A 119,427-nucleotide genomic window follows, 5' to 3' on the forward strand; every position below is an offset into this window, starting at 1 on the left:
CAGCTGAACATGCACTCCCAGCATGATACTGTTACCAAAAGAGTTAATGCAATCCTGGGATACATAAATGGGAGTCTCAAGTAAAGGTAGAGAGGTTATTTCCCGTCTCTATTTGACACCGATGTGCCCACTGCAGGAATACTGTTTGCATCCAACTCCTGTGCCCACCATTCAAGAAGGATGTTAATAAATTGGAGAGGGTTCAGAGAAAAGTCACAAGACTGATTAAAGAATGACAAAACTCATGTTATGGTAACTGAGCTCTTTGAGTCTATCTATTTAGCTTGACAAAGAGAAGGTTAAGGGGTGACTTGATTACAGTCAATAAGTACCTACACGGGAAACAAAATATAACAGACTACTCTTTATTTAGCAGAGAAAAGTATAACAGGATCCAATGGGTAGGAGTTGAAGCTAGACAAATTCAGACTAGAAATAAGGCATACATTTTTAACATGTGGAGGTAATTAACCATTGGAACAATTTTTCAAGGGTCATGATGGATTCTCCATCACCAACAATTTTTAAATCAAGATTGGCTGTTTTTCTATAATATATGAACTAAGAATTATTTTGGGGAAGTTCTATGGCCTGCATTGTACATGAAGTCAGACTAGATGATCACAAAGGTCCCTTCTGGCCTTGGAATCTATGAATTTTTGGCAGACAAAATCCCATCTTTTATGATAAATGAATATATACTTACTATATTTTAAGAATACAGACATGTTGTTGCAAGTGTGGACAGAAATGGCTGACTTTGTGCAGTATTATCTATTTCACATCTGGTTGCACAGGGTCTGAATGAGATCACAAATTGGCCTGTACATAAAGGGATTCTTATAGAGTTTGCAATCATGTTGCAGTTTTCAGTATCTGAACCAGCTGGAATGCAAAGCAAATGCTGCTCTCAGTTTCACTCATGCAATCCCACTGGAGCCAACAGTGCAGTGAGACAGTGAATGTGGCCCCATATGTTTATCCAAACCATTTTTTACTACTGGGAAGGTGAATAACAAAGTCACATGATTAAAATTATGGGGCTACTAGCCATTTGTAATAAAACAGCTTGCTTGGCCCTGATTCTCCTCTTCACTAGTGCAAGTGAAGAATCACTCAGTTGAAGTCAGTGTGAAATGAGTCAGATGAGAATCAGGCTCCTTGGGTTGAATATCACACATATTCATTTAAGCCTTTTACCTTGATTCTCATTATGGAGTTTCCTTTCCATAAATGCTTGGCAATCTCACAGTCTCTCTCTTTTTCCATCTTCATTGTGGACGGATTTACAGAGAAATTACACAAGCACTTGAAGAAGTTGCCACGAATGACTGTTATAACAAGTATCACATTTCATGGGCTTCTGAGCCAGATTTATCATAACAGGAGCAAAATCATCCCCTCAGACACTGGGTGGAAGGAAGAAGAGTTTAGCAGATCCAGGCAAAGAACAGATTGGGACCGGAGGAGACACAAGAAGGAATTCTGCCTCTTTGGTATTATTCCAACCTTCCCCCACAGAAACACCTCCATGAGAGCTTCAGGATGCCTGACAACTCTAGGTAGGAAGTGGACAGGCAAGACCATCTGTTTTTTTCCCTTCCCCAAATCCACGGAGTTTGCTTGCCTAATCTGCACTGACTGGGTCAGCATACCCAGTAAGTTTATTCTTCATGCTCATGCACCTCCTAAAATAGGATTGTAGGAACAAAAGTCACTGGTCGAACCCATGGTAGCACAGTTCCATTGAAGCCATTCTGCCATGCACTTGAAAGAAGGCTGAAGGGAAATGGGACTGGTGGCAGAATGGAAGCACAAGCACCTTTCCTTTCCTTTGATCCTAGGGCAGGTAGGGGCCCAACCAACCCTAGCATAATTTAGAGCAGCCTACTTTAAAGTATGTTACCTTCAGCCACTAGCTGTAGATTAGGTGGAGTTCTGTGTGCTCCATTACTCCCCTGGCATGCCCCTATGTATTACTCAAGACCACTGAAGTCAATGGAAAAACTCAAGCTGCAAATGGTTACATCTGGAGTTTATCATTCTTGTGATACCGTTTTGAAATTAACCAGGCCATTATGTTAAAGTGTTACTGATTTTGTTCTCACTTAACGTTAGCTTTACCCATTTTCTGTTTCCTATCTAATTAGTGACCCAACACTAGACTAACTGAGCTAGAGTTGTGCTAAATATTGATCAAGATGGTTATTTGCATAAGTAACAGTGCACATCAATCTTAGCATACTCCCAGGAAAAGCTATCCTATCACTTTGATTAGAACCAGAGAGACTTCTAACAGACTTATTTTGAAATGTGACTACTATATAACATATTACATTTAAAAACTATTAACTGCATTTAACACACACCTCTACCTTGAAGACCCATCTCTAAACTCTCACACAACTCTGTATCTAGCACATCAATCTAGGCATGTACAGCACATTCATCATCATGGTATCTCAGCACTCTCTATGTTTATGATGTGTCTGTCTTTTTGCAAGAAGTGGTGATTATTATTGTAGTGGGAATGACCTCAACAGTTTCATTGAAAATATGGAGCAGATAGTAAAAATGATGGTGAGGTGGATAAAATAAGAATGGACTTTTTAAAAATTTTGCCCATTAAGGTCCTGAGCCAAATGCCTTTGAAGTCAATGGAAAGAGTCAGTGACAGTCTCTCCATTGACTTCAATGGCCTTTGGATCTGCCCCCAAGACTCCAATCCAGCAAAGGGATCTGCAAGCAAGCACCCTTACTCGCACTGAACTCAGCAGGATGCTGCATGGCAGTAATGGTCCAAGCCTGTCATCATCTCAGCAAGATCTGGGCCTAAAGTTTGGAGTGAACGCCTCAAGTTTTTGGCTCCATCTAAATTTAAACAGGAAGAAAAAATCGTTTGGGTTTGGTGTTTTAATCTAACCTGGAAACAAAATAACATGAAAGGAAGGATGATACAGTAGTTGAGGAGCTAGTCTGGAACTCAGGTGACCCAGGCTCAGTTCCATGTTCTGCTATGGGCTTCCTGCAAGACCTCAGGCAAGTCACTTAGGTCTTTGTCTACGCTATGCATTAGTGCCCCTTCATGCTTCGGCCACCATTCCAGAGGACATGCTTCCATGCTGATGACACTTGTTAAAAAAAAAAAAAGTGTTAATTAAATTTGTGACTGAATTCCTTGGGTGCAGAATTGTATGTCTTCCTGCTCTGTTTTACCTGAATTCTGCCCTATATTTCATGTTATAGCAGTCTCAGATAATGACCCTGCACATGTAGTTCGTTTTAAGAACACTTTCGCTGCAGATTTGACAAAACACAAAGGTGGTACCAATGTGAGATTTCTAAAGAGTGCTACAGCACTCGACCCACGGTGTAAGAATCTGAAGTGCCTTCCAAAATCTGAGAAGGATGAGCTGTGGAGCATGCTTTTAGAAGTCTTAAAAGAGCAACACTCTGATGTGGAAACTACAGAACCTGAACCACCAACAAAGAAAATCAACCTTCTGCTGGTGGCATCTGACTCAGGTGATTAAAATGCGTCGGTCTGCACTGCTCTGGATCATTATCAAGCAGAACCCGTCATCAGCATGGACGTATATCCTCTGGAATGGTGGTTGCAGCATGGAGCATATGAATCTTTAGCACACCTGTCACATAAATACCTTGCTATGCCAGCTACAACAGTGCCATGTGAATGCCTGTTCTCACTTTCAGGTGACACTGTAAACAAGAAGGGGGCAGCATTATCTCTCACAAATGTAAACACATTTGTTTGTCTGTGCGTTTGGCTGAACCAGAAGTAGGACTGAGTGGACTTGTAGGCGCTAAAGTTTTACATTGTTTTATTTTTAAATGTAGTTATTTTTTGTACATAATTCTACATTTGTAAGTTCAACTTTCATGATAAAGAGATTGCACTACAGTACTTGTATTAGGTGAATTGAACAATACTATTTTTGTTTTATAGTTATTTTTTATTACACATATTTGCACTATAAAAAGTGAGCACTGTATACTTTGTATTCTGTGTTGTAATAGAAATCAATATATTTGAAAATGTACAAAACATCCAAAATTATTTACATAAATGGTATTCTATTATTAACAGAGCAATTAATTGCATGATTAATTGTGATTAATTTTTTTAAATCGCTTGACAGCCCTACTAGAAAACAATGTTTAAAAATACTTTAGGGAGGAAAAACTGACTTAAAAATTGTTGAAATCACCAATATTAAACGAAGTAAATAGGCAGGTAGGCCAGGGTTTGGAGTTTCAGTTCTCCTTTAATTTCAAGCAAGCACAGTCCTAATTTTTGCCAGCTAGCCTCAGAGCAGAAAACTGACAGAGCAGAGATGTTTCTCACCCCTACAGGGGTTCTCCCTTGAGAACAGGGTTGAGGCTTATGGGAAGTTTGCATACGTCTCCATTCTTCTGTGGATAAATATAGACCTTCAGTCTCCACGGTTGTTTATCTGGCACCTTCTACAAGCCCGTAAAATAACCCAAGTCTAGCAGGTAGCACGTCAGAGCCTCTTTAGAGAGCATCTATTTGCTTATTTCATGGAGATCCCCTCCCTCTACCTGCTCGTCCCACTGATATCTGTACAGTTATGGTGATAGTCATTTGACAGTGGTAAAGAGTCACAAAATGACAATGGTAAAGGTTTGCCTTTTGAAACTGAAGGAGGAAATTTATCAAAATAAGGAAAACAATGCTATCCCTAAGATGCTCCTACTTCACCTTAGAGCTCCTGTTCCTTCCCCTCTCCTGCTACAGATCCTTACATCTCATACATCCAGTCTCATATGAATATGCCTCAAACTCTTCTGGTTGATCTTTGGAAGCTGTTACTTTGACAATTGCCATATCATGGAATGCCTCTAGGTTTATGCATCCAGCATTGTTGACAAGACGTTAAGCACATACCCAACAGAGGGTTGGTAATTGGAGAAAGGCAAATTCCCAAATGCAGGACAGAGGCCTGGTCTCCACTGCAAAGTTTTGGTGGCATTACTATGTTGGCTAGGATAGCAGAAAAAAAAAAATCACATATCCACCAACATAGCTATGCCAGCAAAAGCGTAGAAGGAGTTACACTCGCAAGTGTGTCCTTTTATTGATGTAGCTTATGTTGTTCATGGGAGGTGGTTTAACTATACAAGTCAAACAACTCATTTTGTTGGTATAAGCTGCATTTCCACTTGCAAAGCATCTGTAGTGCAAATAAGGCTAAAGACACCAACATGTTGATGCTAACCTTTAAAAACCCCAGAGGTGGAAGACTCAAAGAGCCACACAGAAAGTTTTGGCCATGAGAGGGGAAGAGGAAGGACCAGCCAAAATCAGAAGGTGAGGTGGTCACAAAAGGCTCCTTGTCTGAGGAGATAAGTCATACACTGCAACAGAAGGACCTTAGATGGCCCCAGAGGACTCTGATCACAGCCCAAGAAATGCTCTGGAGTGGTGAGAAAACTGGAAAAGGGGAAGTGCATGTAAGATTTATTTTTGTCTATTTCATGTGATTATGTTAGGAGCAATAGTGCCAGAATCCATTTGCAAAGTGTCTGTGAATTTTGTGCATGCCTTGTGCCCCTTGATAAGGTAAACTGCAGACCAGACCCACACAGCTGGAGACTGGGACAGGGCACGTTTCAGCTATGGAGGGAGCCTGACGGGTCAGCACTGGTCCAGGGGCTGGGCAGTAAGCTGTGTGGTTGCAGCTGTTGGGGGGTGGGGACATGGGTGCTGGACAGAGGATCCATACCTGGAGTGTACTCCTCAAGGCCCCAAGATATGAACACTGTCTGGACTCCTTTCAGACTCCGGAGGCTTAACACACACAGGATCCAGCGGCTGGATCCCCTCCCAGTCTGGTGAGTGGCCAAAAGAGGGTGCTCGACTGGACTTGTGACATGGGCCCATGAGACAGTTCTCACCTGACTTCATTTTAATACATTTTTCAGATAAAATAAGTTATATTGACTTGCAGTCCAGAGATAGTCAGAGACTCCAGTGAGATCTTAAGATGTATTTTAAGGCTTGTACAATTCTTGGTTTATTTACAACTAGAATCTGCTCCCCATTAGTTGAGAAACAAGGGGCTAAGATCCAATGTCAACTACACTTCTGCACCACTATCAGAGTAAAGGGAAATAGGAAGGGTAAGCTCCCTCTGCACAGTCAAAGAGGTAAGGAGCCCTGGGGCAGTGCTGCTTATCCACATCACGAAGAGTCAGGTGATCTTTTCTCAGGCTTTTATCAGAGGAGGGAGAGCTGCATGCTTCCCCCTTTATTCCTTGCATCTGCAACCTCACTGGCTTCACTGAGATTGCATGATTGTAAGTTAGTCAAACTGAGCATCCTGGTCCATATTGTGCCCTATGCTCTTATTTAAATAAAAATGTTGTTTGACTAACTCACCTTCCCCCCTACAGTCCTGCCCAAATGAAAAAGTTTTTAGTTAAGAGATGGAATTTCACTTTAAAAAAAAAACAAAAACATACAATTTCTAATGTTCCAGATTGCGTTTTGCTTCCCAACAAGCAAAGTTAGAAGTAGCAAGGCCACAGAGAAGCTTTAACTCCCCCTCCCAGCCCCAAACAAATAAAAAGGTAGTCACACCAGTACCAGGCAGAAGGTGCCATTGGTTAAGCATTGCAGTAAATGGATCAATTGTGACAGTGGTGTGAAATCCATTTCAGGACTTGACATTGAATTAGAAAACTTTTAGTTGGGTTGCCAACCACTTAATCACAAGGGGGGAATCCTACGGTATAAAATGACAGTGTGCTCTCCTTTCTGACACTTTTATTGTGATGCTTTTTACTGTTTTTTCCAAAATTACCAGTTAACCTAGAAATCTGTTTCCCATGGAAAATGCAGAATTTGCGTTTTTACAAAGGATCGTTAGTTTTTGTGTTGTGAAAAAATAAAACACAATAACTATTAACAAAATTTTACTGAAAGCACCAGGGTCACTTATTGAATGCACACAACCTCCCCCTGTTGTGGTTGATTTCTGAATGTGCTTTAAATTTACAGTGGAACCCCATTTATCTGATTTAATTGGGACCAGGGCCAGATCAGATCATCAACAATTGAGATAATCTGGAGAATTGGCAAAATGCTTTCTATCCCTTATTTTAAGATGGGTGCGGGGCACGCCTACGGTGGTCAGCCACTGCCCAAGCCCTGGTCACCTGGGGCTGACCGCCTGCGCCCGAGCCACTGTCAGCTCTGGGCGGCTGATGGTTCTGTTCTTACTGAGAGCTAGATAATGGAGGCTCAGATAAACGGGGTTCTACTGTATATTGATAATATATTGTGACTATGGAAATGAAAGTTTAGCATTTCTTTTTTATCACAGAAAAATGTGGATTTTTTTGGTTTTTTAAATCAGAAAATTTTGTTTTATCAAAGAAAACTAGGATCCCTGAAAATTACTATAAGAAATGCTAGTGTACAGCCTACCAGTCTGCTCAGCTGAAAAAGCAAAGACTAAGCAAAACAATAGGAAAATGTGTATTTATAGCTGGACACAAGATTCATTGTCGATTTGGAAGACTGTGGCTAATATAGCTGTGGAACCTCTGGAGAATTAGATAAGAGTTCCAGGTGTCAAATTACTTTTGATATTTGGATAATGTAATTATTGTATGAGAAAATCATGCTGATACTTGTGAATTTAGATGCTGATACAGTTCAGATTTAAACTGAAACACAAGAAACCTTTAAAGTCAAATAAGTTTAGAATTGCATGAATTACATGAATACTGCATTTTCTTTACCATGAAGCATGATCACAAGATAATTGTTTTCTTCAAAATCTAGTGCTGTTATGTGATGCATAAGTGATTATAAGTATCTACAGTAAATTAAAAGTGTAATACTGGTCTTAATTTATTACCAGCCTCACTGAGGCATTCATGGATTCCCCTCTAGCTCCTTTATACTGTATGAATTCACATTACAGTATCACAAGGGAATTTGCAGAATGAAATGCAGAATTTCAGAGGCATTTATTGGACTGCATGGAAGGCTGTCACAGGGTCCACTCACTGCTAGTGGTACCTGGGGATTAGTTCCTTCCAGGTGCCGCACCTTCCTCCAGCGTTCTCCCCACCCATCATCCTCTCTCACCATGCAGCCCTTCCTGCTCCAGGAACTGCAGCTTCATCTTTGTGACTGGGCCCTCCAGCCAGGTCACTAGGGTCCTTCCCCTTCCAGAGTATCAAAGTCTTTCAGGGCAGACTGTCCCAAGCAGTCCACTCTCCACTGCTTGGTCTGTGCCACTTCCCCAGTGGCTGATAGGGGAACCTGGGCCCAACCTCTACTCTGTTTCCACCTCAGGGACCCTCTCTTCAGCGACCAAGGCCCATACTATCCTATGCCTTGCTTTTTTCCCCTGAGTTCTCCTCTCTTTCTAGCTTTCCTCCCTCTCTGGATTTACCAACTCCCTCCTCCCAGGGAGTAACTGCAAGCTACTTGCCTCTATAGCCCTAAACACACATCCCTTCTCCCAGGGAGTGGCTACAGGTTACTTCCCTGCAGCCCCCTTCCGCTCTCAGCTCCTGGGATTTATACAGGCCCCTCCTACTCCTGTCTAGCTGAGACTCTTTTAATTAATCTCTGCTCCCTGGCTGCTCCTCCTCCATCTGAAGCCTGGGCAGTTAATTGGCCCAGCTAGCCATCTTAACCCCTTCAGGTCTTGTGGGGATGGATACCCCGTTACAAAGGGAATTAATTCATATTATACAGAACCCTGGAAACCATCAGAGTCATGAAGAGTCAGTTCCTGACAGGTGCTAAGCACCTGAAATACCCCTTGAAATGATCAGGAGTTACTGATGTCCAGCTCATCTCAGAATCAGACCCAAGAATAAGAAGCTTCTCCCCACCCCCTCACAGACATATTTATAGATTATTCTGTGTATGATACTGAGTGCATTTACTCTGAGCTACTTTGCTGATAATTCTTTGGAGATGAGGCTTTCAGAAATTGTAATGGTTTGCTTTTTTGCTCTTAAAAAAAGAACTCCCTTAAGCTGTGGGTTTTTTTATTTGTTCTGGATAGTCTCATATTTTGACCTTCTGGTCATTTTGTTGGTGGAGGAGGAGGAGGAGGAAGAGAGGACTCCAATAGTAGATGCGTCTCTGGCTTGGAGAGTATTTGGCCCTTGAATTGTGCAGAACAAAACAAAAAACAAAAACCAAGGAACAACCAACAGTAGCAGAAGAAAAAACTCTGAACTGGCTGGGAAGGGAAGGGTCATTTTTGTAACAGATTTTTCACAGCTTTAGTCCCATTGAACAACAGTTCTATGTAAAAAGTCAAAGTGGGTCTCTGAAATGGGAATGGCTCTTATAGTAGTGCAGGAGCAAATTCAGTATGGTTTTATTACTTGGTGCAAGGCAGAAGTTTTACAATCCAGATCTTGAAACAGAGGCTTAGCAACATTTTACCATTGGCTGTCTCTTCACCTCTGATTTTTCCATTAATAAAAACATCTGGAGAATTTTGTTAAATGCTTCAAATTATTTTTCTAATGTAAAATAAATGTCGAAAGGGATGAGTGCAAAACTGGTGTAAATGAGAACGTCGGACGGTGAAAATCTAATCACAACATAAGCAAAATAACATTACGATACAGTAAAGCAACAAGGATTGGAAAGTAAGGACTATTCATTCCTTATACAGCATTAAAGCCCACACTTGCAATACTACATGCAAGTTGGACACCCCAGTAATGAGAATGATACTGAAAATCAGAGGCAATTCAGTGAAGAGCTACTAATCTGATAAAGGACTTGTAGGAAGAGACATTAAACTCTATGACTTTCCTCAGTGCATATAGCTTAGAGAAAAGAGGTTATGAGAAGTCTGCAAAAACTTAAAAGGGTGTCTGCATTGGTGAGAGAAAGGAGCTTTTCTGGTCATGTCAGAGAGCAGAATTAGGCATGGTAGTCTTCTTAAAAGAATTTATAACCAACATCAGGAAACATTTTTCTTTAATAGTAAGAACAATTAGAATGTGGAATACTCGTGAGGTCACTGGAAATATTTAGAGGTCACCTAGATAAAGTTTATCTATTGGAAACATTCCTCCGTGCTGCAGTGCGAAGGGCGGACTAGATGACTACTTGTTGTTTTCCATACACATTATCCACCAATGAGTGAGCAGACATAAGAAATTAACTGGTTTATTGACTATTAGTAGGGCACCGGATAGGCTATTTATTTTTCCTTTTTAAAACATGATAGCCACCTGATTACAAGCAAAGTGGAAATATCTATTGATGCTGCTGGCAAATAGCATTAGACCCAAAATCCTAGTATTATTACCAGTATTGGACCTCTAGGGCACACTCTTTACACAGTGGTTGTCTGCATCCCATTCAGCCACATGCACTAGCTTCTTTAACTTCAACATTTAGAGAAGAAGGATAATCTTGCATTTAAGGCATTGGAAAGACTCAAGAACTGGCTTCAATTTCTGGTTTTGTCATAGACTTCCTGTGTGACATAAGTCACTCAGTCTCTTTGTGCCTCAGTTCCCTATCTATAAAATGGGGATGATAGAACCACTACTCCCCATTAGACAGTAAGTTCTCTGAGGCTAGAACAACATTACTGTATATGTGTACAGCACTGAGCACAATGGGGCCATGTGTTCAGATGTGATCTCTAACCACTAATGTAATATAAAATTGTCATAGACTCACCATCCCATAGCACTTCCTCACAACAAGACCCAACATTGCAATCCCTCTGCCTCACCCTCCTCCAGGCTTCTGTGGTCTGTGCAGTGGCTTGGCCCTCCAAACAGATCACACTAAAAATCCCATTCCTCTGGGGTAAGAAGGTCCAATCTCAAGAATTCTTGCCACCCTTCCCAGGCTCAATCTTCTGCAGAATTCTTCCTCACTCTATTACGGAGTGCCAGAGGCCCAGCTTCTCCCAAGCCACTGACCTTCAGAGCTCCTTCCCTAGAATCTCTCTTTTCTTCCAGGCTTACTTTAGAAGGCTCCTTCTCCCCAGCTACTCTCTCGCTTCAAGGACAGCCGCAGGGTACAAACATCTTTCTGCGGGCTCCTCTATCATTCCTTTCACAAAATAAAATCTTCCAATTTTCTATCTCCCATATCTCCCCTCTGTATAGTCCTGCAGTCCTTCCTGTACAGGAATCACACAATCTAGTGCTCCCCAGATGGGCCTAATCCCTAATTATCTGTCTCCCACTCAGGCATCACAGCAAGGGCTAATTGGGCTCTCCAGCGCCTCTTAACCCTGTCATTGCCAGTGTGGGGCACACACCTCATCACAAAAATAATAATGATTGTTTGCTATTGTTTCACTATAATATCACATATTTTGTTTGCAGTGGTGTTGTACCCATATTTGCCAACTCCGTGGGTGCTCTGGAGCTGAAGCACCCATATGGAAAAATGGTGGGTGCTGAGCACCCACTGGCAGCCCCCCTACCAACTGCCCCATACCCCAGCACCTCCGGCCTGCCGGTGCACCCCGCGAATCAGCACCTCCCCCTTCCCTCCCTGTGCCTCCCGCCCACCGCAATCAGCTGTTTTGCAGCGTGCAGGAGGCTGGGTGGGAGGGGGAGGAGTGAGGATGTGGGGCGCTCAGGGGAGGGGCGGAACTGGGCGGGAAGAGGCGGGGTGGGGGTGGAGCGGGGCCGGGAAGAGGTAGGGCAGGGTTAGGGCCTGGGGCAGAGCTGGGGTTCAAGCAGCCCCTGGCACTTTGGAAAGCGGTGCCTGTGGCTGTACCCACATTGGCCCCAGGACATTAGAGAGGGAAAGGGGGTGGGGGTGAGGTAATATCTTTTACTGGATCAACCTCTATTGGTGAAAGAGACAAGCTTTTCAGCTCCACAGAGCTCTTATTCAATCACCTGAAGACAACCTCTTGTGGAGCTAGAATGAGTCTCTCTTTCACCAGCAGAAGTTGGTCCAGTAAAAGCTATTACCTCACCCACCTTCTCTCTATAATATCAGAGTATTTTTAAAAGCAGTTTTCTTGGTCACCAACCAAATTAAATGTCTATTTAAAGTCTCTCCTTATTACTAGAGATGAGCCACAGAGTGGGTCAAAGTCTGAGTTTTCCTCAAAGATCAGGGTGCTTTAGAATCATAGAATATCAGGGTTGGAAGGGACCTCAGGAGGTCATCTAGTCCAACCCCTGCTCAAAGCAGGACCAATCCCCAACTAAATTATCCCAGCCAGGGCTTTGTCAAGCCTGATCTTAAAAACCTGTAAGGAAGGAGATTCCACCACTTCCCTAGGTAACCCATTCCAGCGCTTCACCATCCTCCTACTGAAAAAGTTTTTCCTAATATCCAACCTAAACCTCTCCCACTGCAACTTGAGACCATTACTCCTTGTTCTGTCATCTGCTACCACTGAGAACAGTCTAGATCCATCCTCTTTGGAATCCCCTTTCAGGTAGTTGAAAGCAGCTATCAAATCCCCCCTCATTCTTCTCTTCTGCAGACTAAATAATTCCAGTTCCCTCAGCCTCTCCTCTTAAGTCATGTGCTCCACCCCCTAATCATTTTTGTTGCCCTCCGCTGGACTCTTTCCAATTTTTCCACATCCACAGTACTCCAAATGAGGCCTCACCAATGCCGAATAGAGAGGAATGATCATGTGCCTCGATCTGCTGGCAATGCTCCTACTTATACAGCCCAAAATGCCATTAGCCTTCTTGGCAACAAGGGCACACTGTTGACTCATATCCAGCTTCTTGTCCACGGTAACCCCTAGGTCCTTTTCTGCAGAACTTCTGCCTAGCCACTCGGTCCCTAGTCTGTAGCAGTGCATGGGATTCTTCCGTCCTTAGTGCAGGATTCTGCACTTGTCCTTATTGAACCTCATCAGATTTCTTTTGGCCCAATCCTCTAATTTGTCTAGGCCCCTCTGTATCCCATCCCTACCCTCCAGCGTATCTACCTCTCCTCCCAGTTTAGTGTCATCTGCAAACTTGCTGAGGGTGCAATCCATGCCATCCTCCAGATCATTTATGAAGATATTGAACAAAACTGGCCCCAGGATTGACCCTTGGGGCACTCCACTTGATACCGGCTGCCAACTAGACATTGATCACTACCCGTTGAGCGCAATGATCTAGCCAGCTTTCTATCCACCTTATAGTCCATTCATCCAGCCCATAGTTTTTTAACTTGCTGGCAAGAATTCTGTGGGAGACCATATCAAAAGCTTTGCTAAAGTCAAGGAATAACATGTCCACTGCTTTCCCCTCATCCACAGAGCCAGTTATCTCATCATAGAAGGCAATTAGGTTAGTCAGGCATGACTTGCCCTTGGTGAATCCATGCTGACTGTTCCTGATCACTTTCCTCTCCTCTAAGTGCTTCAGAATTGATTCCTTGAGGACCTGCTCCATGATTTTTCCACGGACTGAGGTGAGGCTGACTGGCCTGTAGTTCCCTGGATCCTCCTTCTTCCCTTTTTGAAAGATGGGCACTACATTAGTCTTTTTCCAGTCATCCGGGACCTCCCCTGATGGCCATGAGTTTTCAAAGATAATGGCCAATGGTTCTGCAATCACATCCGCCAACTCCTTTAGCACCCTCGGATGCAGTGCATCCGGCCCCATGGACTTGTGCTCGTCCAGTTTTTCTAAATAGTCCCAAACCACTTCTTTCTCCACAGAGGGCTGGTCACCTCCCCCCCCGCCTACACTGTGCTTCCCAGTGCAGTAGTCTGGGAGCCGACTTTGTTCGTGAAGACAGAGGCAAAAAAAGCATTAAGTACATTAGCTTTTTCCACATCCTCTGTCACTAGGTTGCCTCCCCCATTCAGTAAGGGGCCCACACTTTCCATGACCTTCTTCTTGTTGCTAACATACCTGTAGAAACCCTTCTTGTTACTCTTAACATCCCTTGCTAGTTGCAACTCCAAGTGATTTGGCCTTCCTGATTTCACTCCTGCATGCCTGAGCAATATTTTTATACTCCTCCCTGGTCATTTGTCCAAGCTTCCACTTCTTGTAAGCTTCTTTTTTTGTGTTTAAGATCAGCAAGGATTTCACTGTTAAGCCAAGCTGGTTGCCTGTCATATTTACTATTCTTTCTACACATCGGGATGGTTTGTTCCTGCAACCTCCATAAGGATTCTTTAAAATACAGCCAGCTCTCCTGGACTCCTTTCCCCCTCATGTTATTCTCCCAGGGGATCCTGCCCATCAGTTCCCTGAGGAGTCAAAGTCTGCTTTTCTGAAGTCCAGGGTCCGTATTCTGCTGCTCTCCTTTCTTCCTTTTGTCAGGATTCTGAACTCGACCATCTCATCATCACTGCCTCCCACGTTCTCATCCACTTTGGCTTCCCCCTACTAATTCTTCCCTCTTTGTGAGCTGCAGATCAAGAAGAGCTCTGCCCCTAGTTGGTTCCTCCAGCACTTGCACCAGGAAATTGTCCCCTACATTTTCCAAAAACTTCCTGGATTGTCTGTGCACTGCTGTATTGCTCTCCCACCAGATATCACTATGATTGAATTCCCACATGAGAACCATGGCCTGTGATCTAGTAACTTCTGTTAGTTGCCTGAAGAAACTCTTGTCCACCTCATCCCCTTGGAGTTTGGATTTGAGGTTCTGATTTAGACCCACTATTGAAAGAGTCCTTCTTCCCCTTACAGCAGGTTTATTTACAATGAAGACTACATCCACCGTCCAGTTTCCTGTATCTGGTTTCCATAGGTCGCAGCTACATAGGTCACTGAAGGGTTCTAACAGGACAGAGTCCATATCTGCTATTCCTCAGTGATTTTATGTTTTGTTTTCATTCATAGGGAAATCAATTAATTATCAGTTCCTACTGATCGATTACAGATGATAAACGTCAGTTATGGAAGATAAGGAAGCAAGAAAATGTCATGGTTGTGGTGTGTATTTTTTTAAATATAAAAGGTATTATGGGGGAGCTGGCGGCAACCCCTGTATTTAGGTTGCCTAACACTTTCCATTATAAAAAATGTTTGAATTTTTTTAACACACACTAAAACCTCCACTGTTTGCAGCTGGCCTTTGAAATATGCTGGGGGAAAGCCTCCAGGCTAGAGAGTTGGCTTTTCTTTGTCACATTAAATTCTGTTCAGGTTTTGCTAAGATTTAAAGTTTTGACCATCACATTTCCCTGCTCTCCCTTGTGTTCCTCAGGACACGCTCTAAAATGTTGGGCATACACTGCCACTGGCAAAACAACAGCAGCAGCACCTATTGAATAGCCAGGGAAGGGCGGGTGCAAGCCTGCCCACATATAAAGCCCCTCTCCCTCCCCTAAGGGGAGGAGCCACTGGACCCAGGCGTCAACAGAGTTTGCGAAGCAAAAAACGATAAAACAGGGATGGGAGTGAGGTCATAGAGTCAAAATCAAGGAACCAGATGGAAATACAAAGCAGAGAACCCTGGACAGCACTCACTGCTCACAGGGAGCCAGTGGATATGGCCCAGAGGAACTCTGCCTGGAGACATGACCTAAGGGAGGATCGGAAATATGCCCAACACTCAGCAGCAGCATATTGCATGGCAACACTTAGGCCAGGAGCTACCAAAGCCGCTATGTAGGGGGTGGCTAAAGAGTCAAGTCGGGCTCTCCTCAACCCCTTTGCACAAGCAGTCCATCTCTGCTGCCTCCTCTGGAGGCATCACGTGTGGCAGGAGCTTCCCCACCTCATAAGGTGGGGAAAGGAGAGAGTTAAGCTGGGCTTCCTTGACCATGCCTAGACCCAGCACAACTCTCAGCACTCATCCCCACTGCCTAGGCTATATCTACATTTACAGCAGCATATAGAGTACATACGCTGCAAAAACTGCTGGCATGGGTATAAATAGCAGGCACTGCTTAGGAGAGTAGACAAAAGACATGCCACAACTTTAGTGTATGTACCAGCTCTCTACACACCCAAGCAGTTCCTCCCTCATCTATACTGCTATTTTTAGCAGTGTAGTGTCCCACTGCCTACCCTCTGTCAGAACCTTTCATTGCCAGATGTAGCTACACACTGCAATGTAGAGGCAGCCTGCTTTTTACTGTGATGTGTAGTTACACTTGTCTACACTGGTGGTGGCAGGTAGGATAAGGCCTTAGATAATAATTTTCTCCTAGCAGCTAATAAACTAAGCCCTGGTCTACACTACAGGTTTAGGTCGAATTTAGCCGTGTTAGTACTATTTTAAAATGACTGCGTCAACACAACCAACCCCGTTCCATCGACCTAAAGGGCTCCTAAAATCGACTTCTGTACTCCTCTCCGGCGAGGGGAGTAGCGCTAAAATCAACCTTGCTGGGTCGAATCTGGGGTAGTGCAGACGCAATTTGACGGTAGTGGCCTCTGGGAGCTATCCCAGACTGCTCCAATGTGACTGCTCTGGACAGCACTTTGAAGTCCGATGCACTAGCCAGGTACACAGGAAAACCCCCAGGAAATTTTGAATTTCATTTCCTGTTTGGTCAGAGTGGTGAGCTCAGCAGCACAGGTGACCATGCAGTCCCCCCAGAATCGCAAACAAGCTCCAGCATGGACCGAAAGGGAGACACTGGATCTGATTGCTGTATGGGGAGAAGAATCTGTGCAAGCCGAATGCCGATCAAAAAGAAGAAATGCTAATATATATGCCAAAATCGCACAGAGCATGAAGGACAGAGGCTACAACAGGGACACACAGCAGTGCCGCGTGAAAGTCAAGGAGCTCAGGCAAGCCTTCCAAAAGACAAAGGAGGCAAACAGTCGCTCCGGATCAGAGCCCCATACATGCCACTTCTATGATCAGCTGCATGGCATTCTAGGGGGGGACCCTACCACTACCCCACCACTGTCCGTGGACACCTGCAAGGGGGGAGTCTCACGCAACAGGGAGGAGGATTTTGTGGATGAGGAGGAGGAGAAGGAGAATGCGCAGCAGGCAAGCGATGAATCTCTTCTCCCTGGAAGCCATGACCTTTTCAGCACCCTGGAGCCAATATACTCCCAAGGCAGGATCCCCAACCCTGAACCTGAAGAAGGCAGCTCTGTTGAGTGCACATTTGTAACTACAGTACAGGGTTTAAAAGCAATACTGTTTAATGTCTGATTTGCCTTGAAGAATTGCAGGATGCATTCACGGCCAGTACAGCTAATGGAAAAGTCTGTTAATGTGTCTGGGGATGGAGCAGGAATCCTCCAGGGACATCTCCATGAAGCTCTCCTGAAGGTACTCTGAGAGCCTTTGCAGAAGGTTTCTGGGGAGGGCTGCCTTATTTCATCCTCCACGGTCCATAGGACACTTTACCATGCCAAGCCAGTAGCAAATAGTCTGGAATCACAGCAGCACAAAGCATGGCAGCCAATGGTCCTGGGTTTTGGTCACATTCAAGCAATATTCTGTCTATATCTTTCAGTGTTAGCCTCAGGAGAGTGATATCATTCATGGTCACCTGGTTGAAGTAGGGGAATTTATGTAAGGGAACAGTAAAAGGACCCTGTTCATGCTGGGTTGTTTGTGCTTGGCTAAAAGGGATCATCCCAGAGAATAGCCACGTGGCGGGGTGTGGGAGGTGTGTGCTGCACATCCATCTGAAAACCGCAGCCCCTCCTTTTAAATGTGAAACCCAACCAGCATTGCTTGCTATGGGAAAGGACGGTGCTGCAGTTTGAAACCATTCCCACTTGTTATGAAGGCGTAAGAAACCAACCCCGTATACCCTTTGGCTTACCATGGCTGCCCGGAAACCAAATTCTGTTGCCCAGCCGTGTGTGATGTGTCACCATATCGGCAGGCGCTCAATATAAAAGGCAAAATGCAAGCTTGTATCTAAAGCACATGTGCTGTCTGCTGTGAATTGCTTGATTCACTGTGAAAGAGTCTCCCTTTTGTTCTCAGAAATGTATCATCTTAAATTTTACTCTCCCTTTTTATCTCCTCCCAGGTGCAAATGTTTCTATGCTCCCCCTATCATTTACGTCCCTGAGGTTATCGCAGATTAGAACACGAAAAAAAATGCACTTGCGATGACTTGTTTTCCGAGCTCATGCCGTCCTCCCGCATTGATAGTGCACAGCTGAATGCATGGATGCATTCAGTGACAGAGGCCAGGAAAGCATTAAGTGAGCGTGAAGAGCAGAGGCAGGAGGCGAGCTGAGGCTAAGGGGGGAGCAAACGGACATGATGAAGCATCTGCTGGAGCTGCAGGAAAGCCAACAAGAGAACAGACCCTCCCCCTGCGTCCACTGTATAACCGCCTGGCCTCCTCCCCAAGCTCCCTATCCTCCTCACCCAGACTCCCAAGAATGGGGGGGGAGGGGAGGGAGGCTTCGGGCACCCAGCCACTCCACTCCAGAGGATGGCCCAAGCAACAGAAGGCTGTCATGCAAACAGTTTTGATCTGCAGTGTGGCTACAATAAGCAACGTGGCCTTGTCCTTCCCTCCTCCCTCACCCCACCCCACCCCACCCGGGCTACTTTGTCAGCTAGCTCACTTTTTTTTTAATTAATAAAAAAAGAGTGCATGGTTTCAAAACAATAATTACTTTATTTCCTTTGCCAGCTGTGATCAAAGTGGGGAGGGTGGTTAGCTTATAGGGAATTAAAATCAACAAAGGGGGCGCGTTTGCAGCAAGGAGAAACACACACAACTGTCACACCGTAGCCTGGCCAGTCATAAAACTGGTTTTCAAAGCCTCTGATGTTCAGCATACCTAGCTGTGCTCTTCTAATCGCCCTGGTGTCTGACTGCTCAAAATTGGCCACCAGGCAATTTGCCTCAACCTCCCACCCCACCATAAACGTCTCCCCCTTACTCTCACAGATATTATGGAGCACACAGCAAGCAGCAATAACAATGGGAATGTTGGTTGCGCTGAGTTCTAATCTAGTCAGCAAACAGTGCCAACGACCTTCTAACGTCCAAAGGCACATTCTACCACCATTCTGCACTTGCTCAGCCAATAGTTGAACTGCTCCTTACTACTGTCCAGGCTGTCTGTGTACCGCTTCATGAGCCATGGGAGCAAGGGGTAGGCTGGGTCCCCAAGGATAACTGTTGGCATTTCAACATCCCCAACAGTAATTTTCTGGTTTGAGAAGTAAGTCCCTTCTTGCAACTCCTCGAAGAGCCCGGAGTTCCTAAAGATACGAGTGTCATGCACCTTTCCCAGCCATCCCACGCTGACGTCGGTGAAACGTCCCTTGTGATCCACCAGTGCTTGCAGCACCATTGAGAAGTACCCCTTGCGGTTTACGTACTGGTTGGCAAGGTGGTCCAGTGCCAAGATAAGGATATGCTTTCCGTCTATCGCCCCACCACAGTTAGGGAACCCCATTGCAGCAAAGCCATCCAGTATGACCTCTATATTTCCCAGAGTCGCTATCCTTGATAGCAGAACATCAGTGATTGCATTGGCTACTTGGATCACAGCAGTCCCCACAGAAGACTTGCCCACTCCAAATTGATTCTTGACTGACCGGTAGCAGTCAGGCGTTGCAACCTTCCACAAGGCTATCACCGCTCACTTCTCAGCTGTCAGGGCAGCTCTCATCTTGGTATTCCTGCGCTTCAGGGCGGGAGAAAACAACTCACAAAGTTCAAGGAAAGTGGCCTTATGCATATGAAAGTTTCGCAGCCACTCTGAATCATCCCATACCTGCAACACTGTGCAGTCCCACCACTCTGTGCTTGTTTGCCGGGCCCAGAATCGGTGTTCCACTGTATCAACCAGCTCCACTGCCGCCATGATGTCCCAATTGCCACAGCCCTGGCTTTCAGGAACATCTGTGTTCATGTCCTCATCACAATCGTCCTCATGCTGGCATCTCTTAGCCTGGTTCTGCATAAACTCCAGGATAATGCGCAAGGTGTTTACAATGCTCACATCAGCAGTGGTGAGCTGAGCAGGCTCCATGCTTGCCGTGGTATGGCGTCTGCACGGGTAACCTAGGAAAAAAGGCGCAAAATGATTGTCTGCTGTTGCTTTCACAGAGGGAGGGGCGACTGATGACATGTTCCCAAAACGACCTGTGACAATGTTTTTGCCCCATCAAGCATTGGGAGCTTAACTGAGAAGTCCAATGGGCAGTGGAGACTGCGGGAACTGTGGGATAGCTACCCACAGTGCATCGCTCCGTAAGTTGATGCTAGCCACGGTATTGAGGACACACTCCGCTGATTTAATGCACTTAGTGGGGACGTATAAAATCGATTTCTAAAAATTGACTTCTATAAAATTGACCTAATTTCGTAGTGTACACATACGTTAGTCTATTGTGCAAGTGATAAACATCAGTGCTATAATGCTGGAAGTCCAGAGTTCAAGCCCTGTTGGGTAGTTGTTACAGTTCTACATAGAAGAACTTGTCTCTACCTTTCCCTTTTAAAAAAATCCCTAGGAAATTACATTAAAAAAGCTAAAAGAAAAGGAGTACTTCAAGTACTCCTCTTCTTTTTGCGAATACAGACTAACATGGCGGTTACTCTGAAACCTGTCATTAAAAAAGCTTATATTAAAAGCACATGAATTGGACTCAATTTTATTGTATTTATGTATGTTGCGTCACTCAGGAGACTTGCATCAAATTTGCAAGACAAGGTTATTGTTAGTAAGTTATCAAATAGATTCTTGCTGCAAAAAGCATGTACTTACATATTTGCTTATCAGCAGAATAGATTTTTTCCCCAGTTGTTTAACATAAATACAGTTCATTATACAGATATAATCTGTAGTTACAATCAGGGGTAAATTTCTTAAACAAGAAAAATAAGATAAAGGTATAGAAAGTGACCAAATGGGCAGGACATTACAAGTTGTAATTATAACAAATAAGACCCTCTTCACTGCAGTATTTGTGTTTAAGTTAAGCATAATGCAGGGGGATAACTTGGAAAGGAAATGGGGTTGTTTTTTTCCCCTTCCATGTATATACAACACACATCACTACTACTTGTTGATGAGACCATTACTGAGCCTGATTTATACCACTAATAATGTTTCAGCAGGCATTGCCATTCAGTTACATGAAATTAACCATCTCACCCAAAAGGTTAAGTTTCTCACCTCTGAAGTAGAGCACAAAGGGGCCGAAGCACCCTGAGAATTGGAACAGTAGTGTTTAAAGTGATTCAGCACTGACAGTCCCCACCACCAAATACTTCAAACTTTTAAGAACCAAGTTGTCTATAATTGAGTATTTTTTTAAGCCCATCCAAAGGAAATTCGCATGCAAAAAAGCTGATAAACAATTTTATATTCTCATATAATAACCATACACCAGGTGCATTTCATTAGGATTGTACTTTGGTTGAAATATCTTTTGTTCCTTCAGTGAGTTTATTAAAATTAAAATATCTGAAGAAGAATCGAATCAATTAATCTTTTCTTTCAGCCATGTGAATAAATGCCTTGCAATCTGAAAGCAGGAACAAAGCAAAACTGACTTCCCTTGCTCCCCATGTTGCTTGCTCACATCACATCATATTTTGTATGTCATGGGAAGTACTGTTCTTAATAGAGTCTCTAATGCTAGAAACCCAGGTTTATACCATGTCAGTCTGCTGTAATCTCAAACATTTATGTTTCTAAATTATACTGTTATCAACTGAGTGAAACCTTGTTATGGGTTGAGTTAAAACCTCATTGAGATTTGGTATGAATATGCCCTTCAATTACCATAACTGTCAGGATGCGTTAATCTGAAACCCCCCATCTAAGACAAAAGGCAGTTGTGAACCCACCCAGGAGTTTGGACTGAATGGGCAGAAGCAGGAGCAGCGGAAGCCCCCTAAAAGTGGGAGAGGCCACTAGTGTCTGAACAGTGGCCCCGCCCCTGCACCGTCCCTTCTCTCCAAGCCCCCACCCTTGCGCCGCCCCTTTCTCCCTGAACCCTCATCCCCACGCCACCTCTTCCCTGAGGCCCCACTTCTGTGCTGCTTCTTCCAATCAAGACTCCACCCCTCGCTCACTCCTCTCCACCTCCTCCCCCCACCATTCCTCGCCCTTACAGACAGTAAGGAGTGGAGGGTCCATGCCTCCATCATCCCCCTGTTCTGACGTCCCTGGGAGAAGGGGCAGTGAGAGGGCTTTTGCTGAATATTGTTTGTGTTTTGGTATGTTTGGATACTTTGCGGGTGGGGGAAGAGGCAGGGAAGGCTGTTGGTTAAAGAGGCTTGGGCTGTAAGCTAAGAAACTGCTCCGTTTGTTCTTGGTTCCTCCTGAAGTCAGAGACGCAGGGCTTTGTACCCTCCTTGTAAATAAATAAGACTGCATCCAAAAATACCCATCACCATTTCTCCTCACTGGAACATACCCAGAGCCCTGAATTTGGACTAGCCACGTGGGTCAAAAAGGGGCAACAGCACTAAAAAACAATGTGTTGTATAATGAATCTCTGATGCTTATTTAATAAATTTATTGTACATCATGCAACACCACTGTAGCTGGAGAATGATATACTGAGGGCCTATACTTATGTGTTTGAAAAGTAATTGAAAGACGATCGTTTTTGGCTGTGCAAATAATTTGAGCTCTGCCTCTGATGGTATATTTCTTTCATCATTTTGATTATTTGTTTCCAGGTCTGCTGATTCACATATTCTAAGATTCTCATAACAGCCCTCATACCCTCGTTGCTTGGAAATATCTGCTTCATTTTTAGACACGTAGGCTTTGTCTAAACTACACAGCTTTTAGCGACACTGCCGTATCGACACAGCCATGTCACTAAAAGTCAGGCATGTAGCTGCTGTTTGTCAGCACTTTGGCCAACAAAATACTTCCATCCCCAATGAGTGGCGTTCGCGTTGTTAACAGGAGAGCTCTCCTGCTAACAACATGCTGTTCACACTGACACTTGCTGTGGCAAAACTTTTGTCTTTTGGGGGGGAAGAGGGTGTTAGCACATCTGAACGACAAAAGTTTTGTCACTCAATTGCCAGTGTAGACATAACCTTATTCTTTTTTAGTTGCTGACTTTGACAAATAGAAAGAAATGGCTACATGACTTGAACTCATTTTTAAGTGCTGTGCAAGCATCAAAAGATTCTTCTCTATTGCTTCAGAAAGATGAGGTTTCACACTTTCAGATAGTGTCCTTTGCATTTTCACTGTCTTGTAGGATTCCACACATTTTATGGAAAACAGTATGTCTAGCCTTAGGGCTTGTCTATACTACCGCTTAAGTTGATATAAGTTACGTCACTCAGGGATGTGAAAAAAACACTCTCCTAAGTGATGTAACTTACATCAAATTAAAGTGGCGTCCACACCATACTATTTGGGCAGAAGATGCTCTCCCGCCAACATAGCTTCTGCCTCTCATTGAGGTAGAGTAATTATACCAATGGGAGAGTGCTCTTCTGTCAACATAATGTGTCTTCACCAGAGTGCTCTAGGGATGAAAACGAGGGTGTGCCCAACACTCCCTCCATCACCTCCAAGAGCACCTGATTATTTTGTGAAGGTGCCAAATTATGGTTTGCCCAGAACATTTGATCTAAGAATGTCCCCTCCTTGGCTATACAGTACCTTGTTAGTTTTATACTGTTTACTCTTTTGCCCAAATCCCTGCCCTGGCCCCGACTCTTCTCCACCTTCTCCCCTGAGCACGCCGCATCCTAGCTCCTCCCCTCTCCTTCCTGTAAAGTCCTAAGCACTGCCAAACAGCTGTTTGGAGGCTGGAAGCACTGGGAGGTAGGCGGAAGAGCAGGAGGGCAGCGTGCTTGGGAGGGGAGGCGGGGAGGTGGGGAGTGAGGGGAGCTTGGCTGCCAGTGGAGTCGGCGCCTATGGCGGGCTGCAGGAAATAACTCCGTGGGCCATGTGTTTGAGACCCCTGCCATAGAACTGAAAACACCCAACCTTCACAAAGATTTGTTCCAGGCTCAGCTTAGGGTAAACCACTCCCAGGCACAAACATTTGTGAAGTTGCCTACATTAGCACAATCATATTACTGAATATATGTGACAACATGACTGAAAGTTGAAGTCTAGACAAGGCCCCTGCCTCCAAAAGTTAACCAACTCATTTTATTTGTTTCTTTATTCATTACTCTGTAAAGCACTTTGAAATCTACTGATTAAAAGCACTATATAAGAACTAGGTATTATTGTAGGCTGCCATCTGCTTCATGGGATGCAGTGTAAGTGGAGTCCAGCTGCTTGTACAGAGGCCCATGCATAGTTATGCATATACATTTATATTTAATATCAAGCAATAATTCTCAAAACAAGGAGGGATGGAGTCTACAAAGGCCCCTTCTGTCTGTGGGTTTGTCTTGTTAAAGATGTGGCATTAGAACACCTCCTAACTAACATGTTCTAACAGTCAAGTGTAGACAAGGCAGTGTAGACTTTGACATGTGATAAGGAATGCTTCAGCTAAGCCTGGTCAGCACACATTAAAGTCTACAGTCTCTTGCCCACACTAGACTTTTAGAACATGTTAGATATGTAGTGTTAGATAGGTGGTGTTAGAATATGCCTTTATATCCTAGTCTGGACTAGTTACAGTGTTTGGGTATAGAATGTAGTATTTAGCCACAGATAACAAGGTGACCAATCACAGAGCAGGAATAACATACTATGAACACTAACCATTCAAAGCAATATTCGTGTCAAATAGTTTGCAAGCCATCCAGAGTCTGAAATATGTTCCCAGACAACACTGAAGTCATTTAGAAAAAAAATGAATAAATAAATATTTCTTTGTGACACAAACAGAAGAAGGTGCTAGGCTAAATTTATTGCAAATACTGCACCAAGCAAAACAAAAACCAAAAAAACATAAAATAAAGGCACATGCATGAATTAATTTCACTGTCTTTTCTTGCTTATTCCCTTCTTTCATTTCATCCTTTTTCTCTCTCCTGCCACGCTTAACCCCTTCTATTCATAATCAGACCTTTTCAACTCTCATGTGTTGAGCATTTTCCCCTCTCCTTTCCTTTCTTTGGACAGCTGCACCTCTCATTCTCTTTCCCCTGTGTAGGGGTGAGAGTACAGTTCATTCTCCATGTCCATTCAATACTTTGCCTCTCTACTGAGACTGTCAACAAGAATGACAATTTGTGATGACAAGGTGTGATTTGGACACCTGTTCACTAGGAATTAGAGATGAGCTAACATTTAACTCCCTTGTGCTTCTATGTGGTATTGTAGTTTACTTTGCAAAAGGATAACTTATTTTCAAACTTGACATACTGTTTAAGTGTACCGTCCTATGATATATTCAGTCGATAATGAAGCTAGCTTTTAATTGCAGGAACTTTGAAATTTTTCTTTCAATAACACAGTTAAGTGTGCTAATGTGAATCTCAGAGATGTTACACTTTGATTACTTATGCTGATGTTCTCTAGGTCAGTGGTTCTCAAAGTCGGTCCGCCGCTTGTTCAGGGAAAGCCCCTGGCGCGCCAGACCGGTTTGTTTACCTGCCGCGTCCGCCCATGCGGCCGATCGCGGCTCCCACTGGCTGCGATTCGCCGCTCAAGGCCAATGGGGGCTGCGGGAAGGGCGGCCAGCAGGTCCCTTGGCCTGCGCCACTTCCCACAGCCCCCATTGGCCTGGAACGGCAAACCGCAGCCAGTGGGAGCCGCGATCGGCTGAACCTACGGACGCGGCAGGTAAACAAACCGGTCCGGTGCGCCAGGGGCTTTCCCTGAACAAGCGGCGGACCGGCTTTGAGAACCACTGCTCTAGGTCCTGATATGAAGTGGAGTTATACATAAAAATTCTGTAGGCATTAATATAGCTGTGTACATCAAGCATTGTTTTAGAGTGACACTCTGATTGTGTAGTAAATATTAACTATAAACAAATCCACGGAGGACAGGTCCATCAGTGGATATTAGCCAAGATAGTCAGGGATGCCACCGCATGCTCTGAGTGTTGCTAGTCTCTGTTTGCCAGAAGCTGGGAATGGACAACAGGGGATGGATCACTTAATGATTTCCTGTTCTTTTCATTCCCTCTGAAACATCTGGCATTGGGCACTACTGGAATACAGGATACTGGGCTAGATCGACTATTGGTCTGACCCAATATGGCCGTTCTTATGTTCATATGTTCAAGCCCAACAACACATATATCCAAGGTCCCCCAAAATAAACCAGTTTAATTCTCTTGAGAAGTTTACTATACCTGAAACGGGCTGAAACCAATAGTATTGTAGTGTTAAGGCACATATCGCATATCATCTGTATTCAGGAAAAACACTTTAAACAGGAACAAGAAAGTGGCCTCCAGTGAATATGGTGGAGATAAATCTATTGTGCTTTCACTAAAGTAGAAGATGATTGGGGCTGTCCAGAAGAGAAAAGAAATAAGATTCCACTACTATTTCTATAACACTGATTATTTTATCAAGTTTTAGTCTTGACACAAGGCACCCTTGTGGGGTGAGTGAATAAGATTGGTAGTGTTGGTTGGGGTGCATGGGGTGGGTGGATGAATATGTGCATTAGGTGGTAGTGTGCCATCCTCCAGCTAATTCTATGATATTCTATGAAACTAATCTATGATAGCTGGACACACGTCATCTGCGCCATGCAGCCTGCACCTCCTCTTTGAGGAGACAGTAAACTGCCTTTATTTTCACCCAGCCACATAAAAATACAAGCCAATTATTATAAAGGCCAGAATTCTTTCTGCCTCAAGTACCCTTCTCCAGACTGCACCAGTTAGCTCTACAGCCACACAGTACCCAAATTCTCATCTCAGTTACAGTGATGTAATCCTCTTGGCTTCAGCAGGACTGCATCCCTGTAACAGAGTGGAGAGTTTGGCCCAGAGCTATCTGGCCTCTCTTTACTGAAAGGCATGAAGAAACAAAAGGTACAATAGGAAAGACTTCAATTGCAATATCCCAAAAGCGATAGTTCTGAATGCAACACAGAGTAGATTGTTAGTTAGTTATTTATAAGAACAGTGAATTAGAGCTTTGTCATTTTCTATTCTTTGTTTTCTAAGTATTGCAACTGTCACATTTTTATTGTATCTTCATCTTATTTTCTTTCACTTAGGCAAACAAGATGCTGCTTTTCAACAAGAAGCTGACAGCAGGGGAAGCATGTGCCCAGGGATTTTTTTTTCCTAGTGGGACTTTTCAGAAGGATGTTTGGATAAGGTTGATAGCAACCAAGAGTGAAAATTAAACTTATCTATTTCTCTGAGGGAGATGTAATTTATATTTTGTATTTGTTTCCTTCTTATTTATATCGGTTATAAAGTTAGGCCTAGCCTGGGCAACTGGCCCTTTGACAGGTGGGGTGGATGACTGCATAGATGGCAGGGCTGATCTTTGTATGGATGGATGCATTCTCTATTCCAGCTTTGTCATATGTCACATGACATCTTGTAACGAGGCCTTCGCTTGCCCTCAGAGACCTCCTCCAAGTGCAATCACCAATGCTTCTTTTATTAACAGTGTCACCTCCTACCACCTTCTATTTACAGACAGTTGTAAACCAGCAACCTGGGGGACAGCTAACTTCTCCAGCCAACAGGGATGCACAGCCTGTGACCCTACCCTACCTTTCCCTTCCCTTCCCTTCATTTCATATAGCCCCCTGGCTAATAAGGCCCACAGGTGTTCCTCTTTCAGTTAGGCATGGCATACTCAGCCAGCCCCAATTAATCCTTTTTAATTGGAGCTGGGCTAACAGGGGCCTGGCTCAGGGCCTCCTGGCCAGCACCCTGTTACACATCTCCTATGTCAGAAGGTAACAGTGCCCCTTTTAGGGTGGTGCTCTGTTGCAGAGTGTCTATCCGGAGGCTGAAACAGGTTTGTTTAGGTTTATAAAGCAATATCCAAAGTACCTAACTAGTGGCAGTTATCACTGAACTATCTCTCTCCTCATTATATCTTGGACTTGGCCTCACCATCCAGCCTACAGGCTGAGGGCAAGGCATGGCCTTATGGCACTCCCTGAGCTATGATCTTCTGCAACCTCTCTCTTCTCTACCTGTGGCCTGGAGTAAGATTGGAGTAAGACTTCTAAGGGCCCTCTACCACGAAAGCTGATGAAAAGCTTCCACCAACTTCCCTCCTCCTGTTTGTATAGTCTATTGGTGATCTCTAGTTATGCCTAATGTAGTGAATGCCAGTGAAAATGAGGTTGGTCAGAAGAGGCTAAAATAGGGAAAGAACAAGTTAAAAATTACTTGGACAAATTAGATGTCTTCAAGTCACCAGAGCCTGATTAAATGGATCCTAGAATACTCAAGGAGCTGACTGAGAAGATATCTGAGTCGTTAGCAATTATCTTCGAGAAGTCATGGAAGACAGGAGAGATTCCAGAAGACTGGAAAAGGGCAAATATAGTGCCCGTCTATAAAAAGGGAAATAAGGACAACCCAGGGAATTATAGACCAGTCAGCTTAACTTCTGTACCGGGAAAGATAATGGAGCAAATAATTAAGCAATCAATTTGCAAACATCTAGAAGATAATAAGGTGAGAAGTTCGAGTCAGCATGGATTTGTCAAAAACAAATCGTGTCAAACCAACCCGATAGCTTTCTTTGACAGGATAACAAGCCTTGTGGATGGGGGGAAGCGGTAGAAGTGGTATATCTTGACTTTAGTGAAGCTTTTGATATTGTCTCGCGTGACCTTCTCATAAACAAACCATTCCCAGAGAGTAGTTATCAGTGATTCACAGTCATGCTGGAAGGGCATAACAAGTGGGGTCCCGCAGCGATCGGTTCTGGATCCGGTTCTCTTCAATATCTTCACCAATGATTTAGATGATGGCATACAGAGTACACTTATAAACTCTGTGGATGATACCAAGCTGGGAGGGGTTGCAAGTGCTTTGGAGGATAGGATTAAAATTCAAAATGATCTGGACAAACTGGAGAAATGATCTGAAGTAGATAGGATGAAATTCAATAAGCAAAAATGCAAAGCACTCCACTGAGGAAGGAACAATCAGTTGCACACATACAAAATGGGAAATGACTGCCTAGGAAGGAGTACTGCAGAAAGGGATCTGGGGGTCATAGTGGATCAAAAGCTAAATGATGAGTCAACAGTGTAACACTTTTGCAAAAAAGCGAACATCAATCTGGTATGTATTAGCAGGAGTGTTGTAAGCAAGACACGAGAAGCAATTCTTCCGCTCTACTCCACTCAGATTGGGCCTCAACTGGAGTATTGTGTCCAGTTCTGGGTGCCACATTTCAGGAAGGATGTGAATAAATTGAAGAGAGTCCAGAGAAGAGTGACAAAAATGATTAAAGATCTAGAAAACATGACCTATGTGGGAAGATTGAAAAAAATGGGTTTGTTTAGTCTGGAAAAGAGAAGACAGAGCGGGGACATGATAACAGTTTTCAAGTATGTAAAAGGTTGTTACAAGGAGGAAGAAGAAAAATTGTTCTTCTTAACTTCTGAGGATAGGACAAGAAGCAATGGGCTTAAATTGCAGCAAGGGAGGTTTAGATTGGACATTAGGAAAAACTTCCTAACTGTCAGGGTGGTTAAGCACTGAAATAAATTGCCTAGGGAGGTTGTGGAATCTCCATCATTGGAGATTTTAAAGAGCAGGTTAGACAAACACCTGTCAGGAGTGGTTTAGATAATTAGTCCTGCCACGAGTGTAGGGGACTGGACTAGATGACCTCTTGAGACCCCTTCCAGTTCTATGATTGAAACCCCTTAAGTCAGTGATTCCCAAATCCCTTGAAAGCTGAGCCTCCCTGCAGTTGGGAAAATGAAACCAATCGTGCCCCATTGTGTGTGGTTAAAGGCCTACATATTTTAATGTATACCTCTGCCACACAACCCTGGCTAGTCCTTCACTTGCCAACACCTTTTGAGAAATGCTGATGTAGGTTATCATAACATAACACTTTCCTCTTCTTTCTTACATGCTTTGATGAGAAGGGAATACCACTGTTGACTGTTATAACATTGTCACTGGCAACCTAGTTAGCACCTACTGAAATAGTTGGGGAAGTTCACACATCAAAGCTATTTTTCAGACTCTCTGCAAACTCAGGGAGATGTCTCTGCATCTGTTACACTTTCTTCACATTTTGAAGATTTTCTCTGCAATCGTGACAGCCAGAGTCTCACTTTAAAAAAACAAACCCTAAAAGCTGAGACTCTGAAAAACAATTTGAAGGGCACTCCACACATCCCGACTTTGGGGTGTAGGGAGATAATCACTTAAGACAGCTTTCTCAATGTGTAGGTTACGGGTGAGATGGTTTTGGAGGGTTACTTGCACTAGGATAGATTTAAGGTGTATGATGTAAAAGAAAAAGATTAAGGGAGTAATTTAAGGAAGAGAAGCAAGGAGGATTGGGAAGGAGGAGGAGATTGTTGGTGATGAGAAGATAACAAACAAAGGAGAAGACAAGAACACAATTCAGAGAAAAATGAAAAGATGGTGCTTAATTTTAGGTTTGAAAAATGTTGGCCTCACACAAAAAGTTTTTGTGACAAACTAATCTTTATTTTTGAAAAACTAGAAAATTCCCCAACAAAAAATATTGTAAGTTAGGCATTTAGGTACTTTTGAAAATCCCACTAGGCTTCTATCTGCATCTTTAGGCACCAAAGCACCTTCCTGGCCATCTGCGATTTGCCCAAGGTCTGTAACAGAGCAAGGAATTGCATTCTAGTCTCCGAAGTCTCAGGCTAATGCCATAACCACTAGACTACTCTTCCTCCCTATTACCTGTACATATCAATATTATCTTTGCTAAGTCCCTAACTAAAACCCTATGACCCATAACATGTATGATATAACTCCTTTTAAATCAGTGTGATAGGAGAAGCTGCATGTCACGGAGTCCACTCACTGGTGGCACCTCCTCCTACCTGTCCTCTCACCATTTGCCACTTAAGGGGCTCCCTCTTCGTGACTTGGCCCTCCGGCCAGGTGACCACATTTGTTTCCCCTTTTGGGGGCATGTAACAAACTCTTTCCAGGACTCCCAGGCAGTCTGCTGTCCTCTGCATGGCTTGTGCCACGTCCCCAGGGGCTACTAGGGAACCTAGACCCACCCTCTACATCGGGTTGCAGTCCAGGGACCCTCAACCCAGTAGCTCTGGACTTTTATTCTCCCAGTCCTTACTGCTCCTTCCTGGATTGCATTCTACTCTCCCTTTACAGCTGCCTGATCTTCCCCATTATATCAGGGAGTGCAACTGCAGGTTTCTTCCCCCAGCCTGCCAACTTCTTCTCTTTACAGATCCTGTGTATCTCCTCTCCCCAGCTGGACTTCATCTGGAATTAGGTACTCGCACTCCCTAGGTTTTCTCCAGGTGCAGCCTAAGGTTAATTGGCTAATTTACCCCTTCAAGCCATGTATGGAGTGGACATCCCATCACACTGCATATGATTTAACTTTTGAGTAAACTATATCGCACATTTGGGCCCTGATACTGTAAGCTGCTTCAAGTGGGCTGACTCATGTCCATTGTGCAGAGACTTATTAAAGCAAATGTGGCTCTGTATGGTTACAGGGGTCTGCCCGTATGGAATATATTGCAGGATGTGGGCCTTTTATTAACCAATATATAAATAAATAAATATGTTAACAGTTCATGCATTTTTACCACCACTTGCTTTGGGCAGATGTATATGGGCTTGGCTACACTTGCGAGTTAGAGCGCATTAAAGTAGCCCCAGGCGCCCTAACTCACGACGGGTCCACACTGGCAAGGCACGTAGCGCACCCAGACTCTGCGGCTAGAGCGCTCCTGGTAATCCACCTCAGTGAAAAGCATAATGCTTGCTGCACCCCGGCTGGAGCGCTGTGGCGTCAGTGTGGATGCCCTGGTCTATTATGCACTCTGATCGGCCTCCAGAAGTGTCCCACAATGCCTGTTCTAGCCACTTTGGCCATCACTTTGAACTCTACTGCCCTGCCCTCAGGTGACCAACCATCAAACCTGCCCTTTAAATTCTCTGGGAATTTTGAAAATCCCCTTCCTGTTTGCTCAGCAAGGCGTGGAGTGCTCTCAGCGAATCTTTCCAGGTGACCATGCCCCCACGCGCCAGGCGATCCCCAGTATGGAGCAATGGTGAGGTGCTGGACCTCATCAGCGTTTGGGGGAAGGAAGCTGTCCAGTCCCAGCTGCGCTCCAGCTGTAGGAATTATGTTACCTTTGGGCAGATATCAAGGGACATGATGGAAAGGGGCCATGACCGGGACGCACTGCAGTGCAGGGTTAAAGTGAAGGAGCTGTGGAATGCCTACCGCAAAGCCCGCGAGGCAAACCTGCCATTTCGACAAAGCTGGACACAATACTTGGGGGCGACCCCACCTCCACTCTCAGGACCACAATGGACACTTCAGAGCCCAGTTCAACAAGGCAGGAGGAAGAGGAGGAAAGCAGGAGTGAGGGTGCTGAGGAGGAGGGAGACAGCCCAGAATCCCTAGATTCATGCAGCCAGGAGCTGTTCTCAAGCCAGGAGGAAGGTAGCCAGTCGCAGCGGACGGTCCCTGGGGAAGGACAAACACCAGAGGAGGTGCCCGGTAAGCGGCTTTTATTTTGGGAAGGAAGTTGTTCGGTGCAGGCTCTTGGGACGAGGAGGGTTAGGGCTGCATGCATGCCTAGATGCAGAATAGGGCATTGATGTGCTCTCTCACATTGTGGTAATTGCCCTCAATGATCTCTTCAAAGGTCTCATGCAGAAGCTGGGCAATGTGCTTGCGTAGGTTCCTTGGCAGAGCTACTGTGCTCTTTGTCTCAGTCAGGCTAACATGTCCGCGCCACTGTGCCGTGAGGGGTGGGGGAACCATTGCTGCACACAGGCAAGCTGCATATGGGCCAGGGAGGAAGCCGCATTGCAGTAGAAGACCCTCCCTTGCTTCACAGGTCACCCTCAGCAGCGAGATATCTTCCAGGATGAACTCCTGTGGAAAATGTGGGGACAGTGTTCAGTATAGGGGCCCCCTGCAACTGTTGGCTCTCCCCAAGGCACAGAACCCAGAGAAGAGTAGGGCCATGAAACAATCAGTCTCCCTTGCCCCTGTGCTTACTCACCATTTTGGGGCTCCTGTGGGTTATGTGCGCTCGCTTTGGGATGGGCAAATTCTGCTATTGTGTAGACTGTGCTTGTCTTTAAGTTTGGGGGAATCATTTCTCTGTCTGGTGTGAACAATGCTGCCTCTGTTAAGTGTTGGATTTTGGCTTTACAGATGCAACCTTGAGATCTCAGCCATCCTTGTTATCACCGGCCAAAAGACTCCAAAGAATTAGGAAGCTGCCACATAGATGCAAAGAGGACATGCTGCATGAAGTAATGCATCACTCCCTTAATGAAAATCAAAAAGTGCAGGAGTGGCGGGAGAGTGAAAGGAGGGTCCGCCAGCAGAATGCAGATCACCGGCACCAAAGCACGGAGTGGCTGATAAGCATTATGGAGAGCCAAGCATACTTGATACAGGTGCTCGTAGCAATGCAGGCAGAGCACTTCCGCGCCTGCCCCTCTGCAGCCCTTGTCCCAAAACTCTTTCCCTGGTGCCCCCATGTCACCTCCAACCCACTTTCCCCCACATCCAGGTTCTTATTGCCACCAGCTGCCTCCAACACCTCTAGCTTCACCACCCAGCCCTGCAAACTATGACCCTTACCCACTGCACTCAACCCCCATCACCATGCATTTTAGCCAGCCTGAAGTGCAGCACTCATTGGATGGCACTCCAGACAGGAAGGCTGAGTATGATAACAGGACATACGCAAATCTGTGATTGAACCGTTCCCCACCCTACCCCCCCTTGCCCTTTCTGTTTCCCAAGCAGTTGTGTTTCTTTTCAATAAATGGATTTTTTGGCTTTGAAAACATTCTTTATTATTGCATTAAGTAAAAGATACCTTAGCCCAGGAAAGCAACAGGCACTGCAAGTCAGTGTAGAAAACACAGATTCCTACTAACATTGGAACCACTGCTCTTCACTTCTGTGCAGGGCACGAAACATTACTGGTGGCTTTCAGCCTCAAATTGCTCCCTCAAGGCATCCCTAATCCTTGCAGCCCCACGCTGGACCCCTCTAATAGCCTTGCTCTCTGGCTGTTCAAATTCAGCCTCCAGATGTTGAACCTCTGAGTTCCATCCGTGAGTGAATCTTTCACTCTTCCCTTAACAAATGTTATGGACGGTACAGCACGTGGATATAACCGTGGGGATGCTGTCATCGGCCAGGTCCAGCTTCCCATACAGAGAGCACCAGCGGCCCTTTAAATGGCCAAAAGCACACTCCACAGCCATTCTGCACTGGCACAGCCTGTTGTTGAACCACTCCTTGCTACCACTCTGTGTAGGGTTTCATGAGTCCTGGCATTAAAGGGTAAGCAGGGTCTCCAAGGATCACAAGGGGCATTTCAACTTCCCCTACAGTGATCTTCTGGTCTGGGAAAAAAGTCCCAGCTTGCAGCTTCCTGAACAGGCCAGTGTTCCAAAAGATGTGTGTGTCATGCACCTTTCCAGGCCAGCCTTCATTTGAAACGCCCACGGTGATCCACAAGTGCCTGGAGAACCATAGAGAAATAGCCCTTCCGATTAACGTACTCGGAGGCTAGGTGAGCTGGTGCCAGAATTGGAATATGCGTGCTATCTATCACCCCTCCACAGTTAGGGAAACCCATTTGTGCAAAGCCAGCCACAATGTCACGCACGTTACCTAGAGTCATGGTTCTTCTGAGCAGGATGCGATTAATGACCCTGCAAACTTGCATCAACACGATTCCAGTGGTCGACTTTCCCACTCCAAATTGGTTAGCGACCGATCGGTAGCTGTCTGGAGTTGCCAGCTTCCAGATTGCAATAGCCACCCGCTTCTCCACGGGCAGGGCAGCTCTCAATCTCGTTTCCTTGTGCCGTAGGATGGGGGCTCATCACTCAGTCCCAGGAAAGTGGCTTTTCTCATCCGAAAGTTCTGCAGCCACTGCTCGTCATCCCAGACTTGCATGACGATGTGATCCCACCACTCAGTGCTTGTTTCCCGAGCCCAAAAGTGGCATTCCACGGTGGTGAGAATGTCCGTTAATGCCACAAGCAATTTTGTGTTGTATGCATTATGCGAGTCAACATCATCATCGGACTCCTCACTGTCAGTTTGTAGCTTAAGGAGTAACTCAACTGCCAAACGTGACACGCTGGCGAGACCCATCAGCATATTCCTCAGCACTTCGGGATCCATTCCGGCAGACCGAAAGGGAAGACAGAACGCGCAGTACAAAAAACGTTGAAAGATGGCGGCAAATGTGGATGGAAGCACAGGGATTGCTGGGATGCAAAGCGATGCATCACGGGGCATTGAGACAGGACCCAGAATGCCCCGCCCCCTCCTTCCCACAAGCCACAGTGCCAGAATGGGAAGAGGTGCTCTGTGGGATAGCTGCCCATAATGCACTGCTCCCAATGCCGCTGCAAGTGCCACAAATGTGCACTCACATCTGACAGTGTGAACACATTGCAGCGCTTTCCCTACTGCACGCTCCGAGGGCTGGTTTAACTCACAGCGCTCTACATCAGCAAGTGTAGCCATGCCTTCAGTGAAGACGCTACCTAGGCCGATGGTAGAGCTTCTCCCATTGGTGTAGGTACTCCACCTCCCCAAAAGGCAGTAAAGCTATCTTGACAGGAGAAGCCTTCCCATTGACATAGCACTGTCTACGCCGGGGGTTAACACATCTTTACATATAGTTAACACATCTTTATGCGGATGTAACTTGGGTCAACCAAAGTCTATAGTGTAGAATGTGAGGAATGTGCAAGCAAACAGGTATATTTGGAAAATATGTGGAAAAGAAAAACAAAATCTGAAGATATGCCACATCAAGTTAAATGGAGGAGCAACAATAAAAAAATGCAGCTGAAAAAATACAATCATCTTTGACTCATCATTAACATATAGTGGCAATAAAACTCTAGAGGAGGGCATTGCCAGCCATTAGGGACTTGTTTGACAAACAATAAACCTAAGGCAACTTACCAAATGAGCTCACGCTGCCCTCTCTAGAGAGTCCTATAGCTTCATTATATTGGTGCTGACACTCCTGCAATAGTAAACATTGAATTAGTGTTCCATTATATGACATTTCAGGCTATTTCAGATTGTATCAAGTTTAAACTAGGTGTAACAACACATTTTTATTTGACAAAAATGTTAATATCTTGGAGCCAAAATCTCCACACAGATGTGTGTGGAGGGCTCTCGCTGGCTTCAGAGGAGAGCCTCACATGCATATTCAAGGGTAAAATTTAGCCTTGTGAATCTATATGTAATTTTAGAGATTAAAAATCTGCCTCCCAGTTTCATATAAAAACTGGTTACAAACTTTAAACAACAAATTAAACATTTCTTGAAAACAAAGGAAATGTTGCAGGCAGCTCAAAACAAGATATATTTGATACAATTTTTCTATTAACTGTTTTCATTTTTAATATTATTTCTAATTAAATATTATAATTATTATTATAAATTTTCAAAGCCTATGCCAAATCCTGCATAACTCTGATTATTTAGAATTTTAAAAATAGGCCAAAATCCTGAAGTCCTTACTCAGGCAAAACTCCCACTGACTTCAATAGAATAGTCAGGTGATTAAAATTAAACCTGCTAGATTACATCTAGGGTGCTCAGCACCTTTCAGGGTAGAGTCCTTTCCTTAGAATTTAGGCCCTGATTCAACAAAGCATTTAAACACCCGAAAAACCCCATTCCTATTCAGCAAGGTACTTAATCATGTGCTTAACTTTAAACACATCAGTAATCCCATTAAAATTAAAGGTTTCAGAGTAACGGCCGTGATAGTCTGTATTCGCAAAAAGAAAAGGAGTACTTGTGGCACCTGAGAGACTAACCAATTTATTTGAGCATAAGCTCAAGCATCCGATGAAGTAGCTCACGAAAAGTTTATGCTCAAATAAATTGGTTAGTCTCTAAGGTGCCACAAGTACTCCTTTTCTTTTTATTAAAAATTAAATGGGACAACTCACGTATTTACAGTTAAACTGGGTTGAAGTGCTTTGCTGCATAGAAGCATTCAGGATTTAAAGCCTGATTCTGAGAACTTGCTCTCAGTCATAGATGTGGGTACTGCTCAGATCTCAGGATCAAAGCTTTACTTAATAATGGGTGAGGTCCTTCATTTTCAATTTTTACCTAAAAATATTCCCAGGTTTTACAAAAGTTATTATTCCATTTTTACTGATTTTCACCCAAATTTTGGACCACTTCAGTACATGAAAATACTAATTATGTTGAGAAAACCCAGTACATTCCATTAGGTAATAATAAATTAGCCTAAGTGTATGTGCAAAGCTGTCTGTTAAAGTAAGGCAATGTAGTACGCATACACATGCATGTGTGTGTGTATATGTGTACATATTGTTAATGTACAGTTCATGAAATAAACCACGGCATTAAACTGCTTTTACTTTCAATACTCTTATTTTTCTCTACCTGTTGCTTTTTTCTATCTTCCCATTCCTCATTATTAACTCTGATATTTATCCATAAAACTGTGAGGTTAATTTTTTGCACGGGTTTTCACCCATTTTTTAATTTTTGTGATAAACACTGACACAGTCCCAGGAAATGTTAAACAAAATAAAACCTGAAAATGAAGCTCCTTGATAAACAGCCATATTCTGAGGTTTCTACTCAGTCCTTACTCAGCTTTAGCTTACTTAGCTTCTCTATGGGTATGTCTACACTACTGTCCTTCATGCCCTGGGAGATTTTGACAAAGGTTTTGGCATTTTGAAAACTGGAACAGAGTTCTGATAGCACAGATTCCTCTCCCCAAACAGCAATCAGATCCCGTACCTCCCATTCAGTCCATGCTGGAGCTCTTTTGCGATTCTGGGACTCCATCATGGTCACCTGTGCTGATGAGCTCTGCATGGTCACCTGCAGCTTGCCACGCTGGCCAAACAGGAAATGAGATTCAAAAGTTTGCGGTTCTTTTCCTGTCTACCTGGCCAGTGCATCTGAGTTGAGAGTGCTGTCCAGAGCAGTCACAATGGAGCACTCTGGGATAGCTCCCGGAGGCCAATACCATCGAATTGTGTCCACAGTACCCCCAATTCGAGCCGGCAAGGTCGATTTAAGCGCTAATCCACTTGTCAGGGGTGGAGTAAGGAAATCGATTTTAAGAGCCCTTTAAGTCAAAATAAAGGGCTTCATTGTGTGGATGGATGCAGGTTTACATCGATTTAACGCTGCTAAATTCGACCTAAACTCCTAGTGTAGACCAGGGCTATGAGTTTTGCCTGAAGGAAGACTGATCAGTGATATCAGGATATGGCCCAATAAAAACACTTTGCATCATTCAGTTGATGCTCTCAAAGTACTCACAAACATTAATGAATTTCACCAGCACCACTGTGAGGTAAGTATTATTACCTCCATTTACAGAGAGGGAAACAGTTACTAGGAGGTTAAGGCCAAAATTTTCAAAATGAATTTAAGGTAGATCAGTTTTTCGGAGCCCAACGTGAGAAATCTTGTGCCAGCTTTTCAGAAATACTAAACTCTCACAACTCTAATGAAAAAATAGATCCAAAGTGTCTCAAACTGGACACAGAAACTGACACATCCTAAATCTGTGGCTACTTTTGAAAATTCAGCTGTATTTGATTTAATTTTGGCTAAGGTGACACAGCAAGTCTATGGCACAGCCAGCAACAGAACCCAGCTTTCCTGACTCCTAGTCCTGTTGTTAACCACTAGATCATGCTTCCTTTCTGCATCTGAGATGTTATATACAATTTTGGAAAACTTTAAAGATGTATTTCCAGGTATTAGAGAAAATAGAGAAAAGTGTTTCACAATTGATTAATGGTATGTAAGGGCTGTATCGTGAGAGAAGATTCAAATCTTAAATAGATATAGTTTGAGGAGAAAAAAGAGAGAGAGAGAAGGAGATTGAAAGGTGATTTAATTAGCTGGGATTTTAAAATCTTAGCCATTATGGTTTTCAAGTACCTAATGGAACATACAAGGGCATGGTATGTTCTGTCATCAACGAACAGTTAAAATGTAAAGTCATGAGCTGAAGCTGGAGGAAGAAAAGTTTAATAGTAGATATTAAGGTTTTATTGTCTTCAATTTAGATTGTAACTTTTTTAGGGCAGGGACCATCTTTTATTCTCTGTTTGCACCATGCCAAGTACAATGGGGCCCCAATCATTGGTTGGGGCCTGCAGACACTACTGTAATAAAAGTAATTAATTAAGATAATCTTAAAGAATTATTGGGATGTGAAAAACTCTGCCATATGATGCTGTGAGAACAGACAGAATAAGTGTGCTAAAGGTATAGTAAGCACACTTACTAAATAATATAATGTATAAGTAATGAAATACTGCAAAGGATTAAATAGACCACTGCTTACTCTCCATTGAGGAATTCTGTTTTTTACATTAACAATTACTTGACACCATCATATTAGCCCATTCCTAAGCTTTTAGCAATACCCACAGCATTAGAAAAACACAGCTGGCAACATGCATTGCAGTTAGCACAGTTTACACTTTTATGTTCTGCAATCCTATGAATTTTTTATAGGGGTCACAGTTTCATTCTGCTCTCAAAGTAACAGCTTTCACAGTTAGCTGTGGTATAGGCTCATGGTATTATGAACTAGCTCTGCTGGTTCTTTAGTTAGATAATATGCTGATAAAAAGAGGGGTTGAATTTTCATTTATTTATTTATTCATTCATTCCCTAATTGTTGATGAAGGTGAATTCTGCAACCCAGAAGTACAGTTACCATAGAGAACTAAAAGATAATAGGTACCACTTGGAGATAATCACACCACTATGCTCATGAAGCAGAAGAGGCAACTGAAAGCTTTCATTCTCCTAAAATTAGGTTATTTAATTGAAAGTATACCCACTCATGTTTTATGTTTGGGAGAAAAAGCACATTTTGATATTCCTGCCTTCTATTTATAGAATTGCACAGCTACAAGTGAGAGAAAATTTACCACAATGGACTAAAGATAATTTAGAAAGTAGCTCTATGATGCCTTTGACTTGAGCAGTATTCTGTGTAGGTAGAAGCAATGACAAGTGCATTTTACAGTGGTACCTGTATAATACTGCTCAAGATACGCAGACATTTCAAACAAGTGAGATTTGGCTTTTGATCTCTGTGGAGTGCTGTTATTTCCTCCAGGGATGTAGTTATTTTAATAAGTAGGTCAGTCATGTATTTTAGATGGGAGAGTAAATTTACCATTTGAACTCTTCTATTTGTGGGAGAAAACATTGATTATTACAGTTCTGCGCCAGGTACAAAAGCATGTTTGATGTTTGCTCAGACCCATCAAATATTTATCAAAGTTCCTGCAAGACTACTTAAAATTATAGTTAGGTGCTGCCCTTTCTCTAAATGTATTCTCTCCTGGGAAGAGGGGTGCGGGAGGGAAATAAAGCACAAATATTTTTTCTGATAATGCTTAGTGCTAGATAACTACATATAAATAGCAAAATCTTCAATTTTCTTCATGTCTAAATGTCTCCGTAATTAGTGTACTCCTCATTCTCCCCCTTATATTCTATCTGAGAAACCTTTAAGACTTGATAATTTTTCATAAATATCCATATTTATTGTTGGAATTATATTGTTAATTTTGGTAATTTGTTTCTAGCAATATGATTGTAATATGTTATACACATAGCCATTGGATAAACAATGTTATGTAATAAAAAAGAAAAAGGTTTACAATACCTCCTCACAAACACCACAATTTGAGTGTGTCCTTCGTAAATTACCAGCTGAGTCCCCTCTGTGTCCCCACAGGCTGAGAATAGTGAAGAGGCAAGTGGTGGTCATTTGAGGGAGCTGGGGAAGGGGGGATAAGCAGGGGACCTGAGAAGGTTCCACAGCTCAATCCCTGTAGAGTTTGGGGAAAATATCTAGTGGACAAAGTCATAAGAAGAACCAATGGCTGGAAGTTAAAGCCACGCAAAATCAAATTATAAATAAAGAACACATGTTTTAACTGTGAGGGTGACTGACCAATGGAACAAACTACCAAACAAAGCAGAGAATTCTCAATCTCTTGATGTCTTCAGATCCTGACTGAATATCTTTCTAGAAGATATACTTTATTCAAACACAAATTATTGGACTCATCATAGACGTAACTGGATGAAATTCAATGGCCTGCATTATACAGGAGATCAGACTAAACAATCTAATGGTCCCTTCTTGAAACTGAAATTTTTCAGCTCATATGGCCCAAAAATCTTACAAACGATGGCCTCTCTTGTTGGGTTCTTCCTCAAGATTTTTAAAAATTATTTGTAGAGAAGGTAAAAGCTGAAGATTCTTCTCATTTTCTCACCCTCCTCTCAAGTCACATTGGTTTTACTTAGTTTGGAGATGCCATGTTCTTCCTTTTGTATTAGGCCTGCCTAGTAGGCTTCATCTATATTTGTTCATGCCATAGAATGCCTCAATCTTGTCTATACTCCCTCTCCCACCATGGCTACCACTTCTGAAGATGTTCCTATGATAGTGCAATGATGAGAGTTTCCTAAAATTACCTGTGCAAATAAATAATATGTAATTCTGTTAACTAAATACGAAAACTCCATTGATGTGAACCATCCAGTACCTGGAAAGGTAACGGAGCAAATAAGCAATCAATTTGCAAACACCTAGAAGATAATAAAGCGATAAATAACAGTCAACATGGATTTGTCAAGAACAAATCATGTCAAACCAACCTAACAGCACTCTTTGACAGGGTAACAAGCTTTGTGGATAGGTGGAAAGTGGTAGATGTATATCCTGACTTTAGTAAAGGTTTTGATGTCTTGCATCACCATCTCATAAACAAACTAGGGAAATACAGCCTACATGGAGCTACTATAAGGTGGGTGCATAATGGTTGGAAAACCGTTCCGAGAGAATAATTGTCAGTGGGTATACAGCTGAGCTGGAAGTGCATATCGAATCGATCGCAAGGATCAGTCCTGGGTCCGGTTCTGTTCAATATATAATATATAATATCAGGGTTGGAAGGGACCTCAGGAGATCATCTAGTCCAACCCCCTGCTCAAAGCAGGACCAATTCCCAAATTTGGTTATGCTCATCATCCCAATGCACAGCAGCAAGTGTTGGGAGCACGTTAAGGCCAATATGGGCAATCCCATTCTCCCCATGGCCCATGAAGGAAGGGGATGAACAGGAAATCACAGATTCCAACCAGAAGGGATCCCAGCCCCTCCAGCCCCATGCTCGCACATACAAGCTGCAGAATTTTGCCAAGAGGATGGATTAAAGCATGTCTTTTGAAAACACAGCTAATCTTGTCTGAACCACTCCAAGTCTATCACCATCCCGGGAAGTTGTTTAAAGCTGTAGCTACCAGGCTTTTCTTCTATTTCTGGGGGTGGGGGGAAGTTCCCTAGAATGACCCCTTCCTGCCCAGAGACACAGATGTTGCCCAGAGATGTACCGAGCCTGTACCCCACAGCCCCTGGCTAGGAATCTCTGCAGTAGGAAAGCAGGCCTCTCCTGCCTCTCTCTCCCCTTTGTCAGCCTCTGAGTGTTTTTCCAAGAAGCCATTGTGAAAAGCTCCGGCAGAAAGGGACACCTGGAAAAGCAGGAGCTGGATCTACTGCTCTGGCAGGATCCCAGGAAGGTGAGGGCAGCCTGGTGCAATGACCCAACCGCCACTTCCAGCCTCTGGGCTGGGCGGAGGTAGTATAAAACTCTCCCACACACAAGGGTTGAACGAGCAGGAAGTTGCTAAGGTGGTGAAGGGGCCCAAGCCCCAGCTCTGCCAGTGCTTTAATCCCCCCAGCATGGAAAAATACAGTGCGTGACATGAGGGGCCCTGGCAGAGGGGCCCAGCCCAATGCAAGTTCGCTTCATTTTCCCTCAGCAGCCAGCACAAGCACTAACCCCTGATTAGTGCCAGACAGGTTGGCTCTGTAGGGGCAGCTCACCACTAAAGTGGGGCAAACTCTCGCCCAGTGGGCACTCCTGAGCCGCTGCCTGCTGGCATGAGGCAGGCAGGGCTGGCACATAACAGAAAGCAGGGCTCCCCTCACTGAATCTCTGTCACACAACCCACAGCCAGGGCAACTCCACCTGTAGGCGAGGGGGACTCTGCTCACAACCCTTCACAGCCAGTGCTCCTGCACTGTGCCCTGCAGCGCCTCCTGCTGGGAGAGGCAGGGTTGGATAACTTCCCACCAGCAGCTGGGGTGCTTGGCCAGCAGAATCAAGGATTTAGTGAAGTTTTGGCTCTCCTTTGCTCTGTAGGGTCTCTCCCTCTCCCCCTCTTTCCCCAACCCGAAGCAGCGCAGCATCGCCCGACTGCGGTGAGGCAGGCAGTGGGGATCAAGACAAAACCAGAAGATGATGTCTCTGCACTTCCGTCAGACAGGAGTCACCCTCTGGCCTCAGCAGTGTCTCCGGCCTGCCTAGGGATATGACCCAGAAGGCGTTGGCCCTGCTCCAAACCCAGCCTCACTGATACAATAGGACTCCATGGGAACGGATCCCCTCCTGGGATTTTATCTCCAAGTGTGGCAGCGGCCCTTAAACAGCACCCAGGCAGGGCCACAGCGACTCTGTCTCAGACCCTGACAGAGCTCAGTGAGGGACCTGGGCCTGCTCCCCACTGCCAGCGATGCCAGGGACTACAGGCTGTCCCCTTTGCTCCTGGTTCTTTATAAATGATCTAGATAATGCCATAGAGAGTATGCTTATAAAGTTTTCATACAATACCAAGCTGGGAGGGACTTCAAGTAGTTTGGAGGACACGATTAGAATTCAGAATGATCTGGACAAAATGGAGAAATGGTCAGAAGTAAATAGGATGAAATTCAATAAGGACAAATGCAAAGAACTCAACTAGGAAGGAACAATCAGTTGCACACCTACAAAATGGGAAACGACTGCCTAGGAAGGAGTATTGCAGAAAGTGATCTGGGGTTTATAGTGGGTCACAAGCTGAATATGAGTCAACTGTTGCAAAAAAAAGTGAACATCAATCTGGGATGTACTAGCAGGAGTGTGGTAAGCAAGACACAAGAAGTAATTCTGCCATTCTACTTTACGCTGATAAGGCCTTGGCAGGAGTATTGTGTCCAGTTCTGAGCGCCACTTTTCAGGAAAGATGTGGATAAATTAGAGGACGTCCAGAGGAGAGCAACAAAAATTATTAAAAGTCTAGAAAACATGACCTATGAGGAAAGACTGAAAAAACTGGATGTGTTTAGTCTAAAAGAGAAGACTGAGGGGGGACACGCTAATAGTTTTCATGTACTTAAAAGGTTGTTACTAGGAGGAGGGTGAAAAAATTGTTTTCCTTAACCTCTGAGGATAGGATGAGAAGCAATGGCTTTCATTACAGCAAGTTAGACTTTAGGGCTGGTTTTGTTCAATATCTTCATAAATGATCTGGAGGATGGTGTGGATTGCACTCTCAGCAAATTTGCGGATGATACTAAACTGGGAGGAGTGGTAGATACGCTGGAGGGCAGGGATAGGATACAGAGGGACCTAGACAAATTGGAGGATTCGGCCAAAAGAAATCTGATGAGGTTCAATAAGGATAAGTGCAGGGTCCTGCACTTAGGACGGAAGAACCCAATGCACAGCTACAGACTAGGGACCGAATGGCTAGGCAGCAGTTCTGCGGAAAAGGACCTAGGGGTGACAGTGGATGAGAAGCTGGATATGAGTCAGCAGTGTGCCCTTGTTGCCAAGAAGGCCAATGGCATTTTGGGATGTATAAGTAGGGGCATAGCGAGCAGATCGAGGGACGTGATTGTTCCCCTCTATTCGACATTGGTGAGGCCTCATCTGGAGTACTGTGTCCAGTTTTGGGCCCCACACTACAAGAAGGATGTGGATAAATTGGAGAGAGTCCAGCGAAGGGCAACAAAAATGATTAGGGGTCTGGAACACATGACTTATGAGGAGAGGCTGAGGGAACTGGGATTGTTTAGTCTGCAGAAGAGAAGAATGAGGGGGGATTTGATAGCTGCTTTCAACTACCTGAGAGGTGGTTCCAGAGAGGATGGTTCTAGACTATTCTCAGTGGTAGAAGAGGACAGGACAAGGAGTAATGGTCTCAAGTTGCAGTGGGGGAGGTTTAGGATGGATATTAGGAAAAACTTTTTCACTAGGAGGGTGGTGAAACACTGGAATGCCTTACCTAGGGAGGTGGTAGAATCTCCTTCCTTAGAAGCTTTTAAGGTCAGGCTTGACAAAGCCCTGGCTGGGATGATTTAATTGGGGATTGGTCCTGCTTTGAGCAGGGGGTTGGACTAGATGACCTCCTGAGGTCCCTTCCAACCCTGATATTCTATGATTCTAAGTTAGGTTTAGGTTAGACATTAGGAAAAACTTCCTACGTGTCAGGGTGGTTAAACACAGGAACAAATTGCCTAGGGAAGTTGTGGAATCTCTGTCATTGGAGGTTTTTAAGAACAGCTTAGACAAACACCTGTCAGGAATGGTCTAGTTATTATGCAGTCCTGCCTTGAGGCCAAGGGACTGTACTAGGTCCCTTGTAGTCCTACACGTCTATGATTCTATTACGAGTTTTTGGAGGGGTGATGGCATACTATTCCTTTTACTCTTTGAGAAAGTAATATTTTTTGTGCTTTTCTTCTAGGTTCATAGCCAGTGTATTTAGTATATGCTGAAACTTCAAGAACTTCTCCATCGGTAGAATGTGGAAACCCATCAGACAATAAGTTTATGCCTTAAAGGAGGACAGGAATGCTTTTTAAAAATCTAAACCAACTGATGAGATCTCAAATCACTAACAGAATGCATATTCTAGTTTCAAAATGACAAGTAGATATGTTTTTAAAATTAACTTAATAGATTTTTATCCGCCATAACCTGAATTCAGGTTTCTAAATTTCCCCTGTGGGAATTTATGGCATCACACACCTACCTAATAAAACAAAGGAACTATTCTGTTTACCCTGCATTAGGTGCTTCCTGGTGTAATCAACACTTATAGGGTCATGAGAAACCCAAACTACAAATCCCATAAGGCACCATGACAGCTCAAGTGGGCACAGATTAATGTTAAAATATATCAATTTGGGTCAAATGTTTCAATTTAACTTGATAAAAAAATAAGAAAATTAAAAATGTCAGCAAAATCAAAATTGTAGTTTGTGGAAACTGTATTTTTCAAAGAAAAAACGTTGACTGAAAATTCCCTGACCAGCTCTACTTCCAGCCCAGTGCCCTGACTCCTAATTGCCATTGTTATTTGCACATCCCTAGATCCAGTTTTACTTAATTCCTGGGTACAATATGTAGAAGCAGATTACGTGGTCATCCAGATTTAGAAGACAACCTGTTAAATCATCTGGGTGATGAGACCCTTGCTGAAGAAGTTCTTTGATGAACTCATATTAGAACTTCTATTCCTATGACAAGGTTCCTTCCTGGACAGATTCACTTTTGATCTTCCAGCAACCAGTTATTTTAAATTAGTCTTCACGGGCAGTTAAACAGACATCTTCCATTTGTTACACTGTAAGCTACTCTGGGTCAATTAGGTTTGGTTACTTGTGTGATGACAGATATGTGCACAGAGAAGAAAACATACCATTTCCTGCTGAGTTTTAGCCAGTTTTGTTCACTAAGGTTCTAGAAATATAGGGAGAATATTCACATTGGTACCTGCAGCTTGGACCCATCTCTTCATGGCTAGTGAAATCACGTGAAAAACTCTGGATTCACTGGTGAAAATTATTAATGTCTCTTTTTGGGAGGGTAGGGTGCCAGCATTCCTGGAGCAAGTTATTACTAGAGTTGCTCAAAAAAACAAGTGTTGACACTGGCAATTTTTCTGACTATCCCCAATTTCATTGACTATCTTAAATTACATTTCTTGAGAAAGATGGTTGAGAAAATGGCAGTGAGGAAACTCAGGCAGTTACTGGAGTCCTCAGATCACCTTGCTCTTTATCACTTAGGCCAGGTCAACTCTAGGAACTTTGGTTTGCATCAAGGGCGCAACAAGGTGGGGTGGGAGCAAGATGTCCAACTCTCCCCCACCCCCCGCTCCAACCCCTCACTTGAGCTAGCATGACGGAGAGATTGCCGGGCCAAATACAAGTGGCATTGCAACCCCATACACTTACTCTTCCCACACGCTTTTGCAGTCCTTCCAATCAGTGTCCATGGGTACTGGGCACCCCCAATCCCTGGAGCAGGAGGCATCAAGAACCTCCAGTACCCAGGAGTTCTGGGGGCAAGTGGATTTGGGCTTTTAATGCTTCCTGGGAAAACAGACACAGAAGCAGGATGGAAACTGGGAATCCCAGCATTGCCTGGCCACTGGTGGGAATGGTGGTCTTCAGCCTGACTGCCTCTCTGGGTAAGAGCTTGAGGGATGAGGAGACTGCGGAGCTAGGCGCAGGGGGGAAAGATGGAGCTGGCTGTGGCTGTGGGGCAATGTGTGGGGAAGAGTGCAGGGCTAGGTATGAGACAGGAGGAGGGGTGTGTGTGTGTGGAGCTGGGTGCAGGGAGGGGAGCATGGGTTGGAGTGCAGAGTCAGCGTGAGAGAGCTCAAGACTGGGTATCGGGGAGAAGCAGGAGGAGAGCCTGCGGCTAGGTCTGGGCCCCCTCTTTAGGAATATTTTGGTTGTGCCCCTATTTGGCATAGTTTTGTTGGTCCGGGGTGTGAAAAAAACACTACTGCTAGCTATGCCAACAAAAACCGCAGTGTAAACCCCCAGCGTACATGCAACTATGTCAACTATGGGCATGTCTACACTACAGTGGCACAGCAGCTATGGCACTGCAGCTGTGCCGCTGTAGCACCGTACTGTAGACGCTTCCTACATTGACAGATGGGATTTTTTCATTGATGTAGTTAATCCACCCATCCAACAGGCAGTAACTAGGTTGATGGAAGAATGTTTTCATCAACCTAGCTGCGTCTAAACTGTGGTCTAGGTCAACATAACTACAGAGCTTTGCGCACACAATTTTTTATAGTCCTCAGTGATGTAGGTAGGTTGACCTAATATTTAGGTGTACACCTGACCTATGTTGACAGAAGAGCACAACTGACATAGCTAATATTCCTGGCTTGGCAGAAAAACTCCTTCTGTTAGCATAAGCTACTATACCAGCAAAGTATTTGTGGTGTAGATGAGGCTTTAGTCATATGGCTGGTCTACACAACACAGTTAGGTTGACGTAAAGCAGCTTATGTTGACCTAATTATGTCAGTGTCTACACTACAACCTTACATCCCACTGATGTAAGTGCCCTACTACACGGACATAATAACTCTACCTCCATGAGAGGCATAATGCTTATTGTCAGTGTAGTTAGGGTGACGCAGTGGGCATGGCTACACTTACAGATGTAGAGTGCTGTGAGTTAAATCATCCCTCGGAGAGCACAGTAGGGAAAGCTCTGCAGTGTGTTCACACTGTCAGATTCAAGCGTACTGGTGTGGCCACATTAGCAGCTCTTTCAACGCCACAGAGAGCAGAGCATTGTGGTAGCTATCCCAGCGTTCAAGTGGTTACAACGTGTTTTTCAAATGCGGAGGAGGGTGGAGTGTGACAAGGAGTGTGTTTTGTGTATGTGAGGGGAGAGAGAGTTGGTTTTTGGGGTGCTGAGAGTGTGTCAGCATGCTGTCTTGTACGTTCAGACAGCAGCAGACCCCCTTTTCCCCCCCACCCCACACTCACAGCAAGCGGCATTCCACAGTAATGGTTCCTTTGTCTCGGAGCAGATAAGCAGCCAGCTGTCAGAAACGGAGCTTTGAAAGGCATATCTGCATTCCTGCAGCGAGTTCAAAACAATGACAAGAGTCATTTCAGAGTAGCAGCCGTGTTAGTCTGTATTCGCAAAAAGAAAAGGAGTACTTGTGGCACCTTAGAGACTAACCAATTTATTTGAGCATAAGCTTTCGTGAGCTACAGCTTCATCATCCGATAAAGTGAGCTGTAGCTCATGAAAGCTTATGCTCAAATAAATTGGTTAGTCTCTAAGATGCCACAAGTACTCCTTTTCTTCCAATGACAAGAGCGACCACTTGACTTAAGGAGATTATGGGACATTTCCGGAGGCTGATCACAGCGCAGTAATGCAACACCTCGTTTACACTGGTGCCATGGCGTTTCAGCCAAGGCGTTATGTTTCTCTTGGAGGTGGATTACCAGGAGTGCTCCAGCTGTAAATAAGTGCCTTGCCAGTGTGGACAGGTCAGGAGTTAGGGTGCCTGGGGCTGCTTTAATGTGCTCTAACTCCGTAGACACTGCCTTACTTACATTGGCTGTTGGGTGTCTTCTCAATTTCACGGCAAAAGCCCTGAATTTGACAAGAAAGCCAGGCAACCAGAGCCCAGCTGGGTGTCTGGATCCTGTGCTCAGCTGAGAGCCAGGGCAAGAAGCCCAGGCATCTGGACCCTGCTCACCAGGGCCAAGAAGTCCCTGGGGCCACTTGCCCTCCGTTCCCCCTGGGTAATGGAGAGCCGGGAAGGGGGGCTGCACAGGAGCATGTGCTGCAGGAGGGCTTCTGGCAGGGAGCTGCTGCACCTCTTAGGTCAGTGGAAGCGCTCCTGGCAAGGAAGCACACTACCGATCCATGGAGGGTAGTGTGAACATGCACCACCACAGTAATTACTGCAGTGGCAGTAAGTCGACCTAATATAAGCCGACTTACCTTTCTAGTGTAGACATGTGTCTGCGTCTGGTTTGTAGAACTAGTGCAGAACTGCTCTTGCACCGCACATTTCACTCCGGTGGATGCTGCATTTTCTGCCACACAAAAATCTGACGGCGAAGTCCCAACTCTACTAAATGGGGTTAAAGTCACTATTGAAACCGCTGCCAACACTGGCGTCTCTCTCGCTCACACTTCTCCCCATACACACAATCTCTCCTCTCCCCACAGCTTCACTGCCCCTCTCAGAGGCAAATTCTCTCTCTCACACACACACACACAGTGTCTGTACCTCATTCACCCCCATGCCTGCCTCACATGTCACACGCCGCCCCTCACACCCACACGCAGCCCGCTCCCAGGCGCCCCCTGCCAGGCGCGCCCCGCAGGACAGGGAAGGAGGCGGTGGCAGCGGCTCCTCCCCCGGGGCCTTGTCCTGCAGCCGCCTCCGACGAGCCGGAGCTCGCTTGGCTGCTCTCTGCGCCAGGCTTCTGCATGGCAGCTGCCGCCGCCGCCTTCCGCTTGGCCCGGAGCTTGCGGCTGCGCCCGGTCTGTGGGGCAAGGTGAGCGGCTGCGGGGCGCCAGGGAGGCTGGAGCTCCCGGGCTGGGAGGGAAGGGGGCTGGGCACTGACAGAGCGAGCAGGGGCGTCCTGTTAGCCTGCTGCGAGGCGGGACCCGCCGAAAACCCCAGTCCAGCGCCTGGCTGGCTCCTGGTTAGGAGTGGAAGGTTTCACAGGCAGGGGCGCCCCTCGGGGGCCTGTGTAGAATAACATGGAGCCTCCCTGCCCTCCCCCCACTGTGGGCATGGCTGTGAGGTCCTGTGCAAGCTCCAGCTCCCTCCTCCAGGGTCCCACCCTACAGGACATGCCACCCACCCCAGTCCCTGAGAACACCCAGCTACTCCCAAGGAGAGGGAGAACTAGGGAACAATAGGGGCCAGAGAGCCCAGCAGGGAGGGGAAAGGGTCCGGGTGGTCTATGTATTGGCAACAGGCATCCTTACAGTGAGGCATCAGTGACAGTCACTTCTGCTGGCTTTGGCCAGGGTTGGCCTTTGAAGAAAAATTCTAGTGCTGATGTTAACGTGTAACAAACTTCTTCCTCCTGCAGAGCTAGGTAACTCTTGTTTTAGCGTCTCACTTTTCACACATAGGCTAATAGGCGTTTTCTGCTGCCAGAAAAATTGTTTTTGCTCAGTTCATTCCCTCAATTTATTTTGCAGGCTGCAGGGTCATTTTTTATTACAAAAGAGTCCTGTTGAATTTTAACCACTTCTTTGTCATTTAAGACATGTTATCTTTCTAAGTTAAAAGTAATAGTCTTGCTATCAAGTTGTGTTTATTCCCAGTGTTTAGTTAATATAAACAGCTCTAGGGGTCACAAGCTGTCTCACATGTTCTCTTCTCTGCAGTGATACAGTTGCTGTCAGTGTTAGAGAGAAAATATAATAGAAATTTTATAAACTTTTAAAGTGGCATGAACATGTTAGGTCTTTTTCAAATATTTACATACTTAAAGATAAACATGCAAGTAGTCCCACTGAGGTAGTGGAATTAATTTCATTCTTAAAGTTTAGCATATGTATAAATAGTTGCAGTATTTGGAACTCGAACACTTCTTGTTCAGTGAAGATTTAAAAACTGTCTTGTAAAGAGTTAGTAACCAAAAAACCTGCAGTATTGTGGTTGCTTGTGAGAACCAGAAAGTGAAACTGATAAGTCTTTTCTTCATCAAGGCTGAATGAATTGCCAAATAGTATTAGTAGTGAATGAATTTGTTTCAGAGTAACAGCCATGTTAGTCTGTATTCGCAAAAAGAAAAGGAGTACTTGTGGAACCTTAGAGACTAACCAATTTATTTGAGCATAAGCTTTTGTGAGCTACAGCTCACTTCATCGGATGGGAGCTGTAGCTCACGAAAGCTTATGCTCAAATAAATTGGTTAGTCTCTAAGGTGCCATAAGTACTCCTTTTCTTTTTGAATGAATTTGGTTTTTTAGTAATATCAACTGATTTTAAAAACAGATTTTTACCCCAAAGTGTCCCTTTAAGTTCTAAAAGATTTTCAGAGAGTGCTGAATGAAAGTCACAGATCCACAATATTTTAAAGTTGTAAATTTTCAGAGAGAACCTGGTTCTTTATTTCAAAACTGGTTTATTTTAAATCAGTAATTCCACTGTTGAATAATTCAAAGGAGATCTGCTGATCTTTTCTAAAGATAGCACATAATCCTCAATGACAGAAGTGCTCCAAGTAGTAACAGGCAAAATAGGCTGTCAGTGTTTGTTTATATGAGCACTTACTATGGGGCAAGCTGAGTAAATCTGTAAGCTACTTGATCTTGTGACCTTTATCATCTTGTTCTAATTGACAATTCAGCTCCAATAGTGCTCTGTCAAGTTCTCCCATATGATGTGTCTACATAGAGAGCATGATATACAAGGATGGAGTGAGCAAGTAAAATGGGTTCCGGGGAGAAATTTGAGGCTTCTGACACTCCAAACAAGATAAACTATTACATTGCAGCCAGGAGCACCCGAGGGAAACAATTTGTTGGTAGATATTTTCGTCATCTTCAGACATGTGCATGTGAGAGGGTAAATCCATTACGTTGATTGAAAAAAAACCTTCATTTGAAATGTGCCTGTCAAGTTTAAAAAAGATATTAAAGCACTGTAATAGTTATACAATACATAAGCTTGAACCAAAATTTCAGATCCAAATACTTCTGAACACTGAAGTGCTTGAAATCCAGATTCTAATTTGGTGACTTGAATCATCTCTCAAAGGTACTTTTTAAAAAAAAATAGTTAATTGCTCTGCTATAAAACAGCTGAGTTCAGCTTTGGTAGCTTTTTTTGGCTCATATGACATTAATAGCACGCCAAAAATGTGGCTGTTTTTTGTGTATCCTTTATCAGCTTTGACTTGACAAAAGGTTTGGGCCTGGTATCCTCCCCTCTGAGGCATTTGATCAACACATGTTGACCTATATCAAAATCATCCCAACAGTCAAGCTCACAAACCTATTTTTCTGTCTCGTTCATTCTTCGCTGTCTGCTGGGGACTATCCACTCTGCTGCTCCTTTCAGCTGGGATTCAGTTAGTGGCAGCTGGTGATTGACAGGTGAGGCACCTATCACAAACTCTGACATTCCAATATACACGTTCCTCCTTGCAGTCCTGGCCTGGAAGGGGGAGTGCCTTTGTTCTGCCCTTCCAAGGCAGCAGCCTCCCCATTGCATTTGCAGATGTCCAGTGTCACTGGCCCTGTGGTTGTGCAGGGAGCCCTCTGCAACTCTGCTGTCATATAGCACTCTCTCACCAGCCAGGAGTGTGGGAGCCGTCCCAGGGCAGGAATTGTTCAGCAGTGGGGTGGCCTCCCCCCACAGCCAGGGGCTCACTGGGTTCTTTGTAATCCTGGCCGGGAGTCTCTAATTTGCCAACCCAGGATGTCTACAGCTTTCCCTGCGACTTGTATCCTTGTGTCTTAGGCCCCTCAGTGGTGTAGGTAGCCCCCCTGCATTTCCACTGTATCAGTGCTGGGAGGGAACCCTGCTTCCATTCTGGCAGAACTGCCTTAACTTCTGCAACCCTGCAAGCCCTGGCTAGCACAACAGTGCCCTCAAAGTGGCTCCTCAGCAGGGTTAGTTGCCATAGTTACAAGGCAGCTTTGAGGCACTACTACCTATACTGTGATTTGAGCCTCATCCACAGCACTACATTTTTTTGGCATTACGGAGATGGAGAGGGTGTGAGTAACATGAATTTAAATCCAATCACAAGTGCTTCTTCTGGATATATGTATATATAAATAAAAAAAATAACTGTCCTTAATCTTTATATACACAAAAATGTAGCTTTTGGGAATTGGCTTCTGAATTCTTTGGTTAAGCTGTGCCTCACTTGCTTAAGCTGATGAGCCACCCCTGGATAGAGGCCATCCATATAACAGTTCAGACCAACTGCACCAGTATTTCCCCTGGGGCTCCAGCAAGGGCACCACTGTCAGGCTTTCAGCTCCCCACCCATTGCATTTCTTTGGTGAGACTCATGTCCCACTTCCTTCTGACCAACTATTTCTAGGCTGCATAGTTCTGATATAAGCTTATTGGCATGCATCATCCCAGTTCTAACATGGGCTCTGGCAGGAGCAATCCTTCAGTATCCTGCCCAAGGGATTTCCTTTGTGATAACAAGTTCAACACAGCTTCAGCTCAGAAAAAGTACCCAGTTTTATGAACCTCAGTAGGCCAAGTCCTTCCAACCCTACTCTAAGGTCTAGGGTCTTTCATACCAGAGGTTTTGTCCATTTGCTGGATCAGGAAGAAGGCCCTGAGCCAGTTTAAAACCAGGCTATTTATCCAAAAATCGTTTATTGGTCTCTGGAGAATCCAGTTTGAACTAGTATATGTGGATCTTTCCAGGGAGTAGAGTTTCTCTGGAGATATTACAACCTGAGTGAATTTAACTAATCACCCCTGCCTGCTGTTCTCCTGTTTACTCTTCTCATGGAAATACAATGACACAGAGATGAAAATTAATTGTATTAAAATGTAAAGATATTAAGCTCAATTGAATAAGGCTTAACTCAATTAAGTAAGGTTTGTCCAGGATATTATTCTGTCACAACCTCCTCCTATCCACATGTCCCTTGGTCTTCCTCCACTCTGTCCTTATCGCTAATAACCCCAGTTGATATGAGCTAGAAAGTTTGTCCCACCTATCTACAATTCTTATGACAGACCAATCTTCCATCCCCACTGTGAAGGGACCAGTAAAGAAGTATGGTGTTACCCTTTTTGGCCTGAGTGGCTAGCCAAAAATATGGGGTCTTGCAGGTTGGTCTTCTTAGGGGGAGAAATTGAGGGTGGAGTCGGGTACCTTTGATGCAATCTTGTTTGTTTGTACAAACAAAGGAATGTACAAAATCCTGTTTTTTCCTTGAAGCTGTAAGCAAAGAAACTCTTAGCCAGCACCACACTATGCTTGTCCAGGCTGTGACAGTCTGCCCGTTGTGTCATTCTCGCTTTCTCACGCACATGTTTCCCCCCCACACTCCAGGATACCTAGGGAGCACTCTACTTGCATAGTTCAAATTCCTGAGTGGCCTCAGGTGTGCCTTTGTTCTGAGTGGTGACATGTGCCTGTCCTTTGATTTGGAGACAACAATTATTTCATAAAGGAATTTAACTGTTTCTAATGGAGAGCGGCAGTTACACCCACCAGCCACAAAATGGTTTAATTTAACGCATCCCATAACAGTACAGTCATTGGATATACTAAGGGGCCAATCCTGCTTCCACTGAAGTCAGCAGGGGTATTGTGATGAAATATGTATTTCTATTTGATAGAAGTTAATTAGAGTTTTGGGGCACTATAAGATTTAGGTCTATTAATTTCCTTGATCTTTAGTGCTTGGGTTTTGTAGGTGATAAGGTAAGTGTGATACACTTGTCACTTAGTAACATTTACTAGTATTTTAAATGTTACTCTCTCAGTCTCTAAGGTGCCACTAGTACTCCTTTTCTTTTTGCGAATACAGACTAAGCCCTGGTCTACACTAGGACTTTAGGTCGAATTTAGCAGCATTAAATCAATGTAAACCTGCACCCGTCCACACGATGAAGCCCTTTATTTCAACTTAAAGGGCTCTTAAAATCGATTTCCATACTCCACCCCTGACAAGTGGATTTGCGCTTAAATCGGCCTTGCCGGGTCGAATTAGGGGTACTGTGGACACAATTCGACGGTATTGGCCTCCGGGAGCTATCCCAGAGTGCTCCATTATGACCGCTCTGGACAGCACTCTCCACTCAGATGCACTGGAAAAGAACTGCGAACTTTTGAATCTCATTTCCTGTTTGGCCAGCGTGGCAAGCTGCAGGTGACCATGCAGAGCTCATCAGCATAGGTGACCATGATGGAGTCCCAGAATCGCAAAAGAGCTCCAGCATGGACTGAACGGGAGGTACGGGATCTGATCGCTGTATGGGGAGAGGAATCCGTGCTATCAGAACTCCGTTCCAGTTTTCGAAATGCCAAAACCTTTGTCAAAATCTCCCAGGGCATGAAGGACAGAGGCCATAACAGGGACTCAAAGCAGTGCTGCGTGAAACTTAAGGAGCTGAGGCAAGCCTACCAGAAAACCACAGAGGCAAACGGCCGCTCCGGGTCAGAGGCCCAAACATGCCGCTTCTATGATGAGCTGCATGCCATTTTAGGGGGTTCAGACACCGCTACCCCAGCCTTGTTGTTTGACTCCTTCAATGGAGATGGAGGCAACACGGAAGCAGGTTTTGGGGACGAAGAAGATGATAGCTCACAGCAAGCAAGCGGAGAAACCGGTTTTCCCGACAGCCAGGAACTGTTTCTCACCCTGGACCTGGAGCCAGTACCCCCTGAACCCACCCAAGGCTGCCTCCTGGACCTGGCAGGTGGAGAAGGGACCTCCGGTGAGTGTACCTTTTAAAATACTATACATGGTTTAAAAGCAAGCATGTGAAAGGATTAATTTGCCCTGGCATTCGCGGCTCTCCTGGATGTACTCCCAAAGCCTTTGCAAAAGGTTTCTGGGGAGGGCAGCCTTATTGCGTCCTCCATGGTAGGACACTTTACCACTCCAGGCCAGTAACACGTACTCGGAAATCATTGTACAACAAAGCATTGCAGTGTATGTTTGCTGGCGTTCAAAAAACATCCGTTCTTTATCTCTCTGTGTTATCCTCAGGAGAGTGAGATATCATTCATGGTCACCTGGTTGAAATAGGGTGCTTTTCTTCAGGGGTCACTCAGAGAAGCCCTTGTGGCACCTTAGAGACTAACCAATTTATTTGAGCATGAGCTTTCGTGAGCTACAGCTCACTTCATATGCATCCGATGAAGTGAGCTGTAGCTCACGAAAGCTCATGCTCAAATAAATTGGTTAGTCTCTAAGGTGCCACAAGTACTCCTTTTCTTTTTGCGAATACAGACTAACACGGCTGTTACTCTGAAACCTGTCAGAGAAGCCCGTTCCTGCTGGGCTGTTTGCCTATGGCTGAACAGAAATGTTCCCCGCTGTTAGCCACGGGGAGGGGGGAGGGGGTAGCCATGCGGTGGGGGGAGGCAAAATGAGACCTTGTAACGAAAGCACATGTGCTATGTATGTAATGTTAACAGCAAGGTTTACCCTGAAAGAGTGTAGCCACTGTTTTATAAATGTGTCTTTTTAAACACCGCTGTCCCTTTTTTTTTCTCCACCACCTGCATGTGTTTCAATGATCACAGGATCTTCTCCTTCCCAGAGGCTAGTGAAGATTAGGAAGAAAAAAAACGCACTCGTGATGAAATGTTCTCTGAGCTCATGCTGTCCTCCCACACTGACATAGCACAGATGAATGCGTGGAGGCAATTAATGTCAGAGTGCAGGAAAGCACAAAATGACCGGGAGGAGAGGTGGCGGGCTGAAGAGAGTAAGTGGCGGGCTGAAGAGAGGGCTGAAGCTGAAATGTGGCGGCAGCGTGATGAGAGGAGGCAGGATTCAATGCTGAGGCTGCTGGAGGACCAAACCAGTATGCTCCAGTGTATGGTTGAGCTGCAGCAAAGGCAGCTGGAGCACAGACTGCCACTGCAGCCCCTCTGTAACCAACCGCCCTCCTCCCCAAGTTCCATAGCCTCCACACCCAGACGCCCAAGAACGTGGTGGGAGGGCCTCCGGCCAACCAACCACTCCACCACAGAGGATTGCCCATAAAACAGAAGGCTGGCATTCCATAAATTTTAAAGTTGTAAACTTTTAAAGTGCTGTGTGGCATTTTCCTTCCCTCCTCCACCACTCCTCCTGGGCTACCTTGGTAGTCATCCCCCTATTTGTGTGATGAATGAATAAAGAATGCATGAATGTGAAACAACAATGACTTTATTGCCTCTGCAAGCGGTGATCGAAGGGAAGAAGGGAGGGTGGTTAGCTTACAGGGAAGTACAGTGAACCAAGTGGCGGGGGGTTTCATCAAGGAGAAACAAAGAGAACTTTCACACTGTAGCCTGGCCAGTCATGAAACTGGTTTTCAAAGCTTCTCTGATGCGTACCGCGCCCTCCTGTGCTCTTCTAACCACCTTGGTGTCTGGCTGCGCGTAACGAGCAGCCAGGCGATTTGCCTCAGTCTCCCACCCTGCCATAAACGTCTCCCCCTTACTCTCACAGATATTGTGGACCGCACAGCAAGCAGTAATAACAGTGGGAATATTGGTTTCGCTGAGGTCTAAGCGAGTCAGAAAACTGCGCCAGCGCGCCTTTAAATGTCCAAATGCACATTCTACCACCATTCTGCACTTGCTCAGCCTGTAGTTGAACAGCTCCTGACTACTGTCCAGGCTGCCTGTGTACGGCTTCATGAGCCATGGCATTAAGGGGTAGGCTGGGTCCCCAAGGATACATATAGGCATTTCAACATCCCCAACAGTTATTTTCTGGTCTGGGAATAAAGTCCCTTCCTGCAGCTTTTGAAACAGACCAGAGTTCCTGAAGATGCGAGCATCATGTACCTTTCCCAGCCATCCCACGTTGATGTTGGTGAAGCATCCCTTGTGATCCACCAGAGCTTGCAGCACTATCGAAAAGTACCCCTTGCGGTTTATGTACTCGCCGGCTTGGTGCTCCGGTGCCAAGATAGGAATATGGGTTCCGTCTATGGCCCCACCACAGTTAGGGAATCCCATTGCAGCAAAGCCATCCACTATGACCTGCACATTTCCCAGGGTCACTACCCTTGATATCAGCAGATCTTTGATTGCGTTGGCTACTTGCATCACAGCAGCCCCCACAGTAGATTTGCCCACTCCAAATTGATTCCCGACTGACCGGTAGCTGTCTGGTGTTGCAAGCTTCCACAGGGGTATCGCCACTCGCTTCTCAACTGTGAGGGCTGCTCTCATCTTGGTATTCATGCACCTCAGGGCAGGGGAAAGCAAGTCACAAAGTTCCATGAAAGTGCCCTTACGCATGCGAAAGTTTTGCAGCCACTGGGAATCGTCCCAGACCTGCAACACTATGCGGTCCCACCAGTCTGTGCTTGTTTCCCGAGCCCAGAATCGGCGTTCCGCAGCATGAACCTGCCCCATTAGCACCATGATGCATGCATTGGCAGGGCCCATGCTTTCAGAGAAATCTGTGTCCATGTCCTGATCACTCACGTGACTGCGCTGACGTCTCCTACTCGCCCGGTATCGCTCTGCCAGGTTCTGGTGCTGGAATACTGCTGGATAATGCATGTGGTGTTTAATGTGCTCCTAATTGCCAAAGTGAGCTGAGCGACCTCCATGCTTGCCTTGGTATGGCGTTCGCACAGAAAAAAGGCGTGGAACGATTGTCTGCCGTTGCTCTGACGGAGGGAGGGGCGACTGACGACACGGCTTACAGGGTTGGCTTCAGGGAGCTAAAATCAACAAAGGGTGTGCCTGTACATCAAGGAGTATTTCAGGCAGGACTGCACGGAGGGTTCCAATAAGAAATGGTGCACCTAAGTTATCGTTGTTATTGCAACAAGGAGGTTAGTCTGGCCTCTGATTGATACATGGCTAGATTTACCTCGCTGCACCTTCTCTGTGAGTGACTGCAGTGTGACCTAGAGGAATGAGTCCCCTAGACTGGGGAGGGGGAGAAGCAAATGAGTACAAAACAAATCTGGTCTATTTCTTGTTTTGATCCACTCCATCTATCTTTTACATCTTTGGCTGGCAGCAGACGGTGCAGAAGGACTGCATGCCGTCCACATCTCAGGGCTGCTCGGCAGAAGATGGTACAATAGGACTGCTAGCCATCCTCATCTCTTGCCTGCCTGGCAGAAGATGGTACAATACGACTGCGAGCAATCCATATCGCCTGGCTGCTCACCATAAGATGGTTCAATAGGACTGCTGAAGGACTAAAGAGAATGAGTTGATCAAGTCACTCCAAATTTAGTCCCTGCGCCCATGTCTGCCCAGGCGCTTCTGGCCGACATGGTCAGGAGCACCTCGGACATGACGATGACGGCTACCAGTCCTATTGCACCGTCTGCTGCCACAAGGTGATGGGTTGCTGCTACTGTGTAGCAATGCAGTACCGCATCTGCCAGCACCCAGGAGACATACGATGACAGTGAGCTGAGTGGGCTCCATGCTTGCTGTGGTATGGCATCTGCACAGGTAACTCAGGAAAAAAGGCGCGAAACGATTGTCTGTCCTTGCTTTCACGGAGGGAGGGAGGGAGGGAGGGAACGGGGGGCCTGACGATATGTACCCAGAACCACCCGCGACAATGTTTTAGCCCCATCAGACATTGGGATCTCAACCCAGAATTCCAATGGGCAGCGGAGACTGCGGGAACTGTGGGATAGCTATCCACAGTGCAATGCTCCGGAAGTCGACTCTAGCCTCGGTACTGTGGAAGTACTCCGCCGAGTTAATGCACTTAGAGCATTTTCTGTGGGGACACACACACTCGAATATATAAAACCGATTTCTAAAAAAACGACTTCTATAAATTCGACCTAATTTCGTAGTGTAGACATACCCTAAAACGGCTGCTATTCTGAAACCTCTCATTCTGTGTGTTTCCATACATTCGAAACATTGTCTGAAAGCCCAGATCAGATAGATTCCTTTCTAGATTTCAAGGTCATTATAAGGATTAGAGTTGGGGAAAATCTTTTCCATTGTAGTGCCTATTTTCTTTGCTCCATAGTTTTGTTTTGTTATATAGTATGTTTTTGTATCAGTTTGCCTAAGTCAGTAGCTTATGGTTTTGTTTTTTTGTTTTTTAAATAGAGCCTTAATGAAAAGGCATATCAAAATACCAAAAGTAAATGACACTGTATGTCCCCAAACAAGCATCAGGGCACATTTGATCCAAAGTTTAATTGTGTCAGCTACATGACTCTAAATAACATTGTCATAAACATACAGCTAAGGGTAGCATAAAATCCCTCCTTTACCTATAAAGGGCTGAGAAGCTCAGATAACCTGGTTGGCACCTGACCAAAAGGACCAATAAGGGGAGAAGATACTTTCAAATCTATGGGGGAAGGTTTTTGTTTTGGGTTTTTGTGTTCTCTCCGGAGACAGAGAGAGACCAAACAAGTAATCCAGCTCCTACTGAAAGATACATATAAACTTCAGAAATAGTAAATAATAGCAAGGAAATGCGTTAGAGTATCTTTTGTTTTAGTTTGTGAATTTTCCCTGTGCTAAGAGGGACATTTATCCCTTTTTTTGTAACTTTGAAGTTTTGCCTAGAGGGGAATCCTCTGTGTTTTGAATCTGATTATCTGTAAAATTACCTTCCATCCTGATTTTACAGAGGTGCTTCTTTTATTTTGTTTTTATAATAAAGTTCTGTTTTTAAGAACCTGATTGGTTTTTAGTGTCCTAAAAACCCAAGGGGCTGGCCTGTGCTCACCTTGTTAACCGATTTGGTTGGTATATTATTCTCAAGCCTCCCCAGGAAAAGGGGTGAAGGGGTTTGGGGGGATGTTTTAGGGAAACAGGAACTCCAAGTGGTCCTTTTCCTGAATCTTTGTCTAACTCACTTGTGCCTTGGGGAAGTTTTTAACTTAAGCTGGCAGAAATAAGCTTAGGGGGTCTTTCATGTGGGTCCCCACATCTGTACCGCAGAGTTCAGAGTGGGGAGGGAACCCTGACAAATGTAAAAACAACTACATATTCACTTATCCCATTCCAAGGATGGAGCACAAACTGAGTCATCTTAAAATTGTAATGAAATACTTACTAGAATTACACAGCACGTTTCTATATGACTTGTTCAGATAAAGTAGGGATGGTCATTAGATGAGTAAAGCATTTATCTTTCTCTGTCCTTCCAAAAAACTCTTTGTCTAATGTGTTTAACTTGTGCGGAGCCATAAATGCACAGTACTGGCAGTTGGAGAGCTGTTTTTGTAATTTCATTTTTTTTAAGAAGAAGCAGGAGTGGTGATGGGGGAAATTGCTATGGCTTCAATCGACTAAAGTCAGTGGGACTACTTGCATGTGTGAAGTTAAGCATATATATAAGTGTTTGCAGTATTTGGGTTCAAACGTGTAGCCATGACTTCTTATCTAATATGTTTCAGTTGCTTATTTTATGATGTAAGGGTCTCAGGGGAAGGGCCTTGAGGAACAATGAGTATAATCTGGTTCTCTATAAATAGTTGCTTAAATGTCCTTGTATGTTTCATATGTTGGGAGATAGTCCAATCTTTCAAAATACAATGAGATTCTTTGCTCAGAAATTGGTATCTTCATCAATAGCAAAGCAGTCCCATATGGTACAGTCCAATATAATTTTAATGAGGATTTGGGTTTGAGAATATGTACTGTGCAGAGAGGGTGGTGGGAAACTGAAGAGATTGTGTAGGCAAGATTGTTCTTGGACTTTTATTTTACAAACTTTCAAACTCTATTCTTAGTGAAGAACATGATTTTAATTACTTTAAACTATATTATGAACACTGATAGGACCAATTATTTGATCAGCTGGCATGAGATGAGGGAAATTGTGGGTTATTTAAGAAGTTGTCGCTCTAAATATGCAACCATAATAAGGGCTTGGATAATACACTGGAGTTGGACGGTGTAATTTTCTGCTCAAGCAGACGTACCTGCACTTTCTTTGATTGAACTAGTACCCTAAAATAGAGGTGTAGCCGCAGCAGTGCGATGAGCTGGATGGCCTAGCTTCCCCAAGTATGATCCTATCCAGGACCCTAGGCACATAGGCAGGTGGCTAGCCTCTCTTGCTGCTAGTGCTGCTGCGGCTACACTTGTTTTTTACATGAGGTAGCTGAATCAGAGCAAGCATAGGTATGTCTACGGCCACATCTACACTACCTGCCGGATCGGTGGGTAGTGATTGATCTATCGGGGATCGATTTATCGCGTCTAGTGTAGACGCAATAAGTAGATCCCTGATCGCTCTGCTGTCGACTCCGGAACTCCACCAGGGCGAGAGGTGGAAGCGGAGTCGACAGGGGAGCAGCGGCCATCGATCCGGCACTGCGAGGATGCGAAGTAAGTGATTCTAAACCAATCTAAGATACCTCGACTTCAGCTACACTATTCTTGTAGCTGAATTTGCGTATCTTAGATCGATCCCTGCCCCCCAGTGTAGACCAGGCCTACGTGAGCTGGAAATTACACTTCCAGTGTAGATATACCCTTAGTGGGTGTGCAGGATGTAGATGAGAAGGGCGGAATCAGGCTCAAAGTGCTGTATTAACAGTCTGCATCCTTTATTGTCGGAGTCTATCTTAAAAACATGCTTTCAAAACAAGTTTTAGAAATAGATAGTTCACTTTCTCCTGCATGGTGAATGGTCTGGAAGCTGCTAATTTTGGATAATTCCCGTAGGAATCCCAGTCTGATGTAGTTTAGGATTTGAGGGTCAGTCAGTCATGCTGTCTGTTAGCCCATGCGATCTCACTGACTATTGTGGGGTTGCTTAACTGTAACAAAGGACACAAGTTGATCGAAGGAATGCAGCTGCCATTTGCATTATTAGCAAGTGAGCTGGAGGAGACTTTGAAAGTTTGAGTTTAATTGTTTCTGGTGATTTAGCTTTTTTAAAATTAATTCAATTAATTTGATCAGAAAACAAAACTGATGTCAGGTTTTTTTAATTAGTTTCTCTTTTCCCCTGACTGCTATTCATTCTTCTCCTCCATTTTCTTTTTGGCTGGATTGTTTTCCTTAGTTATAAGGAATAGTATGAAGTATGTATATTTATCTCACATACCAATATTTTGTGCCCAAGCATTATATTAGAATGTGAATTGCAGGAGGTTTTTAGTCTTTTCTGAATATTCACTGTGTCTCCTCTGTGTGTTGCTGTCTCTATGCTTTCGTATGTCTTCTCACATTTCTCTTGAATTAAAAAAAAAAAAAAAACCAAAACCATTTGGTCATGCATTCACTGGGGTTTTTCATTTTGCAAGTCATTCTGTACATTAGGTTAGCAGCTCCCTATGTAATAGTTATTTTCAGGAACGGGAGGAAGGGTGGGGTGATGGTGAATAGGCACAGTGGAGGGAAGAAAAGTCTATAACCACGGATAGAACACATTCCCTCACAGAACCTGGAATTGTAGAAACTGAGGACTCCTGGGAGACACGAGATCAGATTTGCACAAGCGCTGAGCACTTAAAACCGCAACTGAAGTTGATTAGGGCTGTGCTTTGAACATGTATAGTGCTGTAAAAATTCTAAATACTCTGAAAAGTCAGGCCTTGGATGTCTCAAGCTGGGCACCAAAATTTAGTGGATACTTTTGACCTTAATTTCACATCCGTTCCACATCTGTAAAATGGAGATAATAACACAACTTAATCTCACAGAAGATAAGTGTTGTGAAGATAAATGCATTAATGTTTCTGAAGTACTCATACTATGAGAACATGAGAGAAACACTTGTGAAAATTAATAATTTTGTATTCAATGCAGGATTTGGATGGTGTCCATTAAATAAAGCCTGGGGCCACACATTCAGTGTTGAGGATAAAAAGAAATATCAAATAGCTGTCCATTCTCTGAATAAGGTGGGGAATGTCACTCACCACCGGGCTGGCGCCTCCTCTTGGTTGCTCTGGGGATTAGCTTGAGGCCAGTGCCCCCAGTCTGCGGCTTGCACACTGTCACTGCATTTGCCTGTAGCCCCTCTCACAGCCTGAGGCACCATAGCACCCTCTTTGTCACTCAGCCCTACAGCTGTGTCATCATCTGTGTTCCCCCCACTTCCAGGGGTTAGTGTCTCAGTCCAATAATCATGCCACTTCCTCAGTGGCAAATGGAGGGCAGGGGGACCCTGGCCCACCCACTTCTCTGAGTCCCAGCCCAGGGACCCTGTGGATAGCAGCCTCCTGCTGTGATTCCCATGGCCCCAGCACCTTCTTCGCCCTTGCCTCAGGGCACTCAGCTGCGCAATCCCTGCAGTCCACCAGGAACTCTCCCTTGCTCCCCTGCTCCTTTCTTTTAGCCTGCTAGAGACACAGTCCTCATTATCTTGGCCATTATCTTTGAAAACTCATGGCGATTGGGGGAGTCCTGGATGACTGGAAAAAGGCTAATGTAGTGCCCATCTTTAAAAAAGGGAAGAAGGAGGATCCTGGGAACTACAGGCCAGTCAGCCTCACCTCAGTCCCTGGAAAAATCATGAAGCAGGTCCTCAAGGAATCAATTCTGAAGCACTTAGAGGAGAGGAAAGTGATCAGGAACAGTCAGCATGGATTCACCAAGGGCAAGTCATGCCTGACTAATCTAATTGCCTTCTATGACGAGATAACTGGCTCTGTGGATGAAGGGAAAGCAGTAGACATGTTGTTCCTTGACTTTAGCAAAGCTTTTGACACGGTCTCCCACAGTATTCTTGCCAGCAAGTTAAAGAAGTATGGGCTGGATGAATGGATTATAAGGTGGATAGAAAGCTGGCTAGATTGTCGGGCTCAACGGGTAGTGATCAATGGTTCGGTATCAAGTGGAGTGCCCCAAGGGTCGGTCCTGGAGCTGATTTTGTTCAATATCTTCATAAATGATCTGGAGGATGGTGTAGATTGCACCCTCAGCAAATTTGCAGATGACACTAAACTAGGAGGAGAGGTAGGTACGCTGGAGCGTAGGGATAGGATACAGAGGGACCTAGACAAATTGGAGGATTGGGCCAAAAGAAATCTGATGAGGTTCAACAAGGACAAGTGCAGAGTGCTGCACTTAGGACGGAAGAATCCAATGCACCGCTAGAGACTAGGGACCGAATGGCTCGGCAGCAGTTCTGCAGAAAAGGACCTAGGGGTTACAGTGGACGAGAAGCTGGATATGAGTCAACAGTGTGCCCTTGTTGCCAAGAAGGCCAATGGCATTTTGGGATGTATAAGTAGGGGCATTGCCAGCAGATCGAGGGACGTGATCATTCCCCTCTATTTGACACTGGTGAGGCCTCATCTGGAGTACTGTGTCCAGTTTTGGGCCCCACACTACAAGAAGGATGTGGAAAAATTGGAAAGAGTCCAGCGGAGGGCAACAAAAATGATTAGGGGACTGGAATACATGAGTTATGAGGAGAGGCTGAGGGAACTGGGGATGTTTAGTCTACGGAAGAGAAGAACGAGGGGGGATTTGATAGCTGCTTTCAACTACCTGAAAGGGGGTTCCAAAGAGGATGGCTCTAGACTGTTCTCAGTGGTAGCAGATGACAGAACAAGGAGTAATGGTTTCAAGTTGCAGTGGGGAGGGAGGTTTAGGTTGGATATTAGGAAAAACTTTTTCACTAGGACGGTGGTGAAACACTGGAATGCCTTACCTAGGGAGGTGGTGGAATCTCCTTTCTTAGAAGTTTTAAGGTCAGGCTTGACAAAGCCCTGGCTGGGATGATTTAATTGGGGATCGGTCCTGCTTTGAGCAGGGGGTTGGACTAGATGACCTCCTGAGGTCCCTTCCAACCCTGATATTCTATGATTCTATGATTCTCATTGCTTAGGCTCCCAGTAGCAACTGATTCTGCTCGCCCCTGTGGCTCTTCTTATATGGTCCTGCTTGGCCTGGATTGGCTGTTCCTCACAGTGTCTCTCCTATTGGCTCCTTCCTTTGCAGCCTTCCTAGGGGTCTGTTCACCCCTTACATGCTGGTGTGGGGTGGATGCTCCATCCCAGGGTGGCTGGGGAAACAATAGTATGTGAACATGTAATTAAAGACTGTATCATAATATGCACAAGGGGGCTGAAAAGGTTGCATATTTGCACTTTGATTAATCGCAGCTGAATAGGGTGGGGACTTTGACTGCAGACTTTGTTTACAGGAAAGCAGCATATGGTGGGAGATCTTGCTTGTGGAAGCTCCAGAACTTGATGTAGTAAACTTATCTTTCCAGAAAGCAAGTCTTGTTGTTGAAGGTGTAACATTAGTACATACTTGGGTCTGGATGTCCTTATGCATAGCTAAGGAACTACAGAGCTTCTCATTTGTAAGTCAACAGTTAGAGCTAGGCTAGGCTAGATTCAGTAGGGATTAAAAATTGTTTCCATCTAATGGCTATTTGGAATCTATATGAGAAATTTGGTGGGTCTCAATTCTCACTCCCACATCACAAACTCACTAGCATGCTGTCATAAATCCAAAAGTGGCCTGACGGTGTCTACTATGAGGGGAAAAGTGCTCGTGGCGTGGAAGAGGTGAACCTCTCCCTGACCCTTGGGCGTATGCAGCGACAGCAGATCAATGAGCTGTGCACTAACTACATGCCGATGTTCTCAGCCATCCCAGGACTAACTGAACGGGCATACCACTCCGTTGATACAGGTAATGCTCACCCAATTAAAGTACAACCTTACCGGGTGTCTCCTCAAGCTAAAACTGCTATAGAACGGGAGATTGAGGACATGCTACAGATGGGTGTAATCTGCCCTTCTGGCAGTGCATGGGCATCTCCAGTGGTTCTAGTTCCCAAACCAGATGGGGAGATACGTTTTTGCATGGACTGCCGTAAGCTAAATGCTGTAACTCGCCCAGACAACTATCCAATGCCATGCACAGATGACCTATTAGAGAAACTGGGAAGGGCCCAGTTCATCTCTACCTTGGACTTGACCAAGGGGTACTGGAAGGTACTGCTAGATGAATCCGCCAAGGAAAGGTCAGCCTTCACCACACATCTCGGGCTGTATGGATTTATTGTACTCCCTTTCAGGCTGCGGAATGCACCCGCCACCTTCCAAAGACTTGTAGATGGTCTCCTAGCGGGATTAGGAGAATATGCAGTCACACCTTGATGATGTGGCCATATTTTCGGATTCCTGGGCAGAACACCTGGAACATCTACAAAAAGTCTTTGAGCGCATAAGGGAGGCAGGACTAACTGTTAAGGCTAAGAAGTGTCAAATAGGTCTAAACAGAGTGACTTACCTTGGACACCAGGTGGGTCAAGGAACTATCAACCCTCTACAGGCCAAAGTGGATGCTATCCAAAAGTGGCCTGTCCCAAAGTCAAAGAAACAGGTCCAATCCTTCTTAGGTTTGGCCGGATATTTGTACTGCAATTTGTACAGGCGATTTATACCACAATACAGCCAAATTGCTGCGCCACTGACAGACCTAACCAAAAAGAAACAGCCAAATGCCGTTCAGTGGACCGAAGAGTGTCAGAAGGCCTTTAACCAGCTTAAAGCGACACGTATGTCTGACCCTGTGCTATGGGCCCCAGACTTTGACAAACCGTACCTAGTAACCACAGATGCGTCCAAGCGTGGTGTGGGAGCAGTTTTAATGCAGGAAGGACCGGATCAAGAATTCTACCCTGTAGTGTTTCTCAGCAAGAAGCTGTCTGAGAGGGAAAGCAACCTGTCAGTCAGTGAAAAAGAATGTTACGCTATTGTGTACGTTCTGGAAAAGCTACACCCATATGTTTGGGGACGGCGTTTCCACCTGCAAACCGACCATGCTGCGCTACAGTGGCTTCATACTGCCACGGGAAATAACAAAAAACTTATTCGGTGGAGTTTAGCTCTCCAAGCTTTTGATTTCGACATCCAACACATCTCAGGAGCTTGTAACAAAGTGGCTGATGCACTCTCCCATGAAAGTTTCCCAGAATCAACTGTTTAAAATCGTCCTTGAGATGTGGAAAATATTGTTAGTCTTTATATACTTGGTCGTATATTTAGAGGTGCATGTGTCTTATTAACTCTGTTTTCTCCTAGAGCTCCAGGAAGAAATCACAGCCAGCGTTTCACCCTATCTGTGATTTGGGGTGTGTGTCATAAATAAAAAGGGAAGGGTAAACACATTTAAATCCCTCCTGGCCAGAGGAAAAATCCTTTCACCTGTAAAGGGTTAAGAAGCTAGGATAACCTCGCTGGCACCTGACCAAAATGACCAATGAGGAGACAAGATGCTTTCAAAGCTGGACGGGAGGAGAAACAAAGGATTCTCTCTGTCTGTGTTGTCTTTTGCTGGAACCAGACCAGGAATGCAGGTCAGAACTTCTGTAAAGGGCTAATAAGCAATCTAGTTAGATATGCGTTCGATTCTGTTTTGTTTAAATGGCTGATAAAATAAGTTGTGCTGAATGGAATGTAGATTCCTGTTTTTGTGTCTTTTTGTAACTTAAGGTTTTGCCTAGAGGGATTCTCTATGTTTTGAATCTGATTACCCTGTAAGGTATTTACCATCCTGATTTTACAGAGGTGATTCTTTTACTTTTTCTTCAATTAAAATTCTTCTTTTAAGAACCTGATTGCTTTTTCATTTTTCTTAAGATCCAGGGGTTTGGGTCTGTGTTCACCTATACAAATTGGTGAGGTTTTTTACAAATTTTTATCAAGCCTTCCTCAGGAAAGGGGGTGTAGGGTTTGGGAGGATTTTGGGGGGAAAGACGTTTTCAAGCGGGCTCTTTCCCTGTTATATGTTTGTTAGACACTTGGTGGTGGCAGCAATAAAGTCCAATGGCAAAAGGTAAAATAGTTTGCACCTTGGGAAGTTTTAACCTAAGCTGGTAAAAATAAGCTTAGGGGGTCTTTCATGCAGGTCCCCACATCTGTACCCTAGAGTTCAGAGTGGGGAAGGAACCTTGACACACGCTTTGCGCTAATTAGAATACTCAGCAGAAAAGCTGAGCCATGGAAACTGAACTGTCTCTGCCAATCTTAGTTACTAGCACCTCCCTCCTCCTCCTACCCCCTATACACACGCTACCCATAAGAAGTGAGGCCTTCGGGGGTGTGTGTGTGTGTGTGTGTGTGTGTGTGTGTGTGTGTGTGTGTGTGAAAAGCTTGCTCTAATGCTGTCTTGTAAATAATAAACAGAGGACTCCATTCACCAAGGCAGTCAAGCCACTGCCTTTCACCAACATTACATCCATATGATTTTTCTTATGCTGAAGTTTGTAGTTACATATAAATTACATTCAAATATGTAAATTATCTCATTGAATACATTGCGTAAAGTGTCACATGGAATTATACAACTTGGCACCTATGAACCTTCATTTTTAGGGGTGGATGAATGAAGAAGAAAGAACAGCTTGATTTAAAGAGACATGGTTGAATTTGCTGTGTTGCCTTTTTGTTTTTATTAAAGCTGGTAAGTGGCAAACTTCAATATAAAATTTGATGAATAAATGTGGAACTAGAAGATGTCATTTTTAGTCACTTCTTCCTGTAATAACAGCACTTAAAACAATTTTCCAATTTAAATGGGAGTCTCTTCAGTAAGCTTACATGTGCTCAATAAGCAAATTCATAAGCAGAATACATGTATACATTATACGTTTTTCTCAATGTTTGTTTTGATCATGATCAGGGAAATATGAAGTTTGATCAGCAGAACATGAAAGTTCATCAACTAAAATGTGCACCTTAATCAGTAAAACGTACAAACTGAAGAGCCTGTAGTATATAGCTCAATTAGGGAGGAGAGCATTTTGCCCTGTAAAGTATAGTCATTCATGTAGCTTGCCCATTAAATTGTAAGTTTTTCTCTCCAAGCTGTGTGGAAAAATTAACTGAAGTATGCAGATTGAACATCTTAAGATATGGGGGGAAACTGAGAACATGCAAATTCTGTGATCAGCAGGACTTCTGCCTTCATTTAAAAACAGAGCTCTCTTAGCAGGCTTCCTACAGGTAAACAATGTTGATTTAATGTAGCTGGTTAATAATAAAAAATAATCAAATCCAGGTCAGAAAACATGCCTTGATAGACCTCAGATTTGCTTATTACCGTGTCTAGAGGGGGGAAAAGCAAAACATATATTAGTTTAAACAGTTTAAGATCCTAAACTAAACATAAGTAGCATTAAAAATTACTGTCCACTTTATTTTAGAGACCATCTCAGGTTACATAATGCTGTATAAAACACTTAGACAATTTATGTCCTCAAGGAGTTCTCAAAGAAATTGAAAGGAAAAAAAGGCTTTCAAAGAGGACGGGGAGCACTGGGAATGGGAGGCTGTTCCATGCAGGGGGCAGCATGAAAGAAATTGCTGCTTCTTTCTTTTTTCATTTATCCTGCTTTTCCTGGTGAGGGTTGCAGCAGCATGGAGAGTAGGAAGGACCGGACCTCCCTTTCCTCTGCAACTGGTTCCAGCTCCTAAGGGATTCCCCACCATTCACAGGCCTGCTGGGGGGAGATAATCCCTCCAGCATGTCCTGGGTCAGCCTCAGGGCCTCCTCCCAATGGGATGTGCCTGGTAGAGTTCCAAAGGAAGACTCCTAGGAGGCATCCTTATCGGGTGCCCTGAACCAGCTCAGCAGGCTCCTCTCTATCAGGAGGAGTGGAGGCTTTACTCCAAGGCCCTCCCGAATAGCTGAGCCCTTCATCCTGTCTCTGAGAATAAACCCAGCCACCTTGCAGAGAAACCTCATTTCAGCTGTTTGTACCTGCGATCTCGTCCTTTTGGTCATTACCCAAATTTCATGACCGTAAGCGAGGACAGGGACATGGATTGACCTGTACACCTAGAGCTGCGTATGAGAACTCAGCTCCTGCTTTACCACCATGGATCGGTACAGCACCACCACACCAATTAGCCCATCGATCCCACGCTCCTGCTTACCATCACTCGTGAACAAAATGAACTCTTCCACCGAGGACAGCTGCTCCCCCATCACCTGGAGAGAGCCGTCCACTTTCTTCTGGGAGAGGGCCATGACCTCCAATTTGGAGGTGCTGATTCTCATCCCAACACTTCACACTGGCAGCGAAATGTTCGAGTGCACATCAGAGATTACAGTCTGAAGAAGTAAGAAGGACATCATCATCTGCAAACAGCAGAGACGGCCACCTTCTAGTTCCTGTACCAGATGCATTCCAGAGGTCAGTTGCATCTTGATCTTGTGTCTGTGGAAAATTACATACAGAAGTGGGGACAAGATGCACCCTGGGCGAAGTCTAACGCCCATCTTGAATGAACTCCACGTAATGCCAAGAATACGAACACAGCTCTCACCCCAAGAATAGCGGGACCTGATAGCACGCAAAAGTAGTGCTGGCACCTCGTACTCCTGCAGCACTTCCCATAGGACATCTCAGGGAATTCGGTCATATGCCTTCCCCAGGCCCACAAAACAGGGATACTGGATGAGCAAATTCCCACGGCCCCTCGGGTATCTGTGAGTGAGCAAAGAGCTGGTCCGTTGTTCCACGGCTGGGATGGAATCCACATTGTTCCTCCTGAATCCGAGGTTCAGCTGATGGGCATAACCTCCTTTCCAGCACCCTGGCATAGGCTTTGCTCGGGGGGAGGCTGAGGAATGTCATCCCCCAATAGTTGGAAACACCCTCTCATCTCCTTTCTTAATGCTTGGGACCACCACCCCGGTTTGCAAGTCCAGAGATACTGCACCCACCTTCCATGCAAGATTGAAGAGGTGAGTAAACCACAACATCCCAACATTGTCCCGTGGTTTCAGCACCTCCGGACAAATCTCGTCCACCACTGCTAACTTACCACTACGAAGGCACTTTACCACCGTAGCGACCTCAACAACAGTAATAGATCCAACCTCACTGGAGGTTTCCAGCGCTGCCTCCTGAAAGGAGGGCATGTCCACCAGGTTGAGGAGTTCCTCACAGTGCTCTTTCTGCCTCTCAACAATCTCCTCAAGTCTAGGTCAGTGTTACATCACCCTTGCTGAGAACAGCCTGGGCAACGTCCCGCTGACCCCTCCTAAGGTGAACAGTTTGCTAGAACACCTTTTGAGGCCATTCGGTAGTCATTCTCCATGGTCTTTCCAAACTCCTCCCAAGCCCAGGCTTTCACTTCAATGACCACCTCATCCCTCTTGGCCAACCACTATCTCTCTCTGTTGTTATCAGGAGTCCAGTTTGTGAGCATTTCTCTGAAGGCCGCCTGCTTCACCTTGACAGCTACTCTCACCACTGGTGTCCACCAGAGGGTCCTAGGGTTAGAAAGAAATTACCTTTAAAACTAAAACAAAGATTTCAAACTTATGCCACCTCCTGCTACCTGAGTAAGTAGACAATTACTTACTTTTTTCCTGCCCTCTTGCGTGATTATACATATTAGGATACTGTTGTTCCAGTTGTCTGGACTCCTGTTGTCTGTAGGCCATATTTGCTTTCTCCTTATGTTATTTTTTGTCCTGCCCCTTGCACTGCCTAAATAGTTGATATAGTTTATTCCTTCACAGAAGAAGAAAAGGGAGGGGGGGGAAGGGGAACCAACAAGAACCCTAATATTAACTTTTCTTTAAAAAAAAAGAAGACCAGGTTTAATCCTCCAGAGAATGTAAATTCATCCTGCCTCTCATTTAAAATGAAGATCAACAATGAGTCAAGTGACACATGAGATAAACTTTAATATGATTGCAAATAGACTTTTTAGGTAGCTAATTTGCATATATTTGCCCCGATCCTGCAAAGAAGCGTGTGTGTGTGTGTGTGTTTTTGCAGAACCATGGACTCAGTATGGCTTTTATGACTAAAAGTGTCTTCCAAAAAGCTTTAAAGAATCGTAGAACAAATAGTTGGACAACAACAGATAACTCGCTGATGGTATGATGACTACGAGAATCTCTGGATATACTTATATGTTTGTGTTCCACTGTCCTGGTTATTATTGTATTAAGTGTCTTGCTCATTGTTTTGTTTGTGCTTGCGTTTTATGTACTTTAAGCAATCCAGCACAAAATAAAGTAAAATACCTCTAGTCATTTGGCTGGAAATGTGGTTGTGTGTGGGCATTTTGTCAATAGATATTGTGTGCCCTGAAACATGATCACTGGGCAGCAAGATTTGAATATTTAGCCTAACAATTCTGCAGCAGTGCACTACAGAAGGAGACAAATAGTTAAAATCTGTTAGTGAAGCCAAACTATGGTAGATTTTCTGCAATGGTACTAACATTAATTTATCTTAACTGAACTGTTACTTTCTGTTCCACTGGATCTGCAAGTTTGCAAAAACTCTGTTTATATTTGCATGCTTAAACAAAGTGTGAAGGCCATATTACGGAGCTACTGTCCAGACAAAAAAATTAATAAATTAGATCCATATGGAAGCACAGGAGAATATGCTGTTTGTGTACATTTCTATAGGAAACGATTGTCCTGTAACAGTTAAAAATCAAATGAAAACAATGAAAAACAAACCGCAGTCTCATCAACTCTGTAGCTGAGCCAGCATTTTATAACTGACTATTATATAGTTAGGTATCTGTTTTGGAACATGGATTGAAAAGTACCTTTCTGTTACAGTTAATGAGCTTTGAAGCAGGTATTTATTGAAATTCATTGACAAAGCTGAAAGTTATTTTTTAGTCCTAGATCTTTAGCTGGTTCTGAAATAGTTTTGCTGTCCTAAAAAGAATCTGGTTATGTAATAAATGTGAACAGGAGGGTAGTTAGGATGTAAATGTGTTTTTAAAACTGGAGGGTAGGAAAAGAGAGGTGAATTCACAAGACTTCAGCATCTGGAATCATTTTCACCACCATTTTAGTTAAATTTGTTGAAAGGCAGTCCAATGGAACTGAACTGGACGCACTGAGGGTTTTTTTTTTTTAATGTATGTAAATTTTCCCAGTGTAGACATATAATTGAGATTCGCTTTCTGAAATGGTATGACAACATTTTTTCCTGTTTACATTAGTAATCGAGCCATTTTCAATACCAGTTCTGGGATATTGCTGCCATGAAAACCATTTTCATCAATGGTTCAGATTTCTAGCATAAACAGTATTTGAAGTGTATCAAATTCGAATCCATACTTGCACAAATCTCTCTAGCTGGGTATTAAGTTACAGGTAAAAGACAGGACACTATTACGTAGCAACTTGTTAGAGTTGGCTCTTCCAAATCTTTTTGTGGGAGTCACAACATTATATTAAGAAAAGGAGTACTTGTGGCACCTTAGAGACTAACCAGTTTATTTGAGCATAAGCTTTCGTGAGCTACAGCTCACTGCATCGGATGCATATTGTGGAAAGTACAGAAGATCTTTTTATACACACAAACCATGAAAAAATGGGTGTTTACCACTACGAAAGGTTTTCTTTCCCCCCCACACCCCACTCTCCTGCTGGTAATAGCTTATCTAAAGTGATCACTCTCCTTACAATGTGTATGATAATCAAGTTGGGCCATTTCCAGCACAAATCCAGGTTTTATATTATTATAATATACATTATTATTCTACCAATGTTCATGTTTGTAATTTTTTCATGAAAATAATTTTTGAAGTATCTACATTAGAAACTCTGCAACTTGCCTAAGTGCATCTTATAAAAGAAATAAGAGTATCTTTTGCCTCTTAGTTTTAGTCATTAATATTCTCATTCTTTTCCAGTTCACTTTGAATTGTGTAAGAGAAGGCTTTCATGGGGATACAAAGTGATGAAGGGAATAATTACAGTTTCCTTTGTAACAGCTGTGATTAAAGAATATTAACAAGTGCACATTATATAGGATAGTCTCATTTTGACTGTAATACTACACTATATCTCAATGTTTATTAACTATTCTTTGGATCTGAAAACTATCAAATGCAGCTAATAAATTCACCCTTAACAATGGTGAAGCAGCACTGTGATCTGCCAAGAGACATATCATTATTTTGTGTATTTTAATACTAAGACAGTATAATGTAAAATGTTAAGGGCCCGTGGGTATAGTAGGCATAAATTGCAATTAGAAGAAATATTGAACCTTAGGCTCCCCATAATCTTTACCTGCTAACTCATACAAAAACTACAATGTACCATGTCGTCTTTAGGATTTTACTGCAATTACATTAAAATGAGCTACTTACACCTTTTTTTAAATATAGTGAAGACAAAGGCCTTTGTCTTATGTGATGCTAGTCACAGAAAAGCTATGTCAATCACTTAGCAATGGTTAAGCGTTACCTCCTTCCACACATCACCACTGTGAGAAAGCTATATATTGGTTGCTGAAGTCTAAAGGAGCAGGGTTTGTCAGGGGCTTAGCACAAGTCAAGGTCTCTGGTCCTGCCATCTTCTGATTCAGGGCATGTAATTTCATGAGTATTTCATACTGATTGCATCTTAAAATGCTTTAGATAAACACAGAATCATAGAATATTAGGGTTGGAAGAGACCTCAGGAGGTCATCTAGTCCAATCCCCTGCTCAAAGCAGGACCAGCACCAACTAAATCATCCCAGCCAAGGCTTTGTCATGCCAGGCCTTGAAAACCTGTAAGGATGGAGATTCCACCACCTCCCTAGGTAGCCTATCCCAGTGTTTCACCACCTTCCTAGTGAATACTGTTTCCTAATATCCAACCTATACCTCCCCCACTGCAACTTGATACCATTGCTCCTTGTTCTGTCATCTGCCACCACTGAGAGCAGCCTAGCTCCGTCCTCTTTGGAACCCCCCTTCAGATAATTGAAGGCTGCTATCAAATCCCCCCTCACTCTTCTCTTCTGCAGACTAAATAACCCCAGTTTCTTCAGCCTTTCCTCTTAAGTCATGTGCCCCAGGCCGCTAATCATTTTCATTGCCCTCTGCTGGACTCTCCAATTTGTCCACATCCCTTCTGTAGTGAGGGGACCAAAACTGGAAGCAATACTCCAGGTGTGGCCTCACCAGTGCCGAATAGAGGGGAATAATCACTTCCCTTGATCTTCTGGCAACACTCCCACTAATACAGCCCAATATGCCATTGGCCTTCATGGCAACAAGGGCACACTGCTGACTCATATCCAGCTTCTCGTCCACTGTAATCCACAGGTCCTTTTCTGCAGAATTGCTGCTTAGCCAGACAGTCCCACAGCCTGTAGCAGTGCATGGGATTCTTCCTTTCTAAGTGCAGAACTCTGCACGTGTCCTTGTTGAACCTCATCAGATTTATTTTGGCCCAATACTCCAATTTGTCTAGGTCACTCTGGACACTATCCCTACCCTCCATTGTATCTACCTCTCCCCCCGGTTTAGTGTCATCTGGGAACTTGCTGAGGGTGCAATTAATCCCATCATCCAGATCACTAATAAAGATGTTGAACAAAACTGGCCCAGGACCGACCCCTGGGGCACTCCGCTTGATACCGGCTGCCAACTAGATATCGAGCCATAGATCACTGACTGTTGAGCCCGACAATCTAGCCAGCTTTCTATCCACCTTATAGTCCATTCATCCAATCCATACTTTTTTAACTTGCTGGCAAGAATACTGTGGGAGACTGTATCAAAAGCTTTGCTAAAGTCACGATATATCACATTCACTGCTTTCCCCATATGCACAGAGCTAGTTATCTCATCATAGAAGGCAATCAGGTTGGTCAGACATGACTTGCCCTTGGTGAATCCATGTTGACTGTTCCTGATCACCTTCCTCTCCTCCAAGTGCTTCAAAATGGATTCCCTGAGGATCTGCTCCATGATTTTGCTGAGGACTGAAGTGAGGCTGACCGGTCTGTCGTTCCCCAGGTTCTCTTTTTTTTTTGTTTTTTCCCCCCTTTTTCAAATATGGGCACTATATTTTCCTTTTTCCAATCGTCCGGGACCTCCTCCGCTTGCCACAAATTTTCAAAGCTAATGGCCAATGGCTCTGCAGTTGCATCAGCCAACTCCTTCAGCACCCTTGGATGCATTAGATCTGGATCCATGGACTTGTGCATGTCCAGCTTTTCTAAACCTGTTCTTTCACCACTGAGTGCTGCTCACCTACTCCCCATGCTGTGTTGCCCACATAATAGCAGAAAGAATTTTAAGAGGGAGAGAAGAGGTGATTTCATAAGAGGTGGGAGAGTTGGTGAGGCAGGTACAACAAGGTTTCAGACAGCAGGAGCTGCAGTGCAGAAGGTTCTCACGCCTTCTGTAGCCACTCTACATTTTCTAGTACAAGACAAGAAAGTCACAAGATGGCTATGAACCAACAAATCAGCTGGAGAAATGCTACTTTTTAACATAATGGCTCTCCTGCTGAAATCTTTTTAATAGGGTGTTTTGACTGATTGTTATGTAATTTAGACTTGCATAGTTCTGTAATGGGGAGTGCAAACCTCACATTGGCCAAGAAGGTCTTAACAAGAGCCTGTGGGATCAGTCAGCCATGTCCTAACACACCTGCAGTAGGTGTCCGGTCTAGAGGGTGGAGGTGAAAGGGGAGAACCCAGGTCAGTTGGTGGCTGACTGGGAAAAGGAGCAGATTTTCAGCTCTCACTTGGTAAGAGAAGCCTGGCTGAAGCCAGGAAGCTGAGTAAGACTGCAGCCTGTCACAGCCTCCCTGAGAGAAGCTAGGTCTGAAGCAGGGAGTCCAGAGGAGTGTTAGCTAGAAAAACAGACTGAATAGCAGGGCTGCATCCAGCCATGAACTGGAACAGTCAGTTTTCCTTTCTGGTTTTATTATATTTGTTTTGTAACTTAGATACTCCAAAAACAGAGGAACTTTGACATGATTTAGTCCTGACAGCATCAGGCCACATGGGAGGTGGCTGCTTTGTATGACTACTGATGACCTGGAAGGAAAGCAAGGAGGATGAATAGTGCTACAACAAGCCACAAGTGAGCATTGTGGAGGCCAACCCTACTACAGACTGAAAAGAGGCACTCCTTTCCACTTGAGAATATACTGATGGGATTGTCCTGCAGGCATGCTATTATTCTGATAGGATTATCTACAATGAGATTATGCACTATGATATCCCGCTGTGAATTTACCCTCCTAGAAGAAACAGAATGGCTCCTTTTAAAACAAAACAAAACCTGAGAAGGGTGAATGAGGGGAAGAACTAGTGTCTAACTGGCTAGTCCCTCGAGCTCTTGTGGTGAGGCCCTTTCATTTTAGACTGTGCTGTTATGTGTGCTCTATATTGAGTCTCCAATAAATATAGTAATTGGCCTCCCCCCTACTGCTGAGTGGCTCGTGGGCATGTTAGAGACTGGCTGGGAGAAAAAAAAAGACTGGCTGAGAGAATGTAACAAAGTGTTCTTTTCCTGGATGGTGCTGTTTGTTGTTGCAAGGACAGCGTGTATAGCATGTCTATTGCTAAGCAAAAATATACTTCAGAGTTATTGTAAATGTATTGAATGTACAAAATTCTGCAGGCGGATAGTGAAAGGCTTTAGCAAAACTGTTTGTTCAGCCTTTCAGGGAAATTGTGTACTAAAGGCATAGTTAATGACTTGTTCATAGTCATTTGACACTTTTTAAGAGTGGCTATCAACCTTTTAATCCATTTTTAAAATCCTTTTGTTAGAGTTTCACTTGATTACTCATGAGGCCTTAGAAAGTTAAAGTGAAATCAGTTTCTCAGATTGAATCTGCCTCTCCGTGTAAGACATTTATTTTCTTTTATTTTCCTATGGAAATAGTTTTATTTCAAATACTGATTCTAACTCCTAGCATCCCTTCCTTTTCTGAATTGATTGCTGCATCAGGGCAGCCACCCAGCACTCCTCCTCATCCCCTGAACTGAGGCTATGGCTACACTAGAGAGTTTACAGTAGATTATCTAGTGTAGCTGCTCTAAACTGACAGAGAGCTCTCCTGTCAATTTAATCCATCCCAATGAATGGCAATAGCTCTGTCAGCAGGAAAGCTACTCCCGGCGACATAGCACTGTTGACACCGGTGCTTAGATCGGTGTAACTTATGTTGCTTGTAACTTATGGGTGACATACACGGTAGTGTAGACATAGCCTTAGTCTTTTTGTCTCTCCTGAGCAAATAAATAGATGGTAAGGTAGTGGGAGCATGATGCTCCTCCCCCAGTCCCCTTTCCTTCTCTGATCTCACAATAACTCCTGGAGGAAAGAGGAATGGGAGGGAAAAAACAAACGCGTTTTTAAAAAATGCTCAACTCCTACAGCACTAGCAAGCATTTCCCCTCATCACTGATAGCTCTGCCAAGCAGGCAGGAAGTGGGCCATGTTAGCAGTTTCTGAGATACTCTGTGTTCACACGTGAGGTTCTGTTCTAGCAGCAGGGAGAGTTGCTAGTATGGAACTCCCATGCAGATAATTATTCCTTTTTTTTCAATTTGCCAGCAGTTTCTCAGTGAAATAGTTGCTCATGCTGTGGCAGGCCTTTTGAACGCTCTCTGGATTGAGTTAACACCCTTGTAGCCTTTAGAAAATTACAATTCTGGTTGGCATCCTGGAGTATTGGCATATTTTATGATGCATTGTCACACACAGCGCAAGCGCAGCAGGAAAAGACTGAAAAAGTAGTTACCATATTATGAAGACTAGTTTCCCCACTTACTCACTAATGCCATGTGTTAAGAGATGCAGGGAAAAAGCTCAAAACAACTAACATACAAATGACTGTAGCACTTTGTCGCATTCAGCTTGGCAAGCCAAAATGGAGATGCAGTTTGTAACATGCTATATCTCTGAAACAGAATTTTTATATTACTACCAAAATTAAAAGCCCATGGAACATGATCTGTCTTCAGGATTTTGGATTGTGTAAGGAAAAGACATTATTTCATAGAAAGAGTGTGTGTGTGTATGTATATGTGTGTGTATATATATATATTTTTGATGGTCTTATATTTGGTTTAATGGCAACTCTTTGTCAAGTCTGAGATACTCAATTGAAAAGAGAACCTATTACTGGGAAACAAAATTCTCCAGTGAAAGAGACCCCATGTTTATTTTTCCCCCTACTGTTCCTCACACGTACTTGTCAACTGCTGGAAATGGCCCATCTTGATTATCACTACAAAAGGTGTTTTTTTTTCTCTCCTTCTGGTAGTAGCTCACCTTACCATGCACACTATAACAAGAGTGATCAGTTAACACCCACTGTTTCATGTTCTCTGTGTATATAAAATCGTCCTACTGTATTTTCCACTCCATGCATCCAGTGAAGTGAGCTGTAGCCCACGAAAGCTTATGCTCAAATAAATTTGTTAGTCTCTAAGGTGCCACAAGTACTCCTATTCTTTTTGCGGATACAGACTAACACAGCAGCTACTCTGAAACTTTTCTCCAAAATGTGTCTCCTGCTATCCAAACGACCGAATCGAGTTTGTTTATATACTTATTTTGCATAGCAGTTAAGTACTTGTGTATTTTCTAGAAAACAGAAAAACTGAGTGACTGCTGCTTAGTAGCCTGTGCTAAACTGATTTGGAACTACAAAAAAACCAAAACAAAAAACCCAGAAATAATTGGGGCTGTCCCTCTTATTTTTTTTCTTAGGCCTTGGAAATCTACTTGGTGGATATATATATATCTTCTGTAAAGCAAGCCTTAATTAATGTCTCTGTAAATGTCCCAGAAAGCAACATGCAATTTTTCTTCCTAAACAAATAGTTAATTACATTATTCAGGACATAGTAGATTAGAAACTCATGGGGTACCTAGGATAGATCGTGTGCCTTCTAGGACCGTCATTGACATTATACTCTTCACTGCTGTACTGTGGCATTTCTTATACCTAGTCCCAGAAAGAGACTTTAAAACACAAAATATCAGTAACACACATAGCTATTTGATAAGAGAAATATTCCCATTCGGTGGTGGTTCTCCTCCTCCTCTGCATAGTAAGTAACCAATAATTTGTTCATACCTCATAGGGCCCTAACAAATTCACTGTCCATTTTGATCAATTTCACAGTCATAGGATTTTCAAAATTGTAAATTTCATAATTTCAGCTATTTAAATTGGAAATGTCACAGTGTTGTAACTGTAGGGGTCCTGACCTAAAAAAGAGTTCGGGGGGAGGGGAGGTCGCAAGTTTATTGTAGGCGAGGTTGCGGTACCACTGCCCTTACTTCTGTGCTGCTGCTGGGGACAGCACTGCCTTCAGAGCTGGGCGGCTTGGCTGGGAGCCCAGCTCTAAAGGCAGCGCTGTGGCCAGCAGCAGCACAGAAGTAAGGATGGCCTAGTATGGTACTGCCACTCTTACTTCTGCGCTGCTGCCTGCAGAGCTGGGTCCTCAGTCAGCAGCCGCCACTCTCCGGCCATACAGCTCTAAAGGCAGCAGCGCAGAAGTAAGGGTGGCAATACCACACCTACTTCTGCAGTGCTGCGAGCAGGCTATTGCCTTCAGAGCTGGGCGACCAGCCAACAGCTGCTGCTCTCCAGCCATCCAGCTCTGAAGGCAGCGCAGAAGTAAGGGTGGCAATACTGTGACCCCCACCCCTTTCCACGGCTCTCTTTTGGGTCAGGACTCCCAATTTGAGAAACATAGGCCTCTCCCTGGAAATCTGTATAGTATAGGGCAGTGGTTTTTTTGAACTTTTTGAATTGAAGGGCAAACCAGGATCTACCCTGCCCCAGTCACTCCATCCTCCCGCCCCCCCCCCATTGCTTGCTCTCCCTCACCCTCACTCACTTTCACCAGGCTGGATCAAAGGGTTGGGGTTCAGGAGGGGGTGCAGGCTCTGGGCTGGGGGGTTTGCAGTGTGAGATGGGGCTTTGGGCTGAGCCTGGGGCAGGGGGTTGGGGTGCTGGCTCTGGGAGAGGACTGAGGGCAGGGGCCTGGGGTGGAGGAGGAGGTTCGTGGTGCAGGAGGAGGCATGGGGTGCTGCTGGCTCTGGGAGGGGGCTCAGGGCTGGGGCAAGGGCTTGGAGTGCAGGAGGGGCTCAAGGTTGGGGTCTGGCCTCCCACTGGGCAGCACTTAGCTTGGTCAGCTGCGCAGCAAGGCTAAGGCAGGCTCCCTGCCTGCCACGGCTCCATGCCACTCCCAGAAGGGGCCAACACGCCCTTGTGGCCCCTGGAAGGGCCAGGGGGCACATGGCTCCACGCGCTGCAGTTCTCTGCATGCACCACCCCGAAAGCTCCCATTGGCCACAGTTCCCCATTCCCAGCCAATGGGAGCTGTGGGGGGGATGCTTGCAGGCAGGAGCAGCGCATGGAGACCGCTCCCTCCCCCCGGGGCTGCGGAGGCGTACTGACCGCTTCCGGGAGCGGCATGGGGCCATGGCAGGTGGCCCCTGCTGCGCTGCCTGGCCAGAGATCACAGTCAACTGAGAGAGTCCCAAGGATCAACCAGTCATTTGTGATCGACGGGTTGGTGACCACAGGTATCAGGTAAAAGCACACAAAAAGACCAGATTTCATGGGGGGAAACCAGATTTCACGGTCCATGATGCGTTTTTCATGGCCATTAATTTGGTAGGGCCCTAGTCATGCTACATAATTTATTCTAAAGTAGTAGGTAAGTGGTAGAGGACCTATTGATCATCTTTAACATGGTATATGATGATAATACTGTATATGTAACCCACACGCTTGCATTGCAACATTTAGTGGTGCAAATAAGGGAGGATACATAGTTTCTTGTTTTGGGAGCACTCTCTGTGCCTGTAGACTTACCTAAGCTAGGCAAGGTGACTCCACTGGATGGTTTATAGCAGGGGTGGGCAAACTTTTTGGCCCAAGGGCCACATCTGGGTATGGAAATTGTATGGCGGGCCATGAATGCTCACATAATTGGGGGTTGGGGTGCAGGCTCTGGGGTGGTGCTGGGGATGAGTGCTTGGGGTGTAGGAGGGTGCTTCGGGCTGGGACCGAGGGGTTTGGAGGGCACGAGAGGGATCAGGGCTGGGGCAGGGAGTTGGGGCATGGGAGGGGGTCAGGAGTGCAGGCTCCGGGCGGCGCTTACCTCAAGCAGCTCCTAGAAGCAGTGGCTTGTTCCCCCTACTCCGGCTCCTACGCAGAGGCGCGGCCAGGCAGTTCTGCACACTGCTCCATCCACAGGCGCCACCCCTGCAGCTCCCATTGGCCATGGTTCTTGGCCGATGGGAACTGTGGGGGCAGTGCTTGGGGCAGTGGTAGCGTGCCAAGCCCCTTGGTTGCCTCTACATGTAGGAACCAGAGTGAGGACATGCCACTGGTTCTGGGAGCCGCATGGAGCGGGGCAAGTCCCCAACCCCGCTCCCTGACTGGAGCGCCAGAGCAGGGCAACCCCCGGACCCTGCTCCCTGGTGGGAGCTTGAGGGCTAGATTAAAATGTCTAAAGGGATGGATGCAGCCCCCAAGTCATAGTTTACCCATCCCTGGGCTAGCGTCATTCAGAAATTGGGTGTGGCAGGCACTAGGCATGCATCATTAGCTGTTTGAAATTACTTGGGTGACTTTCATTCCAGTCAAGAAGCCTAGCGGGACACCATGAAGAGTCACCTTCCGAGTGGAAAATCAGAGAAATGTAGGACTGGAAGGGACCTTAAGAAAATCATCAAGTTCTCTGTGCTCTGGCAAGACCAAGTGTTTTCTCCAACTTGTTTTTAAATGCTTCCTGTGATGGAAGCCTATTCCAGAGCTTAACTACCCTTATAATGAGAAGGTTTTCCCTAATAGCTAAACTAAATCTCCCTTGCTGCAGATTAAGCCCCTTGCTTTTTTGTCCTACTTTCAGTGGACATGGAGAACAATTGATCACCACGCTCTTTATAACATCCCTTCACATATTGGAAGACTTATGAGGTTGCACCCCAGTTTTCTTTTCTCAAAACTAAACATGCCCAATTTTTGTAACCTGTCCTCAGAGGTCAGGTTTTGTAAACCTTTTATCATTTTTGTCAATCTTCTCTGAATTCTTTTTAAGTTGCCCCCATCCTTCCTAAAGTGTGGTGCCCAGAATTAGACACAGTAGTCCAGCTGGGGCCTCACCAGTGCTAAGTAGAGCGGGACAGCTACCTCTTGTCTTGTATACAATACTCCTGTTAATATATCCCAGAATCACATTAGCCTTTTTTTGCAGCTGCATCACATTGACTCCTCATATTCAGTTTGTGGTCCATTATAACGCCCAGATCCTTTTCAGCAGTATTACCACTTAGACAGTTACTCCTCATTTTGTAGTTGTGCTTTTGATTTTTTTCCTTCCTATGTGAAGTACTTTTCACTTGTCTTTATTGAATTTCATCTGGTTAAATTCAGACCAATTCTCCAATTTGTGAAGGTCATTTTGAATTTTAAACATGTCCTCCAAAGTACTTGCAATCCCTCCCAGTTTGGTGTCATCTGCATATTTTATAATCATCCTTTGTACTCCATTATCCAAGTCATTAATGAAAATAGTGACTAGTACCGGACTAAGGACTGACTACTGTGGGACCACCCCAAATACACCCTCCCAGTTTGACAGCAAACCATTGATAACTGCTTTTTGAGTACGATCTTTCAACCAGTTGTACACCCACCTTATAGTAATTTCATTTAGACCACATATTTAATGTTTCTGAGCAAATGGCCGGCCTGCTTAAAAAAAACCCGGAGAGTTAACATTTAAATATTTTATTAATGTTTTAGTTTTTAAACGTATAAAATTTATTTACACCAATGTTAAGCTAGTTTTACATCATAATGGGAGGCTGTTATTTTAAACAGCCTTCTACAGGGTGAGGGAAGGGCTTGCCGTGCTGTAAGTGTGACAAGTAGTGTCAGTCATTAGCTAAATGGACAGATGCTACTAGCTGTAGAACTGATGTGAGCCCAGTTAGAGGCTTTATGTTCAAATGTTTTCTAGGATAAGAGGCATTTGACAGAGAGAGGTCAAAGTGAGTGGAAAGATGGATAGTTCATAAGAGATCACGAGTGAGTAGGAGGACTTTAAGTCTGTGACAAGGCACTATAGTTGAAGTGATTGTCAGCATGGATATTAAAGGTTCTGGTGTTGATGCCCAAGGACAGTGATCTTTCATGTTGAGAAAATACAACTGGCCAAATGCAAATTGTATTTGGCAATAGTGCCAGTGAAAAATTACAGCTTTGTCTAGGTTGGTGAGTTCAGATCCTAGACTCTTCTTCTCTGCCTCATCCACTTTGTTTCTACTGACTGAGCAGCCTCCATGGTAACTTATCTGTTTGTTCAGCTGTGCTGAGACGTTGAGTCCATTGCTGCTGCACGAGAAAGTGAACTGTAATTGGGGGGAAATGACTACCAGCAGGGGAAGCACAGTAAAAGCTGAAAACTTTAAACAAACAACAATACAGTTTTCTGTATGCTAAAGTGGTGTTAAAAGATAGGAAGGAAGAGCAGAGGCAAACGCTTTCTCTCCCTCCCTTTGGACTCACATTTACTCCATTGGGAGCAGGATTGAATTTTGCCATTGATTTCTACAGGTCACATTATGATACTTCTATTCATCCTGAGGAGTATCTTGCTGGCTTCAGTAGGGTGAGAAAAGGTATACAGGATCTAGTCTGATGTTTCTGATTAGGTTCATTATTAGGTCTGCATATATGCTTCACATAGGTGCTGACTCCGTGGGTACTCCGGGGATGGAGCACCCACGGGGAAAAAATGGTGGGTGCTGAGCACCCACGGCAGCCCCCAATCGGCCTCCTCCCTGCCTCTCAGTGTGTGCCGCTGGCCAATTTTTGTCTTCATTTGCATCTTTTAAAAATATAGTATTTTACTGAAATCCTATAAAATACAGTAGCATTCCGATCTTGAGAATTGATTGTGGCCCTTGTAACAGGGCCAGCCACCTCCTGACCACCCCCTCATGGCCAGAGAACACTCTGGGGTCTCCTGCTACCAATTTCTCCACTTCACTTCAACTCCACCTAACAGTAATTAAAACATTCCCATCCTGGGGTCCCATTTATAGAGTCCTTACATACTGCCGCTACTGAAGTTCATTCATGCTCTCCCTTAGGTAGGGAGTCCCCAGCCCTTTTTCCGAGAGCAATTCTAAGTCTGTTGGGCTTAACCTGGATAGAACTCAGCCCTTTGGCTTCCAGGCCCCCAAACTCATCTCCCAGTCAGGGTCTGTATTAGGAGCTGGGGGCCCAGTACTCCCAGACATTACCTGGCTGAACCTCATCAGCCTCTCAGCTTTCTGGTTTCCAGGCCCAAACCCTTCTCTCAGTCAGTGTCTGTCACAGTTCAGTTGGCCTCAAGGTCTTCCCTGCAGGAGCCTGTCCCACACTCTACAATCTCTCTACCATTTTCCCAAGTTTCTCTCCTCTTCATTGTAGCCTGCTGCTGCTGTCTATAGGGCAATCACCCTGATCTCTCCCAAGTGTGTCACATTCTGAGCAGGATTGGCTACCCCAGCAGTCCAACCCTTATGTGTGAGCTACCCTGTTACAGCCACTTCTTCATGGGAAAATTCCCTCAAGAGACATAGGGAGAGTAGGCACATAGTAGGGACCAAATCACAAATGGTCTACAGAAAGTTGAGATACAAGTGAGGGGGAAAAGATTTTTAAAAGTATAATGAAAGAGTGGCACAAAAGGAAGGATAGAAAGTGGCATAATAGTAATACAAGTGATTGGTCTATCTAGTAACTTTTTGAAGTTTTTGGGTAAGATAGGACTCGATGTAACACTAGGGTGCCAGTAGCTCTGAGTCTAGACCTATTGGAAGGAATCTTCCTGCTGTTCTTCAGTTATTTCTTTGCCATCCAACTGCCTCTTTTCGTGCTTACTAAAGATGAAAATTTCTAACTTGACAAACCCCAAAGCTTATTTGATGCTGAATACATGGGTGGTACCTTGCAACAGAATCTCAGATACTCTCTTTTTTCCCCACTACCTAGCCTTGGAAAGACTACATGACACACAGTTTAACGAATCAGATCGTTTAACATGATCGTTCCCCTCTATTCGACATTGGTGAGGCCTCATCTGGAGTACTGTGTCCAGTTTTGGGCCCCACACTACAAGAAGGATGTGGAAAAATTGGAAAACATCCAGCAAAGGGCAACAAAAATGATTAGGGGACTGGAACACATGACTTATGAGGAGAGGCTGAGGGAACTGGGATTGTTTAGTCTGCGGAAGAGAAGAATGAGGGGGGATTTGATAGCTGCTTTCAACTACCTGAAAGGAGGTTCCAAAGAGGATGCCTCTAGACTGTTCTCAGTGGTAGCAGATGACAGAACAAGGAGTAATGGTCTGAAGCTGCAGTGCGGGAGGTTTAGGTTGGATATTAGGAAAAACTTTTTCACTAGGAGGGTGGTGAAACACTGGCATGCGTTACCTAGGGAGGTGGTGGAATCTCCTTCCTTTGACGTTTTTAAGGTCAGGCTTGACAAAGCCCTGGCTGGGATGAGTTAGCTGGGGATTGGTCCTGCTTTGAGCAGGGGGTTGGACTAGATGACCACCTGAGGTCCCTTCCAACCCTGATATTCTGTGATTCTATCAATGCAGTACGGTTGGTTAGCTCATATAAAAGGCTTGACTCTTTTTGCTTCCTGTGACATGGTGGTTCTTCTGATGTCATATTGCATGACTTATTGGTGCTTTTTTTTTTTTAACTCAGGCTTTTGGAGCCAATTATGAGTTACATCAATTTGTAATAACATGCAAGGCTGAGTGTCACCATTTTCTCCGTGTTACTGATGAAGGGTATGTTGCTCCACCTACACACAAACTCAGTGGCCCAAAAAAGGAAGAAACACCAGAAATTTAAAATTCAACAATGCTAATGTTAATGATAGTGTCCCAGAAGGGCTGTAGCTAAATAGAAATTCTGATAGCCCTTATAAATGTTAGTACAAGATGACTCTGGAGCTTTATAACTGCATCTCATGGAGAAGCACTATAATCCAATGTTTTAATAGTATTCTTTGCATGCTTTGCCTGTAATTTTTTTCTGTTTCATGCTTAATAACATAAAATATCTTTTATATAAGATGGATATAGCAATCAAGGGGGTTGGATATTGCATTATGCAACATCCTGGAAAGGCATTATTCCTAGATTTCTTTAAGATTCTGACTGTCTATACGTATAGGAAAAAAGGGTGAGTTTACTTGCTATGGATCTGATCTGCAAAAGAATGTTTTTGTACTGTAAGTACTAACAGAATGACTAAGAATGATATGAAATTAAGACCTGGAAAATGTTTACCTGTTAATGTCCCAACTGGAGCTGGTTAGAAAATGGAATTTCCATTCTGTGAGAAATACTGACATTGTAAAATTTGTTTCCTTCTTTAATTGGAACAAAAAGTCAATTTTTTTTTTCACAAAACAGAAATGCAGAAAATTTTTTATTCAGAAACCTTGACACACTTTTGATAATATTATAGTAGATAAAATATCAGCTGTATAAGTGAAAATTATTAGAATGTAGAAGTGAAATCAAAAATGAAATGAGTCAAAATGATTAGTTTCAACCCTTTTCCACAGAAAAGATTTAATTGAAATCGCTACATTCCTGCAAAACATTTTTCAATTATGACAAAAAACTGCATTTTCTGATGAAAAACTTTAGTCCAATATTTTGACCAGCTGTAGTCCCAAATGTCAATAGAACATTTTGGGACTGATTCTTCTCTTACACCAATGTAGAAAAGTGGTGCAACTCCACAACCCTCACTGGAATTACTCTTGATTCCCGGTCTTCATAGAGAAGAAACAGACGAATAGACTTCAGTATCTGATGTTAGATATATTTGGACTTGAGGAGTTTATAAAAAATTACAGTGACTACAAGAGATTTTTTTTTTTAGACTTATGTAGCTTGTAAACTAAATACAGTAAAACCTCAGACTTACAAACTGACTGATCAACCACACACCTTATTTGGAATTGGAAGTACACACAATCAAGCAACAACAGAGACCCCCCCCACACACACACACACACAAATGCACATACAGTACAGTGTTAAACCTAAACTATTAAAAAAATAAAGGGGAGATTTAAAAAAAATTGGCAAGATAAGGAAACTCTTTCTATATTTGTTAAAAGCAGCATTTTTCTTCTGCAAAGTAAAGTTTCAAAGCTGTATTAAGTCAATGTTCAGTTGTAAACTTTTGAAAGAATGGCCATAACGTTTTGTTCATAGTTATGAACATTTCAGAGTTACAAAGAACTTCAATTCCTGAAGTGTTCGTACCTGAGGTTCTACTGTATACACTACATTGAACACATTAACAATCTTTTTTTTTTTCCATTGTGTTCTCCAGTCCAGCCAGAATAGATTGAATCAGTGGAGTTATGGATTTATAGGTAAAAACAAACATCAATTTGCCTCCCGTGCAACTGATTGGTGTTTTGCAGCTTGGCTGGCACCTGATCACATAACTTTCTCCCTCTGTCCCCTTTCTCTTCTGGCAGCATCCTGGTGGACTCCTATCTCTGGCACTCTATTTTATGTACAGGAAAGGGTTAGGTACTAGTTGTTCAAAGGTTAATTATGCTACGAGTTGCATCAAACTTCTACAGTGACTTTTTGTAACTTTTTTTGTACTTATTTACTGGGTGGTTGGTTGGGTTTTTTTGGAACATTTACTTGTGGCCCTGTGAATATGTTTTTTTAAAGGCAAACATTAAACATCTTGAAAAACAACATTTATAGTTACAGCAGACAAAACAGCTAACTATAAGTAGATATTTGTTTTCCTTCTAGTAGGACAGTGCATGCTGTCTGTTTTCCTGTAATTCAGCTGCACACGACTGGAGCTGTCATGCGAGTCAGTCAGGAAGATTTTGAAAAGGCCAAAGATCAGCTGAAGCTTTTGAAGGAGGACCCTGGTAATGAAGTAAAGTTGAAGCTCTACGCATTGTTTAAACAGGTAGGTCAGACAATTTTTGTTTAAATTGTGGCTATAGTCTGAAAAGTGACTGTAAAAGAATTCTTCTTAAAAGGCATTATAGGGTTCTACATTTTGTGTCTGAGCAACTTCATTGCATTTCAAAAATGCTTTTAAATTGTTTTTGAATAAATGACAGCTCTGCCAACTCAGCCTGAGCTCTGAGAGTCCAGCAGAGTTCTTCTCACCTCATGAATAATCACCAGTAACTGGTTTGTGAGTCATATTATGCCCTCAATGACACCTGTACCATTCCATTACCGTCAGTGTGATGTGAGGTGTGTCTGATTTGGACTGGGAGTGTGTGTGGAATTGTTGATGCACAAGAAGAAATAGAATCCAATTAATTCCCTTTTAGCAGTTGTACAGGTCCTATATTTGTACAGAATTTATTTCTGAGGTAAAAAATTACTCAAAATTAATCCACCACTTAGTTTGTGTGAAATGATTATAGTTTCAACCAATGTTTCCTCTAATTTTTCCCAGGCATGTGTGAAATTAATTTTGTTATGTGAACCAATATGGAGGTGATATGTGGTAGGGGTGGGGCTGAGGGGTTCGGCGTGTGGGAGGGATCTGGGGGCTAAGGGCTCCAGCTGGCGGTGCGGGCTCAAGGGTGGGGCTGCAGATGAGGGGGCTCAGGGCTGGGGCAGAGGGTTGAGGTTCAAGGGGGTGAGGGCTCCAGCTGGGGGTATGGGCTGTGGGCTGGGAATGAGGGGTTCAGGGCCGGGGCAGAAGGTTGCGATGCATGGGGGGTGAGGGCTCCAGCTGGGGGTGCAGGCTCTGGGCTGGGGATGAGGGGTTTGGGGTGCAGGTTGCCCCAGGGCCACAGCTGGGAGAGAAGACTCCCCTGAGTCTTCTCTCATCGCAGCGGAACCTGGGCTGGGTGGGAGAGGTGCCTCTCCCTGGCCACAGCAGCTCTGGGGCTGGAGCTGCAGGAGAGGCGCCTTTGCACCTCCTCGCTGCAGCCCTGAGTGCCTGCATGGTACTTGATAGGCTGCTGCACAGCCGTGCAGCTTAGAGGAACTTAGGTTTCAGCCCATTGTATTATTTATTACTAAGGCTTAAAGTGGACAATGTGACAGAGGGCATTATGCAAGCCCTCTATAGTGGGGTGGGTCTTACTACCCTAAAGGAATCTTTTTGTAATGGTATGAAGCAGTGGTTTTCAACCTTTTTTTTTTTTTTTCTCATTTGTGGACCCCTAAAAAAATTCATTCAAATAGAGGTGCGGATCCTGTGGTCCATGTCCCCTACCATAGAAGTCTTAGACTGAAAACTGGCTGAACAGAATTCAACTATAAATGTTGCACGTGCTCGGCCTGGCATTTGACGCAGCGTGAGAAAGGGTGTTAAACTGTGGACCTCTATGGTAACAACACCACTTCCAGGTTTTGACTTGCAGATGGAGGTATTCCCATACTTTTGATCAGAAAAATGAAATGCCTTTTCTGGGATCTGAAACTTTAGTCTAAGGGGTCTGTGAAAGGTCACTGAAAATAGTGTGCAGACCCCCCCAGGGGTCCGCGGACCACTGGCATGAAATGGATGGGAGGAGAGATTAATCTAGGGGGTTAGTCTGGGCCCTATCTTGTTGTATTGAAGGAACTAATTGTTCTTTTAATAAAATACAAGAACACACACTCTTTAAAGATAGACCCTTACATGTTATTGTCAGTAACAGCTGACATTAGAAAGCTAGTAAACTTACTTTTCTGGGGTCTAAATACTTCTCTCCCTGTATATGTAATGTGCTTTTCTTAAAGAAAGATTGATCTCATGCAGCGATATTTTTGTAAACTGTATACACAAATGCACCTTTTAAAAGCATGTTTTTTTAAAATTCATTAAAATGGTTGGAGTCTGTACAATATTGAGATCGGGTTCCTGAGAAGTTATATGCTTATCTTGAATATTTAAAAGACGTAATATAGACATAGTGACTTTCCAGTACTCTCTTCTTTGGAGCATACTTGTTTGTTTTCAGAGCTTCTGTGCCATGATCATGTAATGATTGATAGTGGTTGTGTTCTTTGCCCCCAGCCTACTGATTGAGAAATTTGAATTTACTTGAAAGCTTACATGAGTTTATTCCACCCTTTATACAGGCTACCGAGGGTCCCTGCAGTTCTCCGACGCCTGGCATGCTTGACTTTGTCAAGAAGGCAAAATGGGATGCATGGAGTTCACTTGGCAGTTTGTCTAAGGTGAATATAGCACTGCTTTCAATTCATCACTTCATTTACAAACCAGATATTTGATACTGATTAGTGAAGGGTTAGTGTGTAATCATATTGTGTGTTAGTTGAAAGTCTGTTTCAGACATCAGCATATTCTGCACTATGTCTTACAAAGTTCTAAAATATTTTAGTTATATATTTTAGCTTTATAAACTTGGAGTAAAGTGTTACCAACAGCTGATGGAAATGTTAATCTACAAGAGTATTAGGTGTAATTACTTATTCAAGGAAGATTTGTTTGTTTGCTTGCTTTTAAAAGTGTCATTCTAATTGGGTCACATTTTAGCATTTCTTTAAAAAATAAAAAACGAAATGGGCTTTATAGCACTTTTCATTGCCATACAGATTAATCCTGAGTGTGTATATGTGGGGGACAACAAGGATGTCTGCCTCCCTTTGTCTCTCTTATTTGTTGAATAGATATACAAATAGAGAGAGAGCATGCTTCTGGTGTTCTAGGAAGAGATAAAAAGCCTTAGTTCTATAGGATATTCTATCAGCTGATCCAGGACGGAAAATGACTTGTTCCAAACGCCAGTCTTACCCAGGCCTCTTGGCTAACGTATATGTTGATGAATTGGGTGTTGTCATAAGGAAGTTAAAGGTGAGGATCTTTAGACTAAAGTCTAATTTGGTTTTAGCTGATAAACAACACTACCCCAGCAACAAATTTGTGCCTACTTTGTGGACTTTACAAATGGAATTAAGCTAGTTTCTATATCTTTCTTTAAAAGAGGAAGAAATCTTCCATCGTGAATGCTCATTTCATGGATATTGGTAACTTGTCACGTGAAATAGGGGACTTATATCATAGGCTAAAAGACTGTGAAAAGTGAGTCTAAAAAATAGCCTAGTTGTATCCCATTTTTATTCTGTCTCAATAGATTCCATGTTAAAAAGTATTCTTAGTTTATAAGTAAAAATACAGTGGTTCTAACTGTAAGCCTTGCAAACTAATGCAGGTAGATTACCAGAGCCCAAGGATGAGTTTGTAAAGCTGATAGAAGAACTATATATTTTTATTTTTAAACTAAGCACAGTTTTTTATATGGAATCTATTGAGAAAGAATGAAAATGTGTTTCCCACTATGGCATTTTAGAGTGAGTCACTTTTCAGAGTAAAGAGTCAAATATCTTCTCCCTAAGTCGTGTCAGTTAGCAAAATTTGACTTTCCTAAAACAACTTCTGCTAGTTCCAGAAGACAAACTACTGCATCAGAAATATTTTTTCTTCACTTAGCTTATCAATAATATAGCTAAACTTGCTTACCCAATCATTGTCAGAGGGGTAATGATTTCTTTCTTTCATATTGATTATGCTGTGGTAGCTCTTGTAAGAGCTATCTCTCATGTTCTGATTCTCAAATCATGAACTGTTGATCCCTCTTCACTGATGCACTACTTTTTAAAAGGACTTACAGTTAATAAACAATGTTTACAGACTGCAGTACTTCAGAATAGGATGAAATTGAATAGTGAAAAGTGCAAAGTCATGCATTTAGGGATTAATAACAAGAATTTTTGTTATAAATTGGGGACGCATCACTTGGAAGTAACAGAGGAGGAGAAGACCCTCTGAGTATTGGTTGATCACAGGATGACTATGAGCCGCCAATGTGATATGGCCGTGAAAAAAGCTAATGCGGTCTTGGGATGCATCAAGCGAGGTGTTTCCAGTAGAGATAAGGAGGTGTTAGTACTGTTATACAAGGCACTGGTGAGACCCCATCTGGAATATTGTGTAGTTCTGGTTTAAGAAGGATGAATTCTAACTGGAACAGGTACAGAGAAGAGCTACTAGGATGATCCGAGGAATGGAAAACATGTCTTATGAAAGGAGATTCAAAGAGCTTGGCTTGTTTAGCCTAACCAAAAGAAGGCTGAGGGGAGATATGATTGCTCTCTATAAATATATCAGAGGGATAAATTCCAGGGAGGGAGAGGAATTATTTAAGCTCAGTACCAATGTGGACACACGAACAAATGGATATAAACTGGCCATCAGGAAGTTTAGACTTGAAATTAGACGAAGCTTTCTAACCATCAGAAGAGTGAAGTTCTGGAACAGCCTTCTAAGGGGAGCAGTGGAGGCAAAAGACATATTTGGCTTCAAAACGAAGTTTTATAAGTTTATGGAGGGGATGTTATGATGGGATAGCCTAATTTTGGCAATTAATTGATCTTTGACTATTAGCGATAAATATGCCCATTACCCTGTGATGGGATGCTAGATAGGGTGGGCTCTGAGTTACTACAGAGAATTCTTTCCTGGGTGTCTGGCTGGTGAGTCTTGCCCACATGCTCAGGGTTTTAGCTGATTGCCATATTTGGGGTCAGGAAGGAATTTTCCTCCAAGGCAGATTGGCAGAGGCCCTGGGAGGTTTTTGCTTTCCTCTGTAGCATGGGGCACGGGTCACTTGCTGGAGGATTCTCTGCACCTTGAATTCTTTAAACCACGATTTGAGGATTTTAGTAGCTCAGACATAGGTCAGGGATTTGTGGGTGGGTGAGATTCTGTGGCCTAAGTTGTGCAGGAGGTCAGACTAGACGATCATAATGGTCCCTTCTGACCTTAAAGTCTATGATTCTATGATTCTAGAATAGTAACCATGTGATAGTGATGTTCACGGTGCGAGAAAGTAATGGCTCTTCGTGCATTGTCTGAGTGGGGTGGCCGCACCAGTACACTGAAGGCTGAGCTGCCTTGTACAACCTATAGTTAGGTCTTTGCACTATGCTGCCATGGGCCTAACTGCTTCTTCCTAGCCACACTACTGTATTTAGCAGACCTAGTTCTGGATTTTGAAACTGGCCAGCTCAATGGCAGAAATGCCAATCCTCCCTTATTTTCCATACTCTCCTGATTTATACATTTATAAATTCAGGCCTCAAATCTATGACTTTTGTGTCACTTGCCACTGTTCGGGTCCAACAAATGCAGCAAATAGTGTCGTGGCCGTGGGGTTCGTTCTTCTCCTCCTGGCACATGCACAGACTGAACTGTGACGGTCTGATAGAAAGGAAGCCTCAGCAATTTTGAATGGGGTTTGTGGCGCTGGTTGCACAGCCCATGCTACAAGATGTGTGTCATGCTACAAGATGTGTGTCGTGCTCTAACTGCCCCATGTAGACCCTGCTGGACTATATTAATGTGCTCTAGATCAGTGGTCTCAAAGTGGTGGTCCGCGGACCGGCATGCCATCGGCTGCCTGTCTGTGCGCACATTGGGGAAGAAAAATTTGCCAGTCCCCCACATCAGATAACTTTTGAGAGCATGCCAGCTGGGCCCCCAGGGGGATTGGGAGAGGTCATGGCTATGCAAAGGGGGAACCCGATACACATGTGCAGGCCTCTTGGGTGCCCTCCTTATGAAAATTCTGGTTGCACCTCTAGTGAAAGGAGTGCCATGGGGGCAAGCAGGCATAATTTATTTTTCGCTACAACCCATTTCCCCCAGAGTTCACCAGCTGCCATTGTTGATAAAAATGGCTGATGTGGGTGATAAAAATGAGCCAAATATCCCAGAAAAACCCTGAGTGGAATGTTTCTGAAGTTCAAAATGGGCTATGCAATCAAATTTAAAGTAATTAAGCTATTGAGAGAGAATGAAAATTATGTGTACTGTGACCTATGTCACGTGGACATATCCATCATGCATGGCTGTCGTAACAATGTGAAAATTTGCATTGTGCGAAAAAGCATGTTGAGACAGCAAAAACACCAGCCAGCAGCATGCAGATAAAACAATTCTTCACCGCAGACATCAACGAGAGTGAGACCTGTGCTGAAATGTTAGTAACAGGTTTTGTTGCTGAGCATAACTTGTCAGTTGTGGTGAGCAATCATGTCTCAAAGCTGCTGAAAACTGCATTTTCTGATTTGGAAATCGCCAGGAAATATGTATGTATGCACACAAAGACGACAGCCATTATCAAAGAGATGGCAAATGACAGTGTGGACCATCGAGCAGAAAACATGCGTTGTTCATTGTTTAGTCTAGCCCAGGACAGCAACAGTGGTGCAGGTGCCAGCAAGCTATTCCCAATCATTATTCAGCATTTTAATGATAGCAAAGGTAAAGTGATCACCTCATTGCTATCAGTCTCAACCTGTACAGTGTGCCACTGGAGAGAATATTTTTCATCTTCTGAATTCAAATATGGATGCCAGGAAAGTCCCACGGTCAAACCGCTTGGCTTTTGATGCGACAGTGCTTCTGTCATGATGGGCGTGCACAAGGGTGTTGCAGTGTTTATTCAAGAGAAACATCTGTCTCTTGTGGGCTGCCCACTTTACCTTGTGCACATCACAGCTGAGAGAAGTGCAAAATATTATGATTAAGGCTATGTTATAGTCTAGGCATTTTTAGTAAGTCATGGACAGGTCACAGGCAGTAAACAAAAATTCATGGCCCGTGACCTGTCTATGACTTATACTATATACCCCTAACTAAAACTTGGGCCGAGGGTGCTCTGGGAGGGGGGCGGGCCGGGGGTGCTCTGGGGGGAGCCCAGGATCCCCACTGGTGCTGTGGGGGGGGAGGTGGGAGAAGTCCCGCTGGTGCTGGGGGGACAGGTGGGCAGTGGCCTGCAGCACACGGCTCAGGACCCTGCTGGTGCTGGCGAGAGTGGGTGATGGCGCGCAGTTCGGGATCTCTGCTGGTGCTGGGGAGAGGGTGGGTGGTGGCGCGTGGCCTGGGACCCCTGCTGGTGCTGGGGGGAGGGAAGGGTTGGTAGGGCTCGTAGACTCTCTACCTGGCTCTGCGTAGCTCCCTGGAAGCGGCTGGCATGTCCCTCCAGCTCCTAGAAGGAGGGAAGGTCAGGGAGGCTCCGCGCGCTGCCCCTGCCATGAACACTGGCTCTGCAACTCCCATTGACTGGGAACCGCAGCCAATGGGAGCTTCAGGGGCAGTGCTTGCAGGCAGGGGCAGCGTGCAGAACCCCCTGGCCCCTCTGCCTAGGAGCTGCAGGCACATGCCAGCCACTTCCGGGGAGCCCGCCCCCTGAGGTAAGTGCCGCCCTGCATGCCAACCTGCTACCCCGGAGCCAGCTGCTGCAAATGTCACAGAAAGTCATGGAATCAGTGACCTCCATAACTGACACGCAGCCTTACTCCTGATGAGCTCCTAATTGACATCTTCTGTTATTTCAACAACAGCACCAAATGTCCTCTGGAGTTAATCATGTGTCAAGCTGTGCAGTGTGTAAGTCTGTAAGATATTGAAGCACGTAGGCATGCACTGTCTGTTGCTTGGCCTATATGTGACCCAGCTCATCCAGCAGTAGAACCACTGACCATCCTTCTTCTGGACTGAAGCAGCAACATGAGTTCATTCATGCAGCACCAAGCCCAAATCTGCAGCTATCAGTCTGCACAGTCCTCCTTTGCAGCAACATAAAAGGACCACAGATGCTGATCAGATTCATGCTAAGGTGACAAGTCAGGAAGACTAGGCCATAAGTGACAACCTAATGCAAATCAGGATGGGCCACGCAGAGAACAAATCAGCAACAACCAAAACTGAGCCAGGTGTAGCAGCAGCCACCAGCCAGTTATCAATAGCAAAACTGGAAATCACAGCAGCAGCACTACTGTAGTTACATCACAATTTCTGTTTAAAGGTCAACCTGTCTAAAGCCTTTAAAATTGACATGCATATTTGGATTTCTTTGAAATTTGGTGTTTATCAGGAGAGTGCCTGGATAGGGTTAGGTACCCAATTTTTGGGGTCATTTCAGCTAGCGGTTCTAGAGAGAGAAGCCCCCTCTCCCCAGAACTAGCCATTTTTCAAAAAGTTTCTAGGTGGGCTTTTTTGTGCGGTGCTAGAGATCAAACTGCTGATGTGATATGGGTCAAAAGACGTCTTAATCTGTCAAGTTTTACCCAAGGTAGTGCATGGCACCACTAAATCTTTGGGGTGCCCAAATTGAATGGTGTTTAAGAAAATGTACATTTTTTTATAGTGGGCATATTCCAATACAGAAAAATGGCAAGAGTTTCTTTTTCCCACCATTTTATATGCTTTAACGCTCAACTCCTTTAAGTGTTCTAAAATCTGAACAGTTACTTGAATTGCATTGAAATTCGATTTGCCTCAGGCGGCGTTAGTGGTCCAACCACAGGGTCATTTGACTAAAAGGTTCCCAAGTTACAGCCCCCCACCCCAAAAACCCAGTTTCCTTCTGCTGCCTTGTACTGTTAAACTGAGCCCTGCTCTACACTACAGTTAGTCGACACAAGGCAGCTTATGTTGACCTGACTCTGTAAGTGTCTACACTAATATTTAGCGCCTGCCAATGTAACTCACTCACTACGCCAACTTAGTAATTACCTCCACGAGAGATGCAGAGTCAGTGTCAATGTAGTTTGGTAGGCATAGTGTCAGTGTAGATGCTGAGTTGCTTACATTGACTGTTGCTGGCTTTCAAAAGCTATCCCACAATGCCCCATACTGACATGCTTCAATATGCTTGAGTGAAGTACTCCTGGTGAGAATGCATGCCACTGACGTGAGCAAAGCATAGACACGCACAAGTGATGTAATTACTGCATGGCTGTGTGCCAGCATAAGTTAGGTCGACTTAATTTTGTAGTGTCGGTGTGCCCTGAGCGATACTAATGACTAGATGAACCGCAGACCTCATCAAGATTGATGGCTTTGAACATCCTTCATTTAACATAACTATGGATAGGTAGACAAAAGGATTTTGACTGAGTGGCAGGAGGCTGCTATAATTTGTGCCTCCTGGGTGGCAATTTTATTTTGGGGGAATGTAATCAAAGTCTTGGGGGGGTGGGAAGGTGGGGACGACGACTGGAATTAAATGTGTGAATGTTTCCTGGGAGGAGATGGACATTAGGAGGTGGAGGAGTGGTGGAATAAGGGGAGGGGGGCTTGGGGTGCAGCATGGGGAGGGGAATAAATGGGGATGGTTGCTAAGGGAGGGGAGAGGCCTTAGGGAAAATGGAGGAGGACTACCTTTTTTCCCCCTTGTCTATCTTTTAATAGTGTTAGATGGAATCTTGAGAGTGAGAGTGAATGGGTTGCAAGAGGAGGTGAAGAGCTTGTACACTGCAGCACTTCTGGGGTTGGAAAAGTAAAAATATGTGTGTTAATGGGGAGAACTGGGGCATTGCTGAAAGAGGGAAAAGTTAAGGTTGTGTGTAAACAAAAACCAAAAAAACTTGAACCTTGGGTATGGGGGCATAAAGATGAGGTAAACCAGTGTATGCAAAATTAGAACTGAACTGAAATCGCTTTGGAACTCAACATTGGTTTAAATTTCCCTCCCCTCAATTTTTCCTGTGTCTCCACACTTACTGGTTTCTGCCAGAAACATAGAGGGTCTGTCATGAGATTCCAGAACAATTTTTAGACCAAGAAGCCTTTAGATAAGCATCCAGAAGTTTTAAAGTACTTCTGTGAATTGAAACTTTTGAGCTCCACCTATCATTAGGAAGAAGTTTCCCAAATCACTTGGAAGTGGGAAGAGAAAAGGGGAGAGAGAAGGTGAGGGTTTTTCTGGTGTTGGTTTTTCTGGTTTTTTGGGGAGCTAGCTGACCAGTCTTATGCTCTGATCATTGTTACTGGCAAATCTTTCTGTTTGGAAGGTTACCACTTGTAATTAAATGTTTATTCCCATGTCACCTCTTAGAGTGAGAGAAGAGCAAGTCTGGGTCATTCTTGCACCCTAGAATGAATAAAGACTCTTATCACTCCATAAAAGAATTCAGATTACAAAGTGTAAAGATTTGAGATATCAGTATTTTACATATAGAAGTTTAAAAAAAAAATCTGTTGAGCAATCTTATCAAAATAAAAGACTGATGCATACAGAAAAGCAGTTCTCTGATGAAACTATAAGAGCTACAAAATGTGTGTGTGGGTGTTTGTAGATGGTTGTTTTAAAATGGGCTCTCTGCACCCTGTAGAATGAGCTGAACAACTCGTATTACTAGAGAATAATCCATTCTTGAAGTTCAAGTGACACACCCAAGAATTTACATTCTTAATCTTTACACTGTTAACAGATTATTTTTTTTGAGAACTTCGTATTTCATTTTGAGCTGAACATTTAGTTTTCTTTCATATCTGTAGCTTACTGTTTAAAATGTGTCTTACCCTCCTTTTCTGGCATTTTATTTTCCATCAGTACTTACATTCTGAAATAAAATTTTTGTTTTGCTGAAGGAATGTCCCAATGTGTGTCTCAGTATAGAATACCTTGAGAGCTCTCTTGTCCCAAATCTGGAAAACCAAGTGATGATCCTTGCCTTTAGCATATTCTACCATAAGGATTTTCAAGACAGATATTTTCCCCCTGAAACTGGCAATGCTCAACACCATCAAAACCTTTGCCATTGCTCTCACCAGACACAAAACGTACGAAGTGTTCATTCAGTAAACATCCTTATTTGCATCTTGGTCACCTTGATGAACATAACTTCTATTTAAACAGATTTTTCTAGTTTGATTTACACTGAGAAGAAATTCCTATTTTCAGTTCATCATTGCACTAAGCAGAGGAGACTGAGCTGGACTCCAGCATTTTTTAATAATATTTTTGGGTTTTCCTCCCCACAGGACAATGCCAGACAGAAATATGTTGACCTTGTGTCAGGTTTGGTCTCTTCTGAGTCTTCTAGCCAGGTGAAAGATACCACTCCGGACAGCAAACATGGATATGAAACCCTACAGGTTACCACCACAGACAACATCACTAAGATAATGCTAAACCGCCCTGAGAAGAAAAATGCTATCACCACACAGGTAAAGACATTGACATTAGGGGTTAAATATGATCTTACATCAGGTTAAAAACCTGGTTTCGCTGACATATGGTGGTGAAGTTTTATAACAACTTTTTGGAGTGTCTTTCAAATATTGTGGGCCCAATCCTATGAGATGCGGACTTCCTTTACTCCCATTGAAGCCAATGGGAATCGAAACCTTCAGCACTGAGCAGATGAGTCCCACGGGTTTGGTATAGTGATGCATGTGGACACATGGTGAACAACTACGTTTTTGTGAAGTAACTTGGAAGAATATACTGTGCTAATGCCCAATCATAGCCTCAAGCAGCAGCTGCTCTTCCTCTTGGTATTTGTCTTTTCAGCATAATGCCTTAGTGGTGTGTTTTCAAAAGCAGAAAGCTGCCTTTTATTTTCCCTCCAGTTCTGGTGTGTCCTCCATTTCCCTGCTATTTCAAACAATTTATGTAATTCTTCTGCTTCTATTCAGTTTTTCCATTTCAATCTTTTCTTTAGCTTTGAGTTGATGTACAGAAACTAACCACCTTGATAGCGATGTACAGCTTTTTAAAGTTCTGATTTTTTCAAAAGCTCTTAGTGTTCACCTAAATCCTACCCTAACTTGAGACTGTAAACTGCAGAAAGGCTCTACTGTGGTTCATTTAAAAGACTGTGAAATGCTTTCAAATCTACTAATGAAAAACACTATAAAAGAATTAGGTATCATTATTATTAATTTAAACATATGTACAAGACCTCTCCATAGCCCTGTCTAAACCAAGGAATATGTAAAATTCCCTAAACTGTTTTTTTTGCAAAGTTGTATGTGTGTCTAGATAGCTGATCTGCTTCTGCAACTAATTCCAGCAGCATAGAATGTTCAGGGGAATCCTGATGTAGGAGCTGCAAAGCTGGCAGCCAGATTAGGGACTGGAATCTGATCCTTTATGTTTTATATTTTTAGCTCTTTTTAAATTCACATATGTATAATGTCATTTGTCAGGTTTTAAAATAAGTTTTATCCAATTCATGTGCACTTTTTAAGGGGCCTCATTCTGGTCTTCAAACTTGCATCTGAAATGTTACGCACGCTCCTCTGTGGATATAAATATCAGACTGCAATATTTAACTAGTGCAGGCATACATGACCTGTGGGCATACATTGCAGGCACAATTTTAGAGGCAGTCCTTGGAAAATTTGGCCCTTCCAAGTTCTTGATTTTCAGTATGGGTTTTCTTTTGTGACATCACAGCTTTTTTCTTATGTGCTTTTTTCATCCTTCTTTTACATAGATGTACAGAGAAATTATTCAAGCACTTGAAGAAGCTGCCAAGGATGACTCAGTCATAACTGTAATAACAGGTATCATGTTTCACGGGCTTCTCAACCAAATTTATTTCTCTTTTTTTGAAGAGATGAATTTTACCTTATGCCTAAATATAATGTTGACAGATCAGTGGTGCGCTGCCCCCAGCAGCAGCACAGAAGTACGGGTGGCAATGGGGTGCTAGGAAGTCTGCTGTAAAAAGTGATATTTGTATATTTTAGTAAAAGAGCAAAAGGCTGAAGGTTCTTCACGCCTCTCCTGAGAACCTTTTGCGCCCCCCGGTTTGCGCACCACTGATTTAGGTAACCGTTAGCAGACTAAGGCAGAACTGTGTGTAAACAAGGAAACTAAAATAAGAACACTTCCTTCCTCTTTTTTTCCTAGGGCTGTTGATTTAATGGCCGTTAACGCATGCGATTAACTCAAAAAAATTAATCGTGATTTAAAAAATTAATCGCAATTAATCACAGTTGTAATCACACTGTTAAACAATAGAATACCAATTGAAATTTATTAAATATTTGTGGATGTTTTTCTGCATTTTCAAAAATATTGATTTCAATTACAACACAGTATACAAAGTAGACAGTGCTCACTTTATATTGTTATTTTAGTACAAATATTTGCCCTGTAAAAATGGCAAACAAAAGAAATAGTATTTTTCAATTCACTTCGTACAAGTACTGTAGTGCAATCTCTTTATAGTGAAAGTGCAACTTACAAATGTATAGTTTTTGTTATATAATTGCACTCAAAAACAAAACAGCGTAAAACTTTAGCGCCTACAAGTCCACTCAGTCCTACTTCTTGTTCAGCCAGTTGCTATGGAAGATAATGCTGCCCGTTCCTATTTACAATGTCTCCTGAAAATGAGAACAGGCATTTGCATGGCACTTTTTTAGCTGGCATTGCAAGGTATTTACGTGCCAGATTTGTAAACATTCATATGCCCCCTTCATGCTTTGGCCACCATTCCAGAGGACATGCTTCCATGCTCATGACGCTCGTTTAAAAAAAAAATGCATTAATTAAATTTGTAGCTCAACTCCTTGGGGGAGAATTGCATGTCTCCGATGCTGTTTTACCCACATTCGGCCATATATTTCATGTTATAGCAGTCTTGGATGATTACCCAGCACATGTTCGTTTTAAGAACACTTTCACTGCAGATTTCACAAAACACAAAGAAGCTACCAGTGTGAGCTGTCTAAGGATAGGTACATCACTCAACCCAAGGTTTAAGAATCTGAAATGCCTTCCAATATCTGAGAGGGATGAGGTATAGAGCATACTTTCAGAAGTCCTAAAAGAGCAACACTCCTATGTGGAAACTACAGAAACCGAACCACCAAAAAAGAAAATCTACCTTCTGTTGTTGGCATCTGACTCAGATGATGAAAACGAACATGCATCAGTCCACACTGCTTTGGATGGTTATTGAGCAAAACCCGTTATCAGCATGGATGTATGTCCTCTGGAATGGTGGTTGAAGCATGAAGGGACATATGAAGCTTCAGTGCATCTGGCACGTAAATATCTTGCGACGCCAGCTACAACAGTGCCATGCGAACGCCCGTTCTCACTTTCAGGTGGTATTGTAAGCAAGAAGCAGGCAGCATTATCTCCTGCAAATTTATTTGTCTGAGCGATTAGCTGAATAAGAAGTAAGACTGAGTGGACTTGTAGACTCAAAGTTTTACATTGTTTTATTTTTGAATGCCGTTATTTTTTGTACATAATTCTACATTTGTAAGTAACTTTCATGATAAAGAGATTGCACTACAGTACTTGTATTATGTGAATTGAAAAATACTATTACTTTTGTTTTTTACAGTGCAAATATAAAGTGAGCACTGTATACTTTGTATTCTGTGTTGTAACTGAAATCAATATATTTGAAAATGTAGAAAATATCCAAAACTATTTCAATAAATGGTATTCTGTTATTAACAGCGTGATTAATCGCACAGTTAATTTTTTCCCGAAGTGTCACAGCAGAATCTTTTCAAAATAATGTTATAAGTTCTTTAGCAGATTTGCACTTCCTTCTGCCTCTAAATATCCTTCTGAGATGCTAAGTTGTGAAAGTTACTGGAAAATATAAATTTTGAGATATTTGTACAACTTACATACCTCATCTCCAGCATGGGGGTGTTGCTCTTGCGTTTTTGTTTTGTTGTTTTTTTTAAATTCTCCGCTGTAGTCACAGTTTGGTTATATATAATATGTATCAACATAGTAGAAATAACTGTTCTTGATAAGCTAATAGAAAAACTACACTTGCATGTTTTCTTGTGACCAGTCAAAAAATCTTAACTTCTCTTATATGGTCTGTGAGCCCTGAATGCATGTCATGTCCATCATTAAAAACACACATTCAAGATTTGGGTTTTGTACCAATACTAGTAACTTTGCTCAACTACCCTTAAAGCAGTAAGAAAGGTAGTTTTGTTGGCATTTGTAGGCCACCCATCACTATGGTATCTGGGGGGTGGTCTCAGAGAACCATAAAAACTGGCAAGGGCCCAATCCTGCAAATACTTATGCATATACCTTTATGCCGCTGATTATTAAAAAGGACTAATTGGGCACAGAGTTCTGAATGTGTTTAAGTGTTTACAGGATTGGAGCCTTCAGCCATCATGATAGAATATAATATATGTTCGAGAAACAGGAAAGAATCATCCAGTCAATGTTCTAATTTTTAACCACACCCTTTCTGTTTGAAAATTGTGGTCCCAGTAACCTTGTATTGTAAAATGCTAGTCTTTGTAGTCTTCACTGTAGATTACTATCTTTTTTTTTTTTAAAGGGACACAACATGAAATTTAGGGGTTTAGTTAAGATTCCCCTGTCAGTTTTGAGGGGAGAGGAAAAATCTATAATTGTATTTTCCTATTTGTTTTTAAATGTGTTTTCTCTCCTTTGTTGCTGTGTGAAAGACCCATACAGACAGGGGAAACTGACTATTCACAAAGCGTGATCAGATGCAAAAAGTAAACTGAATTTTTTTACCCCTAACTTTCATTTTCACTGCTTTTAGGTATTGTAACAAAAAATATCAGAACTAATATTGTTAGGTTGAAGATATCCTTTAACAAGGAATTGTTTATGCTTTGAAGCAACTTCTTAATTACTTACCCTAAATATCTAAAGTTAAGCTTTCTCTTCTAAACATGAGAAGAAAGCTTGAGTTTCTTTATTTTGCCTATTCAGAAGTTTTTGTCTTTATATTGTCTGCAGGAAATGGGGATTATTACTGTAGTGGAAATGACCTGAATAACTTTACCAATATCCCACCCGGTGGAATAGAGAAGATGGCAAAAGATGCTGCAATATTACTCGAGTAGGATTTTTTTTATATTGTATGTGCATACACTACTGTAAAGGGTAGGATATTATTTACTTGACTTAACTCAGGGTTACAGGCTCCAGCCAAGAGTAGGGCTCTGTAGTACATACACATAGTAAGAGAGATCTGTCTCAGAGAGTTTACAGTGTACATAGACAAGAGTGGGAGAAAGGAAGTATTAACCACATTTTACAGATGAGGAAATGAGGCAGGTCTACATTAGAAACCTTTGCCAGTATAGTAATGTCAGTGAGGGATGACTCTGGGATTTTTTATTTTTTTTTAAATGACAATGCTGTACTGGCAAAAGCTCTAGTATAGATGCAGTTTTACAGTATAGCATATTTTGTTGAGGAAACCAGTAGAAGCTATACCAGCAAGAGCACTCTTGCTGGTATACGCTACATCTCCGTGAGGAGGCTTTGCTCATGTAGCTATACTAGCAAACTTTTTCTAGTGTAGACTAGGCCTCGAACTGAACACATCTCTTGAGTCCCAATCTCATGCCTTCACTAGAAGACCATACTTTCTCCCTATATGCTGAACAATGAAAAATTATAGTTTACAGTCTTACGGTAGATTGGGAGATAATACAGTGCCGTAAGATGCAGGACAAATATAGGGAAGGTATGTGGGATGAGACTGTGGCTGGCATATATATTTGAACAGGCAGAAACTGATCTTTTTGCTTTAAAAAAAAAAAAAGATTAGGAGATCTTTTACCTTCACCATTGCTTCTTTGTGCTTATAAATTTGAGAAGGAAACTTTGGGAAATACTCTTACTTTGGATTCCTGACTAAAGCATCAGATGCTACAGTAATGCACACAAGAAAACCCTAAGTTAGGTAGATAAGTACCTGCTGCTTTCTATCCAATATTTAAAGATAAACTGCAAGTGAAGGGCTGCAGGACTGTCTTCACTTAGGCAAGTGACGTGTGGACCTCAATTTCCCCCCCAGGAGATGACAACAAGACTCAGATCTATTTTGAAAACTTTTTACCTCAGTATGTGATAAATGGCCCCATTAATCATGCTAAGTAGGGGATTCAGCACTATACCTAAAATTTCACCTGTTTGGTTTTTAATTTCAAGTTCTGTTGAGCCTTATCCCTTTTACTCTTGTGGTGCCCTTGTATTCATTATGCTGCTGACATCCCAAAATGAACATGTGTTGTACCCTTCAGGATATAAAATAATTGTGTAGAATACAATAGAACACCCTTGTGTGACCCTGTATCGACAAGCGGTACTGAGGCTCCATGGTAGTTATGACATCGTTAGCCTGGAGCATGCTGGGGCATCATGGCAGAATAGAAACTAAACAGCATTACACAAGCATAGACTATGTAACTAGTCTCAAGTTTTGCAAAAGACTGGTCTTCCCCGTCAAAAGTTAATGTGTCATCCTGACAAATTCTGCTCCTGCCCCTCTCCAGGAACTTTGTCAACCATTTTATTGATTTCCCTAAGCCATTGATTGCAGTGGTGAATGGTCCAGCTGTTGGAATCTCTGTAACTCTTCTTGGGCTCTTTGACATTGTGTATGCTACTGACAGAGTAAGTAAACTGCATGGCTGATATCAATCCAATATTTGTAAATCCCTGTCTACAAATTTGTGGGAATGAAATTTCCCAAGGTAAGCTGCACCTGTGTAAGCACTGCTTTGCATCAGTGCAGCCCATTTACAGTAGGGGTTTGCACTAGTGTAACTAAACTGATGTTCTTACACCCATGATATTTCTCTCATGTAGATATGGCCTGTAATTTGAACACAGCCACCAAGAGTAATGAGACTTGATATGACTTCTAGTGAAGAAAAGTCACTACATGTTGGCACAGTAAAGGGTAGATGATGTGAAATTATGCTTTTAATGAGTTTGTTAACAATTAGGCCATTTTTACCAACTATAACCAATTCCATTAGCGAATCGGAATACAATAAACTAATTTTACCCAATGTATAATTAAAAACCTCATGACAGCTTTTCTTTAGTCACATCAGAGATGGCTGAGATTACCAAATTTACTGTACAAAGAGCCATGCTAAAGCTTGACCTAAAATCCAAATACATATGCAATATAGATTGCTACTGTACAAAATAGAACACATCTGTCATTCATTTGTTGTAAATTATTCTTTACTGCTTCTACACAATTAATTTGCTCTCTGGTCTTGAGGTCTTGAGCACGGTGGTGCTAGAAGCTGTGTGCAGCTTGGTGTGAGTAGAAGATAAATTTTAAACTGAGTGTGATACCCCATACCAATAAAATGAGAGAGATGTTCACTCAAATTTACATGGCTGGCATATTTATTGCCATTATCTAATGGTACAGAAGGTCCATACTCAGATAGAAAAGTTTTGGAAGAGAAATGAATCCACATCATATTTGAGACAAACCTAGGATATAAAAACTCTAGGGTTGGGGTTTTTTTAAGACAACCTATTACCTCCTGAGCTAAAAAAGTAATCCTTAATGGGTACCCATCTCAGATTGTTGCTTCAGCATTTATATCAATCAAACTTTTTTCTGCCAATCTGTTGGATAGTAGTTCATCATTCTAAGACTCGATATAGTACATGCACAAATTAGTATACAGTACGTTTCATTTAAAAAAAATGACCTTATTTAATTGTCTCACTGTATAACTGTTTGTAATAGAGTAGAGGTGCCCAGCCTTTATTAGGGTGTGGGCAGTATTGGAAACTTGGCAGGAACTTGAGATTCATACTCAATTTGCATGCACATTTATGTTTTTAAAATAGAAGATACTCAGTGAAATCCAGCAGTTCAATTTTTTTTTTTACCATTAATGAGTTTTAACTTGGAGCTAGTTTAGGGTTCCATGTGACATCACATTGTTCACCTTTGCCATAACTTCTTTATGAAAATGTTCAAGGTTTCAGCTCTGAAGCAAGTGTGTAACAGAATTTAAGTGGGGAGAAAAAAGTCTTACAATATTTAAAAAAAAAAAAAAAAGCGTGCTATGATCCTTTACAGACAATTTATCTGCATTGCTGTAAATTAAAAACTGACCTGTTCAGAAGTGATATTTTTGCATGTATTTATGCGACTTACCTATTTAACTTCTGGGGGAAATGTATGTAAATATTCCATATGAAAAAGTGCTGCACATATGTACTAGTTAGGTTCCCCTCCCCCCCCAAAAGGGTTTCAGTAGTCAAATTTAGGGTCCAGTCCTGCAAGCACTCTGTGAATGGAATTCACTGCCAGAATCGGGCCCTTTGTAACTCTTGGATCCTGCCTTGGGTCTCCTCTCGATGAACTTGTTGATACCATTATTTATTCCTTTTTAGGCTGTGTCCCCACTGTGATTGAAACTCTGCTAGATGCTATTGTGTTTAAGTATGGTTGTTGCCGTTTAGCTACCCTGAGAGTGGTTTTGGCCAACAGTGCTATAAACCCCTCTAAATAGGCAATTTAATCATGTTGGGGGATTGATAAACCCGGTCAGGGGATTGTGTTCTATAACACAGTTGGGTCTTATATGTGTAGAGAGAACCAAGCTGTATATTAACAATGTGTAATGGGGTTCACTACTCACCACTATCACTCCTCTTTGAGGCTTATCTGGGGATTAGTTCACCACTGATTGGACATCCTTTCCTTCAGTCACTCAGTCCGTTGTCTCAATCTCACCCTGCAGGACTCTGGGTAGTTGTCTTCTTTGTAACTCAGTCGTCTGGTCTGGTCACTTTAGTTCTCCCCTTCCAGAGGTCGGTCGGTCGGTCGGTCTGTCTCTGAATAAGCTGTGTCTCTGCTGTTCCAGGCAATCCCCTGTTCTATGTCCAAGACTGTGCCACTTTCCCAGTGGCTGATGGGGAACCTGGGCCTGCCCTCTACTTCAGGCAGGGGTGCTGAGAGCCATTGCACCAAACTGTAAACCCTGTATGTAATGGAAACCATTTCAAGCCAGTGGGTGTGGTAGGACCCCTAGTTCCAGCACCTATGACTCCAGGTGCCAGCCCAGGGACCCTATGCTCTGCAACTATGATTTACTTACTCCCAGCCCCGGTTACTACTTCCCTAGGCTCTGTTCTACTCCCTCCTTCGATCCTCTGGCACCTCTGGGTTTACCCCCCATCTAAGCTTCCTCTGTTCCCTATGACTACTTCCCCCTTTTGCTTCTTGCTGGACCCTGTAATGTGACAAACTGCCTCCTGTCAGAAAGTGATTACATACTATTTCCCCTTGTCCCCCCTTCTGTTCTCAGCTTCTTAGCTTTATAAGAGCCCCCACCTGTTCCTGCCCAGATGAGCTTCATTCTTAATTAAGCTTTATTGATCCATAGCTCCCCCCTTGGTGCAGCCTACGTGGTAAGTTGGTCCATCTAACCTACCTTAACCCCTTCAGGATTGGTGTGGGTGAACACCCTATCACACCATGTTGCTAAATTGTGTTTTAAAGCCTGTGAAGGTAATGGGTCAAATTAATCTCTGGTGCAACTTCATTGTAGTCAACTAGACTCTAGTATTTTTCTTCTATTTAAAATGACAAATTTAATGTTTGATTCCTCACTTTAAAGCTGGATTTACTCTTTAATAGGCCACATTTCACACCCCATTTAGTGAACTTGGCCAGAGTCCAGAAGGATGTTCTTCTTACATGTTTCCAAAGATAATGGGCTTATCCAAGGTAAGAGAACACAAGTCTGTACTTTAACTTAGTACTTTCTACGTACGTTTATTGAACTCCAGTTTTCCTCAGTAGTGCCATCCAGCTACATGAGTGAGAAGGGTGACTGTGGGAGCGTCATTTAAATGGAGCCCACTCCCATTGTGCTTTGCACTCTGTTTAATTAAACTTTTTTTTTAAACATGAGGAAGGTAGTCAAATAGTATCACCAAGGGCACTGAAATAAAGAGAAAACTGAATATCAAAACTAAAAAAAAAAAAAAAAATCCACTGCCAGAGGTATGTAACCCTTCTCTCTCTCTCCCCTTTCCCCCAAACCGTGTATGTCAGATTTCCCTGAGGGCTTGCATCTTTCCTCCAGCAATGGCAGAGGCAGTTGTAAAGTTGTCAGGAAGGATATTGCACTAAAAAGCACCTTTCAGCTAAGCACCTCTGACAGGCAGGGAGCAGTAGTTGTAGGTACTCCTGCTGAACCTTTGGGAAAACTATATATTCAGTCTTTCCTCAGTTTTGTTAGGAAGCTTTTTCACAAATTCCAGGACCTTTCTCTACTACCTGTTAATGGCTGAGTTATTTGTTAGTCTCCTATCCACAAACTCATGCATTCGCTCTTCTGAGCCTGCAGTAGGAATAAAAAAAAATCCAATAAAAAGGCTTAAATGCACCCAATCAAAATAGAGCAGATCTTATCTTCCTATTACAGTTGCGTAATTCCCATTAGCTGTTGTTTAGGTATGCCACTATGATAGTTCTGGCAGTTTTAAATAGCTATATCAGGTTGCCTTTATGTTAACAAAACTTCTCGATATAAACTGTGACAGTTTTGTATAGTACATAGGGAAATAAGTGCTTTCTAGTCACTAGGAAGACAAGGATGATCTTTTCAGCAATTTACAGAATGCCAGTCCCTGTTCTGGAGAATTTAGAATAACCGAGTAAGTAACAATTAGCTTTGACGTTAGCAAATCTTGGGTGATCTGAGAGGGGACAGCCCATCCTGTGCCAGATTCTCTGACAGCTGTACCACTGCTACCCCACAGTGCTCTAGGATGCGACCCCTCAGTGAGTACCTGTGGCCAAACCCTTTTCAGAGAACCGAAATTAACAGGCAACATTTAAGTTTCCTTTTCTACTATGAAAAAGAGCACTGTAAACTGGAGGCTTATGTTTCTCTATTTTTCTTTTTAGTTTCTTAATTCTTGTGTTTTATTAGATTGACAGTCTTTTGTTTTCCTTCCCACAGGCTAACGAGATGCTTCTTTTCAACAAGAAGTTGACTGCAAGGGAAGTGTGCGCCCAGGGACTTGTGACTGAGGTTTTTCCTGACAGGGCTTTTCAAAAGGAAGTTTGGATGAGACTTAAAGCTTATGCAAATCTCCCCAAAAACGTTAGTATTTAAAAATTGTGTCTATACGGCCTGTAACAAGAGAGAGGTTCCCGCTCTCCTATGAGCAGACACTATAGCAAGGTACTATACAGAGTCCAGACTTACCCTCTTGGGGTTTGGCTTTATTGGTAATTGAAAAAATAACAAACCTCAACCTAAGTTTTCTTCTCAAGCTTGGTTGTTCCTATGGTTTTCCCTCCAGGAATTAATGTCACAGTTGCCCCTCTCCCAGAGGCTATCCTGGTTGAAGCTGGCAAGAGGCACTTGCTCATCACTTTCCATTCAAGTACCTTTAAGAAATGAGCTGTTAATCAACTTGAAAATTATGTGCATTTGCCTTGGATGCTAACTCCTGCAGGGTTGACAGAGATACTAGTTTCAACAGCTTTTTTAGATGTATTTAATAGATACAAGTTTGCTACAACTGCTATCGTGTGGGATATTCATTTTACATACTTACCTAGGAGTGGTATCTTCAGCACCTTCAAAAGTGGATTACTACAAAACCAACAAACAACCTACGGGGAAAAAAATCCTGAATCTCTGCACATTCATTTCTCTCCCGAAAAGAACCTACATCCACAGTCCATCTCTTTTCTGACTGCTTGGAATGTGTAGAAAAACATAGTGAGCTGGTCTCATAATAGAGACACTCATACCAGCAGTTTATAAAAACTCCATTTATATTTGGAGCTGCAGGTAGTCTAACAAATTCCCAATTGACATTTGTCTGTCCACACACGTTCTGGGCATTGACGGGATGGATGTATTGTTCCTCCTGAAATGGCACCCTACTAAGTAGTCTTAGCAGCAGCCCCTATGTAAAATGCCAATTTAAATTAAAAATCTAACTGGAATACATACTACTTTTCAGAATGCTGAACTGAGGAGATGTGTAGAATAACACAATTTGTACTATGTATGCCTCACTAATTGTGAGCTTTTGTTTTGTTTTTGTTTTCTTCTCCCAGTCCTTGGCTCTGTCAAAGCAGTTAATACGAGGTGTGGAAAAGGAGAAGCTGCATGCAGTTAACTGTCAGGAGTGTGAACTCCTCACGGAAAGGTGGTTATCTGACGAATGCAGGACTGCTATTATGAGCTTCTTTGGGAAGAAATCAAAACTCTAATTTTTATTGTTGGTGAAGATCAAGCTCCTGAAGCTCATCTGTTTATCCTCACTGAAATAAATTTTAATAAATGAATACACTTTTGGGGGGGGTAAATTCTAGTTGTGCCTTTTTATTGATGTTGATTATTACTGTATTATTGTATAGAAACAATTTCATAAAAATTTTAGTAACTTGTAAGTTTTATCTTTCTGTGGCCTGACATTTTATATTCAGACATGAATTTGTGATGCCAAACACATTGGATCCTTCGGCCTGGGTTGTTGGCTGGGAAAGCATTCATTGCTTTACATGCTGAAATGATGTCTTTGAATATAACTACAGCTGTTTGTCTTCCAGAAGGAGTCACGGATTCAATAGCACCAAATCTTGATAGTTCTTGGATAACTGAGTGATAGTCATATGATGCTAACATGTTTCTTTTTATCCATCTAATATAGGAAAGGAAATATTGCATAAGTATAAAATAAATATTAATATTTGTTCCTAACTCTTGCAGCTCATTATTGCTTTAGTAAAGTGACATGAAGGGAAAAGGCCCTATTACTTTAAATAATTCCCTGAGGCTTTGTTGATGTTACCTTGTTTCTTGGCCTTCCAAGTGAATACTGCTCTTTAAAAAGTGTTCACCTGGCAGGCAGACATACAGATCTTCTCGTTTTATATTTATTTCCAATGTTAGAAATAACCTCTTGCCCAAGGCTGGAGCACTAAAAAGCTTGAAAGTGCAGAAGATTTTTTAAAATGCTGTAAAGACTCAAATCTGATATTTTCAAAAGAGAATAGAAAAAGTGGTTGCATATCTGCATATTATCAGGGCAGCACATCCTGCATTGCAAGCTGCTACTCTGGCAGATCTCAGCATGTGACTACGGGCAATGTTTCCATGCCTATTTGTGACCAGTATGGCCACTGTTCAGTCCACACTTTAGATGAAACCATTATATAATCAACCACATGCTTCATTCTGACTGTCCAGGCTAGGACAATCTCCCTAGCCATTTGCTTATCAGTAGCTGCTAGTAATGCTGTGTGAGAATAACTTTGTCAACTGCAGGTCCAGAACAGCTCATTCAGCTTGAATGTGTTCAGGAAAGATATAATTATAAAAATGTCTGATGGCATTTTGAGATGTCTTAATTCCTTCCACTCAAGACTTGTATCTTAAAAGGGCACATTTCAGAGAGGGTGAAATGCGCTTAATTTAGGCCCAAAATGTAGTTGTTCTTTAAAGGGAATTACAAACCCTAACTACAGCAGAAAATGTTTTCATGGATTTAAGAAATGTGGCTGGGATTTTGCCCACTAACTTCTTTTAAGTCAATGGGGCCATATACAACAGCATTGAGCCGTCTCGTGAGATTCAAAGAAACTGCTGTGTAGTTTTAGCACATCAGATGAACAAAGTGCAAAAAGTAAATGGCAATAAGGTGGAAAGTCAATTGTTTTAATAATCAAAGGTTTCAGCAACATAGGTAGATTGAAAAAAAATTCTTGTTGTGTCTGACTCTCTCTAATCCCTTTGCCTGTAAAGCCAGGGGCCTTAATTACCATCTGACAATCTGTGTATGGTGCAAAAGGAAGATAAAACTGCCACAATGGGGCCAAATTTTGCTAGTGTAAAACTGGAGTAACTCCACTGGCTTATTTCTGTTTTACATCAGTATAAGTGAGAGCAAAATTTGCCCCATAACACCTCCTAAAATAGCTTTCCTAGCTATATCGCCACTTATAATCACAGTGTTAAAGATCTCTGTCTACAGTATCCTGACAGGATAAGACTGATGAGTTTTACCTTACAATTACTGCTGACATCGGAGTGTCCTTTAAATTCAATCTGAATTGCCTGTATTTCTCAGCAAGCCTGTTGGAAATATTTCTTTTCCAGAGTGGTACGTGGTCTGGCTCTGGTGAAAGATAAAGCTCACGGCGTAGCCCCTTACTGGTTAAAATATTTTCAAAGCTGAAGCTGTGGAAACCTGTACTCAAGCAAGAGAGAAATGAAAAATATAGACTGAACCTTCAGTTCTCTTGGCCAAGATTTTTTGTCACCAGCAGTGATTTTGGCTGCCTCAATGTTTGGGGGACTAACTTGTGACACCTTAAAGAGAGCCCAGTTTTCAGAAAGCACTGTGCACCAACCCCCTGGAAATCAGGATCTCTTAAAGTGTCACAAATTGGGCACCAAAAATTACTAGTCATTTTTGAAAATCTTGGCCCTCAAACATTATTTTAAATAATCTATTGCAGCACAGAACCTGCTTCTTTATATGGCGTGGCTGTGTTGGCAGAGTCTCTGAAATCTATCCAGGACTGATGCCTGTCATGAAAAGTGCCATCTTGAAATTTTTAATAACCAGAAGTAGTTGGAAACTTTTTTTCTTTTCCTTTTATGCTGAAGATGGCACCTCTAGTAGCTCAGAGCCCCTCAACACCAGACTAATGTATTGGGTCAGTACTGCCAACAGGGAAAGATTGACACTGAGTGAGCAACACCACTTTCAGCAGCATCGAGGTTAGTGTTGACCTGGCTTGACCCTGTTTAGTTTGTATGTACTAAGGAGATCACAGACCTAAGTGGTATGGCCCCAAGCAAATTAAATGAAATCTGAACATAAGTTTGGGATTTTTGGGCTTGTAACAATGATACTTTAAGCAGAAACATTAAACTTCATTTATCCTGTTTGAATTCTGCTTTCTGGACCTGTCCTAATAAGTATTGCCGTTATGAGCAAGTATTTCCCACAGCAACCATCTTTGCATTATTAATAACTAAATCAATTTGGCTTTCTAGAGTAAGAGCTTTCCTTAATATGTCCGACCACGTTCAAATAACAGTCTTTCAGGAATTCATGTAAGGTTTTCCCACTAATTGGTTTCTAAGCATGTCATCAATCTTATCACTAAATTCACATGGTTAGGTGCTTGTTCCCTAATGCAGAGACTAAGGCACAGCTGAAGAGATGAAGGATCAAAGAAGTGGAGCACAAATAAAACTAAGAATGAAGATGAATAACAACATTCCACAGCATGAGGGGTGAGAATAAAGGGACAGACATTTATCTGTTGCATTTAGAAGAATGAGAGTTCATCAGAATGGGAATTTACAGGAATAGTGGAAGTTTGAGTTTGCTTGAGCTCCATGACTGAGGTAACAAAATGACGACTAGGGGGTGAAATACTCTAATTAATTCCTGATTGGTCTTTCTCAGGCAAAGATACCATTAAAGTCAACCACTGTCATCAGATAATTCAATGGGCCAGCACCGTTACCAACTCCTGTGATTTTTATTGTGAGTCCTGCGATATCGGGGTGGTTTTTTTTAAAGCCCTAGTTCCTGAAGTCATGCCATTATATGAGAATCACAACTATCTTTTTTTTTTTTTTAAAGAAGCATGTTCCTAGCCCTCATGGTTGTGGAGAGAAGTTGGAAAATGTGACCCCTAAATCAGAATGCAAATACAAAGACCGCAAAATGTATTATTTTAAAAAATCATATGATTTTTTTGTGTGTGGATGCTGACTCATTATTTTGAATCTTGAGGCTGGCAATACAGCAAAAGGAGGAAATGATTTGAGAATCATTCACTTATTTATATGCAGTAATACAATACTTCTGTTGTAACCACATTATTTAATCACGTCCATAGGATAACAGTTAAAGTTTTAAAGGTTTTTTTTAGTAAGCATATACTTTAATAAAGGGGAAATGTATTTTATATCATCTGTGATGGAAGGAATAGAATACAGAAGAGCTTTGCAGTACTCTGCTAAACAGCTGCTGCATTCTGCTCTAGAGTTGGCTGCATTTTAGTAGTGGGTGAAATGATCCTTCTATATAGACCTGATCCCCTAACTGATCTAAACAGGTTGGGATCTCTCTACTTGTTTAGAGCCCCACTTACTTCATAGAATCATAGACTATCAGGCTTGGAAGAGACCTCAGGAGGTCATCTAGTCCACTCCCCTGCTCAAAGCAGGACCAATCCCCAACTAAATCATCCTAGCCAAGGCTTTGTCAAGCCTGACCTTAATAATCTCTAAGGAAGGAGATTCCAACCTCCCTAGGTAACCCATTCCAGTGCTTCACCACCCACCTAGTGAAAAAGTTTGTCCTAATATCCAACCTAAACCTCCCCCACTGCAACTTGAGACCATTACTCCTTGTTCTGTCATCTGGTACTACTGAGAACAGTCTAGATCCGTCCTCTTTGGAACCCCATTTCAGGTAGTTGAAAGCAGCTATCAAAATCCCCCCTCATTCTTCTCTTCTGCAGACTAAATAATCCCAGTTCCCTCAGCCTCTCCTCATAAATCATAGAATCATAGAATATCAGGGTTGGAAGGGACCCCAGAAGGTCATCTAGTCCAACCCCCTGCTCGAAGCAGGACCAATTCCCAGTTAAATCATCCCAGCCAGGGCTTTGTCAAGCCTGACCTTAAAAACCTCTAAGGAAGGAGATTCTACCACCTCCCTAGGTAACGCATTCCAGTGTTTCACCACCCTCTTAGTGAAAAAGTTTTTCCTAATATCCAATCTATACCTCCCCCACTGCAACTTGAGACCATTACTCCTCGTTCTGTCATCTGCTACCATTGAGAACAGTCTAGAGCCATCCTCTTTGGAACCCCCTTTCAGGTAGTTGAAAGCAGCTATCAAATCCCCCCTCATTCTTCTCTTCTGCAGACTAAACAATCCCAGCTCCCTCAGCCTCTCCTCATAAGTCATGTGTTCCAGACCCCTAATCATTTTTGTTGCCCTTCACTGGACTCTCTCCAATTTATCCACATCCTTCTTGTAGTGTGGATAAATTGGAGGGGATAGATCACGATCACGTCCCTCGATCTGCTCGCTATGCCCCTACTTATACATCCCAAAATGCCATTGGCCTTCTTGGCAACAAGGGCACACTGCTGACTCATATCCAGCTTCTCGTCCACTGTCACCCCTAGGTCCTTTTCCACAGAACTGCTGCCTAGCCATTCGGTCCCTAGTCTGTAGCTGTGCATTGGGTTCTTCCGTCCTAAGTGCAGGACCCTGCACTTATCCTTATTGAACCTCATCAGATTTCTTTTGGCCCAATCCTCCAATTTGTCTAGGTCCTTCTGTATCCTATCCCTCCCCTCCAGCGTATCTACCACTCCTCCCAGTTTAGTATCATCCGCAAATTTGCTGAGAGTGCAATCCACACCATCCTCCAGATCATTTATGAAGATATTGAACAAAACCGGCCCCAGGACCGACCCTTGGGGCACTCCACTTGATACCGGCTGCCAACTAGATATGGAGCCATTGATCACTACCCATTGAGTCTTGTGCTCCAGCCCCCTAATAATTTTTCAAAGGGCTAGCTGTGTCAGCCTGGATCTGTAAAAGCGGCAAAGAGTCCTGTGGCACCTTACAGACAAACAGACTTATTGGAGCATAAGATTTCGTGGGTGAATACCCACTTCATCAGATACATGTAGTGGAAATTTCCAGAGGCAGGTATAAATATGCAAGCAAGAATCAGGCTAGGTATAACAAGGTTAGTTCAATCAGGGAGGATGACGCCCTCTTCTAGCAGTTGAGGTGTGAACATCAAGATAGGAGAAACTGCTTTTGTAGTTGGCTCGCCATTCACAGTCTCTGTTTAATCCTGAGCTGATGGTGTCAAATTTGCAAATGAACTGAAGCTCAGCAGTTTCTCTTTGAAGTCTGGTCCTGAAGTTTTTTTGCTGCAGGATGGCTACCTTTAAATCTGCTATTGTGTGTCATTTTTGTTGCCCTCCGCAGGATGTTTTCCAATTTTTCCACATCCTTCTTGTAGTGTGGGGCCCAAAAATGGACACAGTACTCCATATGAGGCCTCACCAATGTCAAATAGATCGGAATGATCATGTTCCTCGATCTGCTGGCAATGCTCCTACTTATACAGCCCAAAATGCCATTAGCCTTCTTGGCAACAAGGGCACACTGTTGACTCATATCCAGCTTCTCATCCACTGTAACCCCTAGGTCCTTTTCTGCAGAGCTGCTGCCGAGCCATTCGGTCCCTAGTCTGTAGCGGTGCATTGGATTCTTCCGTCCTAAGTGCAGGACTCTGCACTTGTCCTTGTTGAACTTCATCAGATTTCTTTTGGCCCAATCTTCTAATTTGTCTAGGTCCCTCTGTATCCTATCCCTACCCTCCAGCGTATCTATCACTCCTCTCAGTTTAGTGTCATCTGCAAACTTGCTGAGGGTGCAATCCACACCATCCTCCAGATCATTAATGAAGATATTGAACAAAACCGGCCCGAGGACCGACCCTTGGGGCACTCTGCTTAATACCGGTTGCCAACTAGACATGGAGCCATTGATCACTACCCGTTGAGCCCGATGATCTAGCCAGTTTTCTAGCCACCTTATAGTCCATTCATCCAGCCCATACTTCTTTAACTTGCTGGCAAGAATACTGTGGGAAACTGTATTAAAAGCTTTGCTAAAGTCAAGGAATAACACGTCCAC

The 119,427-nt window shown here is 43.5% G+C and overlaps 2 protein-coding genes across 7 annotated transcripts; one reads left to right on the forward strand and one right to left on the reverse strand.

Annotated features, from left to right (window-relative positions):
- Positions 1-18,745: 18,745 nt before the first annotated feature.
- On the reverse strand, positions 18,746-49,939 carry LOC311517159 (uncharacterized protein). Of its 2 annotated transcripts, XM_084621729.1 has the most exons (4): positions 49,658-49,939; positions 48,682-48,775; positions 35,955-36,018; positions 18,746-19,949 (listed from the first exon to the last, which is right to left on the reverse strand). In XM_084621729.1, the coding sequence occupies exons 1-4, from the start codon at positions 49,672-49,674 to the stop codon at positions 19,525-19,527; spliced, it is 600 nt and encodes a 199-aa protein (XP_084477855.1). In that variant the 5' UTR covers positions 49,675-49,939; the 3' UTR covers positions 18,746-19,524. The 2 variants fall into 2 exon arrangements, with proteins under 2 accessions (XP_084477855.1, XP_084477856.1); XM_084621730.1 differs by lacking the exons at positions 48,682-48,775; positions 49,658-49,939 and adding an exon at positions 37,794-37,859.
- Positions 49,940-49,975: 36 nt separating this feature from the next.
- Positions 49,976-113,426, forward strand: ECI2 (enoyl-CoA delta isomerase 2; the record flags this gene model as incomplete). 5 transcript variants are annotated; one of them, XM_084622018.1, is made up of 10 exons in its annotated part: positions 49,976-50,220; positions 89,909-90,074; positions 92,201-92,299; positions 100,917-101,102; positions 102,377-102,446; positions 105,655-105,757; positions 107,202-107,322; positions 110,333-110,422; positions 111,666-111,809; positions 112,781-113,426. In XM_084622018.1, the coding sequence occupies 10 exons, from the start codon at positions 49,976-49,978 to the stop codon at positions 112,934-112,936; spliced, it is 1,380 nt and encodes a 459-aa protein (XP_084478144.1). In that variant the 3' UTR covers positions 112,937-113,426. The 5 variants fall into 5 exon arrangements, with proteins under 5 accessions (XP_084478144.1, XP_084478147.1, XP_084478145.1 ...); XM_084622021.1 differs by having other exon boundaries at positions 50,065-50,220; positions 89,912-90,074; XM_084622019.1 differs by lacking the exon at positions 49,976-50,220 and adding an exon at positions 68,514-68,632.
- Between the last annotated feature and the right edge of the window lie 6,001 nt (positions 113,427-119,427).

This window comes from Lepidochelys olivacea, assembly GCF_965140295.1.
Source record: "Lepidochelys olivacea isolate rLepOli2 genome assembly, chromosome: 2".
NCBI lineage: Eukaryota > Metazoa > Chordata > Testudines > Cheloniidae > Lepidochelys > Lepidochelys olivacea.

Coding starts and splice junctions, on each gene's coding strand:
- LOC311517159 (XM_084621729.1), bottom strand. Junction 36,019..48,681: donor ACTGTGGAATGCCGCTTGCT/GTGAGTGTGGGG, acceptor TTACTATTGCAG/GAGTGTCAGCACCAATATAA. Junction 19,950..35,954: donor GGGCAGCGTGAGCTCATTTG/GTAAGTTGCCTT, acceptor CTTTTTTCCTAG/GTTACCCGTGCAGACGCCAT.